Raw genomic sequence first — 144,179 nt, 5'->3', positions numbered from 1 at the left:
TATGATACATAATAGTGGCTACATGTTGTTATACATTTGTCAAAACCTACAGAATGTACAATACCAAGAGTATTGTGGACTTCAGGTGCTAATGATGTCTCAGTAGGTTCATGGATGGTATTAAACACCACTGTGATGTAGGACGTCAGCACTGGGGGGTAGGAGGGGGTGCGTATGGGAACTCTCTGCACCTTCTCAATTTTGCCATGAACCTAAAACTGTTCTAGAAAGTAAAGTCTATTTAAAAACAAACAAACAAAACCCTCCAAACATCAAAAGGAGCAGGAGATAAAATAGTATAGTAAAGCACAAACGTACACTGGAGAAAAGGGCACTGAAATGTTACTAGTGATTCTCCCTGGATGGTGGAATTATTGTTTTTATTTTATACTTTATTTTGTCTTTCCAAATTTTCTATAAAGAATATGTATTACTTAGATAATCAGAAAAACAACAGTATTTATTTTTAAATAAGAGGGAATGAAAGAGCATGGGCTTTGAGCTCAAAGCTGAATTCAGTCTCGGCTCCACTCCTTCCTGGCTATGGGACTCAGCGAGGTGCCCAGCATTGCAGACCTCAGCCTCTGCCTCTGTAAATGACAATGAAACCCACCCACAGTGGGGGGTGTGTGTGTGTGGAGATAAAATTATGTAAGAAATGCTCATGTGCAAGGCACCTAGCGGATGCTCAATACGGATTCGTTTCTGAGCCCTAGGAGATGTTGCTGGGCATACACAAGGCCTTTTGTTCATCTCTCTCCCTCTCCCATCCGGACATTCCTGCTGAAGCAAACAACCAGGCCTAAGGCAGCGCACCCAGCATCCAGCAAGCCCCTCCCTTTTAGAGGAGAGAGGGGAACCCCCAAAAGGAAGCTATAGTAACCATTTCTACTTTGAAAACCCCAGAAAGTGCAAGGCTCTGGAACTGGCTCATTTTTGTTCTTTTGCTCCCTCTGCCATCCCATTAACGTATTTCTGTGTTTTCTGTTCCAGCCTGAGAGACAAGCCAAGGATACACGTCACCAGAGAATAGCTGCAGGGCCAGAGTCTTATGTGCGGATTTTGACAGACAAGGAGGAGACTGTTGCAGGCATGGGACAGCGAGGAAGTGTGCCCAGAGCCACACGGAGGACAGGAACAAAGGACTTAGTCTCCCAACAAGCCCGGACCAAATCATGCCTTATTGGGGGAGTCACGAGAGGAAAACAGTCGGGCCCCCTCTGGCTAAGAGTGAGGTATGGAATGTGAAAGGAAGGTGAGCAGAGTGTGATGAGGGGCCGCTGGTTCTCAGTCCCATTTGGTTTGCTCTGGAGCATTCCAAACGTGGTGGAGCAAAGCCTGTTGTTATCTGAAGCCAGGGCAGGGTGGAAGGCCTAGGGAGGTGCCCTGGGTGGGGGTGATGGCTGAGGGCTCAAGAGCATTCCAGGGTGGAGATAAGTGAAGGCAGAAGGTCAGGGATGATTCCGGGGAAGTCTGAAGAACTGCTTGTTTCACTCCTGTGAAGATGTGAGATGAAATTCAGTAAATGAGAACTTTCAATGCTACGTTGGTCCCAATGCTGGGACAGATCAGTTGTCAGATTTCCGATAAAGATAGGTCTTCTGACTCTAAGTTTTAATTTCAGAAAACTTGCCTATGCTTTTTTTACTTCTCTAATTTTCATTGGCAGAATAGAATTTTAAAAGCTAAGAAAATTTGAATTAAAACTGCCAAGGATGGTCATATTACAGGGGCTGATCTTTACAGGAATGTAGCAACAGATCAATAGATGACAACAGAATCCTGTAGGCATCTTTAATGACAAACTCGACTCCCTTGTCTCTGTCACCTTACCTCCCTCCAGCCAAATTTCCTATTGTCCCATGGGCTCTTCCTGTGTTTTGGGGTACAAGCCATTTCTTGGAGTGGAGATGAAGAAGGATGGTGCAAATGCACCCTCAGCATCACCACAAACATTCACTGACCACCTGAGAGTAAGAAGAGGTAGGGGATGCTTTCCTGCCTTCCATGACCTTATACTGATCCCTTAGGAAATGGAAGAGTCTTCAACATTTGAAATAGATAAACCATGAGATTATGGAGGACACCACCGAGACGGGGATGGGTCATGTCTGAGTCTAGTGTACTATTCTGTTGCATTCTCTCTCCTTGGCCATCCAGGTTCACTGTATTAACTCACCAAGATGTTTTGGGGGAGCAAGCAGGGCTTGTGCACTCGCTGTGGCCTCTATTGTACTGCTCTTCCCGGGATCTCAACACGACTCACCCCCTTGCCCTTCAGCTTCAGGCTTTCACTCAAATGTCATCTTCACAGTAAAACCTTCTGTGAGGGATTGAATTGTGTTGCCATAAATAATGTTGAAGCCCAGCCCAGTCAGGCGTGGCTCAGCGATTAAGCGTCGACCTAGGATCCAGGCAATCAGGGTTCGATTCCTGGTCAGGGCACATGCCCAGGTTGCGGGCTGCAGCCGATCAATGACTCTCTCATCATTGATGTTTCTGTCTCTCTCTTTCCCTCTCCTTTCCCCTCTCTGAAATCAATAAAGATATATTTTAAAAATAATCATAATAATGTTGAAGCCCTAACACCCCCCAGTACTTGTGAGTATGATTTTATTTGGAAATAAGCTGTTTGCAGGTGATCAAGGTAAGATGAAGTCATTCCTTACAATGGGCCCTAATCCAACAGGACTGGTGTTCTCATAGAAAGGGGAAATTCAGACACAGAGACAGGCACAGACAGAGGGAAGATGGTGTGAAGACACAGGCAGAGGACAGCTGTCTACCAGCCAAGGAAAGCCTGAGGCTACCAGACACCTAGGAGACGGACGTGGAACCAATTCTCCCTCACGGCCCTCGGAAGGAACAAACCCTGCCGGCACCTTGATGTCAGACTTCTATGAGAATGCGTTTCTGTCATTTAAGCCACCTAGTTTGTTGTACTTTGCTCCAGCAGCCCCAGGGAGTCAATACACCCCCCCTTGGCCCACACTATTTTAATTGCACTCTCCATACCCCTTCTTTTCTGCAGAGTACTTATTATGTCAAATACACTATGTAGGTAGCTATTTACTTGCTCACATATTTGTTTATAGTCTGTCTCCCTCCACAGGAATGGAAGCACCATAAAGGCAGAGATTCTCATTCATATTCCTGTGTTCCCATCACCTAAAACCAGTACCTACAGCCCTCACACTCAAGCTGTAGGAGGCCCACCCTGTCAGGTGAGGAGTTTGTGTGGCCAAGTGGACGTGCCACATGGAGCCCATTCTCCGACTTCTGGAACCTGCACCAAGAACCAACACTTTGCAATTAACTGCACAACAGCCTCCAGCTCACCTCCAGAGTCCACACAGGCCTGTACCTTGAGTCCAACCTCCTTTGACTTTAGCCAAGGGGTGTGGGTGGAGCTTAGACAGAGTGGCTGTACCATTTGACAAATATCTTCTTCCAGCCAGTAAGTTGTAAAAGCCTGAACTTCTAATGAGGAAATTTGTGGGGGATTGGGGGGTGGGAGTGGCAGTCTGTGCCATCTAGAATAGGGTGGGGAGGTTAGATTTTGGAGCTTGTTATCCTGCATATGGCCCATCTGGCTCTTGTTACTCAGGTCAAACATGGGTAGAAACTGCCTCCTTTGCCAGTAAACTGTTGGGCAGATGATTTTATTTTGGATACTCACCAACTTTGTTTGCCATCGCTCCCATGTAGGAAATACTCATTTGATCATGTTGGAGTGTAAAGGAGATTTTAAATTCATTTTTAAATTGTGATTGTGGCAGTGAGATGAGAATATTTATTCTAATTACTAACCATGGCTCCCTGATCCAAGAGCAGCCTCTGTTATTTCACAGGAAGGAGACCTTTGAGATATCGGGTCCTGAAGATTCACTGTGGGTTCCCCAGAGCTTCTAAGGACTGTGGGTTGAGTGCTTAGAGCTACATATAACCTGAACCCTACAAGTCCAGTGGCTGCCCTGAGCTTTGATGTTTTGCAGTCAGTTCACCAACACAGCCCAGAGAGCAACAGGAGCCAGGCACCCACACAAACGCATCTTTGGGACTTCATCAAATGGAATAAGTGTATGAAGAATGTACATGGACAGGATAAACATCTCATGTTTTTTCTAAAGACTAAAAACTGGATTAATAATTTCTGATATTTACAACTAAATTGTATTACAATTATTGAAATGCTTTGAAAACCAATAATAATAAAAAATGCCATTTATTGAGGAGTTATTATGTGCAAGGTACTTTACACATGTTACTCCTCACAGTGAACTGTTGTGGTGGGAATGATAGCTCTTATTTTATACAAGAGAAAACTAAATAAAACTTTTATCTATTTTAAGTAAAAAAATAAAAGTATGAAGATCTCACCCAAGGATATACAACTGATCATCTAGGAAGTGGTAGATCTAACTGCACAGCCTGTGCTATTGACCACTAAATTACTCTGCCTTTCCAATGTGGTTACTTTCCTACATGCAGTTATTTCATTCTGTAAATGTGTGTCAAGTGCCTACCTTTGCCAGGCATTTTGCTACATTCTGAACACTGCAATGGTGAACAAAGTTGGACCCAGTTCCAGATTCATAGAGTGAACAGGCCAGGGAGGAGACAAATGATCAAATGCCCACACATATAAAAATACAGTTGCACATGTGACAAATGCCATAAAGGATAATTTTGCTCTCTCTGCCTATTTTTGAGCTGGGACATTGGTTTCCTCCTGTACTTGGACTGGAAATTTAACCATCAGCTCTCATGGTTCTCCAGCTTGCAGAGGGCAGATTGTGGAACTTCCCAGTCTCCGTAATCACATGAACCAATTATCTATCTATCATCTATCTATCTATCTATCTATCATCTATCTATCTATCTATCTATCTATCTATCTATCTATCTATCTATCTATCATCTATCTATCTATCTATCTATCTATCTATCTATCTCATCATCTATCATCATCATCTATCATCTATCTATTATTATCTATCTATCTATCTATCTATCTATCTATCTATCATCTATCTATCTATCTAATCATCTATCATCTATCTATCATCATCTATCTATCATCTATCTATCATCTATCTATCTATCTATCTATCTATCTATCTATCTATCTATCTATCTATCTATCTATCATCATCTATTCTATCATCATCTACCTATCTCTGTTTCTCTGGAAAATCCTGACTAATACAACCCTGGAGCCAGGAGTAGGGTTAGATTTTCCCAAAGGGCATTGACTACATGAGCAAGGAATGGGTGACTGGTGAAAATTTGGTAATTGTAATTGTTATTGAAAGGAAGGAAGAGCAAAAACCTGGAGAGAGAGAAAGGACAAGCATGAGCCACACTTGAGTTGATCCTGTCCTCAGGGGCAGAGCCAGGCCTGGTGCTTACATCTCTATACTCCATGCTGCCTCATTACTTATTGCCTGTAACAGACAACTCACTGTGCTAGGTGCTGTGGTAGAAGAATGGCCAGAATGTTCAGGAAACCAGAGGTTTCATATGAGACAGAAGGCATCCACAGACAGCTAGAGTGGAGGGTAGTGTATAACACACCATAAAAGAGAAATAAGTCAGATGTTTTCCCTGTAGAAAAAGCTCCCCATATGGACACGTGGTGCCTCTTTCTTAGCATAGCTGGGCCCTACTTTTTGCACCGTTTCTGAGAATCCTTACCCCAGGGTCAGTGGGTTTTACAGAAACAGCACATTGCACAATATTTCCTTAGAGTTCACTTGTAAGATGAACTAATATGGAAAACTAATAAGGAGAAAATCTCGCATGTCCAGGACTCTTACCACATTCTTTAGAGAAACTAAAGGCTTATCTGAAAGGTGCATTATTCAGACTGAAGCTTTCAAACGTGCCCTTGAGCCTCCAGAAAATAATCCCTAAATATTTTTCCCTACATGGGATGATGTCTAGTGAGAACCTTCCTTCTTTAGTCTTAAAATAGTTTCTTTTTTCACATCTCGTTGCTCAACACCAAAGAAGGGGCTTCTTTTGTTCTGAAGTTAATGGGTTATGTTTTTAAAAATGCCTCGCCTAGAGCCTAGTGCATAATATGCCCTCGATAAATAGTAGTTGAACCTGAGTCTACAGCTACAAATGACGATCATGTCTGTCTTCTCTTTAAGATACTCCGCTTAAGCGACACCCGATTTCAAAGTCTCCCTGGCTAAGGGTTGTTGCCCCTGAGCTACTTACATGGAAGTGACCATATGCCCATTGGCTCCTTCTCTTGGGCACCTAACATTACCCCCCTTAAGTGCTGCAAGCTCAAGGAGCTACAGGGGCCACACAGGTGCACAACATAGTAAAGCAGTTAGGGGTGGTTTTCCACGGGTAGTCCAACACCATTCTCGACGTCACAGTCATTAATTTTTTTGTATCCCCCCACACAGACACTTCAACGACAGTAATAAGAAATCATTAATTTATACAAAAGTTTATGGAAAGACAGGGCAGAGCATTTGAATACTAAGGACAGAAACCATCAAAATTTCCACCCCACAGAAGTTCTTCCCTGCCTGCTACCTTACTTCTGCCTTCTCCTTCCCAGACAGCCTCTGTCTGAACACACCAGATTCCAGAATAAATCGAGGCCAGAACGTGACTCCGTGAGGTGCAAGTGCCCATCTGTCTTCGGGCAGAACCCACCCTGAGAGAGACAGTGTGATGACACCTTGTGCAGCTACCACGAGGGAAGCCGGAGACCGTGGGAGAAGAGCTACAATGGACCATGGATGTTTCCTCTCCAAAGTGACGTGTAGACGTGGAAGGAGTGCTTTCCATGCAGGATGAAAGAAGTATTTCAAAGACCCCAGGATGGACGTTTTGCTCACCTCCAAGTCTCTTTAGAATTACTTGCTTCGAGACAGTTACAAACCTTTAATCCTCCAAAGACTATTAAACATTTGACTGACACAGAGCAGGTACCCTTGCCTAACAGAGGAGGAGGCAGAGTTAACTTTCCTGGGATTCAGACTCACTGAAGTCCTGAAGAGTAGTCACTCTATGTGGCCAGCCACTGTCCCCGATGGTAAGTCAGGTTATTCAGAGACACCCTTTGGCTAAGAGCATCTAAAAATTATGAATTAAAAAAAAATGTTTCACTCTAGCAGGTTTGGCTCAGTGGTTAGAGCGTCGGCCTGCAGACTGAAGGGTCCTGGGTTTGATTCTGGCCAAGGGAATGTACCTTGGTTGCAGGCTTGATCCCCGGCCCAAGTCGGGGCACATGCAGGAGGCAACCAATCGATGTGTCTCACATCGATGTTTCTCTCTCTCTTCCACTCTCTCTGAAAAAGCAGTGGAAAAAATATTCTCAGGTGAGGATTAAAAAAAAAAAAGTTCCATAAAAGCATAAAATTAGTGATCAAAGAGAAAAGAAATGTCAGGCCAAAAGCTTAGAGAAAGCAAAACTCCAGAGATAAGCAGCATGCTCTGAACTACTTTGTAGTAGTTCAGAGACAGTGTTTGCCAATCAGTCTGAGAAAGTGAGCTGTGGTTTTCATAGACTCGGAGTGTGAAAGGGACAGGAACTGAGGTCCAGGACTCTCTAATGGTAAAGGTTTAATGGAAGCATCCACAATAGGTGGGACTCTCAAAGGTGAAGTCACCTTCTTGCTTCCTCCCCCAGGGAGTTAGAAGAGATTTAACTAAGTCAGAAGGAGCAAGGGAGAGAAACAAAGTCCATGAGATGTTGCAATTACAAGTAGTTATTCTCATGGATTCAAAAGACTTGGGTGGTCTAAGAAACCTTAAGCCCTGAATGAAGTTTAAAGTGGTACCAGATAGAGGGGTAACTACATGCCTAAAAGAAGCAAATGCATGCTCAAATTCTCCTTGATGAACGGCACCTTCATCTTAGGCCATAGGGCATCTTCACAAATAATTTTCTTTTTTTCTTTTTAACATAAATCATTTTATCTTATTTGTTTTTTAAAGTTAATTTAATTTCATTTTTTCCAACACCATTTTATCCCCTCTATGCCCTCTTCCACACATTCCCACTCCCTGCCATCACCACACTGTTGTCCACGTCACAAATAATTTTCTAAGGGCAGTGAGCAGCATATAATTTAAAATATCCAAGCATACAGGAAAACCAACAGAAAAAACAGAGACCCATAGAAAGACCCATGTAGACTTTGGATTATTGAATTAGTATTTGTAAGTTATAAAATATCCATGCTCAGTGTTTAAATATATTAGAAATATCTGCAGGGAATGGTAAATTATGAAAAGTATCATTGGATTTAAAAAATAACAAAGTATAAGTTTTAACTGAAGTTTAAAACTCGGGATAGATTAGACACAATTGAAGAAACAATCAGTGAAAGAGCAAAATAAAATTTTCTGAATGCAATGCAGAATCAAAAAGTTGGAAAATATGAAATAGGGTTTAAGAGACATGCAAGATAAGGTTAAAGGGGAATTCTAGAAGGAGGGAGAAAAGAATTGGGCAAAGGCATTATTCGAAGACATAGAACCAAACATTTTCAGAATTGCTCCAAATACTTATTCAGAGATTCAGAAAACCCATTAAATCCCAAGCAGGGTAAGTAAAACATATTTAGACACATCATAGTGAAATTGTAGAAAACTAAAGGTAAAGAGAAAAATCTTAAAAGCAGCCAGAAAAAAAGAGAGAGAAACGATTGCCTTTAAAGGAGCAGCAGCTAGACTGACAGCAGATTTTCAACAGCAAATGAAGGAAGCTAGAAAAATTGGTATATCTTCAATGTGCTGAAAAAAATCCCACTTGCCAATCCAGAATTGTACATACAGTGAAAAAATTTTTTCAGGAATAAAAACAAAATAAATAAATATTCATAGAAATAAAAGTTGTTAGTTCATCACTAACAAAAGCCCCTAAAGAAAATACTAAAGGATATACTTGAGGCAGAAAAATAGTGATCCTATATGGAATGTTTGAGATATAAAAAGAGTGAAAAGCAAAGAAAGTGGCCAATGCAAATGAACATTGATGATACATAGTAGTAACTAATAATTTTGGGTTGTGTTTTAACAATGGAATTAAAATATATGAAAAAATAAACTTATAAGCAAGTAAGGGGAAATGGGATTTAGTTATCTAAGGTCTCTGTATTGCCTGGAAGGAGAGTAAAGATATTGATTAACAAAGACTTTGGTAGGTAACGTATGAGCGTTGGAAATTCTGGAGTAACCACCAAAAGAATAGAAACAGAGTGTATAACCTCCGAATTTGTGTGTGTGTGTGTGTGTGTGTGTGTGTGTGTGTGTGTTGGGGGGTGTGTGGGGGGGTGTGGAATAATTTAAAATTCTCTTTTAAGCCAAATAGACACAACAGTATGAGCACCCAAGGTTACACCATTTTCATCTAGTTTTGAGTATGTTGGAGACATGAAAAGAGCGGCCTGCCCAACTCCAGTGATTCTGCCATGGACCACACCTGTACCATATGGCTGTTCTCAAAGGGTAGAGACCCCTAACTCCAGCTGTACTAACCAGATTCTTTCACAGGAACTTGAAAACATAAACAGAGATGGGCTAAAACCCATGACAGCAGCAGTCCAGAAAAAGTATCTGTGAGTTCTGTGTGCCCCTAAGTTCCCTGGAGGAGCCCTGGCCCCTGCCCCACTGTCCTTCCTAAGGCCTAGCTGGTCTGTGAGCTCTGCCAATGCTTCCAGTACATACTGTCACCAATCCCTTCCCCCAAGTCCTCCTATTTTATTTTTTTCATGCTTAATCAGCCTTGATTTCCTTGAAACAAAAGAAATTTAACTGATGCCAAGAATCATTGCAGCGTATGCCAGATGTAGCTTCACTCTCTTCACACAAAAATCCAAATGTTTGGCATGAATGGTAAAGTTGTCTTCTTAGCAACAACTTAACCTGAAATGCAGCTGGGTTTTTTAACTACTATCAAATATGCAAGATAAGGATCCCCAAGATGTAACCCATATGGGGAGAGCCTCCAGAGGGAGGCTTTGGCTCTTACTTTATACTCACTTTGAGGCCATACTCACCACTTTGTCATATCCTCCAAAACACATCCAAAACCACAGCACATTAATGAGAAAACTGATGTTTTATTGAAGATTTTTTGGACTCTATGAAAGAGGGTTCACATCCCATACATATCACCGAGCAAAAACTTAATCCATCACCCTATCAGACAGCTTTTCTCTTCTCACTGAAGAGCCCACCTCTGCCAGTTGCCTCTTCTCTCTTCTTTCTTTCCTCCAACCCAACTCTAAAAGTTCTCTTTGTCATCTTTAGAAAGTCAGTCTTTGCCCTTGGCTTGTATACTCTATTCAGCAAAACAAAAAATCTTGGTAGTTCACAGAACAGTATGTCCCTTGGGGTTGGAGATCTTGGTTTGTTTGCCACCTTCTCTGATGCATTCTTCCTCAATAAACTGAGTGTCCCTCAAGGGTGGGAACTCAATAGTACCATTAGCACCTTGAATAGTGCCTGGCACAATAGTCTGTTCATAAAGGGTCGTTGAATGAATTTTGTACAATTTTGTACAGCTCACAGAGACTAGAAATGTGCATCACATAAAATGTGTGCTTGCTCTAGCAGGTTTGGCTCAGTAGGTAGAGTGTCAGCCCGAGGACTAAAGGGTCCCAGGTTTGATTCTGGCCAAGGGCATATGTGCAGGCTCAATCTCGGCCCTGGTCAGGACTCTTGCAGGAGGCAACCAACCAATGTGTCTCTCTCACATCGATGTTTCTTTCTCTCCCTCTTTCTCTCCCTTCTACTCTCTCTGAAAAGTAATGGAAAAAATATCCTTGGGTAAGGATTGTATATGTATATGTATATGTATATGTATATGTATATGTATATGTATATGTATATGTATATGTATATGTATATGTATATGTATATACATATATATGCTTGACAAGTGGTCCTTGAATAGATGGCTGCATCACCACTATTTAGGAGCCTGGAGTAGCACTACAATGCATTCAAAGTTAGAGGAAATCAAATCAACAAAGGGCATACTAACAGAATAGAGCATGAACTCAATTTATCTATTGATTAAACTCTGATGTTTTAGTGCTGCATGCCATATGGAAGAAAGAGTATGGGCCATATGGAAGAAAGTTTGGAGCAGAGGAAAACAGTCTACATTTCCATTTCAAAGATAGTGGAAAAGTACATAAACCATGGGAAGGGCTTCATTTCTATGGATATATATGCTTAAAAACAAAATGACTATAGACGGTGTCTATACAAGGTGAAAATATCTAATTTAAGTAGAATTACCAGATAAAATAAAGAATATGTGGTGAAATTTGAATTTCAGATAAGTACTTTTTTTAGTATAAGTATGTCCTATGTATTGCATGGGGGCATATTTACACTAAAAAAATTTATTGTTTATCTCAGATCAAGATTGTACTGGGCATCTTCTATAGTTATTTGCTAAATTTGGCAATGCCAAATCTATGGAAATAAATATTCAGTTTATTGTCTAGATATTTGACTTTGTGTCATCTGGATAAATTAACTTCCACTTCATATAGATGTTTGGCTATAGTGTAAAACAGCAATTTTCGACTGGTATGTGACAAGAATTTTTAAAACATGCAATACCTGCCTATTTGGTCAGGGACACTGACCTCTATTCCCTTAGACTGTCAAATTAAAAAATGACAACAGTCAATACAACAATAGCCATCTGGTGTGAATGAATCAAAATTATACCTTTTTTTGTCCAATTGGCAAAAAATATAAAATATTTTTTGATGTGCCACAGAATTTTAGTAGTTTATGTGTGCACAAGGTTAAAAAGGTTGAAAATCACTGGTGTAAAGTGTTAAAAGCCCACTTTCTCCTATTCTTACATCTCTTTGCTCCTTTCCTCCCTTAACCACAAGTGTTCCTTTGAAACAAAATATTTTTCTTGCTATCCCCCCAACTCTCAAGGACTCAAGGACCAGAGTTTCTGGCTAATTCCATTATTATTGACTTTCAGTGGAGGTGACATTGATAAAAGGGGTCAAAATGACTACTCTGGATATTAAAGATCTCAAAGTGTGAAAAAGCTCAAAGTGACAAAACCAACTCATCCTTGACATACTTTCCAATCTGAGTCACACAGCCCTGGTCATAAGGGACCACGCCAGAAAAGCCAAACTTAAGGAATATGTTCATAATTTTTCGTAGCAAATAATGACCAACGTGGACAAAAGAAACAAAGGCGCTCTCTATATCCACAAGTACTGGGGTTCAAGGTATAGGATGTTAGTGGAAGTGGAGAAAAGAAAATTCGTCAAAATACATGGGAATTTGTACAACAAAAAGCTGTAATTGGGCTTGATGCCATTTTCTTTTGTTGTTGTTGGGGGCCAGATATGTATACAGGGAAACTTCATCAACCCATTTTAGCTGGAAGCAAGGCCCATCCAAATTAGGGGAAAGTTTGATTTTAAAGGTCCTTTAAAAAAGAATCAATTTTATTGCCTTCAAGTATATATTCTAATTAAAATTATATTGAACAATGGAACTATTAAAAGTCCTACTTTAATGAATAGGTTAGAATATGGTACATGGTTAAAATGACAAAGAACCACCCTAAGCAGTGATGAACTTCTTATGGCACTGCTACATAATAAATATTAACGACACATATTTTTAATAAATTTATTGGATACAGTGTGCTATAATTCTTGGGGTGCCTACCTGGCTCCGAAAGATTCCTCTTTTTCTAAAATGGCTTCAGAACTCAGAAGTGAGCTCCTAAAAGGCTGTCATTCAACCCCCTGGCCGTAGCTGACTGTCCAGGGGCTGATACCTGACCCAGGCTGGACCATTCAGAATATCTTTGTAAAATAGTATTTTTCAAACTGAAACTTAATCCAAGTCCTCTTTGGAGATGGAGCCTGGTATGCGTGAGTCCTAGGAGTTCTCCGTGCCATGTGGAGGGACCTTGACTACAGCAGGAGAATGAATTCAGTAGAGAAGCAAAGACGTAGAGCATGTGTCCTATAGAATTCCAGTCCCCAGTTCCAGTTGTCCCTGGGGCTCAGCTGCTCCCCTCTACTTCCCACTGCTGTGTGAACTGCAGTGTGTTTATCTGACAAATCCTCTCCCTCTCTCCCTCTCTCTCTCTCCCCCTCCCTCTCTCTCTCCCTATGATAGCCATGTTCCTGTCATTTGTAATAAAAGCATCCGGAATATTCCAGCATTGTGTATCATGTTCTGGGTTGCTGCTAGAGGGCATATAGAGATGTACAGAATAGGGTTTTTACCCTTAAGGACCTTACAGTTTTATGAGTCAACTATAACACAGGGTGGAAAGTAATAAATGCTGGAAGGGAATTCAAGAGCTAAAAGAGAGCAAAGGTGGGAGAAATGACCTGTAGTAGGAGGTCTTGCCTGAGATAGCTTTTGAGCTTGTCTCTCAGGTAAGATAAGATTTAATCATGTGGTAATGAGGGAAAGACCCTGGAGACAGAGAAGATAACATGAGCAAAGATTTATCAGCAGACAAAATAGTGTATGTGTGGAAAACAGCCATGCCTAGCAGGTCAAGTTCATTTAGCAGCAATAGGGAGACCTGAAGATTTTTAAATGAGAGAGGAACATGGTCTTTGGAATAATAAATCCATCAGGGGATTGAAATGGAGGAAAGATTAGGGTCTTGCAGTTAAGAGGTTACCACAGTGTTCTGAGCTGAAAATAATAAATATTCTAAGTAGGAGAAAGGCAACCGGGAGTGGGGAGAAAATGAGAAAACTACTTACTTCAGATAATCAGTATTTTTAGTAAAGGAGACTATCTGAAGAGCAGGAGACAGATGGAATTCGGAACTTGAGGAGTAAAGTAAAGGCTTTGATGGGGGGATGGGTACATATGAGAAGGAGTCAGGAGTGACAAAAGGACTGCCAAGGGCCATTGAAGTCTTCTTTGAGGTTAAACAATAATAACTAGAAGTAAAACTAGCAACCAGGCTCCTCAGTTGGTGGCCTCACAGCAGAGAAGAGAAAGTGGGAGGTGCAGGTTACTCAGGGTAGAGACCTCATGAAGTTCGTGAAAGAGAAAGAACAGGAATGCTGGAGAGAGAATCTTATGGAAATAGTTGAGTCCAAGAATGGCCCACCCAGAGGGTTGTATGGCTTGAAAGTGGGAAGTCTGTAGTTGGAGTAAAGATACAAGCAAAGCCAGGAGGACACTCAGAAAACTGAGAAGGGATCATCAGTTCAGTAGGATTAGGGTACGTGAGAGCCTGCAGAGCTGAGAGGAGACTTTCAGGGCTCCAGAGTGTGGGCCTGGTATGGTTCTGTATGGTCTGCTTGTGTCTTGGTGACATAAGATCAGTGGAGATAAAGGTCTCCAGACTTGAGGCAACTGAGGTACTGCAAGAAAAGTTTCCATGCGGATGTTTCTAGAATGAGGAGGAACGAGAGACTTGGACATCTGTAGGCAGGAAGGGTTGGGAAACAGAATAGTGAAGACTTCATAGAGCATGTTGAGTTAACGGTGGAAAAAAATAGGAAAAGGAACTTTAGAACCAGGTATAAGGAGAGGCTCTAATGGTATGTCAATTTGGAGTGGGGGAAGTGGGAGGTGTGTGTGTGGAATGCTGTGTGAGGAGAGGAGGAAAGTGTCTGCAGATGAAGACAGATTTTGATTGAAGGGCGGTGATGAAAGGAGCACTTGAAATAAAGGTTAATGACATGGAATGGTTTGTTTCCAAGAGAAGACTGGTTTCCCCAGGTATCCAGAGGAGAGCTCAGATGCAGCTGGAGAGAAACAAGAATGCAGAGGAAAGATGTGCCCGGTTGATAATTTTCCATATAAGTTTAATGAGGAGAGAGGTAGCTCAAGACTCAGAGTAACGATAAGGAAGCAGATATAAGAAGATGGATTCGCCCCAAAGTTCTTTTAAAAAGATTGTTTCCACAAGTGGGTATAGGCCCCCCCTTGAGCCTTTTATTTACTCGGAAGATCATGCGTGTGTACATACGCAGGTGTGTGTGTGTACAAGCATGTGTGTGCATGCAAGATAACCAGGGCTCCCTGGACCTTTGCTGTGTATGGAGATAAGGGACCTGTGTTCCCTTTTGTGATCACTGCAGTAGACAGTTAAGTGTAAAAGATTCCAAAGCAAATAGATGCTTCCCTGACTTTCTTAGTCAGTCTTTGGGGGTAAAAAAAAAAAAAAGAGGACTGTCAAGTCTAATAGCAGAAAGTGGAAGCAAAGGTTATCTGAGGGCCACCTTATGAGATAAAGTCCATTTTCCCTTCATGACTTCTTTCCCAAAGCCTTGTGATCTGAAGGTCATCACCCCTTTGGCTTCTCTCTGCAGCTTGGATGTAACATAACCCTGTTCCACTCACTGTCAAACCCAGCTGGCAGTGCTTTGGGGTGGTCCCAGATGCAGGGAGTCCTGTTTGGTGAGGATGGAGTCCTAAAAATAGGGGAATTAGGCATGGGTCCCAGAGCTGCACCCAGAGTCCATGAAGGTACCCCACTCCTTCAGATCCCTCCCGACATTTGTCACCCATGTCACTAAGGGGGCAGCAGCACACTGCAGTGATGAGGATTTCCACCCATTGGCTGTGTGACCTTTGGCAAGTTACTTGAATTCTTTGCTGCCCTTCACCTGGACCATAAATAGGAGGGCCATATACTTCATTTGTGATGATTCATGAACACGGAGTATGTAATTAGCACAGCATCTGCTGCAGAGTTGAGCCGGCTGCTGGTACACACACGCAGTGCTGATTATTGTAGGTTCAATAAACTTTCAGTGGGATGCAGAAGGAAGGCACTGTGTGGTGTTACCAAGTTCTTGAGTTGTACAAGGACAGGTCGCAGACTAGGAGCATTAGGGCTGCTGGGGAAGCCGGAGTCCTTGGAGAGGAAGAGGAGCTTTACAAGTTAAGGGGCTGGAGGACAGTCCTCAAGTGTCCTCTGGGTTGTTCTGTGTTTCTATAATAAGGTCCCCTGGGGGCCTCACTACTAAAGTGTTGTCTGAACCAGAGTGCTGGCATTCCCCAGTTAGAAATGCTGACTCCCAGCCCCCACCGGAGAGCTGGAATCAGAACCTGCATTTTAACAAGACATTCAGGTGATTTGTGTGCACCTTGGAGTTTAAGCTGTTGAGAGCTGAGGTGCTCTGCTGACTCGATTTACTTAATCAGCCCAACCTTCCAACAGAGATGGGAAAGCTCATGACCCTAATGTTGCTTCTGGGGAATGAATGAGAAGAGGTAATGGTCAAAGAAGAAACCTTTAGGCTGGCTGTCTCCTAATCAAATACATTCCACTTGCCCCTCTCTGGGAAGGCTGTTGATATGGAAAAGAGTGGAACAGGCCTTACTGAACATTTAGTAGTGCCCGGTGATTTGAGGCCTCAGAAAATCAGATGAAACACTTTAGGGAAGCAAATTAATGAAGTGTCAAGAGCAAAGGAAGCAAAGCCTACGTCAGCCCCATATGGGCTGTTAAGTGTGCATGTGTGTGCGCATGCATACATGTGTATACAGGGGGGTGTGCATGCATGTGTGTGTACACAATCCTTCCATAACATGCATGGTCAGGGAAAATGTCTGCTTTCTTTCATAAACAGAACCAATGTGGCTGCATAAAAGAAAATGCTATTTTAAGACCTCTTCTGATGGTACCAAAAAAACCTCTCTCCAAAGATACATAAAGGATTTTTCTTTCCTGCAAAATATAACTGGTCTCTGGATCCAGCTCTCCCTTCCTCTCTGCCTTGTCCCCAACAGATTTTCTTCCTGTTGTTATTTTTTAACAGAGAACATGTTTCCAGTTGACAGAGTCCATGCCCAGCTCCTCCACTGAACATTGCACAAGTGACTCCGGCCTTGGCTGCCCCCAGTAAACAAACAAGTCAGGAGACACCAGTGCTCCAGCCTGCGTCCTCCGAATGAGGCTGCAGGCTGATCCCGGGACTCCCACTCCTGCTCCCTGCAGGAAGAAAGGAAGGAAGGAATCGAGGTGGGGCCAGCCCCGTGCCTGCGGTCAGCAGATCCCCAGTCCATCAGCACTCCTCTGGGATCTGCCCTGCTTTAGTCAGGAATGCTCCTCAGATAAAGAGCTGGGAGGAATGCAGGCCCTTCCTCAAAGTTACCCAGTGACAGCGGATCTGCAGCAGGCGGCCGGCAAGGGCAGGCGTGCTACTCAAACAACTCGGCGAAACCTGAAAACAATGACAATGAACCCACGGAACTGAGCTGCAGGAAAAAATGGGCGGGTGGCACTGGCTCCAGGATACCTTTGACCTGGAACTGCAAACAACCGCTTACTTCCCCGCCTCGTGTCTCCTATTAGAATGACCCCGTGACTGCAGATTACTTAACAGTTATATTTAGCACGTCGGGGAAGGGACTAGCCAGTTCCAGCCCACCAGCCTTCCCTCGCAGGCCTGGATTCCTCTGCCTCCCCTCCTATTCCTTCCTGCGGGCCAACTCTTAACCCTTTCATTCCCCTGCCAGCCTCAGACATCTGCAAAACTGGTAGGAAATGGGAGAGGCCACCTGAGTGCCCAGGTCCAAAACTTGGCAGCCTGAAATTCTGCTCTGCAAACTTCTGTCTTGGAGCCTGAATATTTTTGACCATCCAGTGTTTCCTAATAAAATTGTACAAGTATCCTTGGGACAGGAAATAACAATCTTTTCTTTGATCAGCTCATGGACGATGAAGGGGCACAAGGCAAGGCTTTGGGGGAGAGAGGGCTGGCTGGTGAGACCGATCTCGGCTCACTCCCCCACACCCACCAAAATGGAGCAAAGGGATGGGAAAGGGCTAAGCCCTGAGGGGGACAAGGGACTGGAGAACACAGAGGGCGTGCCTTTGCTCAGCTGTAACTAAAAGGAAAGATCTTGGTCGTGAAAGCCCTAAACACTGATTTAATCAGGCTGTGTGAGTGGGAGGAGGCCAAGGGTGTGTAGCCGGAGGTGCAGGCGGAGACCTTTGCCTTCCGTTTGGGAAAGGCGATAGCCAAGACCTAAAACTGAAAATCTGTATAGAGCTGAGAGGGCTTGTATTTGAGAAATATGGAGTAAATTCCAGAAGAAGAAAAAAACTTAAAAGAGGGGGAATTCGAAGCAGAGGAGTGCAGTAAGGACTCTGGTGTTCCTTTCAAATTCTAGCAGTAGTTAGTTTTTAAACTAGGTGATGTGTTGTGTTTTTTTTTTTTCCACAAGGAAATTAAAATGTAATAATGTGAAAGAGATGAGAAGGAATAAAAAAGAAATGCCTCAGCTTTCAGGTTTCTGCCCAGAGCGGGCTCAACGGGGTCGTTCCGAAGCCTGAGCGGTCCAGAGGCTGACTCGATTGCATTCCGTCCGCCGCACCCTGGCGAGGAAAGCAGCAGGCCCTGCCAGTGCTTTTCCCAGGAAGCATGAGGAGGCAGAATTCTCTGTCCCTGTTTGGCTTCCAGGGAGGCAAACATGGGGTAAACCTTTCCCACTCTAAACTGCAGGTGCTGGTGGTGGCGGGAGAATTTCATCTCCTTTGCGTCCTGCTTCCCAGAGATTCCTATTTTCCAAGTCCACACCCCAGGTAGACCTGGCCTTCCCGCGATTCCTCCTCAGGCGACTACACTTGGGGGCTCAGCCTACACCTGCAGTGGGCCCTGTGTGGTGGATGGGCTGTCACCTGGCCGGCTTCAGTGGGCAGGGCCAACTTGGCTCCCAGTCTCAGCAAGGATCCCGCATGCCCGTTTCTTCTGGTGTCTGGGGATCCTGGCTTGGGGCTGGGGTGGTGGTGACCCACAAAGTCCTTCTCTTTAATGTGCACCAGTGCATTAAAACTCAGGACCCGGCTGCTAGGGTCCCAAGACTGTAACTTAAAAGCCACCATCCCATAGGATCAGACATACTATCTGTAAGAAGAAAAACAAAATGCAGCACTGTGTGTGGACAGGCCTTGCAAAAATGCATCAAAGGAGAAGAAAGTGAGATGGTATCAAGCACTTAGTAAAGCCTCTGGCCTATAGTCAGCACGCAGTAAAATATTAGTTATTACCATGACAATAATCATTATCACTACCTTAAACAGGAAATAGGGTAGAAACCTTGGTAAAGTTACCTTGCATTCTCTTACCACAATACATGCCTTTCATCTTTTAATTAACTAAAAATAGTTTAATAAATCCATTGTTTGATTATAAACAAATCCCTGGATTCCAGAGATTTCAGCTTTGTGATGTTTGAAAAACAGAACAGCCAATGCTGCCCAAACAAGCTGTGAGGAGAGTTACTAACCTTCTCCAACCCTCTTTGCCCTAAAGCCAACTTGATGTGCTGGCTGCCGCTTTAAGACGATATAATGTTTTATTGAGTGAAGCTGTCACAACTTTATAATCATTCCCCAAGTGCTGGATATTTAGATTATTTCTTATTTTTCATGTTATTTATGATGCTAGATGAGCATTTTTGTTCAAAAGCCTTTTTCCATATATAAGATTATTTCCTTGTTAGAATCACTATAGGGAAATATTAAGAGAGAATGAAGATTTTTCATTGAAAAGGCTCTTGAATTTTATTTCCTAATAGTTGTATTAATTTATAGTCTCACCGAGAGTATTCCCATTTTATCTTGCTAGCATCAAATAATTTAATTTATTAAATACTTTAAAAAGTAATTTTAATGATTTGAAAAATAAATATGGCATTTTCTTTCAACTTGTATCTCTTAGACTAGTGAGATTGAACATTTCCTTATATACCTGCAAATTAGTTGTATTTAGTTAGTTAAACATATATTAGTTGTATGTGAATTTTCTGTTCATATCCCTAAGGAAATTGTTCCTATTTAGGACCAAATATAATAAGTATAAATATTGATTACCCAGATCCTAAAACACCATACTTTTAATTACTTGGAGTTTTTGCAATTTTTTTTACTCCTGGGAGAAAGTGGCAGATTGTAGACTACATGGATAAAGCTAATAGACATAATGTTGAGTCAAAGAAGCCAGACACAGAAGAGCACATAGTGTATGGTTCCATTCATATAAGCTTCAGGAACCAGCAGAGCTAATCTCTGGAGACAGAGCTCCTAGTAATAACTCCTTGACAAGAGAGGGCAAGATGAAGCAGTTGGGGAGGTTGAAAAAATAGATATACTATCATATTAAATATATTTTTTAATCACCCTACAGAATATACAAATACAAGAGAACATACAAATACTAATTCCTGCCATCTGTGAAAAGGGGTAACAATAACAATCACAGGGCAGATGCTGTCAGTATTATCAATAATGTGTTTAAAATTACACTGTTACACTGAAGGCTCCCAGTGAATCAGGCCCACTGGTATTCATGGCATTTCTGCCTTTAGGGACATTGACTCTGGCCTTGGCCTTATGACTGGCTTGGATAATGAGACATAACTGTGACATAGCAGAAGCTTGATAAGCATTTACACATTGGGACTTACCCTTTTGGAATCCAGATGCCATTACCCTATGTAAAAAGAGAGGTCTCAGTCTTCCAGCTATGCCTGCCAAGTGAGGCCGCTTTAGACCTTCTTGCTCCAGCCAGCATACCAGCTGACTGCAGCTTCCTGAGTGAGCCCAAGCAAGACCAGCAAAAGAACCACCCAGCCAAACCAGGAAATCATGAGAAATAATAAATGGCTTTGTCTTAAGTCACTGAGTTTTGGGATAGCTTGTTAAGCAGTAATACATAAGGACTGCATTAATTACTCTGATCTGTTTTTACTTGGACTACTTCTGATACCAAATATGTGGCTTTTATTCCCCACACCAATGTCTGTAGAGTTGGAGAGCAACCTGGAGATACTAACTACCTGCAGTTACCGCAGACCCCCCACATGAGTGTGAGGGGTCAATTACAAGGCTAGGCCTCTCATATTTCTGATCTACCAGCTTTAAAATCACTAGAATCACTCACAGAGCTTAGGTAAAATGGTTTAATTACTAGTACTAGTTTATTATAAAGGATACAAATGAAACAAATAAATGGAAGAGATGCATAGGGTGAGGATTGGGGAGGGGATTCAGTATGTGGTTTTCATGTTTTCTCTGGGCACGCCACCCTCCTAGCACCTTGATGTGCTCACCAACCCAGAAGCTCCCTGAACCCTGCAGTTTAGGGGTTTTATAGAGGTTCTATTACATAGGCATAATTGATCAAATCATTGGCCATTGGTGATTAACTCAATCTGCCCAGAGGTCAGGGGTTAGGGCTGAAAGTTCCAACCGTCTAACTACATGGTTGGTTCCTGTGGCAATTACCCCCATCCTGAAGCTCTTTAGGGCCCCACCAAGAGTCACCTCACTAGCATAAATTCAGGTATGGTTGAAAGGGCTTATTATGAATAATAAAAGACACTCCTCTAACACCTATCAATCAGGAAATTCCAAGGGTTTTATTTTATTATTATTTTTTAAATCCTTACCCTAGGACATGCTTAGAGAGAGAGGAAGGGAGAGAGAGAAACATCAATCAATTGCCTTCCACACGTGTGCAAACCAGGGATCGAACCCAAAACTCAGGTATATCCTCCAACTGCGAATCAAACTAGCAACCTTTCAGTGCACAGGAGGTTACTCAACCAATGAGCTACTCTGGCCAGGCAGGAAATTCCAAGGGTTTTAGAAGTCCTTGTGCAAGGAATCAGGGATAAAGACCAAATATATATTTCTTATTATATCACAATCTCATACTCATATTTTAAAAATCATATGTGTACCTACTTTGAGCCAAGCACTATGTTAGGCTATAGGGATACAATAGTGAACAAGACCAATATGGGCCTTTCTCTCATGGAACTCTCATTCTAATGGGGAAGACATTTCAAAAACATAAATAATTGCACGCTGTTTTGTGTACTATGAAGGACAAAATTGGAATAATAGAGAAAAGTATTCACGGGGGAATTTGGAACTGTGAAACAACAGGCAAAGGACTATGATTGTCCAAATTAGTCCTAGTTAACATCTGTTTTATTCCAACATGTGATCCAATATAGCATTTTTCCTGGATATATATTATTTTTTAAAGAAAGTATTTTATTTTTAGAAATAGTTTCTGAATATAACTGTTATTATATGGATACCAATACAATAAAACTGTGACCAAATATGTATATATAATACCTAGAGCAACCACTAAAAAAGCTTATCAAAGAGATATACTAAGAAACATAATAATAAATAGAAAATGTTTAAGGAGATAGGAAAAATAAAATAGAAAAATGAAACAGAAAAAACCCCAACAGAAAACAAAAAATAAAATAGTAGACATAAACCCTAAAAGATCAATAATACATTAAATGTAAATGGTCTAAATTCACCCATTAAAAGACAGAAGTTGGCAGAGAGTATAAAAAAATGCTGAACTCTATAATGTCTACAAGAAACAAACTTCAAATATAATGATATAGGTAGGTTTAAAGTAAAAGGATGGGCATGATATATCATACAAGCATTAATCAAAATAAAAAGGACAGACAATAACAAGTGTTGGGGAGGATATGGAGAAATTGGAACCTTCATTCATTGTTGGTGGGATTATAAAACGGTACACCCGCATCGTAAAAACTGTTGGAAATTCCTCACAAAAGTAAACATAGAGTTACCATATGACCTAGCAATTACACTCCTATGTAGATATCCATAAGAGTTGAAACATAGGTCCACCCAAAAACCTGAACATATACATATGTTCAAACCAGCATTACACACAATAGCTGAAAACTAGAGACAACCTAAATGACCATCAAATGATAAATGGGTAAACAAAATGTGGTATATCCATTTATGATCTAATCTTGAAAGCCACATGCTGCCATTTCCACCATATTCTATTGGCCACACAGGACCAGTTCTGTGGGAGAAGGGAAGGCCATAGAAGGGCATGAATTTCAGGAGGCTAGGATTACTGGGGTATGGCTACCACATTGCCCCATGGATGAATTCAATTCCTGATTCCACAAAAGCACCAGTGTCACATCACCTCTTAACTTCCTGAGTCTTGAGTGTTGCATTGGTATTTTTCAACAGTCACTCCTGGCTCCTCAGGGCTGTGCTTTCCTTAGTGTTTTCAAGAGTTCTAAGAACACTGTTTATAATTAGCCAAGCAGTAACTCCCATCCCTGAGCTAACTCCAAGGCTCAACTGCTTGCTTCTCTGGAGGTTTTTAAATAGACAGGGATGTCTTAATGGCACAATACATTATTTATCTGTTACAGTTTTGGCAGGAAACATAAAATGTGACTCTTTTAAAGAAAAAATAATATTTTAATTTTATCCTTAAATAACCACAATTTCTTACTAATGGTAATTTGTGTGCCTCTTGGGCACTGCAGTTTCTCAAACCATGGAATCAAATTAGACATGTCCATCCACATTTCCTGGTCTATGTTAACCTTTGCACAGTACTTGCCTTTTATTTTTAAAGAAAAGAAAAAACTGATGAGTCCTTTGTTTTCAATTTTGTACCATTACTAACAATATTCCAAAGAATATGTCATACATGTATTCTTGTTTATGTGTGGAGCGTTTCTTGGTAGTAATTGTAACTGGAATTGTCCTGTCATTGAGTATTTACATTTCCGGTCTTACTAGGTAATACTGAGTTGTTCTCCATAGTCACTGTACTAACTTATGCTCCTACCAGAGTTTAAGAATTTCCCTTTTCATCACATTCTTGCCAAATTGAATATTATTAAACTTCTCAATTTTTGCCAATCTGATGGGCATATGACCCATCTCATTTTTTTTTAAATTTTGATAAATACACATAAAATAAAATTTACCTGGATCTTATTTTTAATTGAAATTTTTATGGAGATAATTGTGGATTCACCTAAAGTTGTAAACAATTATACAGAAAGATCCATTGTTCAATGAATTTTTATATATGAACGTAGCCATCTAACCACCATCCACATCAACATACAGAACATTTTAACACCCCAGAAGGCTCCCTTGTGTCCCCTCCCAGCTAATACCCCATCAAAGGCAAATTATATTGATTTAAAATGTTATTTCATGATAATAATAAATAGAGTGTGTTTATTATTAAAAAAGGGGAAGAGGGGGAGTTGGATCTGGTGAGGTTGAGCGCCACTGTGTCTAGTAAGACTTTTATGGCTGGAAGGTAAGAGGTATCAGGGGATGTTCCTCCCTTTACTTATTCCCACTGTCTGTCCTACACTATGGTAGTCTCTGGCACTGTGCCTAGATAGGCACCACATTAAAAAGATTAAGTATTATTTTAATAATAATTAATGATGGTCTTAGAAGCCTTCCCCCACCCCCCTAGCTATTTCTTATTCATGCAGCTTTTTGTGTTTTTACTGGGAAAGGAGCAAGATTAGGAGCATGGATGGCTAGAAGATGCCATCTTTGAGCATCAAGCAACAGGTAGACACCATGATTCACAGAGAGAAGAAGAGAGAGACACACAGGCCAACCCTGGTCCAGGACCAGGCCATGTTCTCTGTATTGTGGTTTATCAGGGGTTGGTCACTCTCAGCTGCGGGAACTAAGAGTACTGTGCACAGGGCAGGTGTTGCTACTCCCTTTCTCTGGTGAAAACTAGGGCAGTTATTTTGAAATCAGGCAGACAGTGATTTCCATCCTAGCTCTGCCAGTTAACCAACCATGCATGTGACCTCAGCCAAATCACCCACCTCACTTAGTTGTTTCCTGTCTCAAATTGTATAACATATGTGAGGTGTTCTACTCAATAAAATGAATATATGTAATATTATCAATCATTTTTAAAGATCTAAAACACATCTTGCTAGAGGCCTAGCAAGGGGTTTTGGCTTCTGGACTCAATATGTGAGTGGAATCTCTGGCTCCAGAAATGAAAGCCTCCGCAAATTAGAGCAATGTGGGGTAAACCTCAGCCCTGTCTCCTTCTCTCCCTCCTCTTTACCAACACAATCTAGACCTCTGTTGCATAGAACAGCCTCTCCCAGCAACCCTACCTGGGTGGCCCATGGCAACTGGGTGATGGGAAAGGCTGGGAGGGGCTGCTGCTAATTTGCATATTAACATTCCAGGCTTAGCATATCACTGTTACACCTGGGGGACCTGGATGCTCCCTGCCTCTGTGGGATCACTTGTCCAGCTCTGAGTAGGTGTCCCTGACAGGGAGAGAGCATGTCTGCAGTATAAATATTTTCAGAGTCAAATCAGAGCAAAATGGTGAGATGAAGTTCAGGGCCTCCTTTCCTTGGTTGAAGATTCCCCCTTCCTCCTCCTCTCTACCCACTCTCCCTGTGTGCTCCCTGGTGTGGCCCTGGCCTCTTCTGGGACAGAGCCACTGAGTCAGAGGAGAATGTCCATGCTTACCTGTGCCAGAAGAATCTAGTCTGGTAATTCATTCCTTCAAGGGCCTGCTCAGCTCTCCATTGGTTTGAATTGCCCTTTCCTCTGTGCCCTCAGAGCCTTTCTTAATTCCTGCACTTACTTCATAGTGCACTCTCTTCTCTCCCACCACTTTAAGCAACTAGCCCTCAACCAGGGCCTCAAACTGCCCCTTTGAGTTCACTGATAAAGGCACTCCCTCTGGGCACATGTAGCCCTTTTGCTGCAGGGCTTGCCTAGTAAAGTGTGAACTGGATTTCAGCTTGTGCTCCTGTCCTCACTGGCTCCTTCGTGCAGGGCACAACTTGTCGGACTGTCCAGGGAAGCCCTGTCCTCAGCTACTGTGTTTGAGTCATCTCTGGATCCCCCACTGCCTACCACCATGCCTGATGTCAGTGAACATTTGTTGATGAAATATCTATATAAGAGCATAAAGGGATGAATGAGTCGCCTCTTCTCTGACTAGAGTGACCAACAGGCCAATAGGCAACTGTCTAAACTACCTAGGGACAGGGTGAGCCAGGAGCACTGTAATTGTACACACAAGGACATGTGGTACCATTGAGAAAGGATTGGTGTTATTCATATGTGAACCCATACTGTTGTGAAAAAGGGCTTAGAACCTACTGACCATTCCCACCACAACTAGGCACCAGCGCAGCTAGGCCCTTTGAAGGGGATTAATGACTATAAGATATGCCCCTACCTCCAGGATGCTGGTGGTCAGTCTACTTGGAAAAGAAAAGAACCACAAAGGTGATGCAACTGTGAGTATGACATCAATCAACTCATCACACAAGCTAATGGAAGATTATACCTGTGACAAGTGGGACGTGAAGGAGAGACATACGTGAGTAATAGTGCACACAGACCTAGCCAACAAGATCACCACAGGCTTCTCTGAGAAAGTGACATGTGAACAACCAAGTGAAGGGTTTGCCAGGTGAAGAGGGGAGGGAAGCACTTTCTAGGGAGGGGTGTGACTCATGCCAATGTCCTGTCCTGGAAGGAATCATAGCAAGTATGAAGAAGTGAGACAGGTTGGAGTGTGGGACAAGAGTGTGGCATGCAAGGATGCTGGAGGAGAAGGGAGGAACAGACCATAAAGATCCCTGCGGACCCTTAGGCGATTGCCTTTTCTCAATCCTGAAAGCAATGGGAAGCTGCGGAAGTGCTTCAAGCATATACATGAATATAGGGTGCTATCCTCTGATTTGTGTTTTGAAACTCTCACTTTTACTGTTATGTGGTGTTAAAAAACAAGACAATGGGCCCAAAATGGAGTAATTTATGCTAAGGCCTACGTCACCAAGCCAAGACTTAATTATAGTTTCAGCTCTCCCAGAAATAGAATCTTAAACCAGTCAATCAGGATCACCTAATCAGTACTAGTTAGGCAATCTGCCTGATAAGCCTCTGACATCCTCTAATGGAAAGTAATTTTGCAATAACCAACATGCTTTTTTGCCCAGTATGACTTCCTTGTTCCCACTCCCTCTGCTTATAAAAGATCTTCATTTTGTACAGCTCCTTGGAGCTCCTTTCTATCTGCTAGATTGGCTGTTTTCCAAAGCAAATTTATTTTTGTTCAAATAAACTCTTGAAATTTTAATATGCCTCCGTTTATCTTTTAACAGTTCAGAACAGAATAGACGGGAGTGAAAGTGGGTATAGGTTGACACCGTTAAGAAGTTATTACAAGAGCCCAGGAGAGAGAAGATGAGAGCTTGAACTTAGGTGATGGTGATAGAAATGTAGAGAAGTAAACAGATTCAAGAGATATTTTGGAGATAAAATCAATAATATTTAGAAATAGACTGGATGTGTGGAGAAGTGTTAAGAATGCCATCTAGATTTCTGGCTTGTGCAACTTGATGGATAGCGGTGAGAGGTTTGGGGGGAAGGTCTAGAGTTCGGTATTCAAAGTGTCTGGTTAGGGATGATTTGCAGATTGCAAAGGAGGATATGTCAGATTGGCAATTGGCTATAAAGTCTGGGCTGGAGAGATAAATGTGTCAGTTGTCCACCTATAGAGGGTGCCAGAAACTTTCATAATGAAAAAAGTGAGAAAGAGTGCAATCATTATTTTAATAGCTGAGCGGAAGAGGAAGGGTTCCCACAGGGATGGGACAAGGCCAGGTGACAGGTGGGATCCATGGCAGCCAAGGGAGTAGACATCTCCAGGGTGAATGGTCAACATGGCCAACATGGTCCAGGTTGAGAAGAGGATGGGAGCTCATCTATTGGCTTTAGCAAGAGGGGCATCTTTGGTGATGCTGCTGAGGGGCTTGAAGTGAGACCATGGAGGCCGTGAGTATAGACCACTCTTTGGAGAAGTTTGGTTGCAAAGGAGATATGAGTGGAAATGATGTGTCAAGAGTGTGTTTTGTTCTTTTTGGAAGTAACTTGTGGATGTTATGGAATTAATGACATTGTGTATGTTATGGAGCCAGAGATTTGAGAGCAGGAGAAAAAACGGATAATGGACAGTTTTATGTTCATACACGAAGGGCTCTTGGCCAAGACTCAAGGCAGGAATGGAGGGCCTAGCTTTTGGTAGGAGAGACAGCACCCTTGCCATAACAAGAGGAAAATGTTGGTTTTCCATTTGGTGTTGGGAAGAGGAGGCAATTGCTGCCTCAACCACTTCTATTTCACTGTACAGTAAGAGCAAGGTCACCTGCTGAGGGTGAGGGGATCTGAGGAGAGTAGAGTGGGTTTGAAATCATGCTGTGAGAGTAAGAGAATAACTGGACTGACAAAGCCCAATAGTGTTAGTCAGTAGGTTTAAGGGACCATCTGTAGAATGGAACCAATCTGGTTAGGGTCAAAATGAAATCTATCTCATATACATGAATATAGTCTGAAGAAAGTACGCTAGAAATGTAAAGATGATTAAAATCAGTCCTTGGTCCCCAGGGCTCACAGTCTAATGAAAAGTTTCAAGGACATGAGTTGTAAAGTAAGGGTTAGTTTGGCTGGGAGTAACAGAGAATCCAAAACAATAGTGACTTAAACAAAACAGAAGTTTATTTCTCTCTTAAAAATGAAATATGTAGTAACTCAGAGCTCTTGTGGCACTCTACAGTGTTGTGGACCAAGACTTCTCTCCTGTTACTCTATTGTACATGGCTTCTATTCCCAAGATCATCTCATGGTCTCAGGTGGCTGCCATAGCTCCAGCCATTACATTGCTATTCCAACCAGCAGGAATGAGGAAGAGAAGCGGCAAAGGGTTTCTTGAAGGCTGTCACACATTATTCCTGCTTGCATCTCACTGGCCAGAACTTAAATTACATGACCACACCTAGCAGTAAGAGAACCTGACAAAGTCAGCTTTATTCCATTCAGCCATGCGCCAAACATGAAGCTTGAGGAAGAGAAGTTTAACTACTAAGGAAGAGGGAAAGAGCAAAAATTGGTGATAACTAGCAGTCTCTTCCACATAAGTACATAAATAGGTGAATGAGGTGCAGTGATATAGCTTAAGAATCAAATACAGAAAAGGGAGAAGCCAACTCAGCCTGCAGAGGTCAAGAAAAGCTTTGTGGAGGAGTTCAAGTTAGGGCTCTTTGGGTACAACTTACAGAAACCACCTAGGGGCAGACAGGTAGTTATTCCTCCATATCCATTCTCTCCTTCTTTCATAGAATAGACAACTTAAATGTCACATTCTCATGAGTAGAAAATAAACTTGATGATTCTAAGTTTCATTTCACTGGATTTTTGGCAACTCAATTCTCACTGTGATAATACCTGTTACCCCTGATGGGCAGTGAGTAGTATGTCTCAGGATTATGAAATGTGCATGGTAAACTGCTATAGGACATTCTAATTACCACAAATTTCTATGAATTGGCATTTAAAAACCCTAACAGTGCAATTGCAATCAATAGAAAATCTAGAAGATAAAAAATTGTTTCATGAATCAATTAAGAGTCCAGTTGGGTTGTGTGAAAAAGAGATACTTTCTGACCAGACTGCTAGTTGCATGATGCTGCTTTGCTAAAGACTACGTTTCCCAGCCTTCCTTGCAACTGGATGAGGCCACATGACTAGGTTCACGCCCTAGAAGGTGAATAAAAGGGTAGGTGCACCTTCTGTGTTTCTCACTTAAAAGGAAATTGCTTCCCTTCCACGTTGTGTCTTCCCCTTTCCAAGCTGAAGCATGGATGTGATCATGACCCAGCTTTGACCATGCAACCAAGGACAACTGCCAATGGGTGATGACACAAGGACAATATCTTATGGATGATGACATGCAACAGGATGGGAAGAAGCCAGATGCCCCCCTAACCTGATGGAGAAGTAAATAAATGGAGTATTCTTTAAGCCACTGTGTGCGTGTGTGTGTGTGTGCGCGCGCGCGCGTGTGCACGCAGATGTCTCTCTAACATAGCAGCTTAGCACTTTCCCAGGTGGAGTAGGCAGTGAGCCTCGCCAGAGCGGAGATGAAATCTCTGTTATCTTTTCATCTCCAGCACCCAGCATAGCACCTTATAAAAAATAAATGTTCAATAAACGTCTGCTGATTGAATGGGTGCCTGAATTGGTAAGATCTGAGGCCATAAAAAGTGAGTTAGATCAAATCTGAAGGGATGTCCTAGCTAGGAATTTGTACTTTGCCCACATTTAGGTCCCATGGTAAATTTTAAAGGAGGGGCAAAGAATGTTGCATTTTCCAGCTTCTCTGAATCATGTTAGCTGGCGGCACCTGCTGGCAAGTTGAAACACTGCGGCCTGATGAAGCCGTTTATAATGCTTGTCAAGCGAAGGAGAGATAAGCAGTTGTTAAATAAGTATTTTAAGTTACAAATAGGAGGGCTAATGCCTATGTGATAAATAACAACAATTCAGAACTATTCTGGGCCAATCATTATGATGGGTGCTGTAGTGGGGATGCATTAGACATGGTTCCTGGTCTGGGAGTTTAGGTTTTGTTTTTTGGGGTTTTTTGGGGTTTTTTTCTTACAGATGCATTTCTGTCCTTTGATCTTGATAAGCTGCAAAATGCCTCTCCCACCCTTTCCCTCTTCCTGTGATTCCTCTTGTCCATTTGTGCTGACTTATGCTTTTCTCATTTCTACCAAAGGAGTTAGTCACCATGGCAATGCTATTTGAGCCAATTTGTGACTTTGATTTTTTTAAGAAAGAGAAAGAAAACCACAACCAAAAAACCAAAACAAACACCCCACACTGCGATGAAAAGGTTAGCGCTGTTCTCAGATGAGATGGTGCAGCAGATCTCTCTGGCTGGGTCCACTGGGGAGATTTTTCTCAGTTTTGAGAGATATTCTATTCCTGAAAACCAGCCCGATCACACCTAAGGACGCTGTGCGGCCCCGCAAGGATGTTTGCCCTTTAGCTGTGGCTTCCAGGAGACTTAGAGAAAATTTCTGGCCCCCTTTTAGCAGTTGTATAAGACTGTGCTTTCCTCTGAGCCAATATTATACCTGAGTTCTTAATCTTTATGTTTTTTTAAACCACCTCAGATCTCTAATACAACATACGAGTAAACATTAGAATGAATGACCCAGATTAAAAAGTGCCCAGGGGATCGTAGAAAGGGGAGCCCCAAATGAGCGATGGCCCTTAGGAAAGGGTCTGAACGTGGAAAAGGGAGATGGGGGCTTGATTAAGCCTTGAAGGTGCAAGGTGGGCTCCTTCCCATCCCCATCACTTCTGTCACCCTTTCCTTATAACTCTTCTCCTGGCCTCCAGAAATGACAAAAGGACTACTTTTTTAGTTGGCTTTCAAAATACTTGGTGAACCTTCCTGGTAACTAGTGCCCCGCCCCAGGTTGGTCTAACAACAGGACTCTATCCTCAAAGCCCAGCTATGTGACTGTCTTACAGAAAGGCACCAGGCACTGCTGGAAGCACCAGGGCAGCTTTCCCTGCATGGACAGGGCAGAGCTTTTTGAGGGAGGTACTCCTACAGCAAATTTATAAATAGCAGGCAGGTGCAGCAGGTGATGGCCAGAGTTCTCTCCCAAGGTGTGGAAATCTGCTTTGATAGCCACACACCTCTGTGCACTGAAAAGGTGCTTTTCTGATTCCTTGCTTCCAACCACTAGACAAGGAAGCAGAAGGAAATTCTGCCACTTGTCCACAAGGCTAGGCTTTCAGACATGACTAAGGCTAGAATGAAGTCTTGAAAGTACATGTGCAGCTCCTGTTGCACAGCCCCAGACTTTCTGGGCAGGCAGGTGGGCACGGTTCACTGGGGTCTGACGCTGCTCTATGAGATGGGCCAGGCTGCCAGCCCACCATGGGCTCTCTGTGAACTCCATGCCTGGGCCTGTCTCTCACCTCCCAGCTGCAGTGAGAGGCTCATTGCTGCATGTTGGCCATGCCCTGGTGCAGGGGACTGTCGCAGAGCTGAGTATAAATACTTAGAATGAGCAATAATGAGAGTGACCAATTCTTCCCTGAGACCAAGTGAGCAGTGAGGTTGGGAGGGACACCTGGGGTTTGGGGTTGAGTAGGAGGCCCTGTTAGCTTACCAAGGGCTCAGAGCAATGAGGCTGCAGAGCTGAGAGGGCTGTGAATCTACATCTAAGCATCACATTTTTCTGGGTGGGCCTCCATGGCTCCTGCCTCACCCTAACGGAGACTGGCTGGTGGTGGGAGAGAATCAGACCTGAGTATTTGTGTGTGTGTGTGTGTGTGTATTGGAAAGATGAGTTTACTTGTAGTCCAGGAAAACTTTCCTGTGTCTTTTTGGGGGGAAAGGCTGAGAGGAAGGAGGTTTGTATAAGCAGTTAGACTTGACACAAAAAAGCGAGGAGGGGGTATTATTTTCCAGTGTCTATAGTATGTTGAGGAATGGACAAAAACTCTTCCTGTCCATCACAGAGGTTCATGCAAATGATCCCTGGGGAGGGGGACATGTGAAGGTGTGGGGTGCACTTTGGAGGGGTTGGCCACCAAAGAAAGGGAAGGAAAGCTCCTATAAATAATGCTGAGCCCTGGCCAGTTTGGCTCAGTGGTTAGAGTGTTGGCCCATGGACCAAAGGGTCTTGGGTTCGATTCCCAGTCAAGGGCACGTACCTTGGTTGCAGGCTTGATCCCCAGCCCTGGTCAAGGCACATGCAGGAGGCAACCAATCAATATGGGTGTCTCTCTCACATTGATGTGGGTTTTTTCCTCCTTCTCTCCCCCTTCTCCCTCCCTTCCACCCTCTCTCAAAATCAGTAGAAAAATATCCTCGGGTGAAGATTTAAAAATATATATTGCTGAAATAAAATGCCCAGGAGGAGTTGAGCAGGTTTAGGAAATTTGGGTGACTACCCAAGACAGGATTGGATGGCACAGAGAAGGCATGGGGAGAGGATAGGGGAGAGAGAGAGGAGGAAGGTGTCAAGGTCAGGACAGCTGACCTATACTCCCAGACCCCATCACACTTCCTACAATGGGTACCTGCCCTTCCCTAAAGAATGTTGTTGGGGAAATTGAATATGGGCTATATATTATTGTATCAATATCAAATGTCTTGGCATGATAATGGTATTGTGGTTATGGAAGAGAATGTCTTTGTTCTTAGGGGCACATGCTGAAGTATTTAAGGATGAAGTATCTTGATATCTGCAACTTTCAAGGGGTTCAGTAAAGAAAAAGAGAAACTGAAAGAAAGCAAATGTTGCAAAATTTTAACAATTGGTGGATCTCTGTCAAGGGTAATTGAGGGTTCATGGTACTATCTTTCAGTTCTTCTGTAGCTTGAAATTAAAAAAATAATGTTAGGGGAAACAAATTACTGGTGCATGGCAACTAAAAGAGAAACTAAACACAAAAGGGTATAATTCCATTTACTTGACGTTCTAGACCCCAGAAAACTCTACAGTGGAAGGATATCAGAACACTTGGTTGCCTGAGAATGTGTGTGTGTGTGTGTGTGTGTGTGTGTGTGTGTGTGTGTGTTGACTGGGAAGGAATGTGAGGGAACTTTCTGTATTTCTATAGGGATTTGGGTTATGAAGGTATGAGGCATTATTTAAAACCTAGCAAATGTATGCCTAAGATTTGTGCATTTAATGATATGTAAAATTGACATCAAAAGAAAAAATGGTTAAAAAAGAGTTGGGGAAAAATGCTGAGTAAGGGCAGTGAGGTTTGACGTGGAATTCTGACCTCTTTGGGATAATCCTCAGGACCTTTCCCAGGTTCCCAGTCTGACTGGGCATACTTTGAGTGCTTCACTTTGCGGGTTAAGAAAGAATACATTTTTGCTCAAGTTTTGGACATTCCCAGCCCTAGAGTTAATTTTCCAGGCACTTAGTCAGCCATGGACCCAATGACGTAGCTATACCCATAGCTTAGCTCTGTGTAGAGCATGGCAGCCAGTCTCCAAGATAGCACCCAGTGACCTCACCGCCTGGTTTTGTGGCCACCTCCCATATTGAACAGGGCCAACCTGTGTAACCAACAGGATATTGTGGAAATGATAGTGTGTGACCTCTGAGACTAGGTCATAACAGACATTTCAGCATCTGCCTGAGTCTCTCTTTTTTTTTTTAATATATCTTTATTGATTTCAGAGAGAGGAAGGGAGAGGGAGAGAGAGAGAGAAACATCAATGATGACAGAGTCATTGATCGGCTGCCTCTTGCATGCCTCTAACTGGGGATCGAGCCCACAACCCGGGCATGTGCTCTGACCAGGAATCGAACAATGATCCTCTGGATCCTAGGCCGATGCTCAATCACCGAGCCATGCCCGGCTGGGCTGCCTGAGTCTCTCTTGAATCCCTTGCTCTGAGGGAAGCCAACCCTATGGAGGAGTTCACTTGGCAAGGAACTGAGGCCTCCGGCCAACAGCCAGCGCCAGCGCCAGCGCCAGCTTGTCAGACGTGTGAGGGAGCCTTTTGGGAAGCGACACTCCAGTCCCAAACAATCCTTCCTTCACGTAACTGCAGCTTCAGCTGACACCTTGACTGAAACCTCATCAGAGATCAAAAGCCAGAATTATCCTCCTAACTCTCTCCCGAATTCCTTACCTACAAAAACTATGAGGTAATCAATGTCTATCATTCTGTTAAGCCAGTAAGTGTTGAGATGACGCTGCAATGGATAACTAACCCCGAAAGTGATGCTGGGACCTTCAGAGGGCACGAAGGCCCCCTCCCTGTGGTTCACCGCAGGAGCTTTCTCTTCTGCCCACAGACCTCACCCTCCTTCCTCGGGTTCATCCACAGCAGCCCAGGGAGAGACTGAGAAGTGTTTTCTTCTTGCTGTTCTCACCACAGATAGTACCAAACCCTACACATATGTGGTTTTTTCTATCATACAACTATAGTTGTGCTAAAAGTCATTAAACTCCTTCCAGACTTTGCTCTCTAGCACCATCCCCACTCCCACAAGAAGAATTGATCCCTCACCACACACTGGCCTCAGGACCTCATGGTACCTCACAGCACCGTAAGGACAATGACTCCTTGGGCCTGAGTGGTCCCCAGGTCTCACACATTAAAAAGTTACTGCCAACATCCCACTTACATTTTTCTCACCCATCTTAAGCCTCTCCTCTGAGGAGAACCTCTCCATCCAAAATCAGATTTTGTAGCAGTTGCAACAGCCGTCTTTTAAAGGAAGTTTTATAAGTGTGTTTTCTTTATAAAAGTAATATAAGCTTGTTTTAGAAAGATTGGAAAATACAGCAATCACTGTTAAGGTTTTTGTGTGTCTGCGTGCATGTTCTTAAAGCAAATGCACTATAAATAATTTAAAAGAACTGGAGGGCTGAGGTAATTTATTTTGTCATAATCAAAGCTTTGAAATTAACATATTTTCAACCTGGATGCTTTGGATATTAAGGACATATTTTGGCAAATGACAACTTTAATCTTCTAGAAATACTATGGAGGCAGATAAAAGGAAAAAAGTGATCTTTGTGGTCTTTTCTGTCCGACCAGAAAGAAATGGCCACCAGGTGGGGATGATTGAAGAGGGGGAGAAATGACACAAAACACCTGCACTCTGATTGGACATTTGCTCAAAGCCTGGCACCTGTGATCTCTGTTGATACCTCCAGATACCTCAGTGCCCCTCACAGTGACAACCACTGCCCTTGTCCCCACGCAGGCGCCCGAGTTCTGCTCAGACCCAGGTCCCTCTGAAGCCACAGCTTGCTGTATGCAAAACACAGTGGTCCCCCTTATCCGCGGGGGTCTGTTTCAAGACCCTCCAGGGATGCATGAAACCGCCCATAGTACAGAACCCTATACATACTATGGTTTTTCTATACATACACACCTGTGATAAATTTTAATTTATAAATCAGGCACGGTAAGAGATTAACAACAGTAAATAATAATAAAATAGAACAATTATAACAATACACTGTAATAAAAGTTATATGAATGTGGTCTCTTTCTCTCTCAAAATATCTTATTGTACTGTACTCACCCTTCTTGTGACCATGTGAGATGATAAAATGCCTTATTAAGTAGAGAAATTTCACCTTTTCTCTTCAAGGCAGCACTTTACGGCTTCTCTCTGGCCTATCTGAGTTGTCAACATCGCTACTCTTGTACTTTGGGGCCACTGTTAAATAAAATAAAGGTGACTTAAATGTAAGCACTGCAATTCGGGGAGGACAGTAGACCTGATAACAGAGCCCGCTACCATGTGACTAATGCAGGGTGAGCCCTCCGAGTAGATAGAGATGCTGGACCAAGGGGCGGGTCACATCCGGGTGGGTGGGCTGGGGTCCCGCCAGATTTCATCACGCTACTCAGAACAGCACCCTAATTTGGGGTTTTAATTTAAACTTAGGAATTGTGTTATTTCTGGAATTTTTCATTTACTATTAAATTCGGTTACCACCTTGTGTCGGGGGTAACAAACTGCAGAAAGCAAAACAGCAGGTAAAGGGGTAGCAAATGTACCATAAACTTGGTGGCTTAAAACAACAGAAGTTTATTCTCTCACAGTTCTGGACACCAGAAGTCCAAAATTAAGGTGTTGGGAGGGTTGGTTTCTTCTTAGGGCTCTTTTTTTATTTTAAGAGAGAGGGAGAAATATCAATTTGTTGTTCCATTTATTTATGTATTCTACTAGGTTGACTCTGGTATGCACCCTGACTGGGGATCAAACCCACAACCTTGGTGTGTTGAGACAATGCTCTAACCAACTGAGCTACCGGGCCAGGACTCTTCTTAGGGACTTTGAAAGAGAACCTGTTTCTAGCTTCTGGTGGTTGCCAGCAATCCTTGGTGCTCCTTGGCTTATAGATGCAGGACTCCAATTTTTGTCTCTGTCTTATATGGCCTTCTCCTCTCTATGTGTCCCTGTGTCTTCATGTGGCCTTCTTATAAGGACTTTGGTCGTTGGATTTAGGGCTCACACTAATCCGGTAGGACCTCATCTTATAGAATTACATCTGCAAAGACCCTATTTTGAAATAAGGTCTCATTCTGAGGTTCTGAGTTGATATGAATTTTTTTGGGGGTGTAACACTATTCAATCCAGTACATCAAGGTTCAAACACTACACGTTAACCATCAGCAATGACAGCACCAGGGTTATCTCAGTGGGTTATAAATCCTCATGTCATGAGAAATAAAGGCTAGGGAAGAGATCAAGAAAGGAAAGGCTGTAACATAGAATCTGCTGAAACACACTGGACTAAACAAGCTTTCTGGGGGCCCCAGGAGAGCAGGGATGAAGATCTTGTGGCTTGGAGAAGAGCAGTTCTTTGCAGGAGGAAACATTCTAAGACATGGGTAATGAAAGCAAATCTCATAGAAACATAAGAGCTGGATCAAAGCTAATTTAGGCAAGAAAACAATGCAATGAATATTACGCAACCTATAAAATTGTCTTTAAGAAGTTCTTAAGGACATGGGAAAATGCTTATGCTGTAAGGCTAAACAGAAAGCCAGGATTCAAAATTGCATTTGCAGCATGAGCTCAACTATGCAATAAAGAGGAACCAGTCCCAGAAAGTAAGGCTGGTGCCAAGCGTGAGGTGGGGACATGGAAGCAAAGGGCTATTGCCTTTCATTTTATATACTTCCGTATTGCCCGAAATTCCCCCCCAGTGATCATACAGCCCTTTTAAAAACGAAACTTTAAATTTGAAAATAGTTTTAGATTTACGGAAAGGTTGCAAAGATAATACAGAGAATTCCCACGTATCCAGTTTCCCCTATTGTTAACATCTTACTTTTATCACAACCAGCGAACAAATATACTGATACATTATTAACTAATGTCTATTCTTTGATAGGATTTTTAAAGTTTCTAATGTCCTTTTTCTTTTCCAAGATCCGGTCCAGGATACACATTACAAATAGTGATCATGTCTCCTTAGGGAGCCTCCAGACTTGGTCACTTTCTCAGATTTATCTCATGGTTTTTTGGTCTGTTTGTTCATTTGTTTTTGTTAATCCTAGCCAGAGGGTATTTCTCCATTGATTTTTAGAGAGAGTGGAAGAGAGGGAGGGAGACATCGATGTGAGACACAGCAACTGGTTGCCTCCTGAATTCTCCCCTGTGGGGCTGGGGATGGAACCCACAACCCAGGTACTCGCCCTTGACAGGGAATCGAACCCAGGACTCTTCTGTGGGTGGGCCAACACTCTAACCACTGAGTCACACGGGCCAGGGAGGGCGTGCTTTTATTGACTTGAGAGAGAGAGAAGGGGAGAGAGAGAGACATCTATGTGAGAGCAACTTCGATCAGTTGCCGACCAGGGAGCGACCTGCAACCTTTTGATGTCCAGGGTGATGTTCCAACCAACTGAGCCACCCAGCCAGGGCGGGCTTAGCTCGTTTTTAATAGTTTTGAGGAGCTCTGGTCAGATATTTTGTAGAACGTCCCTCAATTTTGTTTTGCCTGATGTTTTCTCATGATTAGACTGGGGTTATGAATTTTTGGGAAAGAGACCACAGAAATTAAGTAACATTCTCATCATATCATATCAAGAGATATATGCTGGGTCATAGGGGCTCACTTGGCTGGGTGTCACCCTGTGCACCAAATGGTTACCGGTTTGATTCTGGTCAGGGCACATACCTGGGTTTCAGGTGTTATCCCTGGTCTGGGCACATGAAGAGAGAAGAGGGATCTCTCCCTCTCTCTTTCTCTCTCTCCCTCCCTCTCCCTCTCCCTCTCTCTAAGCATGTCCTCCAGCGAGGATTTAAAAAAAAAGAGATACTTTACTTTTTAATGAAACATCCAATGAAATATATTTTAAATAAGGATTATGCTAGAAAAGGAACAGTGTTTCACTCTGGATTATGAGCAATATTTTTCCTTATCGTCCTCTATAAAAAGCATAAAATATATTTAGAAAAAGTTTTTAAAAATTCCTACTGCAAATCTTGAGCAGGGCCGCGGTGGCCACGGCCGAGGGGGAGAGGAGGAGAGGGCGTCGGAGCCCTGGCCTGGCGCAGGAACAGAGGCTGTCGGCGTGACGGGGAACACACCGAGGCCTGGCTGCGTGCTGGGAGCAGTCAGGATTACTAACGGCAGGACAGAGTTACAGCCACACAAGGGGAGAGAGGGCCGGGCTGGGAAGACGGCGCTCATGAGAACATGGAGATGCATTCCAGGCGAAAGGGAAACCCAAAAATGTAAGCAAGCCCGGAGCCGAGATTACTTATGGCCAAATAAGTCATGCAGGATTCAGAGGGTGCAGGCAGCCAGCGGGAGCTCGGGCACCTCTGAGTCTCTGAAGCCGGCAACATAATGCTTTGTATAAATACTGACTTTTTAGGGAAGACAGAGGGGAGCCTGTCTCTTTTTCCACTGTAGGGATTAAGAAAAGTTTATTGATTTTGAAACAGGCTGTTTCTATTCAGGGCTTAGTTTAGATCTAATAAGGCTGTTATTATTAAATTTTTAATTGGGTGCAGAGAAGGGAATTCAGTGCCAATCTGTGAGTAAAGTATATTTAATTGCTGTGAAAGATGTTACACCAAAAGTAAGACTGTAGGTTGCATGAGAGTCACAGGGCACTGGCCCCACAAGGCTGTTCTACTAGAACCAGTGTGTCGCCTCAGCTCTTGGTGCAGCTAAAATGTCTGGGCAGATGGATTGGCATCCATATAATGGGGTAAATGACTATAATTTCCAGAGAAAGCAATCATTTAGTTGTGGCTGGCAAACTTCTATTCATCCTTTAAGACCCAAATCAAGTGTTTTGGTGGAATAAATTGACCAGGTGGAAGAAATGAGGGAGCATCCTTCAGACCTGCAGAGCAGCCGCTACGGTGGGACCCAACGTGGGGTGGGGGCGGAGACCAGGCTGGAACTTCCCATTAGATTTTAGAGTCCTTGGGGTGAAGGCCTGGGGTTATGGACTACTCCTGACTGACCAAGAGGCCAACCAACTGTTGAAACCAGAACCTGGGAATGAACCAAGTTGAATTGGGATAAGCTGTGGGCAGGTTGGGGGAGGCCTAGGCCCCCAGCTCCCCACCTGCCCTGTTTTGCCAAGGAAATGTCCCACCTACGTGCCTGACTTAGGCTTTAACAAGCTGCTCTACCAAATTTACATTAATTAAAACACATACTTATTACTTAACACTAACTAATAATTAGATAATTAAATATTAAAGAAAACAAAATAGAATTAAAATAAAAATAATTAAATTAATGAGATGCTTAATTACATTAAGTAGATTATATACAAATTACATAAAGTAGTGTCACGTACTTTTGAAGGTTTCATTACATTTCCAAGCACATGGGATTTTTTTCCTTATGGAAACTCCTAAGGGCCTGTGTCCATTCTATCCCGCCGTCTTCTCCAATGCCTTGCCGTTCCCACCAAGAGCATTCTGCTAGGAGCTGTGGGAAATATACAGAATAATCGGGCATAGCTTCTGCTTTTGGAGGGTTTCATACAGGAGATAAATGGGGGTGAAATAAATGCTCAATGAAGCTTTAAGCAAGTGTCTTTGCCGTTTCCTTTTGCCCGTCTAGAAGTGGATTGACTTAGTTTACTCTGCTCAATATCTCAAGTTGGAGAAAGGCCTTGAATTTAACCACCAATGGCTAAGTGTTAGGAGCACAACTTTTTGTGTGTGTTTTCAGGGGCAGGGGCAAGGCTTGAAGGGGGTGGGGGGTGATGCTGTGAGAGTCAGTTGCCATGGAAGACTGCACTCTGTCCTTGCCCCAGAATTAGGAGCGGAGAATAAATCTTAGATTTAGTTACTGTGGGAGCCGGCCTATTCCCCAGTCCTTCTGGCCTGCCTTGGAATTATCTTCAGGTTCAGTTTAGCAGCCTTTATTGATGGGCCACTATGAACTAGAGCAGTGACTGTCAACCTTTTCCGTCTCATGGCACACATAAACTAATTACTAAAGTTCTGCGGCAGACAGATGAGAGGAGATCCAAGATGGCAGTGACTGAGTGCCAGCTACACTGACACTCTCCGGGGACCAATCTGGATTTATAGCTAAAACATAGAAAAACCATCCAAAGACGAGCTGGAGAGCACCCTCATGACCAAAGAGGAAAAGTGGAGACGGCACAGAGACCCGTAGGAAGTGTGGATGAGAAAGGGCTGCCTGGGCTCCCACAGGCCGCAGCTGAAGGGCCGGGGGGAGATCTCAGCTGAGGGGGTTCCCACTGAGGACTCTGGGGCCTAAACCCCAGGCTGGGCTCCCACAGGCAGCAGCTGAAGGTCTGGAGGGAGATCTCGGCTGGGGGGGTTCCCACTGAGGACTCTGGGCCCTAAACCCCAGGCTGGGCTCCCACAGGCAGCAGCTGAAAGTCTGGAGGGAGATCTCGGCTGGGGGGGTTCCCACTGAGGACTCTGGGGCCTAAACCCCAGGCTGGGCTCCCCAGCCCAGAGCACCAAAACAGAGAGGTGCCCACATATCATCTGGCTGTGAAAAGCAGCGGGGGAGAGACGGCTGGAAATGCAGGCACGCTATTAAAGGGCCAACGCACCAACTTTCCTGTGCAGCCACTCACCTTGGGCTCCAGCAGAGGGGGAGTGGACTGGAGCTGTGTGGGGAGAGTCTGGGGTTGTGGGCCCTGGAGCGTGAGATCAGGGGACACCCATCTGGATTCCTGTGCCGAGCCATTCCCCCAGACTGTGGAGGACATTCTTTCTCTGGCAGCGAATTTTCGGCTTTTGCCTGAGGGGGGAAGCAATTGCCCCACCCAGCTGGAAAGCCTGAGCCCTCCTCAGAGGAGTTTCTACAGCCTGAGGCTTGTTAAGAGACTGATAACAACCAGCCCCCCACCCTGTGGAGCTTCTACAGCCTGCGGCTCGTTAAGAGAATCAGATTAATCAGTCTGTAGGCAGAGACAGACCTCAGGGTGCTTTGAGTCTTTGCCTGATCTGATTCGGGGACCCACCCGGGCCTTAGAAAAGCAGACTTTGGAGTGCATCTTGGTCCTGTCCAAATGCACCCGGTCCCAGCAGAGGGGACCTCAAGCCTAGGGTTGTTGATAGCTCCAAACAGGATACTCAGGGCCAGTCAAAAACTGCGTCTGACATTGGCCTGTTGCAGAGACCCTCCAAAAAGACTGAGAGTCATAGCAGATCTACCTAATACTTAGGAACAAACCCAAAAAAGTAGCCAAAATAGGGAGACCAAAAAAACAAGCCAACAAGAGGATATAACCCTGATAAACATATATACACCCAATATAGGAGCACCTAAATCTATTAAAAGGCTTCTAGAGGACTTGAAGGGAGAGATCAACAGCAATACAGTCATACTAGGGGACTTTAACACCCCACTGACTTCACTGGATAGATCTTCCAGACAAAAAATCAGCAAGGAAACAGTGACCCTAAAGGACACACTAGATTAGATGGATTTAATTGACATTTACAGAACATTCTACCCCAAAGCTACAGAATATACATTCTTCTCAAGTGCACATGGGACATTTTCAAAGATAGACCACATGTTAGGACACAAGTCTCTACAAGTTCAAGAAGATTGAAATCATATCAAGCATCTTCTCAGATCACAGTGGCATGAAATTAGAAATCAACTACAATAAAAACACTAAAAAACATTCAAACACATGGAGGCTAAAGAACATGTTTTTAAACAATGAATGGGTTACCAAAGAGACCAAGAAAGAAATAAAAAACTTCCTGGAAACAAATGAAAATAAACACACAACAATTCCAAATCTATGGGACACAATGAAAGCAGTCTTGAGAGGGAAGTTCATAGCACTACAAGCCTGCCTCAAAAAACAAGAAAAAATTCTAATAGACTCTCTAACCCTACAACTTAAACACTTAGAAAGAGAACAAGAAAAGCCCAGAGTAAGTAGAAGAAAAGAAATAATAAAGATAAGAGCAGAAATAAATGACATAGAGACTAAAAAAACAATACAAAAGATCAATGAAACCAAGAGCTGATTCTTTGAAAAGATAAACAAGAGTGATGAACCTTTAGCCAGACTCATCAAGAAACAAAGAGAGAGGACCCAAGTAAACAAAATCGGAAATGAAAGAGGTGAAATAACAACTGACCCAAAAGAAATACTAAGAATTGAAAGAAAATACTATGAACAACTATATGACACCAAGCTGGACAACCTGGATGAAATGGATAAATTCCTAGAAAAATACAACCTTCCAAAACTCAACTAGGAAGAGTCAGAAAACCTGAATAGGCTGATAACTGCTGATGAAGTTGAAGCAGTAATCAAAGGGCTCCCAGCACATGAAAGTACTGGCCTGGATGGCTTCATAGTGGAGTTTTACCAAACATTCAAAGAAGAATTAACACCTATCCTCCTCAAACTATTTCAAAAAATCCAAGAGGAAGGAACACTTCCAAACTCTTTTTATGAGGCCAGCATTAGCCTAATTCCAAAACCAGATAAAGACACTACAAAGAAAGAGAATTACAGGCCAGTATCCCTGATGAACATAGATGCTAAAATCCTCAACAAAATATTAGCAAATTGGATCCAGCAATATATCAAAAAGATCATACACCATGACCAAGTAGGATTTATTCCAGGGATGCAAGGCTGGTACAATATTCACAAATCAATAAACGTGATATATCACATAAACAAACTGAAAGACAAAAATCACATGATCATATCAATAGATGCAGAAAAAGCACTCGATAAAATCCAACATCCATTTTTGATAAAAACTCTCAGCAAAGTGGGAATAGAGGGATCATACCTCAACATAATAAAGGCCATATATGACAAAACTACAGCCAACATCATACTCAATGGGCGAAAACTAAAACCATTTCCATTAAAAACAGGAATAAGACAGGGATGTCCTCTTTTACCACTCTTATTCAACATAGTACTGGAAGTCCTCGCCACAGCCATCAGACAAGAAGAAAACATAAAAGAAATCTAAATTGGAAAGGAGGAAACAAAACTGTCACTATTTGCAGATGACATGATATTGTACATAGAGAATTCTAAAGACTCTATCAAAAAACAACTAGATTTAATAAATGAAATCAGCAAGGTAGCAGGATACAAAATTAACACCCAGAAATCGATGGCATTTTTATACACCAATAATGAACTCTCTGAAACAGAAACTAAAAAAACAATCCCATTTACCACTGCATCTAAAAAAATAAGATATCTAGGAATAAACTTAGCCAAAGATGTAAAAGACCTTTACTCAGAAAACTACAGGACACTGAAAAAAGAAATAGAGGAAGATATAAAAAAAAATGGAAAAATATACCACGTTCATGGCTTGGAAGAATTAACATAATTAAAATGTCCATGCTTCCCAAAGCAATCTATAAATTCAATGCAATCCCTATTAAAATACCAACAGCATATTTCACAGATCTAGAAAAAGCTCTTCAAAAATTTATATGGAACTAAAAAACACCCCGAATAGACACGGCAATCGAGAAAGAAGAACAAAGTTGGAGGGATCACAATACCAGATATCAAGTTATATTACAAAGCCACTGTAATCAAAACAGCCTGGTACTGGCACAAGAACAGACATATAGATCAGTGGAACAGAACAGAGAACCCAGAAATTGACCCATGCCATTATGGTCAATTAATATTTGATAAAGGAGACAAGAACATACAATGGAGTAAAGACAGTCTCTTCAATAAATGGTTTTGGGAAAATTGGATAGGTACATGCAAAAAAATGAAACTAGACCACCAACTTACACCATACACAAAAGTAAATTCAAAATGGATAAAAGACTTAAATGTAAGACGTGAAGCTATAAAAACCCTAGAGGAAAACATAGGCAGTAAAATCTCAGACATCTCTCATAGCAATATGTTTGCTGATACATCTCCTAGGGCAAGAGAAACAAAGGAGAAAATAAACAAATGGGGCTGCATCAAAATACAAAGCTTCTGCACAGCAAAGGAAACCATCAACAAAACGGAAAGGGAGCCCACTGTATGGGAGAACATATTTGCTAACGACACATCGGATAAAGGGTTAACATGCAAACTATATAAGGAACTCATACAACTTAACAAAAGAAAGACAAACAATCCAATTTAAAAACAGGCAAAGAACCTAAATAGATACTTCTCCATCTGTATGGCTAAGAGACATATGAAAAAATGCTCAACGTCACTAATCATCAGAGAGATGAAAATTAAAACCGCAATGAGGTATCACTTCACACCTGTCAGAATGGCTCCATCAACAAATCAAATGACACGTGCTGGTGAGGGTGTGGAGAAAAGGGAGCCCTAGCCCACTGCTGGTGGGAATGCAGACTGGTGCAGCCACTATGGAAAGCTGTATGGAGTTTCCTCAAAAGATTAAAAATTGACCTGCCATTTGACCCAGTGATCCCACTTCTAGGAATATATCCTAAGGAACTCGAAACACCAATCACAAAGAACTTATGCACCCCTATGTTCATAGCAGCACAATTCACAATATGTAAGATCTGGAAACAGCCCAAGTGCCCATCAGTAGATGAGTGGATGAAAAAGCTGTGGGACGTTCACACCCTGGAATACTATGCAGCTGTAAAAAAGAAGGATCTTTTATCCTTTGGGACAGCATGGGGGGAACTAGAAAGTATTATGCTAAGTGAAATAAGCCAGTCAGAGAAAGACAAGTACCACATGATTGCACTTATATCTGGAATATAATAAACAAAATAAATTGATGAACAAAATGGATCCAGAGGCATAGAAGCATAGAACAGACTGAGGGATCTCAGAGGGAAGGTGGAGAGTGGGGAGTGGGTGGAGAGAGATTAATCAAAGAACTTATATGTTTATAAGCATAACCCATGGACACAGACACTGGTCTGGGAAAGGCCTGAGGGTGGGATGGATGCGGAGTGGAGGGCATCAATGGGGGTAAAAAGGGGACATCTGTAATATTTTCTACAATAAAGGTAAACTTAAAATAATAATAATAATAAATAAAATTCTGTGACACACGAAAAAGTATATTTTTTGCCGATCTGACAAAAACATAGGTATAATTTTGATTCATTCACACCAGACAGCTACTGTTGTGTTGGCTGTTGTCAGTTTTTTATTTGACAATCTAAGGGAAAAGAGGTCAATGTCCCTGACTAAATAGTCAGGTGTTGCATGTTTTAAAATTCTTGCAGCACACTGGTTGAAAATTGCTGAACTAGATAGTGTGTCAGGGAAGGGAGGGTGTCAAAAGCTGCAAAGGGCATGGTCTCTGACCTTGAGGAATTTATCATTGAGCTAGGAGGACAGATTTGTCAGTAAAAGCTGGTAGCAGAGGCTCAGATAAGGTGCTGTGAGTGCGTGTGTGCATGTGTGACTGTGTGCCTCTGTGTCTGTGAGTGTGTCTATGTATCTGTGTGTGTCTGAGTGTGTCTGGGTGACTGTGTGTGTCAGTGTGTATATATATCTTCCTTGAAAACAAGATGCCTGACCTAAGTCTTGGAGGGAGATTCCAAGCAAAGAGAAGGTGTGAGCAAGTGCACTAAGGCAACAGATGACACGTGCAGACCCATAAACTAGGATGGGAGGTGGGAGGTCAGGAGACCAGGCTGAAGAAGCACGTCGGGGTTAGGACTGGAGGCCCACAGATGCTGGCTGAGGTGCTTGGGTTAGTCCTGTAACAGAGCAGGGCCCTGGGAAGCGGGGAAAGACATGGTTAGATTAGCCTGTTGGAGACACAGCTCTGGGAGCTGCCTGGAGACCAGATGGTGGGCGTGGTGGCGGCAGTGGGACACTGAGGTCAGTCACCAGGGGAAGCAATGCAGGAAAGAGGCACCAGGGCCTGAATTCCAGGAGTGGAGGGAGCGATAGAGAGGAGGAGCTTCCACACCATCCTGCTTCCCAAACCCACTGACATTTCTATCTCCTCTTCACGGCCTCTCTCTCTGCCCCTTGCCAACCTTTCCCCTAGCAGCTCCCCGGCCTTCCAGAGGACCCAGGCTTCTGAAGGCTCCCCTTAAACAACAGGGAAGAAAGGAGCTTGGGGGGGAAGAGACCATACCAGGTTGTTGGCGGAGTCTGAATCAGGGCCTGCCAGGGCCTCCCCATTCTGAGCATCTTATCTGATCGCTGGGCAGTTTCATTTGCTCTTTGCCATTTATTAAGCCCAGTTGCTTCCCCATCAGCATAACTGAACTGTACACTTAGACCTGGGGGGGGGGGATTATGCTGTTAGGGGCTGGGGTTCTGACGCGGGGGGGGGGGTGGGGGGTGGAGGGGATTTACAGCACCCTTTCACTTTCCCATTCAATGGAAACAAGGTTTCCTTCCCCTCCTCCCACCACCCTCTCCTTCACCCTCTTGCTCCAGGTGAAGCCACTGCAACTACCCCAGGGGCGATTTCTGTCCCCTCAGGAACAGGCTTTCACTGGGAGAGTTTCCTGGTAAGAGCTTATTCTCTGCTTAGATGTCATTCAAATAAATATCCATCAGGCTACCTTCTCACGTAACCAGTATCTACTGTGGGGAGAGGAGATGATTAAAATGTAATGAGACTGTTAGGCATAGGCTCTGTGACTTTTCAGCTTTCTTATTCTGGGGAAATCAAAACCAACAGGCATTTCTGAGCACCTGCCCTGTTGATGCATCACGCCAGGGAGTGGGGTTGGTGTGTGGATGAGGCAAGAACAGCCCAGTCCTGTCCTCCGGGAGTAGGTCCACCACCCACGGGAAACTCCCTCTGTCCTAGGGAGTCAGTCAGCTTGCTGCTGTCTGAACCGGGCTGTTAAATGTTAAGTGGATGTTTTACAGGCAAAGACCAGCGTATTCCCAGCTGAGGAGAAGCCTGACCAATGGTGTGGCGGGGAGTGGTGTGCCCGGGACGAGTTAGGTGTGGCTGGAGGCCTGGTGCCTGGGGAGTGACTGGGAGACAGCTGGAAGGTCACCTGAAGGCTGACTGCAAAGGCCCGACTGGATCCGGGCTTTACTTGCAAGCAACTGGAAGTCATAAAGCGAATGCAGGCAGGATGCATGTTGTGTTTGGGGAAGATAACTAGATAGACTAAGAGAGAATGAATCTGGAAGCTGTTAAAAGACGAAGATGATGAAGCCTGCTTTAGGCAGTGAGATGGGGAGACAGGGACGGTGTGAAGAGATATTCCGGATGTAGAACTGAGTTGGGCACTGATGGTACAGGAAGGAGGGAAGTATGGTAGAAAGTTGGCTAGTTTGGGAAAATAGGTGCCTGCCGTGATTGTGCTCGGGTACCTGAGGGAGGTAGCACTTCTATAAACTGCCTTCTGCTATCATCTCAGGTGCATCTAAGAAGGGAATTCCCTATGGATTGGGCAGAAGGCAGAGAGGAAGAGCGGAAGCAGGCTGTATGAAGAAAGACTCGTTCTTTGCGCCCAGGTGGAATCTGCTGTTTTCTCTAAGGTCAGCAATTGTGCCCTTGGTGCCAACCACAGTCTGCTACGTGCAGTGAGACTCTCACTCCAGACCCCCGCACGTGAGGCATTTTCTGGGAGACTCATTCGCTGAAAGGACGCGTTGGATGCCATGCCAGCTGGACATTGAGGTGGAGCTCTCTGGAAGGCAGCTGGAGCTTGGATGCTGGGAGATAGCTGGGCTGGAAAGCTGAGCTGCAAATAATTAGCATACCAGAGGAGGCTGAAGCTACTGGCCTAGGTGAAATCACCCAAGGAGGGCCCAGGACAGAAACCCAAGGAACATGGGCATTTAGGGAGCAGCTGAGGAGGGGTGGCAGTGGGAATTGAGGTCTTAAGAGGACAGGGAGAGAGCAGAGGCTGGGAATCTGCCATATGATGGACCAGGCTGGCCAAGGGGCAAGTAAAGCCAGTAAAGGCTGTGGGGACACAAGCACAGTGGGGCAAAAGGAATTGGGCAGGGCAGGGAGGAGGTGCATGTCAGCTAACTGATGCTGGGGCACATTGCAAGTGAGGCAGTCACACACAGCTGGACTGTTGTGCCCTTTGTACTGACTTTTCTCAATCCAGGCCCAGTTTACTTTGCTCTTGGCCCATAATTCATGGGTCTAAGGAAGGCCACAGTCTTGACCTTTTGGGGCTCAGGCCACTGGGATCAGAGGTAAAGCAGGAAGGGTCTTATAACCTCCCTTCACTCAACTCTGGGATAAGATCTCTGGACCACTGGGCCAAGGCTGTCCTTTCTTGTTTTGCACTGAGAAAAAATATCAGCATCGATACCATGCAGAGATATTTCTGCACATGGCTTTGATCTTGTGTAGGAACATTCCAGGAGAAAAATAAGAAAAAAAGCTTCTTAAGAATCTGGTGCTTGTTGGCTGAGAGATTGGGTGTTGGGCTGATTGATGAAGGTCATGACACTCAGCAGTTAGGGGAAAAAAGCACTCCCCTCACTATCAGAAGAACCGCCCGGCATGTTCTAATCCTGGCGAGCCAGCTGCTATCTTCATGGTTAAGCACCTCTAACAACTACCATGTGTCAGCTGGAAATTTCACATAACCCAAGAAATAAGCAACAATATGTAATAGTGCCATAAAAAGTTTGTGTGCTTATGTTCATGTAACAAGAAGGATTGTGTCTATTAAAATTCTATCCTATGTGCAAACAAATAGACTTTTTAATACATGTATGATGTTCTATAATCTTCTGAAGATTTTTAATATGAGAATGTGAGGGGACAGGGTTAGAAAATTTAACAATGATGTAAAAGGCTCTACAGGTTAAATCATTCTCTCATTTTTTTCTACTTTTCATAATCACAGTGTAAAGGTACATATATTAGTCATAATGCTCATTTTTTTGTTTAAATAAAAATTCCAATGGATGGGAAGTAGTTTTAGAGCTTCTTAACTATGAATGAAGCAAGATAGGGTAGTAATTACCCTGAGAAAAATTCAATAAAACGACATTCATTTTGGAAGATTGAGACCAAATGCAGATTTTTCAAGAAAAAAGAGGCATTTAACCACAAATTTCCTTTTAGAAAATTAGTATTTTCTATTTGATTAATTATGGAAATTGATCATGTCCACGTTCCCTCTTTTCCCTTCTTAGGAGATAGAATATATTTCATCTGCTGTTCCTCCCCTCACCTCAAATCTTAATTTTTTCAAAGACAGAATTGCTAAATAATAATAATTGATGGTAGTTTCTGATAAGATGAGAACTGGATAATCATAGGGACTGAGGGACTTTCAACAGGTATGGTTGAAGGAGGAGCAGGCTGCATATGGGGAAACCTATGGGGCCTCATTTTGAAAATTTTGACAGCCTGTTCCCCTCTTTAAAAAAAATTTTTTTCTGAACTGAACTTGAACCATTAGGGTCATTCTTCTTCTAGATGCTTTTCGGTTCTCGTTCATTTATTTACTGAGTGCCTCCCATGCACTGTGCTAGGATACCTGAGGGGAGGTAATGATTTTATAAACTGCCTTCTGGTATCATCTCTTGAATATAAAAATGAAATTGCCAAAGGATTTGGCAGAAGGCAAAAAAGAAGAGCTGAAGGAGGGCATATAAAGAGAGAGCTGGCCTTTGTGCCGGGATGTAATCTGCTGTTCTAAGGTCTGCAGTTGTGCCATTGGTGCTGACCACCATCTGCTATAAGCAATGGGACTCTCACTCCAGACACCCCCCCCCCCCCCCCCCCCCCGCCACTGCGGCATTTCTTGGAGACTCTCAGGACTGCACCAGGGCCTTAGGCTCTCTGCAGATTGGTTCTTGAGGGTATCCATCTCAGATCCAGATGACGGGTAAGAGGAAACTCCTGTTTGGTTGGATTCTCCAGTCTCTCTGACCTGCACTAGAAACACTTTTCAGCTCTTCTAGTTGAAACCTTCCATTATATGCGATGAGAACAGTGTTAACTTACCCTTTTTTCTTATTTGTCATGGCCACCAAGAGTCACAGTGATGTGTTTCAGACCAAAATATGGAGGACTTTATTGCCTCCACATTTTGCAGTCAGAGATGAAAGAGCTAAACATATGGCGAAAGCACATTGCCAGTTTAATCATTCTTTTTTATTTCCTGAAACACAAGACTCAAATGATCCTGAGTGAGCTCACACACAGCCCAGTAGAGCTCGGGGCTGTACTGGGAGATTCCGATCCGATGGCTTCTGGTTCCAAAATTATTTAAAGCCTTAAAAATGGATGTAGTGGCAACTTCATGTGGTGAAATAACATGGGTATGTGAGACGAGCAGTGTACTCCTGGTTATGAATTATAAAAATATTAGCCACCATGTAGTAGGCTTACCATGTTCCAGGTTTCCTACTGCTTTGTGTACCTGCTCCTGAGCTGAACCTGATGCTCAGTCCCAGTGGTTAGCTCGTTCTCAGGGTTAGCACATCTGCTTCTCTCATTTTTCTGGCTGCTGTTCATTTCCACTTTATTGACCTGAATGCACACACATCCTGCATCTTAACCCACTTCAAATTCTCTTAGAGGCAGCATTCTGATTAATGAAACACGTGTTTGGAATGATTTTATAAAGAGTGGTTAATTATTAAGGCTTTAGTCTGTCTAGATTATAAAGAATTAGAATGAAGGGAGACAACAGCCCTTCTTTCCTTTTGGCCTCTGAGCAGTTAAACAATATATATCACACATCTACGAGTGCGCCAGCCAGCCCTAAGTAAAAAGGAACCGTTTTAGGCACAGCTACAGGGTAAGCTGAAAGACCTAAAACCATTCTTTCATCTAATAGGCTTAGACACATTATAGGTAATTAAGTTCTAAAAATCTGCTGTATTAAAAATCAAGCACATCTAGCCCAGAGATAAGGGACTGCATGTGCAATCTTTCAAATTTGAGGTTATTCATTTGCAAGTGTGCATGAGCCACTAGCAAGTGTTGAGGTCCAGGCAGCCCATTTCCCCAGACCTACGTATGGTTGGCAGCTCCTGAAATTCTACTGTAAGATTACCGCTCTCTTCCCCTATATAGTCAAAAATCTGTAGTTGATCAGTTAAAGTAGGGAATCTCAAAATTATAATAAATACATATCCTTAAAACTTTATTTTTCTTTTAAAACACACAAGTCCATTCATCCATCATTCCTTTGGGAGCAAGCTAAAGCCTTTTCTTTGAATGGTGTCTGCTGACAGGGACTGCACATAAGACCTCCATTAACACAGCAAGCAGCATTGCTAATTTTAGTTTCAGTGGCGTGAGGAGTCAAGATACTTGTGGAGCAAACTGAGGGCAGAATTCTAGGTTTTATTGTTGTTTTTCAAATGAGTTGGTTTAATTCCAGGCAGTACAGAATTCAAGATAGAACAAAGACTGAAGAACACACTTTGATAGGACTCTGGGCCCAGTGTGCTCTGACCTCACAGCTCAGGTTGAAATGGCAGAGTGAGAAGAACTTGAAGAGATGGGCCACTGCATTATTATTATTATTATTTTACAAAAGTTTATTCTTAAATGTATAACAGGTTCCAGGACAACACTTTATTCTAGTTATAGGTGGCAAGAGATATTAAGACAGGGAATCCAGTCTGGCCGGGTATGGCTCAGGGGTTGAGCGTTGACCCAGGATCCAGGTGATCGGGGTTTGATTCCTGGTCAGGGCACATGCCCGGGTTGCAGGCTTGATCCCCAGTCGGGGGCGTGCAGGAGGCAGCCGATCAATGACTCTCTCATCACTGATGTTTCTATCTCCCTCTTCCTCTCCTTTCCTCTCTATGAAATCAATAAAGATATATTAAAAAAAAAAAGGCAGGGAATCCAGATGTTCAAACAGGAATGGGATTAAGTATCACTATTGCCCCAGGCACAAGGAACAGCTCACTTTTTGCCAGATTTTTAAATCTTTTATTTCTATTTTTTTATATATCTTTATTGATTTGAGAGAGAGGAAGGGAGAGGGAGAGAGAGATAGAAACATCAATGATGAGAGAGTCATTGATCAAACCCGCAACCGGGCATGTGCCCTGACCGGGAATCGAACCCTGATCGCCTGGATCCTAGGTCGAGGTTCAACCGCTGAGCCACGCCCGGCCGGGCTTGCCAGATTTTTAAATTCCGCCTGTGGCTAGCAGGCCCTTCCCCGTGGCCTTCACTCATAGCGCCTTGGTTTTCTTCTCTTTGCTTCTGCTCCAGTGCCTTACCTCGCCCATCTCTTGGCCTGCTTGGCTGCTGCTTCAGGGGCTTCTTGCCGTCTTCATGGCTGACATGACACCTGCCACCCCTTCCATAGACCCTTGCCACTGAAAGCAGGTGGAATTCTAGATGTTGACAACTCCTTCCTCCACCCAAACTTTCACGTGTTTTACTCACACCTCATTCCACAGCATTTTTTCCTTGAGAAAGGCCTGTCTTTATCACGTTTTCCCCAAAAGCATTCAACTTATTTTCATAGAGATTACCACTCTCTTTACACTCATATTTGTATGGTTTTGGTAATATTGAATTAAATTATATAATAACTGGGTACAACTTGCATAAACAAGTTTGGGAACAAATTACTGACTTTTGGAAAGTGCACAACTCAATTAGGGAGAGAAGTGATTATAACCCATCAGGGACTAGCCTACTTCCTAGTTGTAAAAATTGGATTGGCCTTGACCTACAGGCATATTATTTACACAGAACAGAGAGTGGTTCAAAGGTCTGAACCACAGGAAAGCTGAGTACAGTTAAGAAACAAAAATATCTAAATTCAGCACTCAAACTCACATGAAGGTAGTGCTGAGATTCTTTTGAGAGGAATGACAGCAAGAAGGATTTGAAGGTAGCTTTCTTTGCTGGGTCTCTAGAAGGACCAGCGATGCTTCTCTGTGGGAGGGTGTAATGGCTGAGCCTCCATGTGGATGTGATTAGTGTCGCTGGCTCTACTCCTGGTAAATGCTCTAAAATATTAAAATATATCTCCCTTTGAAGGAGGCAGGAAAGGAACTGTTCCTAGTTTGTGTTTAATAAAATATCGAAGCCTAAAGTAGCCTTAATATGGGTCAGATTACTAAGGATAATAAATTCTCCTAAAGAACCCATTTGCTAACCAATGGGGGAAAAACTGTCCTGTGTCCTAGCTCCCCTATGATAAAACAATAGGTCTACAGTGGGATCACAAAGCTGTAAGATTAAAGGATCTGAAAGGGATCTTCATTTACCTTCATTAGTGATTGGACTGCACACAAAGAATTAGCCACCAAAACAATAAAAGTGCTGGTGCTCGAGGGTGGGCCATGGTATTAGAAGTACTTCCTCCCCAACCCCTAAATTGTCAAAAATGAAATTATATTACTTTTATAAGTAAAACCAATAGAAACCCACCATAATTCACCACCACAGTTAATTAGTAATAATACACAGAGCCAGTGTAAAGTTTTAGGAAGAGTGACCTGTAGCCTCAACAGAACATCCCTTGGGGTAATTCTTATTGAATTCAGTGAGAACACCAAACAATTCTTTACAATTTTCCTATTGTTTTGTCTCATGCAGTTTAAGAACTTTAAGAGAGGCAAAGACCAAGCAATGCAAATCCATAGCTGTTCTCCTAACTAGCATTTAAGAAGCCCACTGAATTATGGAATCTCTATCTTAAAAGGTTTAACAAGTCTTCCAAAAGGCAGCATTGAATGGGATTAAGATCGTGAATGCTGGAGCCAAAATGCTGAGTGACCTTGGCCAGTTACTTAACCTCTCTGTGCCTCAATTTCCACATCTGTAAAATAGTGATACCTGATTGTTAAGAGAATTAAGTGAGTTAATGTGTAATTAATAAGTTATGTATAAACTGCTTTTAACAGTGCCTGGCATGTAGTAGGTTCTCTACAAGTTTAGTAAAGGAATACAAATTTTAAAAATATCAGTGAGTTTACTAAGTGGTGTTAAAACTAGTTTTTGTATTATTTTCAACATTCTTATCCTTCAAGATTTTTATTTATAATAATTGCTACTAAGCCTAGATAAGTTAAACTGATGCTTAATGAAATATACATTTAGGGACAAGTGATATACGTTTTTAAGAAGATAGGGTTTGCCCGGCTGGCATAGCTCAGGGGTTGAGCATCGACCTATGACCCAGGAAATCGCTGTTCAATTCCCAGTCAGGGCACATGCCCAGGTTTGAGAGCCAATCAATGACTCTTTCATCACTGATGTTTCTATCACTCTCCCTTCCTCTCTGAAATCAATAAAGACATATATGTGTATATATATATAAAATATACTGTTTAAAAAAAAAGATAGGGTTTATAGGTTATAAGATGAAGACTTTTGATGATGTCATGGGCTATGGCCCATTAATAAACAGCCCTCTTCCCCAGTGTGGAGACCCCTAAGAGATGCCAACAGCGCATTGGAAGGAACCCAGTTTAAATGGATGTGTGTATATGCCAGTGGTTTTAGAACATGAATTCTTGGATGCTTCTTCTTTTAAAATGTGGGGCCTAGTCCCTTCCCGAGTATAAGATGGACTTAGTGACCTGCTTCTAACAAATAAAATGAAGTGGAAGTGATGGTATGCAACTTTAGAGAGTAGGTCTCTCCTCGCTTGGATCTGAAGTAAGCTCAGGGAAGCCAGCTGCCATGTCACGAGGATACTCAGCAGCCCTGTGGAGAGGCTTGTGTGGTATGGAACTGAGGCCGCCTGCCAACAGCCATGGTAGGCAGTCATCTTGGAAGCGGATGTCCAGCCCCAGTCAAGTCTTCAGATGACTGCAGGTCTGGCTGACATCCTTGAGTGAAACCTCATGAAGGACACTGAGCCAGAACCACCAGCTGAGCCACTCCTAGATTCTTGACCTGCAGAAACTATGTAAGGTAATACATGTTCATTGTTTTAAGGTGCTATATATTTGGGATAATTTTCTACACTGCATAGATGACTACACTAGTGTGTGTTTATGAAATGGAGAGGGGCGCAAAGTGCCCTTTCTAGACCTGACACCATTCCCCTGGTGAAAATCCATCATCTTGGCCCAAGATCAGATCCAATCTCTCGCCAAGTTGCAGTAAGAAGCTGTGACAGAATGATTTCTTTCTTCTCCCTGCTCAGTTGCCACTTTGTATGTCACAAGCTGTCAGGGTTTGTCCTATCATTTAGCGTAACTGCCTAGAATATCTCTCACAAAGCTGAAGGGCAGTCTCAGTGAGATAGACTGTGTCTAGGAAAAGGCAGGTAGCCTGGCTGTGGAGAAGCGCCAAGGGGTGAGGTTTACAATAAACTGTCTGGGCTGTGGTTCTTTGTCCTGAAGGGTCAGAAACTGTATTTTATAAGAATATTCAGAACTCATAGACTAAATTGACAGACTTGGGGGCAGGACTACACACACTAAATTCACATGAGACTGAAAGCTTCTCCAGTTATACTGTGTGGGATGGAATTCCAGTGCCTTTTCCTGAATGATGGATTGAAGGCCATATTAGCAATAGAAAGGTGGTTCAGTTAAGCTCGCAACTAGAGCCAAAAGAAATGGCAGGTCTCAAGGTACATTCTTTCCAGACCACAGCAAGTCTTGGTAAACTGATCCTCCCTGAAGCAGAGAACACTTCTGGTCACTGAATTGTTCACATCTCTTGGAATCAGCACCTCCTTCTGCGGATGACTGTACGGAAACTGTCGTATTTTGTTTCCTCCAAACCTTGTTTGGGAAATTGACTAATTCTGTTCACATTTTTCCTCTAATTAATACCACTTAAAAACTGTAGTGCACCTGGGAAACAATGAGGCTTTTCTCACTGCATACTGACTTAGTTTAATTCTCTGGGGATATCTTGTTACCAAGTCCTTGGGCGGTATCTCACAGGTGCCCTCACACACCTGGATAGTTTGGACCAGAAGTCATTTATCAGCATATCAGTGTTTGTCCAGAGGTAGTATTTTAGAACTGACATAGCATTCAAAAGGCAGGGGTTTAAAATTTTTTTATCTTTTATTTTTGAAATATGTCTTTATTGATTTCAGAGAGGAAGAGGGAGAGAGTGATCGACTGCCTCCTGCACGCCCCCTACTGGGGATCGAGCCCACAACCTCCGGCACATGTCCTGACCGGGAATCAAATCGTGATCATAGGTTGATGTTCAACCGCTGAGCCACACCAGCTGGGCTTAAGGGCAGTTTTGTAATTTCTGATCTTTTACCTGAGACAATTTGCATGATCTACAAAATCCTATGTTGAGCACCAGGAGTTGAAAATGAATAAATACCAGTTATCAAAACTAGGGTTTTATGTGATGCTTTCCTTTTTGAGATACTGTATAGAGTAGTATAGGTTTCTAAACTGAGTCATGAGTATTCTTACCAAAACCAATTCATTCAAATTTGGAGCAATCGGGCTAATTTGTACCTGTCAGTTTCAGAAATTTAAAAACAGTTTTTACTATCCACAATTAAAATTTCAAGAGGAAATATCTTAGTATTTAATAGTATTTGTCAATATCTATTGATTCAAAAGTTGAAAAGTATGTTCCATTAAATGTATGCCTTGTATTATTAAAAATACTGGGAATTACAGCAAAATCCCCATTATTTTTCCCATTTTGCAATTAGATAAATAGAATTATAATGAGCTCAATAATTAATAATTAGTAATATGCCAAAATAATTTCACAAATTCATAAATATATCAAAATCTCTTTTAGTTTCATTGTCCTCACAAACCCAGGAAAACCACTCAATTAATGGTAACTTCTCATTGTCATCAGACACCATTCTTTTTGACTTTGTATTCTACTGAATATATCTTTCCCTGACCATTTTTGTTTTGCTAAAAAGAAAATAAATACTTTTCTTGGAAACAAAATGAATTCAGTAGCTGCTAACATTTCACCTGAAATTTTAAACAGCTACAAATCCACCATAGGAAAAGACAAACACATTAACTTTAATATAGCTAGTACATAATAGAAATTAAAAGTTATTTTTGGGAAAGCTAATGTAAGTAGAAAAACTGATTAAAGTATTCTCACTGAAAGTCCTGTCATCAACATTTTTATTTCGTTTAGTATATGGCACAATATAAATACATAATAATATGCCCTTTCCTATCATGGGTAGTGGCCAATATTTTACATAACAAAAGAAAACTAAATCTGTAAATTATCAGAAAGGGAACAAGGATATAGGAAAACAATACATTTTATATAAATTATAGAGGACAGTTACAATGAAAATCTATCACTTCCCTTTCTAACACAGTTTTATAAAATAAAGTCAACTTGTATTATGCTGTGACCTGTTAAGGGCATAAACACTGTGGCCCTTTCAAAAGAAAGTGGTCAAAGGCAAAATGTTATCTTCATGTCACAGCTTGTTCTTAGTTCTTAACTGGAGTTGAGCTTCCTTTCACAGTCTTCTTTAAGTGGTGGTAGTTTGGCAAGATTTTCATCAGGAAATCCAGCTGTAGTGTCTGGGGCTGAAATGAAAAGATAATGACGAACTAACAGAAAGCAAAGTTAAGACTACAGGTAAAAATGATTATTGCTAGGCGATGGAATTACAGGTGATTATCACTGACTTATTACTGCTTACCCCCTTTAAAAAGTTTTTTGCAATGAACATATAATTAAGTTTGGTAATGAGAAAAGTAAAAATATTTTATATAGAAAATATATATATATGATTCAATTTTCAATGTTACTTCTATAGATTTCACCCTGGTCTCTAAAATGGTAAAAAGTTCCAATTACAGAAGACAATGAAGTAAAATACCAGAGTACACTGCTTTCCACAAGACCTACAGAAAACACATCTGCAATACTCATCTGATCTTCACTCTTCATACACTAGCTTTGCCCAAATTTCCCTCATTGTAAAACTCCCTAGGGGTACTCGTGAAAAATAAAAATGTTTTAGGCCACTGCCCTAGACACTCTAATTCATTAAGTCTGGTGAATTCCTTTTCAATGGGGACTTCTACATGATCTTTACGATTACTGAAATTTGGAAAACAGTACCGCATACCATTGTGTATTACATTTCAGATATTCTCGCTCAATTCTAATCTCCTTTCCCTAGCTCAAGCTTCATTTCTCCCTCTTTCATCATTTTGGCTGTTATGTAGAAAGACAGTGAAAAAATGCTGGATTGGTTTTTATTTCCTTTTTAGTCTACAGAAGCAATACTTGCTGATAATAATGATAGTAATAATAAAAGCCAAACAACATTACAGAAATAGAATAACCTGAAAGAACTGGAGTTTAAATTTCTGATAAAATATGGCTAAGAATCAGAGTCAAAGTGATAAATGTGTTGAAAAATATTTTCTTCTAGAGGAGCGGAAGGAGGCTGGGTAACTAAAGAAGTATATTGCGTGTGCCAATCAATGAGGCTCCAGATTTCAATCAGAATGTCTTCTGTCAAAAGGAAGTTCCAAGTGCCCTTTCTTATTCATCTACTGCTCAAATAAAGAAACTCCAAATACATACTCTTCATTACTCTTGGTCATGAGGAGGGGATCATTTCTCATAAACCAGGAGATGACTCAAACACACTTGCATATTTACAAGCTGTATTTATTTTCAACCTAACTATGTTAGTAAACTAGTCGATGGAACCTGGATGGCTGTCCAGTATAAATTTGGTAGGGTCACTCCTAACCCTTGAAGATTGACATTTTAGGAGGAATCAATACATTTTAAGATTTTGTGATGAATCTTCAGTGAAAATGCATAAGACCAGGAATAACATCTCTGAATTTTCTTTTCCCATAATCAATTTCTCATTGTCACATTTGTACACATTTTTTATATTAACTTAAAGTCTGAATAATTCTACTGCATATAAATCCTAGTTTTAGAAATGTTTCTGTGTTTCAATCATTTGCTTTTTAAATAGTGGACTTGCTGCCCCATTAAAATAATTATGTGGTATTTTGGGGAAATTAACAGCCCTAGAAAGAACCCTTTAAAGAGAAGTACTAGTACCTGTGGTCGCTCAGTCTGCACCCGACGAAGGCAGTCTACACCATAGATCACTGTATTCTCAGGGATGACTTCAAATGTATTTAGGTTGCAACAAGCCCCAATGATGCAACCACTTGTCAATATGACATTTCTGCCTACGTATGCTGCAGTAAAAACATAGGAAGAATTATAATTTAAGACATCAAATGATTAGAACACTATTTTTTCCTAAGATAATTTAGGTATAAAAATGCAAACTGGCTTTAAAAAATTAAAATACTTCATTGTATAGCATAGAGGCAGGTACCAGACTAGTATTCAAAACCAAGCTCTGCCTCTAATTAGTTGTGCGACCTTGGCCAGTCACTTTAAATTCTCTGAGCGAGTTTATCGATAAAAGGAAAGACCAACCTACTTCTCAGTTTGCTGTAAGAAATAAATGGGATAGTAAATGTATAATGCTGAGCACAGGTTTGACACATAGTAAGTATATAATAAATAGAAAATGACGATGACGGTAGTAATAATTGGTAATCCAAATTAAAATAAAACCATTAAGCAGATCCACAAAAAGTCTAATTTTATTATTTAAAAAGAGAATCATTTTCTTTCATGCCAATCAGAACCAAGAAAGATAAAGCATTATTCTAAAGAAGTCTCGTTCTGGATCTTTCTGGATCTCAGTGGGACAAGCTCTTGGAGCTGCTTTCCAGCAGTGGTGGTGACTTTATGTGACCCCCTGCCTGGCCCTATTTATGGTTAAGTAGCTTAGGTTTGGTCCTGATGGGCTAGGGTAGTAGACCTGAAGTTAAAGAAAGGCAATGGCTAGAAAAACTGATTTTTTTCTTTAATTCTACAATAACATTAATCAACTAAATTATCATTGACACTAGTATTTAGTAGAAATCTTTTCCAAACTTTCATTTGAACTTTCCATAAAGTTCAGTACTGATTTAAATATACGAACAGCTGAATTTTTAACTTAATGTATCAAACACATTACTCAATTGGGTTCTTTAAAGGCAAAGGATTGAATTAGTCTCACAGCTCTTTCAGTCCACTTCCAACCACACCTTCCTTCTATGCATACCACTTTGCCATAGTTTGTACAGGCACACCTCTAAAATATTGCAGGTTGGCTCCAGACTACCGCAATAAAGTGAATACTGCAATAAATCAAGTCACAGGCGATTTTTGGTTCTCCAGTACATATAAGAGTGATGCTTACACTAATTATACTGTAGTCTATTAAGTATGCAATAGCATTATGTCTAAAAAAACAATGTAGACACCTTAATTAAAAAAACTTCATTGCTAAAATTGCTATCATCTGAGCCTTCAGCGAGTTGTAATCTTTTCGTTGGTGGAGTCTTGCCTTGACGCTGATGAAAGCGCTGGAAAGCGCAATAAAATGAAGAGCAATAAAGCGAGGTGTGCCTGTACTCGGGCTGCATTCCAGATCCCACAAAGAGAAAGGAGTAACCACTTTTCACAATAAAAGTGCCAACATAGATTACCTTTTGATTCAATAACATTATTATCTCCCATTTTCATGGCTTGGGAATCTGTAAGCCAGAGTTAAGTAAACATTAAGTATGTTCCTCTTTCTTCCTACTAGCTCACTATGACCTTATCCTGCACTAGGGCAGAGCACAGAGGCGTGGGAAGGGCCATGCAAGCTCAGCCTGGCCAAAATTCCTTGCTCAGGGGAGTCTGAAAGTAGTTTTAATCTTTAAATATAAATATCTCTAAGTATAAATAAATGATTTCTATGTTTTTTAAAGAAATGAGGACCTTATACCCCAATTCTAAGAGTAACATATTTCCACAATTGTTTTTAAAAAGTTAAGACTATCACTCAATAACTTAATGATAACACTGCTGATGGTTTGACATATCTTTATATAATTATGTATATTTACTGGGAATCAAACTGTAAAATCAAACTGTATAAACTTTTGCAGCTCACTTTATTTTACACTTGTAAATTTACAAGCATTATTATATACCATTAAAATTGTTAAAAATGTAATTCTAAGTGACTGCTTAATGGTCATAATAGTACATTTTATGTCTTATTTAAATATTTTGCTATTGTTAAACATTTAGATTTTTTCCCTCCAAGTAGTTTCTGTTATAAAATAATGTTCTGCTGACACCATAAAAAATCTTCACTATCTTTTCAGAGAATGAAATCAGGCAGAAGAAGTGGTGATTTCTGGGGGGAAAAACAGAATGAAATGTTTTCATTCCCATCCACCAATTCCTTGCATCAGACAGCAGTCAACCCAAAACTGCACAGGAACCAAACGGACACAGCTGTCGTTCTCAAATCAGGACAGAAGCCAGGATTACTGTTTCTGTGTCTACTGTTACTTGATCATTGCTATCTATGAAGATGCTGTAGCGATAAGAACAAGATGGTACCTTCAAAATGCTGAGCTAAAGGTATATTTGTGTGTGTACACGTGTGTGCAAGCACATCTGAAAATGGCATTCCTCCTTTACTCTATGGGGTTATTTAGTAGGAGAGAGAGAATAATTTTTTTTGATACACTGCAGCTAAATCTTCTCAAAGAACTGGATGGCCTAACCCTAAAAATGTAAGAAATATACTCGTAATAAATATACTTGAAAGATAGATATATTATGTCAATTTCTACTAAGAGTCTTAGGTACTAAAAGACAGCTGAGAATGAGTCATCCTAAATTATGTAAAGGATACAACAGCCAACTTCAAACACATTATTGGTGCCAATGATCATAGGTTTGGGTTCTGGATCTTCAGTGTCCGGGGTGATGTTATCAGGGTGACTATAAAAAGAAGATAAAAATCATCGAGTCAACAATGCAATAAGCCATTCTCCTGTTTCAGAATTTGGGTTCATTCTCTCAATTTTACCTACATCAAGCTTAAAATGTGTAATTGTGTAAATAACTTCTTAATCCAAGTGAATTATTTATCCCTTATACTTGATTCAGAGCTAAGAACCACAATGAAATGTAAAGAAGCCACAGGTATATATAGAAAGACAGCCTTCCTTTTATTTTTTAAACTCAAAGCTCAGAGAGCCTTCTCCAGGACAAGGTAAAAAATATACTAGCTATAACTTTTAGCTTATTGAATTAGAATCAAAATCATGCCTAAGTTGAAAATTTTTCCATTCTTAATAATCACTCATAAACAGATATTCACAAAAAATAATTATTTTATGTTGTTAGGTAGGTAGTCGAAATATTTGGAACATAAACGTTTATGGCCTAAGCCCTGGCCAGGTGTCTGAGGGTTAGAGTATCGTCCGGATATGCCAAGGTTGTGGGTTCGGTCTCTGGTCCGGGCAAACAAAAAAAAGTTTGTGTTCTAAGAGTAGGAAGTCATTTTAAAATGGTGATTTATCTCTGACAGCTGAGTTACTGCAGAATATAGCTGTTGTTAATTGACTTACGATAAAGGTGCCAAAATATTATTTTTAAAAGAAATTGCTTAATATAGTAAGAAACTCCCAAATCCTAAGTAAGCTTTAAGACAAAAAAACAATCTCTTTATCAGTTAAATGTTTTCCCAAGGTCTTTGTTAAAAATTCCACACATTGTTGCTATAAATTAGGTATAAGCTTGAATTTCCTGCCAAGATGATATCTAGAAAGCTTTACAAATGCTTATGAAAATTTCATAGGTATTACACTCTAATTAACTAAGATCATGTACAAGTTCTAATATTTTATTACTATTTTTTAATCTTTAAAGTTTAAAAATTGCCTCTAGGACCCCAAATTTTTCCAATATAATTCTGGGTAATACCCCTACAAAGCATACGAAGATAACATTTCATCCAGAACCAAGAAATCCAACCAAAAGTCTGTCTTCAGGGTGGTAAGCACAGCACTTGGACATCGGAAGTACTCGGGAAATGTTTGCTTAAGGAATAGAGGAGGTAGTGGTATGTAAGGGGAAGATTATGAGACTGAGAGTCAGAGTCTAGTCGGCCACCAACCCACCAATGAGCTACCTCACCTTGGTCAACTCTCTTTACTCATTTAGTCTTTAGTTTCCTCACTTACTAATTACTTGTGTTGAAAAGATCCTTAATGCTTCCCTAGTTCTAAAACAGTGGGATTTCCAGATGTCAGTTATAAAAGGTTCCTACAGTTAGCCGAAATTAATAAAAACACTCTCTGTGGTACTAAGTTCAGAGTATCTGTAAAAGTCTTACTCACGCATTTATGATCAGCGCCTGTTCTTCTATTAGGTTACCTTCACCAATCACTATTGGTCCAGCCTCTGCAATGATTCGTGCTTTAGGGTGGATCACTGTCCTAGGTCCTGTTAAAAGTATGGTGAAAAGAAATTATTAGTGGAGCTTATGCTTCAAATAGGAGCATAGGAGGTGACTAAGGGGGTGAGGGGGGGAGGCTGTTGGAACATTTTCTAAAGTATGTGCCAGGCACCACACAAGGCAAATGTTATCTCCTCAGCTGTTATCAGTAGTTAGTGCCAAATCTCAAACCAAGGTGAGTGGAGACAGCACACGCTTTGGAGCCAGACAGCCCTAGCTTACCCTCTATTTCGAAGCCCCTGTTATCTCAGCGGTGAATGGAGGCGGTGATAATACCAGTCTTGCAGGGTTGTTGTAAGGATTAGATGAGATAATGTTTATAGACCCAGTATTCTGGCACATAGTTGGCAATAAAAGTTAATTCCCTTCCTTCCTTTCCTTCATAAAAGTGAACCACCTAACACTCTCTTATGCTGGTGTACTACAGGATTAGTCTTCTTATTAAATGATTAAGAGGGACTACGGGCAGGATGGGAGTCAGAAAATATGGAAACTAACCTTAGCTTTGCTACTTTGTCACTATCCCTATTACAAGTTTACCCATGGGGAAGAGGCAGAGCTTCTGTTGTCTGGTCTAGGATGTGATTTTTAACCAGGTCAAGGTTAAAGGGAGACAGTAGAAGGAGCCAAATGTGATGACTGGAGTCCTGAGACTCTGATATACAGGGAGACCTGAGGCAGTGCCTCCCATCTCAAATGGCAGGGCACAGGAAAGGGCTCTCACAGGTCCACTTCCCAACCAGGGTGGCAGAGGCACTGCACTGCCTAAGCCCTGATTCTGGAATGCTAAGACTTTCCCTCTCCTGGGTTTCATTTACCCACAGTCCTTGCATGCTGGTGACAATGAAACCACTGATGAGAAAACACAGCCTCATTTTAGCCTCTCCCTCTAACAACCACTCTACCCATCCCCAATTCCAAAGCTATTTTTATTGGTAAACCAGCAGTCAGGAAGGAAGTGACTCTGAGAGTGAGAGAGGGAGGCAGTGTTGACAGAAGGTGGGGAGGGAGTCAGGAAGACGACACTGACATGAAATTCAATTGTATAAACTGCTAATTATCTGCCTGTGGCAGGAAAGATTCAGTGCTGTATGTTGCGGGGAAACACATCCTATTTTTGCCCTTTGAGTTTGTCATCTTAAAAACTGGGAATACCTCACACACTCACAAGTGTATGAATAAGGAGGTGTTCCTGGTACCCAAAGAACTGGAAGGAACCTCAGCACAGCTTATTTTTTCCCTAACAATGAAGAGCTGGAAATTGATAATAGGGTGGGGCAGGGGGCTCCAACAGGATGCACAGAGGACACACAGTCTGGTAAGAAGTAACATGAGAGTGGCTTTGTTATTTCTGTCACCTTCTGGAACCCCAAATCCTCAGCTGCTAAAGTAAATTTCCCGGGCAAATTCGCCTATTCAGGATAGATTTCAGGATAGAAGAAGACATCTCTCAGATCCTTGGGAAGCTTCTCAACTTGACCATGATTGTGAACATGTGTGCCTTTTTTCTTGTTAAAAAATACACACTATTTGCCCGGCCAGGCGTGGCTCAGAGGTTGAGCATCGACTAGGATCCAGGAGATCTCGGATCCTCTCATGCTAATCCCATTCCCTAGAGGTAGCTTTCTTAAAAGTCTGAGGTACATTATTCCAGACTTAAGTACTACTGTATGTTAACTATAACTCATTAGACAGTTAAAAACAAATTCAACTGGAAGGAGGAAAAAATATGGATTACAAGCACATACATTTTTTTTTTTTTAAAAAACAAGGAATAGTACTTATTATTGTATAATTTGCTTTTTTCACCTAATAAGTCATGGTTAATTTCCCACCTAAGTACATCCAAGTAGATATTCTCTTCAATGGCCGAATAATATTTCATATGATATTAATATATCATAATTATTTAACAAATTCCTTAATAATGGGCATTTAGATGTTATCACTTTGCAGGGAGAAGTGCTCAACAATGCTGAAATAAACACTGGAGTCCTTTGAAATGAAGTGTTTCTTACAAGTGTTCCAGCCTTGTGAACCAACTTAAACGTAGTATGCGCAATCCCAGATTTACATCTTACTTCAAAATGTTTTATGATAAAGGGACACAATCTATTTTGAGTTCTTTGTAATGAAAGCCCCAGCCAGGACCCCACCCCTTGTCTAGAAAGTCTAGACTCTAGCCTCGATCACTTAAAGGCTATGTGCTTAATCTCTCAAAAGCCTGTTTTCTCATCTATAAAAAGATGAAATCTATAACCACATCGAGTTGAAGTGTGAATTATAGGAAGTAATGTTTGAAAGGGAGATTATGGGGTCTGGACAATGGTTCTTAAAAAACAGAGGTTCATCACTATCTGACACTAAGAGCTAACAAATCACTTTATCATAGTCAGGAAAATAACTCCTGGTCTGAGACACAGAAGAAAAGGGTCTTTCTACTCCCTTACTCAGGTCATTAGGGTAATATTTCCTTTTACCAGGAGAGAAATTTCTTCCCCTTATTTTAAGATAGTAAAAACATCAATACAGGTATCTTCCATACTAGCATTAAAAACTGTACAGGATGAAGAGATCATCACGGCTGTGATAAAAAGCAGGTCCTTTGCCACTGACAGATAAGTAGCCAGAGGCACTAGATATCCGGCTGGTCCTTAAGAGATAGCGTTGGACAACAAGCAGATTTGCACAAAGACACCTGAGAATGGACTAACAAGACAAACGTAGCACTGGGACCTGTATTTCTTTAAAAGTTGCTCTTTTCCTTTTCAATAATAATATAATACATGTTAATTACACAAAAAACCAAACAGATAAACACAAATTTTTAAAAATTAAACTAATCCCATTTCATGCCTTCTTATACAATATTTAAAAATAATGCCTGAGATATTTTAACCAGGTGTTTTCGTCTTACTATTTTTAATCATTATTAATAAGGTAGTGAGTAAATAACTGGAGAGCTCGTTTTAAATCTGAGGGCCTTGCCTGGGAGGCAGAGCTTTATCAACTTGGGCAAGATCTGTGCTTAAGACACTACCTCCACCTGGTGGCAGCACTGCCAAACTACTACAAGTCCTGGTGCTTCAGGGCAGAAAAAACAAAAGGTCAAGCTACAAATTTTGAGTTGTGAACAGTAATGTCATGAGAGACAATTAACTGAACAGTTCCCCTAAATCTCTTATAGGTCTTTTTTGGGAAGAGGCTAAAAAGGTTTGGATACATGTACTTCAGTAAATGTGACTGCTAAAATTTTAGATTGTTGAACTTTTTTTTTAACTGGCTGTATATATTTATTATTTTATTTGGGAAGAAAACCTAAATTATCTCTCTTGCTTGAAAAAAAGTCCAGATTTGCCCACGTACAACATAATTTGCATGGAGCACAAGCCCTGTCCCCCGCAAATATGCATGCGGTAGTGAGTACTCCTGGTGGCACTCACTGCCCCTGTGGTAAGTCTGTACCATCTGCATGGCATCTGTGCTCCGGAACTGACGTGCCAGTCTGTGTCTGTTCTAGTGCAGCTTGCCCACAGAGCAGCGCTCTTGCATTGACCGCGAAGTGCCAGTTGTGGAGAGGGATCACAAGCCCAAACATGGATTGACTGCTGTCCAATAAGTAAGACTGGGTTTCCTTCTCACTAGCCCCCACTTGTGGGCTGTTTCTATTTCAGCTGATAAACTGATACTAAATATGGTATCAATTACTGTAGTACATTCGGATCAGTGACATGTTGGATTGGCAAACTTCTTAAAGGAACCTTCTGACTCAGGTTGAATGATGCGTCCAATGCAATTTTGTCTCCGCACAGTTTTGCGCTGGAGGTTAGCACCATAGCCCTGTCCCAAGACCCGAGCAGTGACAGCATGCTGAAACATGGACAGTTTGCTCCACGCTTTTCTGCATGCAGGAAGCACTTTTACACTTTCACCTAGAATGGGTCTGAATTCAAACCAAGTTTAAGGGTCTTGAGGTTAAAATGCTTTAAAAATAAAATCTGTCACCATGGAAAGTCCCCCCCCCTCCCCCCCAAAGCTGTTGTGAACTTTCTTGGGGCTCTTTCTGGCAGGGTAGTTTGTATATTTTCTTACCACATGTGGTGAAACCCTATTTGGCTTATCTCCTTGTTTGGATAAATGTGTCTAGAGTTGGAGCTGTCTTACTGGCTGATGAAATATTTTTCTAAATGGTTGGCTGGGCTTGATGCAACATAGCCAGAAAGACATTCCTTGCATCAAATTTCCATTCTCCTCATTTGGTTAAGGGCATTTTTCCTCTCTATCTTTGCCACAGAAAGTAATCTCTGAGTTTGTTTCCATATGTCAATAAATAGTTGAAAAAGCCACAAGCTTTGTTTTGAAAATTAAAACGATTCCTTTGACCTGTAAGCTGACGTACCTGTAAGAACTGCTTTATAGTCTGGGAATTTCTCAAGTCAAAGCCACTGTTCTGCCTTATTGAAAAATATTTCCACAATAAAAGGGAAGCTTTTGATCTAAATTAAAAACTCGAATGAAGAGAAAGACAGAATTAAGTGGGACAAAGTGCCTCCATCACAGAGCTTTTCCACTGTGCCAAGTTCTGCCTTCACACTATGATGTCCCAACCAAGCCCAGTCCTGACATCAGGAAACAGCCTTTCACCCTATTATGGGGCTATAGGACTGTGCTTAATGGTACCTATCTGAAATGTTTTCAGCATTCAAAATAAAATTTACAGGAAATAACCCATGGCCCACGAATCAAGGCAGCCTAATTAAAAACAGGCTTGATATTATGAAACCTCAAATTATAATTAACAAGAGAGCTGTTATTTTTCCCAAGGTCTGTTTTTTAGCAGTCTCTAATGAAGGGGCTCCAGCAGAACCTCAAGTCACAGAGTTTCTGGTTAAGGAAAATACTTCAAAGCTTCAGACTAGTTTCTTTGTTTAACCAAATACCTCATTTTCTAGGAAAATAAAAGATAGGTTTTAGAGTTCTACTACACTGAAATGTAGCAAAGGAAAAAATTATTTTCTTCCCAAAATATTTCATAATGGTATAATATGGTAAGAGTATAACCAATTAGGGGATAAAAAGTTATATATAACATCCTGAAAAATCTATTAATTAAACTACACTAAAGTTTATTGCTACTTAACCCAGGAAACAGCTTATATTAAGTGCTCAAATCTCCATATCCATAGCATAACAGGAAAAAGACAAATTAATTCTTCTGGAAAATTAATAAAAAACAAAAACAATAAAAGCTATAAAGTGAAAAATAAGACTTGGCAGGGTGATTGAGTTTTAATTAGATAACTTATCTCTACTCTGTGCTTTAACTTTATCATTGTATCTCCCAGGAGCTTTCTAATCTGATGTATTATATCAGAAAAATGAATTAATAGTAGCCAAAGGATGCCCTGGCTAGCTAGCTCAGTTGGTTAGAGCGTCGTCCCGAATACACCAAAGTTATGGGTTTGATCTCTGGTAAGGGCACATACAAGAAGCAACCAATGGCTCCCGCCAGTTGGCTCAGTGGGTTGGAGAGTTGTCTCGTACACCAGAAGGCTGGGGTTTGAGTCCCAGTCAGGGCACATACCTAGGTTGTGGGTTTGAACCCTGGGTGGGGAAGGATGGGAGATAACCGATCGATGTTTCTCTCTCACATGAATGTTTCTCGCTTTCTCTCCTCCTTCCTCTCTCTAAAACTCAACTGAAAAACATACTCTTGGTTGAGGATTAAAAAATACTTTAAAAAAAGAAAAGACAAAGCAGTAACCAATGAATGCATAAGTAGAACAAGAAGTCAACGTTTCTCTCTCTCCCTCTCCACCTCTCTCTCTCAAATCAATAAAAAAAATAGTATATTTTGTACCAATATACAAAATATTTTATACCAAATATAACAATGATAGAAATGACTATCTAAATACCAATTCTGGAAAATTTCCATATTTATATATACAATTAAAGATAAGAAACACACATAATGAAAATGGGATAAAAATTGTGGAAGACAGGACAATGGGTAACTTTATCACTTCTGAATCTTTTCCTTAATTTTTAAGTTAAGATATTTCTGTAATGTATTTGAGCACAATTATTTTTAAAAAGTGGGTCAAAAATAAACATTGTTGTGTCCCTATGCTAGCATAGTGCGTGGCACATAGTAGGTATACGACAGATGTAAAATGAATGACTTATATTGCTTCATTAGTTTATCCGATAGAAGTTTAAATAGACTCCATCACATAAAAGACTCCATCACATTACATTCTTTTAGAAACACAAAACACTTATGGGAAAAAAATATATTGTTTTGTCAATAAAATAAGGACATCAGTGAAACAGACAAATATAATACCTAGTTACTGTAAAACACTGAAATGAAATCACATCAATTCTTGAGAAACAACACTAGTAAACTATTTCTTACCTATAGTTACATCACCCCTGATTTCACTTTCTACACACACAACTGCTCCAGGAGCAATCTTCACACTGTAGGAAGCAAAAAAGGTAACACTTAGCACAGGTAAAGTTTACAAATATTGTTATAGACACTATCCCGATACTTTCCCGGTGAAAAAAGGCTAAGAAAAAAAACTGATGGAAAAATGCAAAGTAATTTGTAAGATTTAATAGGTTTAATATGTAAGGTTTAACATATTATACACTTCTCAGCTGGCATACTATCCATTGGGCTAAAATCATATGTGATGCCTTATTATTACGATGCTTGAGGAAAAAAGAGGCTTTGGATCCTTTTCTTTTAACAACGGCATTGTTTCTAAATACCAGAAAGCTGGGAACATAGATATCAGATATCCATTAGTAGGGGGCTGGTTAATAAATTATGGTATACTATGGACTATCATACAGTCATGAAAAAGAAAGAATAATTCTTTATGTAAAAATTTGAAATGATCTCCAGTCTAAATAAGTCAAAAAAGCAAAGCCACAAAATGGACAGTTGCTATGTCACTATTTCTGTAAAGGGGGGGAGGGGCAATGTATAAATTATTTAATCAAGGTAATATTAATATAGAAATCAGTGTAATGAACAAATATTCCTATTTATTTGCTAACTATATATAAAACTGCTTATCAATTGTTATAAATTGTAGTGCAAACTGTTCAAAACAAATATTGATTTTCTGCTGTGATCTTTTGTTAGACACAGCTGAATCTAGCTAAGTGCTGCCCTAGCTGAGCCTTGTGCTGATATGAACTGCATCGAATGACTTTCCCATTACATTGATAGTCATTAAGTAAGTTGTTCTCACTGAGCAAAAAAAATGTTTCTTAGTTGCAATGATATTATTCATAGTATTAAATCTACTCTCAGCTTCTATGAAATAACAATACCATTTTAGATATTTTGACTTCAGAATTCTATTTGGATTTTTCAAAATTTCAATTTCTAGTTGTTCATTGTGAGTATATAGAAATACAATAATTTTGTACTGACCTTGTATCCTGTGACCTTGCTTTTTTTGTAGATTCTCTGAGGTTTTCCATGTAAAAATAAAATTCTGTTGTCTGTGAATAGGGACAATTTTAGCTCTTTTTCCAATCTGTATGCACATTCTTTTTCTTGCCTTACTGCTCTATCTAGGACTTCCAGTACAATATTAAATAGGCATGAGAACAGCCTTGCCTTGTTCTAGACCAACGAAAGCTATTAAACTGTCTTCTAAGCCATGAATTTTGCATTTTAAGTAAACTATTAAAACCTGGTATGTGAAACAATTGATGCTTTGTTGACTAAAATGTTACTGCCTTGGTTTATAAATTTTCTAAAAAGTCCTTTTCTCATTTCAGCAAGTGTTTTATAACCAGAAAGGGCAAGAAATCTAGAATGCAAGTGAATTACTTGTATCAATATAATTTTTTAAGTTCTATATCTATTAATGTATAAACATGCTTGTTTTTAACTTCCAGTAGATAGTATAATACAGGTGTCTTTTTGACACTTCTTTGATAAAAAAAAAAAAAAAATGTTATTGCAAATTTTTTCCAAATGTTTTACTGTGAAGCAGATTCATGTTTTTAATTTGTCCTCCTTGATGACTGCAAGTTTTCACTTTATCTAACATGAACTTACAGAGGACACACTTGCCATTCTAATGAAAGGTTTAAGTATTTATTTAGCATTCAAATTTCCTAACTTAAAAAAAAAGTATATATATATATAAAAGAGAGAAAGAGGGAGAGACGGAGGAAGGGGAGAGAGAACCATTGATTTATTGTTCATTGGTAGATTCTTACATGAGCCCCGACTGGGGATTAAAACCCCAACCTTGGCACATGGGGAATTTTAAAAATATTTGAGCACCATTTACAACTGATGCAAACAGTATAGCTGTCCTAGTGTGTAACTGCTGAATATTTGTATCTGTCTGAATATTTCCAAATTATCTCTGGAAGAATAGATAAGAAACTAATATTATTCACTGCCTTCAGAGAGAGAAGCTGGAAAGCAGGAACACAAAGGGAGACGGAAGATTTTTTTCATTAAATAGCATTTTTTAATCATTTTCATTCTGAATCACACAAATACATTCCCTATTCAGTAAATAAATGAAACAAAAAGATTGATAACATTTCCTTAAGACCAGGTGCCAAAGAGGTCTTGGATACATTTCCATAATCAGGGTGGACTTTTATCCCCCTTATCCCATCAAGTGTTTTACCCCTTCAATTTTATTTATTTTATCTAAAAAGCACTTTCTTGTAACTCTTAAGTATCATTTAATGAATTTTAGACTCCTTAGTTTCACATTAAGACCATTATTTCTGTTCTTTAAATCATTTCTGCCCTTGCTTCAGCAATAATCCTCTTTAACCAAGGACATTATTATTCATTAGTATCACTTTTTATTAATTTCAATCTTCAAATAAATGACCTGCTAACATAAATCTAACCCTATTATGCCATGTTCACAATGGCATTGGTTACAGTATTTCTAGACCACTGTTCAAAACTATTCTGTTATATTACACCCAGGATGCCTGATACTGGGCTAGCAGAAACATGACACAAGAAATGAAAGGATGTGTTATTAAGTAAATGTGAATAATTGGAATATTCAATAGGTTATATTCTGGCCCATTTTTTGTCTCATATTACTTTTTTGGGGTGATAAGGTGTTTTTCTACTTATGATAACTATCCAATAACGATGCACCTATAATTTAACTGAGATACTTGGACACTTCTGGTGGCACTGTCAGGACATCTCTTTGAAAATACTAGAACAATATGCATCAGGAATCATAAAAATATTCACATATTTGACCTACAAGGTAGAACAAAATGTAAAAAAAAACCCCAGAAAATAGGGGGAAAAGGGCAAGACAATTAGAGGACCAATACGTGAGGTTTTGAATTCAAATAAAAGAAATCTCAAAAGGAGAAAAGAGAAATAGTTGTGGAGAAAACTATTTTAAAAAATACAAGAAAATTTCCAAGGAATAAAAGTTTCCAACTCTGAAAGAGTTCAGTGAATGCAAAAGACCCATGTCAAGTAATATTATCTTAAAATTTATAAACACTATGGAAAAGATCCTTAAAGTTTCATATGTCTCCCTGCCCGCCCCTGCCAAAGTCACACATTGAAGGAAAAAAATAATCAGAATGGTATCAGATTCCTCAATAGTTAGTGCTGGAGGCTAGAAGCCCAGAAGATAATCCCTACAGAATTGTGAGGGAAAACTATGTTCAAACTAGAGCTATTTATCCAGCCAAACTAGCAAGCAAGGATGGAAGGAGAATAAAGACTTTCAGACTTGCAAGGACTTGAGAAAAAATGATCTCCCATGCACTCTTTATCAGGAAGCTGCTGAAAGATGTACCTAGCTAAATAAAAGTACACTGACAGACAAGACAGATTCTAGAAACAGGCTCCAGCAAGGGGGGACAGAGGGAAACATCAGGAAATAGCTGTGCATCAGTCGTAGTGAGCAAAGATGACAGAGGGCTTCAAGGGGAAGATCTCCATGGGAAACGAAAAAAGAAAGGAAGATTATGTGAGGAACATTTGAAAAAAATATATATTACTATACATTTGACATATCTGTTGGAAGATCTGAAAAACGTCAGCACGTAGAAAAGTAAGGAAATTTAAAAAATAAAGTTATTTCGTTAAATTTTAGATTAATTCAGTTTGAGGTGTTCATTAAAAATTCAGGAGAAAGACCCAGCAATCTGGAACTCACCAATCTGGAGTTCAAGACAGAGCCCTAGACCAGAGACATAGTGCTGAGTGTCAGCAGGGTACAAACTCTTTAACATGTCTCCCCATCATTCATATTCCAGAGTCCCCCCCAATATTTCAATATAAGTGCAAAATAACACCAAAAGTATTTTAAATTACACCAACTTCCCTACTGATATGAAAATCTAAAGACATACACAAATCATTCTTCCACAAATTTCAGTGAACAAAACTTCCTATCACAAAGTGTTTTTAAAGCTCTAAAATAGGTATATATCAAACAAAAAACTACATATCAGACTATGTATCAAACAAAAAACTAATAACCCCTGGGTCTAACTTTAAAAACTGTTTGTGAGATTAGACACAGCTGCACGTGTTTCCATCATTCTGACATGCACTAACTTTGTACAAGGCTCAAGTTAATGAAATTCAAAAAATGATCCATCTGGATTACTATGTGCTGCTTGATTGTGCTGAAATCACAGAAAATATATAACCTTTCTACTGAGTAGAAGAAAAACTTCAGTAACATGAATCAGAAAATAATCCTCTCATTTTAGAGAAGGGGACACTGAAGCCCAGAAACTAGAAATTTCTTGAAGCAAGGTTCACTGCTGGGGCATCATTATCCTAGCACCAACCATCCCTTCTCTGCTGAAAGCTTTCTTGTAACAACCCTGTCATTTTGGGTATTTTTCCTGTGAGAGCTTAAGGATGCGATCCTTGAATGTACCACCATTTGTATATAGTAACCCTTTAATGCCTTTCATTTAGAGTGGGTTTGTGTATTAAAATTATGTATTCGGTTAAGCCTTGGTCAAACAAATCAGGCTTTATAAATGCCTCGTTTTAGACCTTATCTCCCATTCCAACTTTCCATTCCCTCAGCCCACCTCTCACTACGGTTTTTTTATGAAAAGAGCATTATCTAACATTTGACTTGTCCTGGACAAGTGGAGAGAGGAGCGACCCCCAAGTGCCCCTCCGTCTTCCGTGTTATGCCTAAGGGAGGCGCCCCAGGTAGACTGTCACAATGGGCACACTTCTCTGAGGCAGGAATAATGAAATTCACCATTACGTCAATTAAAACATGGTCCAAACATCTCCGGGTAGACCCCCCGCACCTCTGAGTGGTGGGGCAGAGCGGGGAGCAGGCAGCTGGGAGGCGGCTTAGCCGAGATCTGCTAAAATAAGTCAACAACAAATACCTTCCGCTCCACCGTACAGTACTGAACACTGCACTGAATATTCACAGCAGGTCTGTTCCTCTGTAGCTTGCGAAAAAACATTAGTTACCTGCTTAGGTAGGACAACCTAAATGTTAATTTATGGCACCAGACACAATGTTTGTCAGTCTTCTTTTTCAAAAAGAGTCACAGAGGGTGCCTAACACCGCTGCTCTGGGAAATCGTTTCCCCTGAGCGTTTCTCTCAGCCGAGCCGCTCCTTCCCACCGACGACAGTTCCTCGCAACGGAGGCTGCGGGACAGGAGCCCCAGTTCCCGTCCCCACACGTTTACAAGGCGGGACCCGCCGGGCGGAACGTCTCGGTTCTAGCGCAGGCGCGGCCCCCTTTGTGACAAGTGACCGCGAATCCGTTTACACGAACACACACCGCCCGCGACAGGTGGGCCGGGCCGCGAAGCGCGGGCACCGAGGTGCGAGTCCGCGAGCACACACGGAGAGGGCAGCTACGGGCCGCCGAGAACGGCCGCCGCGAGCGCAGCGCACCGAGGGCGGCCCCGCGCCCCCTACAGCCCCCGCCCCCCCGCGACCCCTTCCGCGCAGGCGCGTCGACGAGGCACGGCGCGCGGGGCCGGGGCGGACGGACGGGCGGAACCCTCCCGACCCGGCTTCCGCGTCCCTTCCCAGGCCTCCCTGTCCCCACTCGGTCGCCTTCTCCCTCGGCGGGAGCCAGGCCTGGGCTTCAGGAACCATCCAGGCCGAGTGCCAGGGGTACGACCCCATCTCAGGCCCCACCACCGGCGACCAGGAACGGGTTCCACCTCTGCGCAGAGCGAGCACAGGCTGTTCTCAAACTGCAGACCCACCTCTTGGGAGTCTTCTCCGCCATGGTTTGGCCCGGGTCTCCAATCCGAGCCCAGATCGACACCGGCGCCTGAGTAACGACGATCTCTACAAGCGATTGGATAGCCTGGCAGGATTGGGAGGGGCGGGGCGGGGCCGGGGCGGGGCCTGCCCCCGGGAGGGGCGGGGCCTGCCCCCGGGAGGGGCGGGGCCTGCCCCCGGGAGGGGCGGGGCCTGCCCCCGGGAGGGGCGGGGCGGGCTCGGGCTCGCAGCTCCTCCTCCGCCTGAGCGAGCGGGCGAGTGCCGGGCGGAGGGGTGCGGCCAGCCGCTGATTGTAACGCAGTCCTAGGGTCGCTAGACTCGGATTTAAAAGTCGTTTAGTCCAGGCCAACACACATCATTATGACCTCATCGTACCCCACTGTTCATTTTCAGTCTTCTTTCCGGTCTCTCATTTAAGATTCTTACTGCTAGGCCCTTGGGCCTCTGTCCTGTTCAGCGAGTTTCTCTCTTCCTGGTCCAGCTGATGGATCCCATAAATTAAGGACCTCTACCTGCTGCTGGCTTTCTCGGGTTCATTCTTTGCTGAGCGTCACACCTGATTATTCAATTGGCTACTGCCTCAAAGTCTTATCAAACCTAAAAAGTCCAGACCGGAGCTTTCGATTTATGCCTGGCCCTCCAGCCAGTCGGTCCTTTGGTCTCCATCTCAGTAAAGGAATCCACCTTTCACCCAGCTGCTCAAACCAGTGATTTCTTGAGTGACTCTGGGCACTGCTCACCTCTCCATCTATAACTCCAGCAGGTTCTGCTGGTCCTATACCTGGTGTCTATCGTTCTTCCACTTGGAATCATTTACTCTACCACCTCTCTAATCTAATCTCAGCTCCCCTATTGTCTGCCCCTCCCACCCTTGATCTCTAAAGTCACCCCACCATCCCTGTCCCCACCCCATCCAAGCCTGTAGATAAAAGCATCCAAGCCTTTAAAAACCAGATTCAGTTTGGTTTTTACTTCCTTTTAAAGTCCAAACTTCTCTCTCTCCATAACCTATCTCTGGGCTAGATCCAACCCTTGCCTACTTCTCTCTTCTTTAATCTCATGTTCCTCTTCCTCTAATTCCACTTTCATTCTCCAAGAAGCCAAGCTGACTCTCGACCCCAGAAGGCTTTTTAAGTCTTTTTGACCTTTTAAGTCTCAGATGTCACATACTCAGTGTATCAGTTTTTTCATTACAGTTGGTATCAGTGAAGTGGGATTTTCTAGGATGGCCCTGGCTCATGGAAATGTGGTTTGGGAAGAGAAAGTATAAAAGGATGGGGGATGAGGAACCTTTGATCCCCAGTGGCTACTGTCAACCGATGGTAGTTGATGTCAATTCAGCGCCAACAGGAACCCCCAATTTGGCTTGTGGTGAGGAAGGAAACTTCCTACAGCTCCATGGTAACAGCATGGCTATAAAACACAGCACTGCGGTGGAACGCTTGCTCCAGTGAGCCCTCCTCCATGTTTCAGCTCTGGCCAGGAAAAGAGTCTCTAGTGAAAAATAAGATCCTGGAGCCTCAGGGGAGCTGACTTATATAGACAGAAGTCCCCGCCTCTGGTTCGTGATTGGTCGTAACAGACCCACTCTGATTGGTCAGAGCTGTGCAGGTCTGATTAGATGGGGAAAGCCTCAGTCCTATTGGTTGAAACAGGACTCCAGGAATTCCTTTTAAGGGCTGGCTCAGATGGCAGAAACACAGGGCAGGCAGGTTAGAGGCTTCTCTGCCTTTTTAATTTTAACAAGTATTTACTGAGTACATAGTATGTGCCTAGCACTGTTCTATGTACTGGGAATACAGCAATAGAGCTCACATTTGTAGCAGGTGGACAGGCAATAAACTAAATGAGAAATAGATTTATAAGAGGTAGTGACATACTATGAAAAAAAAAATAGCATAAGGACAGTGGGGGTTGGGAGGAGGGGTCGTCTTACTCTTTGAGAACCCACCTCTCTTCCTCATGCTCATGTTCTCATTCCCCCTCTCCCAGTCTGCGGATTTGTCTGTCCACAACTGGAAAATAAGATTTTTCTTTAACTTAGTGAGGAAAATATGATAGGCAGATGGCTGGAAAGACAAATACTGTGGAATGTAAACTAAACAAAACCAGGACTTGTCAAAGCAGTGTTTTTAGTACACATTATTAAGTAATATAACCCCAAATATGTTTTGGTTTCTATAGTGAAGTTCCCTTTATCAGAAAGCCAACTTTAATGCTGCTATCGCCGGTGCTTTTGTTTGCCTTTTGCTCACCCAGGTCTTGCCAAACCTTATAAAAAGATCAAAGAGTCTTTTTGAGGATTCTGCTGCAGGAAGGCAGCAGTGAAGGACTCTGGAAAGGACAGTATCTTTTGTGCCAGTTCATAATGGGTTGGCTTCAGCTGTTTTTCCTCCACCCTGTCTCACTTTACCAAGGTGCTGCTTTTCCTTTTGCACTTCTGTTCAATTATCTCTGCAATATGGATTCATTTTCCACTCATGCCAGGTAGGTTTGATGGCTGATTTTGTTTGTATATCTATGAATGTTATATAGTTGGTCAAAAAGCACAGATTGGAGTGCAGATGTGAAGATTTTTAAGTTGTCACTGCCAATCGATGTTATGCTCTACCATCGATGTCTCTGTCTCTCCTCCCTTCCTTTCTCTCTAAAAATCAATAAAAAATCTTAAAAAATAAAAAAAGATTGCTGGCTTTGGAGTCAGCCTAGTGCAAGTTGGCCCCCTCACTTTCTGAGTGTCCTTGTGTGTGTGAATAAACTCTCTTGAGTTTATCTGTAAAATGGAAATAATAGCACCTATCTCATGGAGTTAGTTTACGGATTAAATAAAGATATTTCTTATAAGGGGGTAATTAGCACTATGCCATTAGCACCATGCCTAGAATAAGCACTGAAAAAGTCATGCATCCTACATTGTACATGTATAGACATTTTAATGTTTGCAGGTCCCCAGGGCAGCTGCCTCTGGGTAGAGCGTTGCTTCAGGCTTCCACTTCTGCTCTGTAAGGATAAGCATTCCCCTGTTTTCCTATGGCCAGCAAGTGAAGGCTTGGACCATAGAGTTAATAGGGGTGGTTTTGGGGAAGAGTCAGCCCAACACAGGCTCAAAGAGAAGCACAGAAATGGCTCAAGGCCTGTGTAATAGAGCTGCTCATACTGAGGTAACTGCCAGTCTCCCTCCAGAAAGAAGTTTTCACCACGGTGTGCACATCACTGTGCCACGGTGCCAGGGTGTGTGCCCTGTGACATAGAGAAAACATAAACCTCTTTGATTCAGTTTCTCTGTCTTGACTAGTCAGTCACTGTTTTGCACCTTTTCTGACCTCTTTGTTCAGATGTATTAATTTGGCACTGGTTAAAAACAAACAAGCCTCCCTATACTGTGAAATCTCCCGGGCCTGCAGATCCTCAGGGCATCTACTGGCTTCTGAGGGAGGCATGCTCCACAACCACCTAGTTGATGTGGGTGTTTACAATGTTAAAAACACTTGCTGGTGATATCTTAAAGTTGCAGTAGAGAGGATTAAGGGCAGATATAAAGATTTATCTGATTGAGTTTTCAAACACTTATCAAAGGAAGGCAATGAGTCTTTCCTCTCCCTCTCTCCCTGAAACAGCTCAGATTTCCTCAAGGCTGGACAGTTGTTGCGAGGATGACTGCCTTCACTTTGCCTTGTCTGATCATCTTCAGAGTCTGCTTGTACCCCCGCACATACTTCCCACTTTTCATAACCAGCTGGAGCCTAGAGTTGATCGACTCCAATGACTTTGTCTTCTTCTTTGGGGCCACCATCTTCCTGCCTTAGGTGCGGGACGGCCCCCAACCAACCACAGCCGCCAAGATGGCTGGGGAGTGAGAAAGGAAGACCAATTTGTACTTTTTGATGAGACGATGTCTAGAGAGATTTCCCAGACCCTCAACACCAGGTTGACCTCACTTTCATACCACTAGATTTTGATGTCCCTAGTAGGAAACTTTCTGGACCTGTCACCCACAGGATTGTTAGGGGCAGGTGTTGTTCCTACTTAAATGACAAAGATCAAAGAGAGGCTCCCAGGATCACTAAGGCAGGAATCAGGATTTGTCTCTGGAGGTGATTGTTCACAAATTGACTCTGGCTCTTTCTCCCATGGTTCTTTCCTTCAGAAGAACCAAAGGAAGTTGGGGAGTGATAACAGTATGACTTCCTTAGGTGTTCTGAGGTCTCCTGCAATTGGGGTACCCAGAGTGGCATCTGAAGTGACTTGTTGCACTGTTCTCGGCCAGCCTCAGAGCTTGCCCTTTTTCTTTCAGGCACCTCTTTCTCCTGGCTGGAGGGGGCACCCTGGCCCTGGCCGCCATGGGCCGCTTTGCTGTGCTTGTTCTCATGCCTGCTCTGTGTGCCGTGGTTCTGATCTACTCACTCAGCCCACAGGAGGTCCACAGGTGGACTTTCTTCTTTCAGATGAGCTGGCAGACACTATGTCACCTGGGTCTGCACTATACTGAGTATTACCTGCAGGAGCCTCCTTCCACAAGGTAAAGAAGTTCATCCAATTGGTGGTTCTCAGCCGACCAAGGGTTTGTTTGCACTGGTGAGAGCTGGGAGTGGTGAGAACTGGGTATTGAATTTGAATCCAAATTGTTCCATATTTGAGCAGTATCACCTTGACCAAGTCATTTAACCTCTCCCGGCCTCAGTTTCTTTTTCTGAAAAAATGTGTGTGTGGTAGGGGGTGGAGGTATAACAATACCTATCTTCCAAGATTCATGTTAGAGATGGTGAATTAAATGCCATTATATGACTCCTAATAACTACCATGTGTTACCTACGGAGCACAGCCTGCCTGGAAGTGACTAAGCAGTTTGCTCACCTCGAGTGGGCGATTTAGACACAACAGCCAGCAGCCTGCCCTCCCCTTTAGCAGGACAGGGAAGGTATAAATTCACTGTAAGCCTTTGCTGCCTTCCCATGGCACTTGCTATGCAAGAGTTGTACTGTCTTTGAGACTCAGCTGTCCCATCTTCCCAGAAGGAAAGCTGCCCAGTCTAGGAAAGAAAAAATCAGGTGCTAATTACAGCCTAGAGAAATGTTTTCATGAGTCAGTGATATCACCAAGATTAGGGGGAAACATATGTCTGTGATCTTGAGGCCTATGTTTCAGGCTCTGTCACAATCAATATGGGTCCAGGGTCACTCAGAGAACTGGGGCTTTGACCTGTCAAGGTGGGTCACCTCTCTGATTCCAGCCTGCCATCGATTCACTCACTTTGCCATCCCTACCAAACCCAGAATCCTTTTCTCGTTTTGTGAAAGCTTCAGCGTTTGCTTCTCTGAAGAAAAGGCAAGATGGCAGATGGGTGGGGGGTGGGGGATACTGCCGGGGACGTGATGGGTTAGGATTTCAGCGGGAGGAACAAGGTGAGCAGGATCTGGCTGCACAGAAGGAAGGCTGAGCCTGAGCTGAAATGGGAAGATGGACTAGTTTGTTCTATCATAACCAAGTTCCACAGACCAGGTGGCTTAAACAACAGAAATTTATTTCCTCTGGAGGCTGGAAATCTAAGATCAAGGTGTTGGTAGGTTCAGCTTCTTCTGAGGGCTACTCCTTGGCTTGTAGATGGTCATCTTCTCCGTGTCTTCACATGGTCTTCCCTGTGTCTGTGTCCTAACCTCTTCATACAAGGGTGCCAGTCATATTGGATTAGGGCCCACCCTAATGACCTCATTTTAACTTAATTACCTCTTTAAATACCCTGTCTCCAAATACTGTTAGATTCTGAGGTGCCTGGGGTTGAGACTTCAACTTACGAATTTCTAGGGGACACATTCAGCCCTTAACTGAAGGTGAGTAAACGGGTTGGTGGCATTTGGAGGCTACTTGGCTTACTGTTAAGATAAGGCAAATGAGGTCAGGTGTCCTTAAATCCTAAGACACAGAGAGAAACAGCCATGACTGGGAAACACTATTTTCTCTCCATAGGATAGCATTCCTAATTGTAGAGCATGTCACTGTAATTTTAATTTTTCCACAACAGTCTTGCCAGTGGGACCTTCTCTACTTTGTGCTGGCAAAGGAGGGGCAGTTTAGGTGATTGGTTAATAACACATATCAACTGCTGACGACTCAGTGCACACTGAACCTCTAGCTTGATTCACCACTGTTGCTCAGCACAAATCCCTAACAAAAGTCAGGAACTGGTTCATTTTTAAAATCTTCAACTTCCTATAATCTCTTTACTACTAACTTTTTGTTTCTTCTATGGAAAATCTCTCCCAGGTCCCTGATCCTAATCTTCATAAGCCATTCTTAGAAATATTATAATCAATATCTCCCCACAATATTCTTTGTCATTCTTTTATTTGCTTCTCTAATGATAAATTTCCCCATTTATCTTTTGATCCTGCCTAGGGTAGCCTGTGGTTCTGAATTACCCAAGAGTCTTTGTGGGGGCATTCCAAGCCATGAGATTGGTCTTAATTGTTCAACCCCCCCCCCCATTTGCCATGGGGCCATGTATGAGGGACTGGGATGGGATAAAATAAATATGAAATGTTTTTTACATTAAAAAAAATATCTTTCAGGTTCTGCATCACTCTTTCTTCCCTCATGCTCTTGACCCAGAGGGTCACATCCCTCTCTCTGGACATTTGTGATGGGAAAGTGGAAGCATCATCAGAAGGCATCAGGAGCAGGAGCTCTTTGTCTGAGCATCTGTGTAAGGCGCTGCCCTATTTCAGCTACTTGCTGTTTTTTCCTGCTCTCCTAGGAGGCCCTCTGTGTTCTTTCCAGAGATTTCAGGCTCGTGTTCAAGGGTCCAGCTCTGTGTGTCCCAGGCACTCTTTCTGGGCTCTAACTTGGAGGGGTCTGCAGATTCTGGGACTGGAGTGCCTAACAGTGGTCATGAGGGGGTTGGTGAATGGAGGAGCGGGACTGGCCGACTGCTGTCAGCTCCAGTGCATCTATGTCATGTGGTCCACAGCTGGGCTCTTCAAACTCACCTACTACTCCCACTGGCTCCTGGATGACTCCCTCCTCTATGCAGCAGGCTTTGGATCTGAGTTTGGTGAGAGCCCTGGCCAGGAGGGATACATCCCTGATGGGGACATTTGGACACTGGAAACAACCCACAGGATATCTGTGTTCACGAGAAAGTGGAACCAAAGCACAGCTCAGTGGCTCAGGCGCCTCATATTCCAACAAGGCAGGACCTGGCCATTGTTGCAGACATTTGCCTTCTCCGCCTGGTGGCATGGACTCCACCCAGGACAGGTATTTGGTTTCCTTTGCTGGGCTGTGATGGTGGAAGCTGACTACCTTATTCACACCTTTGCCAAATTGTTTATCAGATCCTGGCTGCTGCGGCTACTCTATAGAACTCTCACCTGGGCCCACACCCAGCTCATCATTGCCTATATAATGCTGGCCGTGGAGGTCAGGAGCCTCTCCTCTCTCTGGTTGCTATGCAATTCTTATAACAGTGTCTTTCCTATGTTGTACTGTATTTTGCTTTTCCTATTAGCAAAGAGAAAGCATAAAGTTTACTGATATCTTTCCCAGCCTTCATCTTATACATCCATGAAACAGAATTTAGAAAGTGCCAGATGACTGTTGTTGCCAATATTTGAACTCTTTCATAGTAAATTAAAAAATATATATATTGGATGAATATTGCTTGAAAGGGGAAAGGATAGTCTTAACAATAAACAGTGATGGAAGTGAATATTCATGTGGAAAAAAAATGAACCTAAACTCTTATTTCATACCACACACAAATATAACTTGAAATCAATCATAGTCCTTAATAAGAGGTAAGACTATAAAACTTCTAGAAGGAAACAGAAGGAAAATCTTCATCTTAGAGGTAGTCAAGGAATCCTTAAACTCAGAAAAAAGCAGTAACCATTTTTAAAAGAAAAAGTGATAACTGATTTCTCAAAATAAAAATTTTTGCTTTTTAAAAGACATTACAAAAGCAAAACACAAACTTCAGAAGTAAAATAACATAATACATATAATCTGACACAGGACTTTACAACTCAGTAATAAGAGCCCATACAATAAAAATGTGCAAAAAATTTGAACAGACTTCACAAAAGAATACACTTCACTTTTTAGCTGTTATAAGTTTTCATGTACAAGCTTTTATATGGATATTTTCAGAGTGTTGGGTATACACTAGGAGTGAAATTGCTGGGTCATATGGTAACTATGTTTAACTTTTTGAGGAACTGCAAAAGGTTTTTCACAGCAGCTGAACCATTTCAAATCCCCACTAGTAATGTATGAAGCTTCCAATTTTCCTGCATCCTTGCCAACTTATCTTTTCCATTCTAGCCATCCTAGGGGGTGTGAAGTGGCATCTCATTATGGTTTGCATTTGGATTTCCCTAATGTTGAGCATCTTTTCACGTGCTTACTGGCATTTATATCGTCTTTGGAGAAATGGCTATTTGGATGCTTTACCCATTTCTTAACTGGGTTGTCTTTCCACTGTTATTTATGTATTTTGGATACTTAATCCTTATCAAATATATAACTTGCAACTACCTTCTATTCTGTAGGTTGTCTTTTCACTTTCTTGAGTGTCCTTTAAAGCACACAAGGTTTATATTTTTGATGAAGCACAATTTATATATTTTTTCTTTGGTTGCTTGTTGCTTGTGACATCTAAGAAACCATTGCCTATCCAAGGTCATGAAGATTTACACTTACATAAACCTCAGATTTTCATAGTTTAGCTCTTATATGTAGGTCTATGATCCATTTTGAGTTAATTTTTGAATACAGAGTGAGGTAAGGGTCCAATTTCAATCTTTTGCATGTAGATATCCAGTTGTCTCAGCACCATCTGCTGAAAGCATTATTCTTTCCCCATGGAGCTGTCTTGGCACCTAAAGTTGATTTTTTTTTTTAAAGTAAGAACAACAACAAAATCATGGGAATGCTTGGGGGAACAAAAGTTAAGCAGATCTCCACTAGAAGTGCCCCATACCTGTAACCCAGAGGTCAAGAAAGCACTGCTCCCCGCCCCCCCCCCCAAAAAAAAAGAAAGCACTGCCCAAGTCACAAACCTCCTGTGTCTGGTTAAAAGCAGTGGAATGCAGCATCTTGTCTGCCTCTGAAAAAACTCACATCTGCCAAAGCCTGCATACCACTGCTGGCAGACGGTGAACATTTGCTTTCGTTCAGGTTTCCAATTAGCAAATGTTAGTTCTTTCCTGAGAATGACAGAAAAGTAGGAGACTTGTACTAGAATAAGAGCTTCCTAGTCTTAACCGAGAAAAAGGACAGTACAGGTTTATATGGAAATGTGAATTTGCGTGTCCCACTAATTTTAAACATCATAAAGCATCCTGAGATCTAGTGTGATGTGTTAACTGAAAGTTATATGAAACTTATGAATCTAGTCACATTTTATGTAAATATTATAGTTACTCTAGAAATCTGGATTATTCTAACAATGCACTCAAAATCATATTAGACACTAAGAACCTATAGCCTGAACTTTATAAAGTATATAATGAGACTATAATTAGGATAATTTGGGACAAGATTCATGTTTGATAAAAGAGAATAGTACTTTTCTCTGTTCACTTTGTACCGCATAGATTTTTTCACTTTTAACTGTCTGAAATGTTTACTAAAGGCAAAATACTCTAATAATAAATGGTAATAAAGACATTAAAACATGCAGTCATAAAAATGTTCCTGAAAATTTAAGACCAAGTACAACCTTGACTTTAGATTATCAGTCATCTTTTTACATCAACAAAACCTTCTATGGCTGTTTTTGTAAAAGGTTGGGTAAAAATTCTACTTCCCCAGATCATACCAACTCTTTCACTAACAGCTCAAAATCATAGAATAGGGCTCATTTTAATATTTATTACTATGGTTTCAATTTTATTTTTGAAGTGAAACTTCTGAAAGTCTAATGTTATTAACTGTCATACTTGCTTTATATCACACTATTAAAATGGATAATGCACTTCAGAAACTGAAGTGTGCAGTACATTTTCATTTCAAAAACACCCACAAACTAACAAAGATATTTAAAATCTTTATTGTTTCACCATCAAAAGTTTTCTTTCCATAGAAGAATGGCAATGAAGTCTCAGTGCATATTCTATGGAAAATCCATACCTCAAGTACCTAGCCTAGAAATCAAAGACAGCACTATGCCAAGTTAGTGTGCAAGATCACAGACACGATGCTGCCAATGCAATTAGTACACAGAAAGAATATGCAGCCGTTGGAAGAAGTCTATGGCCAAGGGAACAAAACAGTCGCAGTGTACTGCACTGACATTCTAGAACAGAAAACGGGGAAGGACCAGAGAATGTACTTCCTGCCAAAAAAATCAAGTAGCTAACAGGCACTGAGTTCCCAGCAGTTCCACCAGCTAACGCATGTGAACCTGTACCACCTTCTTCAAGTCTACGGCATTCTAACACTGCAAGCTGTTCTCAGCCTAATGTGTAAATGGGACAACCACATGCAGATTGCTCATCCTGCTTCTCATCTCACAGCTGAAAGTAACCACTTGAGTTGCGCTATAAAATCCATGGCCTTTAGGCATCTTTAGTAAAAAGATGACCAAACCCCAAATTGTTCCCATTTTCTTGAGAAATAAGCTTTATAAAATAACAAAAGATAGCTGTCATGAGGACTGTTTTGTCTGAAGGCAGAACAATTTTTTATGGAAATATACCAAATAAATATACAAACGAATGTCCTTTCATAACTAGCTCCTGAAAGAAGTACTGATAATTGGGAGCTGCAAATAACCACTATAATCTGATCATGCCTGGTTACTGGGAATTTTGGGGTCAGGTTTGTGTCTGAAGCTGCTGTAGAGCTGGATTTGGCTACTCTGCATTAATTCATGCAATAAATGCCATTTAAAAGGAAACAGCAGCTCTATCATGATAAAATAAAAACGAAAACAATTGAGAGGTATACAGGAATCTTGCCTTAAATAGTTTTAAATTACATATGATATAACATTAGAGAATAAGAACTACAATTACCATGGTCTAAATCTTAAATTGTTAATGCATGAATTATCTGCAAGGCTAACAAGTCACTTGTTAATCATGTCAAGGCCTGTGGGGCAGGGGCCACTCTGAATGTATGATATAGCAATTACTTTCCAGGTGAGTTAAATACCACTAATTTGAACTGTTATTAAATTATATTTGAAAAGTTATTTTACTTAATATATACATTGTATAAAATAAGTTAAAAGGAGGAAACGGTAAGGTTTTCTGTATATATGATGCAAACATATAACTTTCCATTATCAGTAGTAGTTCCACGAATGTCCATTTTACCCATAGTAAAACATGAAAGGCTGACAGATCAAAAATTTCCCTTATAAATAGAAATAAAATTTCAACATCACTTCCTCCCACAATGCAACTCTTTAACTATAATAAACATAAATAAAAACCATATCTCAAAAATCTGTTTTTACACCCTTACCTTAAAGTTTAACAAAAATTCTTCAAACAATCGAGAAGAAAAGCTCTCCTTTGTAGCAATTCCATAAAATAATTTTCAATTCACAAAACACCTGCTTACTGGCAAAACCAGCACGGGCATTAATACTCGGCCCTTCTGAGGTATAAATGCAGCTATATTTGCACTGAGTATATAGTTTATAAGGTATGCCAAGAGTCTGAATGTTTGCATAAAATTGGGAGTGATGTCATCCTGACTGATTGAAAACTTACTTTTATAACTTTTTGTAATAATGAAGGTTAAATAATTTTAAGAGAAAAGATATACTTTAGCCCAATAATAGCCAGCAGAAATCTAATTCCTAACCAATGTGAATGGTTATTACATTTAAAAAATGTTTAACACTGCATATTGATTTTTTAAAAAAAAAGGTGAAGGGAAACACATAAATATTTAAATTCAGCAGGACACCACAAAAAGCATACTATAGATAAGTGTGAAATCAGTCAAGCTTTTCCAAAAGAGAAAATCCTTTTAATCCTTTAGCAAGTCTCTGTGAAAATAGTATGCTTACAATAAAAGTGAGAAGGGAGCACCTAGAATACCCCCAAGAGGCTTGCTATACCATTCAGCATCGCTGCCCCATCTCCTGTGTGCACAGACGGCCAACAAATGACGAGAAGTCCATTTGACAATAGTTCAGTAATTTCTTTCACCACTGCTGCCAGCTGAAGTCGTCATTGCTTCCAAAGACCAAGAAAAAGCCCAGTATAGTTGCAAAGATGACTGTGTTTCCTGTGAGAACAAGTGCACAAGCTCCCCATGCAATCTATGGAAATAAGGTATAGACATTGAGTTAACAGACATACAAAAACAAAAAGAAAATGAAAAGCAAACCAAGGCTCTAATCATAAGCCAATCATCACCTAAAATACCACTGAACACCTAGCAGTACTTCTATATCACTGTTTGTATTTACCTCTAGTTCCCTTAAAAAGACGAAGTCATGGAAAGATGATGATTAACTATTCAAAAGCAAGCTTGATTCTGGGCTAGGAGAAGGAAGCATAGAATTCTACAATTTTCTGTTTATAAAGAAATTTGCTCCAACTCTTTGTAAATCTAAAATTCTATCTAGAGAGCAGATTAATTTGAAAGCATCAGAGGTACAAACACACGTGTACGTTCTTTTAAGGGGGCAGGAGCAGACATTGCCTTCTCCACATGGAAGGGGGAGCCGTCCTGTCTTCCATCTTCTCTACTTCCCCAGAGATAAATGAGTGAAGCTATGACTGGGGAATCTGGGAGGAAGAACTGAGTACACGTAACCCAGCCTTCTCCTCTCTTATACCGTCTCACCTGCAAAGATCACAAGATCTCCCTGGGTCTTCCATGTTTCAAGCTGTGCAGGGCGGGCCTGTGGTTGCTCAGCACCAGGTTGATTAGCTGTTGCACCCAATTCTGACAGCAGAGTATCAGTAAGTCAACTGTGCTGCAGATCTGAGCCATGCTCTCCAACATCATTTTTATCAGTTAACAAAAATAGAAGTATCTCTATCTGTGAGGTTCCCATGTCTCTCTTTTTCATGTCATTTTAACAAAAACGTTTTTAACAAAGAGTTTTGGAGAAAAACTTGACATTACTGAAGAATGCATTCACTTACCAGGTGTGCTCTGGCAAATACAATAGGGAGTCCAAAAGCTGAGACCACAATGCCCGTTGTAAGGAATATGGCGAGTTCCTTGCAAGCGTTGCTCATAGCGTCTGTATCATCCACGAGTCTTCTTGCTATGCAGTACGGCACAGGCGAAAGGATGTAAAAAAACAGAACAAAGAGGGGCCAGTATTTGCTAGAAAAAGAAAAAGAAGTGAATGTAGTTTTGCTGTCTATGTCATCTTCCTACACATAAAATATGCTTTTTAAAACTATGGACCAAAGGAATACTGCAATGTACAAAACACGATACAGCTTAAACATAAGCTATAACCTGACACTCAAAAGAGGAACATTTCGAGTCACAGCATGCCTAATGTCAGTTATGATACAATTAGTAAAATATTTCTTATATGAAAAGAAAATGCTTTATAAATGGTAACAGTTGGAACCAAGGCCCAAAATTTAAAATATTTTTCATCTTAGGTTATAAATAAAGAGGCATATGAAAAATGGGAATGTTATCACAGCGATTTTTAAAATTAAAAATTCATGCCCTTGACTTCAATATCCTGCCTTAGCATAAAGCTGGAACACCTCCAAACTTTTCTAAGGTCACTAGGAACTCTCAAAATACTGAAATCAAAATAGAGAAAATGAACTGGAAGTAATATTGAAAACTTTCAGCCAGAATATAGAATTTATTACAATAAAAATAGATGGCTATTAGTCTACAGTCTGGCTACTGTATTGCTATTTCCTGGTTATGGTATTATAACTACAGTTGTGTAAGACAGCACAGAGGGGGATGCTGTGAAGGGCAGAGAGAACTGCTCTGTACTATTTTTGCAAATTTCTGAGAGTCCATAATTATTTCAAAATAATAAGTTAAAATAACATACACATCGGAGTGAAGATTTGTTCATACTTACAGGCTTATGATAAGCAAAGATGTATGTATGTTTTTACTAAAAATCTTTTCTGAAATATTTTGAGAATAGAAAAAATTACAAATGGACATATGCTTACGAAAAAAATTCAAACAATACAAAAGCACAAAAAGTGAACACTCAAAGTTGTTCCCATCTCCCCTGCTTTTTCTTTCCTACTCTCCTATTGAACTTCTTGTGGATCCTTCAGTATTTCCACATAAATAAACTTAAAAATATGAATGAGCCCTGGCCGGGTGGCTCAGTTAATTGGAGCATAGTCCAGTACACCAAAAGGTTTCGGGTTCAATTTCCCATCAGGGCACATACCTAGGTTTTGGATTTGATCCCAGGTCAGGACCTATCGGGGAGGCAACCAATCAATGTTTCTCTTGAATCGATGTTTCTCTCTCTCTCTCTCTTTTTCTCTCATCTCCTCTCTCTAAAATCAATGAATGCATTCTCAGGTGAGGATGGAAAAAAGGAAAAAAAAAATGAATGAATCACTGCATTTTTTCATTTAACAATATGTTTTAAACTTTACATATCAGCAATTACAGTTCTTCCTCATTCTTTTTAGGCCGCTTCATATTTCCATTGATTGGATGTGCCATAATTTAACTTTTTTTTTTTTTTTGATAGACACTTAGGATGCTTCCAGCTATTTGTGTTCTTACAAACAAGGTTGCCATGAACAATCCATACTCTCCTCCAACTTCTCCCCCAACTACACATCTCTGCAAACATCTGTTAAGGAGATCTGTGTGAGAAATTCTAAGAAGTGGGAGGGTGAGTTCAAAGTATACATTTTGAGAGCTGAAAAACTGGCCTCCAAAAAGACTGCTCTTATTTATTTATACTTCCATTCATAGTATACAACAATGCCAGTGTGCCTATATCTTTTATTTTTACCAATGAATTTAATTTGAGTAAGGCTGAGTGTATTTTCATGGGCTTATAAGCAATTTGCAGTTCTTTTACATATTTGTTGAAAATATGCTTTCACTTTCCATACCTGTTTCAATTTTCTATTAAGTTGCCTATATTTTTCTTAGTAATTTTTTAAAGTTCTCTCTATCCTAGGGAAAGTAATTGCTTACATAACTTTTCTCCTTAGTTAATTGTCCCTTGACACTGCTTGTGGTATTAAAAAGGCATTTTTAATTTTCTTGTATGTAATTTTATCAGTAGGTCCTCAAAAGTGAGCAATAGTGCTGGGCTACTGTGTTGCTATCTTGCAGTTACAGATTTAGCAGTAGTCTAGGAGCAGTAGTCTAGGAGTAATAGCCAAGTCTTTTTTGCATCTTGGTGTCCTAAAATATTTACAAACAAATTTTAAGTGAAGCATGTTAAAAAAGGTTTGTCCCTGGTAAATGAATATTTCTCAGGATTACTTCTACAGTAGTAAAAAAAATTATTAAAGCTTTAAAAGTAGAAAAACTTTATCCTTATATACACAAAAAGACAAAAATTTTACATACTTGTATATTGGAAGGGCACATCCAAGCATCAAAAACATCAGCCCAATCGCTCCTCCAAAGGACAAACTAATCAAAGCTGCAAAGTAAATAAAAAGTCAAGTAGAAATATTAATTAAACTAAATTAATATTTCAGTCTGAAAATTACTTGTAATCCCAGAAGCAAAAAGCAAAACAATACACAAAAAACAAATGCATTAAAAGTGAGTTACCTTTCAAAATGTGTTGCCTAGTCTCAGAATAAGTCTTCTGTAGCATCTTCAAGGCAAATGAAGCAATATTGATTTTCAAAGCCCTGACCTATTGCTAGCACACCACTGCATTCCCTAATTACCGGTTCCATTCTCAATCTGCACAATCAATGCTCTTCCAGACATTAGGATTATATTTACTCCACAGATCATTACAGTTTTGAAAAGCAGTATGTGGAGAAACTGCACTGTCAGCTTTACTGGACTTAAGAAGCCTTACCCTTTGGGAAAATCTCTCCAGCTCAGACTTTGCTTTTTATACATACTGTACTCCCAATGTGCACAAAACTGGTAAGAAAAAGTGTCCAAGGCTATCTGTGGTTAATAATTTTAATCAATTTTGTTACATATCTTTAAATAATTGGGAAAGCTAGCTGGTTTCCTCCCCTAATCTCCTACACATTAGAAAATGCAGGATAATGGGTACATCCTTCTCTGGTATCACTATTTTAAGACATTAAATAGATGCATTCTACAGGTGAAACAGTTTCTAAAGTTACACACACACACACACCTATCCAAAGCGGTGTATTTTACAAAGGGTGTTCACATATATCAGTGAACAGAAACAATTTTCTTGAATAGGTATAGTTAATCTATGGCCTAGAATTAAGCAAAGAAATAAATGATTTATTTTGAGTTCTATATAACTCATATTTCTGCAAGCACATGCTTAAAAGAATCACATGTCCTCTTTCTAGTGATGTAGTTAAAATTCCAAAGATTTGTACAAAGGTCTAAAGTTATCAAGACAAAAATTGAACATATACAAACCAAAATTAATAGTAAAGGAGTTAAATACTGCCAAGTACTACTGATATACTTCTCTGAATTAAAGTGGGCAAAATCAAGGAAACCCACTGACATGGTAGCCTGGCAGATTTAGTTTTCATTTAGATCACTAATGTAGGTCCTGTCAACCCTAAACACATTTACTCAGTCCTTAGTGCCATAATATTTTCAGTTACAGAAAGAAAAAAAAATATGTGCACTTTTATTTTACAGCAAATGAGGAAGCTCACAAGGGAATGCAATGTAAATGATTAGGAAAATACTGAGTTTACCATCAGCTTTGGTCAGTTCAACATAGGGCCTCATAATCTGCCATTTACTTCCCCTGACACATCAATCACAGCAGGCTACCTACCCTTGCCCTCTGCCCTCCAGTGACACTGGCCCTCTTTCCTTTTCTGGAAATCAGCAGGTCCCCTCATCTATATGGTCATAGCACAAGCTATCTCTTCTACGTCAAACACTTCTTCATTCATTTTATTCAAAAAATATTTACCGAGCACCAAATACTTAATAGGAGCTGGGGATATGTTAATAAGCAAGGTAAGGCCCTTTCACACTCAGGGAGCTTGCACTCTTGTCCTCCTACTACTCCTTTCCTCTTTCCTCCAAGGTAATTTCTATTCTTCCTTCAGATCTCAGCTCAATCATTTCTTCCTCTGTAAAGTTTTTCCAAACCTCCTGACTAGAACAATTCCCCTATTATATTCATTCAACAAATATCTATTGAGCACCTAATGTGTGTCACATCTTGATTCTGAAAGTAGAGCAATGAAAAAAAATCAAAGCTCTTGCCCTGGCCAGTGTGGCTCGGCTGTTTGGAGCATCGTCTGGTGCACCAAAAGGTGGTGGGTTTGATTCCCAGTCAGAGCAGATGCCCAGGTTGCGGGTTTGATCCCCAGTTGGGGCACGTGCAAGAGGCAGCCAACTGATATCTCTCCGCTCTCTCTCCCCCTTCCTGTCTCTAAAATCATTAAAAAAAAAAAAAAAATCAAAGCTCTTACTCTCATAAAGCTTACATTCTAGCGGGAGAATAAAGTGATTTTTAAAAAGTCATCAAATAAACGTCAAGTGCTATGAAAAAAAATCAGGTAGAGTAAGGGGAAGGAGTGCTATTCTGGACACAGTGGCCTGGGTAGGCATCTCTGACGAGGTGACATCTGAGCAGAGATCTAAATGAAATGAGAAACTGGGCGATGTGGATATCTGGGGGAGCATTCCAAGCAGAGGGATGTGCATGTGCAGAGGCTCTCCTTACACTGTACAGTTATTACAGCTGTAATTTACATTGATTTGTATTTGTCTTTCCTTTTAAACTGTTTGCTCCACAACAGAAAACGTTTTCTGTTGATGCTACGCCCAGCTCTTAACACTTAAAAAATATCTGTAGAATTACCGAAAGGAACCAAAGGGATGGAGGGAATGGGCGAGGAGCAGAGGGGGGAAGAGGGAGGAGCAGGAGGAAAGGAGAGGGTGGGGAGGGAAGGGGAAGATAGTGTGCCTGATATAGCAGAGCAGATACAGCTCTTAACTGAAAGTCAGGAAATGCTGGGTCCTATTTCCCACCAGCTGGCTGTCTAAATACAGTGATTATATCTGAGTGTCAGTTCTTTCTTCTATGAGAGTTGGGCTAGATCTGAAATGCAAATAATTCTCTGAACTCGAAAGATATGTTATAAGAAATGCTGAAGAAGTAAAAAACCATCTCTACTTTTTTTAATGTAGTTGCCAAACAGCTAAGTTCACCACTATAAATACTATATAGTAACACCTTATTTATTCAGAAGCCAGTGTACCCAGAATATAGCTTAGAATCCTGGAGAAAACAAAGGTCACTAAAAAGACAAAATGTATGTCACAAAATCCATACACTAAAGCTAACATTCTTTATAAACAGACCCTTAGGCTCTTATTCAGAGGTTACTTTTTCATATTTTGTAATACAATTATTGTGTGTGAATTTCAGCAGAATAAAAAATTTTTAAAGAATCATCTATGCTCATATATATGTATATGTATATGTTTTCAATAGCAATTCATGTACCCCATATTAAAACAAATGAGAAGGAGAAGGTAGAATTGCATATAAGCAAGATCTGCTCTCTGACAGGAGGGAGAAGACTGCCAAAAAAATTTAAATCAGGCAGAAAAATTCTCCAAAAGCATACCAGTTTTCGGCAATCTTGACCAAGAGGCAAGTGGCGTTAGGACTAGGTCTCTGAGGGTAACTCTGTTCTGTGACAGAGAACAATTATTTGTTTTTTGTTTTTTTTAAATCTTTATGATTTCAGAGAGGGGGAGGGAGAGGGAGAGATAGAAACATCAATGATGAGAGAGTCATTGATCAGCTACCTCCTGCACACCCCCAACTGGGGATGGAGCCTGCAACCGGGGCATGTGCCCTGACTAGGAACTGAACCATTATCTTCTGGATCACAGGTTGATGCTCAACAGCTGAGCCACACCGGCTGGGCCCAATTATTTATGCTCTTATCATCAAAAAAGAAAGTCTAAATTCTTTGAGTACACTCTTAAAAAGTTAATGAAAGACAATGTCTTAAAAAAAAAATCAAGGAACTAAAATAAGATTCAGGTATCATAAAATAATTTTATGTGACATGTCATCTCCCAGTCATACTAGATAAATGCCAAAGGGGTTAAAGAAAATTGCTCAAAAGTGTTGCCAAAACTTGTAGTTTCTCCAGTCTTATGAAATCAGCAACTAGGCTGATTTATATATAAATTTCATCATTTGTGTATAAATGGATGTCCTAGATGACATCAACAAGACAAGAATTTATACTGTGATTGAGTGATGCAACATTTGGAAGCAAAACTTTGATGAGTCTGGTTTCTCTTCCCAAAGCCTCTATGCTAGGGATGGAACAGCCCAATTATCTAAACTCTCTAGAGACAGGGTGCTGATTCTGTGATTACAAAGAAATTAGAGCAGGAGAGGGCAGCAGTTCCCGAACCTAGGTGTTACCAGAAAACCCAATATATAACAAAGTAACAGGCAAGTGGCTCAAGAAATAAGTAATGGGCTCCAATTATAGCAACACTCCTCCTTAATAGGCCAACAGGAAAAAAATATCCTGATAAACAATCAGAAGATCTCACTGAAACCAAAAAGTGTTAAGTGCAATTCCATTTGACTTTCACCTAGTTAATATTTACCTAGGTTTACAGGAAGAAATTACAGTTATTTTAAGAAAGAAACTCATGCATTAACGAGTTCCCTGAAGAAATGGGGAAGAACAGGGAACCTGGCATCATCCTAAAAACCACAGCATTCTACCATAACTGCCTTTCACACAAGGATTTAAAAAGGTCTATTATGGTTCAAAAGGAGATTATAAAGGCTTTCAGTTGCTCAGATGACAAGGTTTTATACGGGAAACAAAATGTTTTCAGAAATTAAAAATAAACATGAAACAGTAAAAAAATGTGACTCTGGGAAAGAAGCTCAAAAGTTGCCCTTAAAGGAAATCAAATACACAGAAAAAACACCGCTTTCAAAGTTCTTCACTTCCTACTTTGCAGCCCCTTTCTTTTACAAAGCCGCTGGTCAGGAAATCAATGAAGTTCACTGTCAAGTTGAAAACACTATTAATGGTATCTGCTTCTAATCACACTAATAAAACTGCTAATTGGAAAGAATGCAACATTCCTATTTCTAAAGAAAATATACGATCAAACGACTAATTTTCCATTACGCTTTAACACTATTTCATCTTTTAAAAACCCAACGAAGTGAAAAAGTCTCAACGTGCAAGTGTGGAGAGGGCACAGAGAAGAGGAGTCGCCTACAGGGTCTAGCCTATGGCACAAAGACCACAAATCAAAATGCATCAGTTTCAGGGGTGTGGAGAGCTTCGAGCACCGGGCCTGAGAGTGGATGCGATCGCCGAGGTTTCGGAAGGAACCGTCCTGACCCTTCCAGGACGTTCCTGGGCGACTCGGTTCGGCTCGGCGCCCAAAGATCGCACTTGTGCATTTAAGTGAGAAATGACACTGATTTTCCGTAACTGGCGTCTCCAGCGGTCTCAGCCCCCTCAAACCCACACTCTGCCCTCCTCTAACTCGGGTGCAAACTCCTGCAAAACGAGTTGCTGCGGGACTTTTAACAGATCGCGGACCACTTCGTTCTTTGTACGAGGGGCGATGCCTGGGGAGAGGGCGAGGTTGCGGAGATCAGCTGCAAGTGGGGGCTGACGGGGAAGCCAGGGTCCCGGCCGCCGGCTCAGGGACGGCGCCGCGCCCACCTACGCTCCCAGGCTGCGAGGGCGGAGGCGGGGGTCCGGGGTTGGCCACCGGCGCAGGGACCCCGCGGCGCGCGCTCGGCCCGGGGCGGGGGCGTGCGGGGCCCGCGTGGGACCCCCTCCCCCTCGCTCCAGGCGGCCATTCAGTCGTCCAGGGTCCCAGGCCCACCTTTGATGCCGGCCATGGCGGTGACGTCGCTCCTGGCTCCGGGACCCGAGGCGTCGTCGTCGTCGGCGGCGGCGGCCGGGAGACCAGAGACGCGCGGTGGCGGCGACGCGGAGACAGGAGACGCGCGGCGGCGGCGGCCAGACAACACCCGGAAGTGCGCGACGCAGCACTTCCGCCGGCGGCTGGCGCTCGCGCGGGGGCGCGGGGGGCGCGGGGAGGTGCGGGGGCGCGCAGGCTTGGGACTATGGGCCGATCCCGTCCTTCCCCGCTCGGCGCCTCCGCAGACCGCCGGCCTCCGAGGCTCCCCCCAGCCCCGCTTCCGGGGCGGGCGGGCCCGGCCCCCAGCTGTTCTCGGGTGGGCGGAAGCTCCGTCCCGAAGCGCCTCTCGGGCGCCCCGCGACCTTCCACGTTCTTTGGTGAGGGGGGGAGCGCCAGTGGCCGCGGACCCTTGCAGGTCGCGGCGCGGTGGCTCTGAGGGAGGACGTGGTCCTCGGAGCGCGCCCCTGCCGTCGCCCGCAGCCCCGCGGTGGAGAGCAGCCGGCCGGTCGGCGCTCGGCGCCGCGCTCCCGACGCACAGCGCGGGCTCCGGTGAGACCCGGCTCCGGAGGCGGGGGCGGCGCGACCCCAGAAGGGCGGGTTTCACACCGGCCGGCCTCTCGGTCTGTGAGAACCGCTGGTTATTTTGGGGCAGTAATAGGGCTAGGAAAAAAGGAGAAAGCAGAGGCACAAACACATTCATTTAAGTCCTCGTGGAAGTTTATTGAACGTTTTGCTGTGTGTGGGGAACAGGACGAGGCCCTGAAGTTAGCGAAGCTGGGTACGGTTTCTGCCCTCCAGAAGCTCAAAGCTCCGTGAGAGAGACCGACACAGAAAAGCGAGAGGTTGCAACTGATCATTGGTAGGAAGATGGGTCAATAGTCTGTGAAAGCCTTCTACTTAGATTTGTCAGAAGATTTCCCCAGGGGAGGGGCGACGGAGGGGTGAAGCGAGTGTTAGTGGAGGAGAGGGAAAGGCATGCGCTGGGAAGGATTGTGTTTGCCGAGGGGGCGGGGGCGAGCTTGGCCTGCGGAGAGGAGCGGCCAGTGGGGTTGCTGGGGCTTGGGGTGCAGTGTGGTTGGACAGCAGGGTCCTTTAGAAGGCCCCCCCCCCCCCCGTGGAGCAGTGGTACCGCTCAGAAAAAAAGAGGTGGGTGACGTAAGATTTGAATTTAAATCTTTTCCGTCGTCAAACTAAGATAAACTGGCCTAGAGGACCTTGTTGAACGAAGGGCGAGAAGAGGTTTTCCAGCATGCCTCAAGAGGAGCGCTGCAGGCGCCGTCTGCCCTGCTTCCCGCCACTGCTCCGCGGGGGAGCTTTTAAAAAATACACGTTTTACCCGGCGTGGCTCAGCGGTTGAGCGTCGGCCTAGGATCCTGGGGATCGGGGTTCAATTCCCGGTCAGGGCACATGCCTGGGTTGCAGGCTCGATCCCCAGTCCCCGGTGCGCAGGAGACAGCCGATCACTGACTCTCTCATCATGGATGTTTCTCTCTCCCTCTCCCTTCCTCTCTCAGAAATCAATAAAAATATATTTAAAAAAAATAAAAATAAAAGGTCACTTTTTGAAGCGTAGTGCCCTAAATAAACCTAAAAGTGTCCTGTGGAGGAGAATTTCTTTTCTTTTTTTCTTTTTGTTTAAAATATTACAGATGTCCTTTTTTCTCCCCAATGACCCGTTCCACCCCGTCCCACCTCCCTCCCCAGTCCCTTACCACACCTTGTCCTTGTCCTGGGGTTGTGCATATATGCATATAAATTCTTTGGTTACTCTCTCCCCCTCCACCCACCCGCCCTCCTCCATCCCTCTGACATTAGTCAGTCTGATCCATGCTTCCATGTCCTTGAATCTATTCTGTTCATCAGTTTATTAGGTTCTTTAGATTCCACGCATAAGTGAGGTCATGTGATGTTTGTCTTTCTCTCTCTGGCTTATTTCACTTAGCATAATGTTCTCCAGGTCCATCCATACTGTTCCAAAGGGTAAAAGGACTTTCTTTACAGCTGTGTAGTATTCTATGGTGTGAATGTCCCACAGCTTTTTTATCCACTCACCTACTGATTGGCACTTGGGCTGCTTCCAGATCTTAGCTATTGTAAATTGTGCTGCTATGAACACAGGAGTGCATATGAGAATTTCTTTTCTATTCAAGTTACAACAAGAAGTTCTGTACCATTTTCTGTACCATGAAGAAAGAGTTTTCATTTAAGGATGGTGGTAACAGTACCACAAGGCACACTTGAAAGTATGTCGTGAAAATGTTGCTGTTTAGACAGTCTGTGAACCTAGTTCCCTCTTCTAAGCTGAAGCAGACATGCGTCCTGCTCGCCAACCATCTTGGAAGGAAGAGGCAGAATTCCTGGAGAAGTGAGTGAGCCATCCCAAGTAGTCACCACTAACGCGTTTTGTTTTGTTCCACAGTGTTCCAGCCTCGAGAGCGGGTGGTTGAAGGAACATAGCAGAGAGACAGCTGGTCAGTGGTGGTGTATTGGGAAGTAAGTGATAGGTTCTCCTCTGATAGGCTCATGGTTTGGCTCCCAGGGAAAGATCACATTTTAGGAAGCCTTTTGGAGCTTCCAAAAGCCCCAGTGGCAGAGTTTAATGCTAGTCTAGTTTCCTCTTGTGAATATAATGGGTTGGGCATTACAGGCTTTTGTCCTTAACCTTTATGGGCAACTGGGATTGTTCTTTAGGTTAGAGGGAACTTTTGCTTCCATGGTCACTGAATCCTAAGTTTGTGCTCCTTTGACTTTCGCATGAGAGCCACAGTGTTTCTAGGAAGAAAACACTCACTACCCTAAGGACTAGTTTTGGTTTACCGATGTTGTCTAGAGCTACTTGAGACCTTAACAACAGCATGTCCAAATGTATTTCAACGGTCACCTACAACAGAATTCTTTGGGATGCTTCCTAAAAGTGTAAACTTCTGGGTCCCACTCCAGACATTCTGAGTCAGAACTTTTGTGGGCAGAGCCCAGGACTCTGAAATTTTAACAAGCACCCTAAAGATTTCCTATGCAAACTAAAGCTTGAAAATATAATTGTCTGAAAGGGGCAGAATGTCAGGAGTTTTCTTCATCAGCTTGCCAAGTGAATCCTAAACATTAGTAATATTATATCCTTTAAGTGTTCTCTAAGTATTCTTATATAATAATCTTTCATAGTTTCAAAACTTTTCATTCAGATGGCTTGCTGTCCTCCAAAGTTAATTCACAAAGATGGAGATGGGGTGAGAGAAAGAGAGCTGTTGTTTATTGAGCAGCTGCTATGTAGCTGGTGCTTTAAATATCTGATTTAACCCTCTCTACAATTTTGTTGATTTGGAATTGCTAACTCTTACAGATCAAGTCAGAAAAACCCCAGAGAAGATTTTAGTGTTTTTTTTAAAGATTTTAAAAAACTCTTTATTATAGAATACTTTAAATATATAAAAATGTAGTCTAAATAGTAAAATGAACTTCCATGTACTATCAGTTGCCCTTAACAGTTAACACATGGTCAATATTGTTTTACCTATATTCCCCATCAACTTCCCCCCACCTACTATATTATTTTGCCCATATTATTTTGAAGATAAAATTTTTCATCTTTAATATTTCAGTATTTCTAAAAGGATTCTTAAAAATAACATAGTCATAGTACATATATCCCACCTGAAAAAGGATTCTTTAATATCCTTATATATTGAGTCCGTTTAAATTTCCAATTGTCTTATAACATTTATTTTATAGTTTGTTTGAATCAGAATCTGATCAGATTCACACATTGCTACTGTTATATCTAAATTCTCTCCTTACACATTGTAGCTCTTCCTGTGGCATTAAATGCCCTCTTCATTTTGATAACATAATTACCAAATTTACCTTAGTTTTGAAATTCAGACTTGTATATCCAAGTATCTATTTGACATATCTACCTGGATGCCTACCTCAAACTTAACATGCTGAGAATTCTCTATTATCTTTATTCCAGTCATATTTGGTCCTACTCGAAGCCACCATTGTGCTGCCTCCTCTTTTTCCACTCTTCACCTGTCTTACTTTGCTTTAGTTATACTGGCCTTGTCTTCCCCAACCCCCAAATTTTGTTTTATTCACTGGTGTATCCCCAGTGCCTGGAACAGTGTCTGGCAGGTACTATGAGTTACTTACTGGTAGGTGCTCAATATATAAAGGTATTGGTTGAATTGGTGAATGATTTTCCTCAAAACACAAAGCTGGGCTTTTGCATCCATGAAGGCTGTTTCCCTGTGGTTGGTTCTCTCTCATCATTCAGGTCTCAAAGCTTCGAAATAATTTGCTCAGTAAAGTCCTCCCTCGTTGAAGTTGCTTACCAGCCTCTGTGTTATCACCCTGTTTTATTTTCATCAGTGCACTTATCTTAATTTATTACTTAGTTTTGTGTGTCCTGTCCCACTTCAAGATCCACGAGTACAGGGACCTTGGCTGTATCCTCCATGCCTAAAACAGTACCCGACACATATTAGGCATTCAATCTATGTATGTTGAATGAATGAATGAGAGAAACCTAGGCCTGTTGGACCTCAAAGATAATTCCTCTGCACTCTTAGAACTGTTTTCTCTGGCTGGTTATTTAGACAGTAACTTCTCCTCCTGATATTTTGTAAATTCTTACTGCCACCACGCATAGGGACATATGTAAAGGCTCAGAACCTCTGAAACCAGACAATGTATTTCAATTCTACCATTTGCTCAAATTCTCTGTATGTAGCAAACAGTAACAACATAAATAATGAGCCAGGAGCTATGTGAGGTGCTGAAGACATAAAGTTGAGTAAGGCACAGTAGCTTCCCTGGGGAAGGTTATTGAGGTTTTGGAAATACATAACTTGGCTACGCACATCTTAGATCTTGCGAAGCGACAGCTACACTCCAACCGCGGCACCTACGCGAATAATCGCCCGGGTGACGGCCCTTGGCCCCGCCCACAGTGCTGCATCACCCTTTTGGCCCCGCCCCCAACGGCGGGGCCAGTCCCCCGCAGCTCTGAGCCTCAGGGGCGGGGCCAGCAGCGCCCGCCCATGCTCCCCCGCGCGCAGCCGCTGCAGTGACGTGGGACTGGCGCACCGATCTTCCGTGCGGCAGAGGCTCTGATCCGAGACCCCGTGTACGCGCCTGGAGTTCCCGGTCGCTGAGCAGTTGCGCGCGGATTTCCACAGCCCCGGTACCGGTCCGCGAATGCCTGGCAGCCGCGCGCCATCTTCGCCCAGCGCCATGGCCGCGGCCGGTGGCCCCGGAGTGGACAGGCGCTGCCTTCTCGGCCTCCTTTTGCTTCTGATCGCAGGCCCTGTCCTGGGCTGGAACGACCCTGGTGAGTTGTGTTCACTCGCCCCTTCCTGCCGCCTTTAGCCTGCTCTGAGAGGCCCTGCGGGCCGCCATTTTCGTTCCCTTGAGCCTTTCTGCCCTAGTTCCTTATTTTCATCCCCTTCATTATTCACCTGTGCCCTGCCTGGCACCTGTTGTCTTCCCTTCCCAGAGGTCCGACGGGAGAGTGGAGACTGTTGGGGATCTGGTGGGACGGGACGGCTCAGTATTAACGTCCCGTTTCTTCCTTCCCTGGACTCCCAGAATTTGCCCACCTCCACTTTTCTCGGCCTAAGGCCCTCATCCGGGTGTCTGGCTGGAAAGCTCGACACTCACCTGCGCATCTTGCTTTGTTATCATGACTGTCCGATGTCGTCGTAGGTGGCTGTTGTCATGGCTGCCTGTTGCTATGGCTGGCAGTTTCCTTGACACCGGTAGCTTCTGAATCACATTTAACGCACAGGGCAGCGAACCTGTAGGTAGGTTAACAGAATCATGTATTTATGTGAGTCGAACTCATTCCTCTTATTGTGACCATTACAGGGAAGTACATTGCGTTACGCCAGCTTTTCTTATTTTCACCGTACTCAAGAATTTAAGAAATATTTTCATCTTATGTTTTTTTTTTTTGTTGGGACATGATAAGTGATTTTTAGGAAAAAGGTTCTTTTATATTACTATGTAATTAGAATTATTTAAAGAATTTTTTATGGGATCAGTAGTATTATTTGTAATTAATATATGTACATGTATGTATATATATCACATACATACAGGTTTGGATTTAATAAATGGTGTGTGCTGTTAAATTGGAATTAAAAAATGACTTTTAAACATTTAAAATTTCAAGTTTGTTCTAAAGAGTAAAGGTGTTATGCCTAGTGGAAAGTATACCAATATTGTATTTGTGATTTCGTGATAGGAAATGCCTATGTTTTTGAATTTAAGCAACAGATTTTCTTTTTTTCCCCCCTCCTACTTTCCATCTTTTTGCTCTGTTTTCTAGGAGGTTTTTTATCTTTAGCTTTTAATAGTTCTATTGAGTTTTTCTTCTCAGCTGCCCTGATTTTAATCTCCAAGAGCTCTTGTTTTGCTTTCTGAGTGTTCCCTTTAAAAATGATTGTTTTAGGGACTCAATTTTTTTAAAATATATTTTTGAGGATATCATAGCTTTTAAAAATTTTAAAAAGTTTCCTTTAGGTCTACTCACCTTCCATAATACCACCTCCCGTAGGCTTGCACTTTCCAAATTCTGTTGCCATCTCTTTTTCTGTTTTACTTGACTTTGTTAGTTCACATCATCAGAACAACCCATTTATTATAGTTTTAGTGGAATTTGGGTGACAGCAAATTCTACTAATTTGACAGGTTGAATATAGGGAATTAGGTGCTAACAAAACGGTAGAAAGTGATGCCTGCCGCATGCAGCAATGAAAAGTGCATTGCTCACATCAAGCCTCTGGACAGCCACAGAGCTAATTATGGGTTACTGGAGCACTGTCAGGAAAACCCAGTGCCCCCATGACTGCTTGCTCACCAAAGGACACAGCACAGTCTAAGGTCTGCCCTCCACACCGGGCTTGAGTTCCTCTTTTGGGAACTGTAGCTGCAAGAGTTTTTGAAACCCTTTTAGCTTTGCAAGGAGGCATACCATTTTCAGGGTGAAATGGATATTGAGTGAACCAGTCTACAATCATCTGCCATCATAATCCAAGGGTGATAAGTAGGAAGACTATTCATTTTCCAATAACACTTTAAAATTCATTTATGTACTTGAATGCCAGACATAAAATTTCCTTGTCTTGACTTTTTATTCTTAAACCTCTGTTAATGTGATTTTTAATTTGTAAAATAGTTTAAATATTTTTAATTTTAAAGTTGTGAAATATTTAAACATGTACACAGTGAACACCCATATACTCACCACCTATTTTTATTGAATCTTCACATTTTATTATATTGTCAGCAAATTTCCCTACCCCCAAAGTAATAAAACATTAGGAATAGAGCTAAAGCCTCTTCTCTCCATCTCTCCTCAGAGATACTCATCTGAATTTGGTGTTTAATTATTCTTGTGTGTGTTTTCATACTGTCATTATATACATTATATACATTATTATGTAGACATTAACAGTATATAATACTGTTTTGCTTGTTTTCAAGGTTTATGTAATGCTATCAGATTAAACATTCTGCAACTTGCATTTTGCTTAAAATATTTTTACCATTTCTAGTCTGACTCATGAGCTCTAGTTCACTCATTTTAACTACTGTAGAATATTCCACTGTGTAAATAAGGCAACATTTTATTAATTCATTCACCTGTTGACATTTAAGTCTTTAAATGTGCTTTAGGAACATCAGTGTGTATTTTTTGCTATGTTAATTAACCGTCAATGTTGTTTTACAATAGTATATTTCAGTATAGAAGCAGTTTAGGGGCATCCAACCTGAAATGAAGGGAGGCCTTAAAGGTTCGACCACCTGAATTTTGTGCAGGAGGCCTGAGTTGTTGGTATGGCTTTGGGAGACTGTTGCAACTTCTCTTTCTTAGTCATCTCAAAAGATGAGAGAGACCCTTTTGAGACTATTTAATATGACAAGAGTTTTATTAGGATGATTTTCAGTGTTTGACAAGATATTTACCATGTATTTATCTGTGTTCGTACTGTTTCAGACAGAATATTGTTGCGAGATATCAAAGCTCTTACCCTCCACTATGACCGCTATACCACCTCCCGTCGGCTGGGTCCTATCCCACAGTTGAGATGTGTTGGAGGCACAGCTGGATGTGATTCTTATACCCCAAAAGTTATACAGTGCCAGAACAAAGGCTGGGATGGTTACGATGTACAGGTAATATTCATTACATTGATGTCAGTCTAAATGGGATTTTAATTTAATCAAGCATTTATTGGGACATTATTCAGTGTTTTTGGGAAGCACATATAGAAAATCTCAGGTTAACCTAAAATATATAAATATAAGTCAGTCATTTATTCTCTGGAAGAAATATCCTCCAAAAGAAGTGAATTGATTTTAAAGCTTATAAATATTTATTGTAATTTTCATTCCATAATTTTCTTGTAAGATGTTAGTAAATTTTCAAAACTTTTCATATACTTGGGAGGAATAGAGGATTTCTTCTGAGTGTCATTTTTCTGTCATTCCTCAAATAATACCAACCTAGCCTTAAGAAATAAAGTTAACATGATAAGGAATTGTAGGTTGTAAATAGTAGGGGTACATGTGTCCCTTTTGTGCTTTAAACACTTGATTTTAAAATTCTTTTAGAACTGTGGGTGGCTACTTTTGAACAAAAGCATTTCATTGGACTTTATTTGTTGTCTTTGGGACTCTGGCATTTTGTACTTAGGTTGGGCCATCTCCTTGAGTTCCAAAATTTATTATTATTATTTAGAAATGGAATAGATTTTATTAAATGAATTCAGTTTAAATCAATACTGATGTTTTTCTACTTTATATTCAGTCTGCTTTCAGAAAGGATTTAAGATATCTGGTCATTTGCAAGAACTGTTGATGATTTCCTCTTCCATCAGCATGATTTCCCCTTTATGCACAGTCTGTGCAGTTCTGATGGAGTTCATATTTACTGAGTGATATTTACTTCACAACATTTTTTCCTAGTATTGCTAACTGAATCACAGAATCTCCAGGTTAAAGCAGAGTCCCACTCTCATTTTACTTTTACAGTCTTGTTGGAAAAGAAGATACAAATGGTGAAGTCATTCATTAAATATATATGAAATTATATACAAAAATAAATAAGATGGAGTCATAACCCTCAGTAAACACTCTTCCTAAGACAAGCACTCAAATTACATGGAGGTGCCAACAAAGTGTTATGAAATCATGTCATTTATAATATTGAAGGAGTTGGGGAAGACTTAAAGAAGGTGTGTGCTGTGTTAGGAAGAGTAAGATTTTTATTTTATTTATTTATTTTCAACATATCTTTATTAATTTCAGAGAGAGGAAAGGAGGGGGAGAGAGAGAGATAGAAACATCAGTGATGAGAGAGTCATTGATCGGCTGCCTAGCCCGCAAACCGGGCATGTGCCCTGACCGGGAATCGAACCCCGATCTCCTGGATCCCAGGTCGACGCTCAGCCACTGAGCCATGCCCGGCTGGGCAGGAAGAGTAAGATTTTTAGAGCTGAAGAGATAGAGAAGGGAATAGCATGAGCAAAGTAGTGTAGGGGATATCATATATTGACTTATGTTTAGTAACAGGAGAGAGCCTCTTCCAATTCCAAAAATTTAAATGTAATAGTTAGAGCCACATTTAATGTACACTATTAAGGAAATGACAACATGAAATACCAGTAGAGATTTAGTTTATTTACTTAAATCAGCAAGCTTATACGTCTTCCTCCAAATAAAATTATTTAAAAAATAAATGATATAGCAACAACAAGGACAGCAAAGCAGAAAAATTGTATCATCCAAATTAAAAACTTTTGGGCTTCAAAGGACACCATTAAGAAAGTGAAAAGAACAGCCTACACAATGGGAGAAAGCTTTTGCACATCGTGTATCTGATGGGGGGGACTTGTATCTAGAAAGAATTATTACAACTCAGTAAGAAGACAAATAACCAAATTTAAAAGTGGGCAAAACATCTGACTAGACATTTCTTAAAAGAAGATATGCAAATAACCAACAAACTTGTGAAAAAATGTTCATCATTAGCCATCAGGGAAATACAAGTCAAAACCACTATAACATACCAGTTAACACCCAATCGACAGGCTATAATGTAAAAGGCAGATAGTAACAAATGTTGGTGAGGATGTGGAGAAACTCATACATTGCTGTTAGGAATATAAATGGTGCAGCCAATCTGGATAACTGTCAGGCAGTTCCTCAAAAGGTTAAATGTAGAGTTACCATATGCCCCAACCATTCCACTCCTAGGAATATACCCAAGAGAATTGAAACCATGTCCATACAAAAGCCTGTACATAAATATTTGTAGCAGCAGCATCATTTATCATAGCCAAAAAGTAAAAACAAATGTTTGTTATTGATGAATGAATAAACAAAATATGATATATCCATATATTGGAATATTATTTAGCCATAGAAAGGAACGGAGTACTGATACATGCTGCAACATATGTGAACCTTGAAAACATGCTCAATGAAAGAAGCCAGTCACTTAGGACCACTGATTGTATGATGCCATTTCTATGAAATGTCCAGAATAGGGAAATCCATAGAGACAGATTGGTGATTGCCTAGGGCGGGGAGATTTGGGAGAAGATAGGGACTGACTGCTAATGGAGTTGAGATTTCTTTTGGAGGCAATGAAAACATTCTAAAATTGATTGGGGTGATGGTTTTAGTATATTCAGCTCTGTGAATATACTAAAAATCATTGAAATGGGTGAATGTATGGTATATAAGTGATATCTCAATAAAGCTGTTATAAAAAAATAAAATAGTGTATCTGAAGTTTGAGAGAAGATAATTTTTCTTCCTCTTACAGAAAAACGTACAAAAAGGTAATAGAACAAATCAAATATATTTTATCTTATATTGCTTTAAATGCTGTTAAAGAAGCATGTTACCTGTTTAGCTCAAAATATAGTTATAGAATTTAAATAAAACCTGGGCTTTTTTTTTTTAAGATGGAAATTTTTTTGAGACTAGTGTGGATTATTTTTTGAAGTATCTTTTCAAAAATTAAGAAAATTACTTATAGGATTGGACTCTGAAAAGTTAGTCCATGGTTTTTAAAAATTTGTGTATAGAGGTTTTTCTCAGAAGGTTATATATTATCTCTAATACTATATGTAGCTACCAGATCTTCATATATGATGCTGATTTTTGAGCCTTATCATCTAAAAAACCCCACTAGATTTTTAAAGAAAGCATCTTGAGCAACAATGGTAAAAAGTTGATGTTTAGGAAATTTGCTTAAAATTTGTAAATTAGGGAATACTTAATATGTTCAAAATAATTCCTTATATCTATATGTAAAGAATAAGGAATAGTAAGAAAACAAACACTTATGTACCCACCACCTAGCGTAAGAAGTAGAACATTTACATCACCAATATCTTTGGGCCCCTAGCTTGCCCTCCTCCCAATACAGAAATATTTATTGTCCTGAATTTTATCACTCCTTTGCTTCATTTTACAGTTTTATGACAGATAGCCCAAATGATAATATATTAAGTGAAAAAGAATATTTTGGTTCTAATTACCTATTTCTACTTTTCTTCACAGTGGGAATGTAAGACTGATTTGGATGTTGCGTACAAATTTGGAAAAACTGTGGTGAGCTGTGAAGGCTATGAATCCTCTGAAGACCAGTATGTACTAAGAGGTTCCTGTGGCTTGGAGTATGACTTAGATTACACGGATCTTGGTCTGAAGAAAATGAGAGAGTCTGGAAAACATGGATTTAACTCTTTCTCTGATTATTATAAAAATAATTCCGGTGGCATGAGTGGACTGGTTACCATCGTGGTGTTACTTGCTATTGCCTTTGGAGTATATAAGTTGTTCCTTAGCGGTGGTCAAGATTCTCCTCCACCATATTCTGAGTATCCTCCATATTCTCACCATTACCAGGGATTCACCAACTCGGCAGGACCCCCTCCCCCAGGCTTTAAGCCGGGGTTCTCAGGTACGTTTGCCTATGCAGTGGCAATAAGTAGGGTAGATGGGAGGTGTGAATCTTGTGCAGCTTCTGAAATAGAAAATGGTTGCCATGGAGTAACCAAGCAGATTTGTCTTCTCATTTTATTTTTTTACTTTCAACTTCTTTTACTTCTTTTGTTCTGCTTCTCTACAAGGACATTTGTGATTACTCTTTAAGGATGCATGATTCAATTGTAAATCATGTTAATCAGAAAAACTTGATCAGATTTGGCATTAAGCGTTTACCTTGAACTCTGTCTCATACCATACACAAAAATTTATTCAAGTATTATAGATACCAGCATAAAAGATAAAACAGTTAAGTTTCTGGATAAAAATATAGGAAAATGTATGATCTTGGGATAGGCAGAAATTTCTTAGAACACAAAAAAATGCCAGCCATGAAAGAAAAGATGGATAAATTAGACTTTATTTAAATTAAGAACTTCTGGTTATCAGAAGATGACATTAAGAGAGTGAAAAGGCAAGCTACACACTTGGAGAAAATATAGGAGACATATCCAACACAGGGTGCATATCTAGAATATATAAAGAACTATAAATCTAAGAAAAGATAGACTATCCAATTTTAAAAATGGACAGAGGACTTGAACAGATATTTTATAATAAAAGATGATTTCCAGGTGTCCAATAAAAGTATGAAAAGGTGTTTAACATTATTAATCTTCTGGAAAGAGCAGATTAAAACCATAGTGAATTCATTATTAACCACCATAACTACTATATTGGCTAACATTATTACTAAGTAGTCAACTGGAATTTGCTGGTAGGAGTTAGAATGGTAAAACACTTTGGAACACTGTCAATATCTCCTAAAAATACGTCTACCCTATGACCCAGCATTTCCATTCCTTGATACCTACATAGGAGAAATGTATGCATATGTACACAAAAAGTCATGCACAAGAATGTTCATAGAAGTTTTATGCACAGTAGCCAAAAACTAGAAATAGGATGTCCATAAACATTAGAATGAGACAAATTGTTCTTTCTTTTAACACAATGGAAACTACACATCAGCTTTAAAAAGCCCCAAACCTGATATATACAATAATAGGATTGACTCTTATAGACATGGTGCACTAGACAAAAGACTACCTACCATATGATTCCATTTATAAAGTGCAAGTATGGAAAAAAGAGAAATGCTTATCTCGGATGTGAGTGGGTATCTATTGGGAATCGTCATGAGGAAGAAGCCTTCTGGGTGCTAGAAATGTTTTACTGAGGTGAGTAGTAGTTACATGCATTTGTACATATGTACAAATTTATTATGCTTCACACATTTGATTAGCACACTTTATGTATATTATACATCTATTTAAACACAAACTTTCGCCCAGCCGGGCATGGCTCAGTGGTTGAGCGTCGACCTAGGATCCAGGAGATCGGGGTTCGATTCCTGGTCAGGGCACATGCCTGGGTTGCGGGCTGCAGCCGATCAATGACTCTCTCATCATTGATGTCTCTATCTCTCTCCCTCTCCCTTCCTCTCTCTGAAATCAATAAAGATATATTTAAAAAAACAACAACAAAAAACCACAAACTTTCTCTGAGCAGAAAATAGTTTTTTGATCCCTTTAAGACCTGACTTCCCAACTGATACAAACAAATATCTGCCTCCACTTGGATTCCTCCATTAGATACTCAAGCATAGCTATCACCTGGAGCTTTTAGAGATGTTCACAATGCAGAAAGGAAGTAACTCTGAGAAGTGGGAGTCATCTTGTAGTAGCTAATCTTAAGCAGGGCAAATGCGACCTTATAGGAAGACTTCCACCATCCTAAAATAAATCCTTAGTTATAAACCTATAGTTTATGAATGCACTTTTTGAATACAACTTATAAGTTGAGGCCTGAATACTAGTAAAGAATACTACACAGTAATGTGGCAAAGGCCTGGGGGAGGGGGCAAAAGGGGGTTTGGGGGACATCTATAACTGTCAATAATAAAAAGTACAGATGAAATAATTGAAATTTCCTATTATTTTTGGTTCTGTAGGCTATGTTTTGTTTAAATGAGGATACTGATAAATCATTTTTATTTCTAGGAGCACATGGCGCAACTCCTGGTTTTGGCAGTGCTTTCACAGGACAGCAAGGACATGAAAATTCAGGACCAGGTTTCTGGACTGGCTTGGGAACTGGAGGAATATTAGGATATTTGTTTGGCAGCAATAGGTAGGTTTTGCATTTATCTCACTTGATCTTTAATTCAACTTTAGAGAGTGTTTTGCTTACAGTTTGACTGGATTTGGTTTTGTTAAGGAAAATAAATTATGGTGACATTACCCTATTAAATCAGGTTCTTTGGAGATGGGGAAAGGTATACTATATTTGCCTTGATCAATATTGTGTATATTATTTTCTTTAGTTGTGTTTCTTCTTCCTATGTCATCCATGTAGATAATATGAGATAGGAAAAAGACTGTTTACTTGACATCTGAGAAAATGATTAGGCAGGAAAGATAACAACATTTGGGGAACAGTTAGCAGTCTGGTTTGGTAGAATGGTAGAAGTAAGGCTGGAAAAAACTTGGAGCTGGATTTTGGAATGTCCTCAGTATTTTTGGTAGTGTGTGTTTAGATTTTACTTGGGTGTGAATTCAGAAAGAAAGCAATCTCTCCCTTTCATTTTCTCCCCCCATGGCAATGACCATAACAGTATCAGAAATACAAAACAGTATTTATTTCATGGTAATGCTAATATATCAGAATATTAAAGAAAAAACACTTGATGATTTTTTTCTGATAGTGTAGGGATAGGAAGGTATTTAAAAATTAAAGGCACAAGAAAAATACTTGACACACTTTTATGTCTTTATAGAGCAGCAACACCCTTCTCAGACTCATGGTACCACTCACCTTACCCCTCATACTCACCATTTCGTGGAGGCTCCAATAGCTATTCGGCATGTCCTGGTTCAGAGACAAAAACCAGAACAGCATCAGGTAAGAGCAAAAATATAGAAGTTCTTATCATGTAGCAGTAAAATACAGACATAGTTTTGGAACTTAAGAAGATGATTATACATTTAGCAATCATGGTTTTATTTGGTATACCCACCAGAAGTATTAATAGCCCAATTAACTGATATTAAAATATAATTCAAATTCATTCTTTTCTCACACTTTTAAACATTCTTTAAAAATCAAACAAGGATTTGATTTAGACTTCTTCCATAACTAAGTTTTAACTAAAACCTTCCTGGATATTGCTTTCCATATCTGTTTAATTCTGTGATATCTAGGGATCCTTTAAGCTATAAAATGGAATTTTCTAGGTAGAAATTTGAACTTTTTAAACTCAGTAAAACTCAATACAAATTGAACCATACTTTAATTGTCAAGATTTTTATTATGTTTATTGCAGTTGCTAAGAGGGCATTTTGCAAAAAAGCAAAGATATTGAAAAACAACTATTTGGAGTTAAACATCCAGCTAATTAGCAGAGAATGGGAGCTGGTGGGTAATGAGGCAATAATGGGGTGCTGTGGATTGAGTTTGTCTTCTTCAGGAGAAGGAAGTTATAGGACAATGATTAATTCTTGAAATTGGTAGAGTATATTTAAATATGTTTTGAAATGTAAGAGTGAAATTCCCCTAGTGCTGCTGTGAATACAGTCACTTTGAAAAACTTTTGGCATTACCTGGTTGAACATAAGCATGCTCAAGACCCAGCAGTTTCACTGTCAGATATATAGCAACAGAAATGCATATGCTTGTACACCAAAAGATAAGTACAGGAATGTCCAGAGCATCCCTATTCATAATAGCCTCCTTTTGGACTACCCATTAGCAATAAGATGGGTGAATGAATTGAAAATGTGGATTACTGTGCAACAGTGAGAATGAATAAAGTTGTATCCAATAATGTGGGTACGTCTGCCAAATATAAAGAAAGACACTAGACACAAAAAAATATATACAATACCATTACAGCATTCAGATTTCATAAAATATACATGTTTAAAAACAAGCAAAACTAATCTATGGTGTTAGATGCTAAGATAGTGGTTACTTTGGGGAGAAAAGAGGAGGTAGTAATTGGGAGGACATATAAAAATATAACTACATAGGAACCAACAAAAGAAAACTCATTCTCAGTGGAAACAAAAATTGTAAAAACCCATAAATATCAACTAGAAATGTATGGGACTTATATGAAGAAAATCATAAAACATTACCAAATAACCTAAAGGAAAACCTGAAAAAAAATTGAGACTTTTCAGGTGGGAACACTGTCATTTTGTAACCTGTCAGCACGTGTGCATGCGCGGGCATTGAAAAGTCCGAAACTCCCCCATATTATTTCTACTTACTGCTGGAGTTGTGGGAAGTAGTAGGCCTTGGTTTGGGCTCCATTGGCGTACCGCATTGGCCCATCATAGAACACATCTTCTTTGGTTTACTAGACTAAAAGTTATTTGCTGCAAGCAAGTTTAGTAGACTCGATGGTGATTGAATGGTGGGGAGGGCTGTTTTGGGGAGGCTGCATTATGTCCTGCATAGCCCTGTTCCACCAGGGCACTCATTCTCCATTTGCTGCATATCTCTCATTCATTTGCTAACAAGGAAGTATATTATGTTGTAATTTTATAAGCAATTCTAATACATTTAAAAAATAATATAAATTTTACTCTTCTCATTTAGGATATGGTGGCACCAGAAGACGATAAGAAAGTAAAAAGTTGAAGTCAAACATTGGATGCGAAATTTCTGATTTTTCATCATTTTCTCTTAAAAAAAAAAAGTGCTCTCAGTTGACAGCTGGGGAAAGGGAGTATTAAAAATTCTGTGGTGTTTTGTCTTTATAGCTGTTTGTATTTTATCATTTAATAAAACTAAGAGTTGATAATATGACAAAATACTTATGCAGAAAATTGTTAGTGTAACATGCAGATGTTTTTGAAAGTGATGATTACTATAGAATGCTGAAAATGTATTGTTTAATTTCTAAAACCTGTGATGCCATGAGAAGCATTAGGAATGAAGGCTTTATACCAATAGAAACTGAGTATATAAAATTTCAGTCTGGTTTTCGTTCATGAGCCTCATAGAAACAGTAATATATTTGTTGTTCAGTATTTGGTGTTTGTTATACTTCAAACATTTAAACCAAGCTTTGAACTACTAATTATACTGACCTGTGGATTTGATCACTTTGAGCTCAGGAGCTTCGAATCCTTCTGTGGTGGTGGGGTTCCTCTTTAAGGAAAAGGTTGAAGAAAGAAGTATCTAGAAGGTTGTTATGAATGATTGTGTGCTGACAAAAATTCTTGAAATCTCCTTATTTATTTCTTAAGAGGTGAGGTTCAGATGCTTCAACAAAGGTCTTTATAGCAAAAGCATGCATTTCTCTGTGGAACCTCAATATTGTTGTAGCAGCCTGTTTCAGTCCTACATTAAAGTGACAGAAAAAACAAAAATGGAGTTTTATTCTTATTTTTACCTGCTTTGGACACAAATTGATGTTACTTTTTTATCATTTTTCCCAAAGGAAAGGGGTTTATGCAGAAGTTCTGTCTCCCCAAACAATAATTTCCCATGGTGGTAGTCTTGCCTTATAGTTACTAGTCATTTGGTAAATGTTTCCAAGAAAGTAATTTAGAAATGGTGTGGAAGGAAGCCTTTTCTTTAAAAATTGCTTTAAAAAAAGAAAAAATTAAATCTCCATGCCTCCAAAGGTTGCACAATTTGTCTTAGTTAAGCTCTGTAATCTTAAAGTCTCTCATTTTTACCTTTTAGGAACCACTTAGAAACAATCCCTTATTTAGACTTTAAAATGTGATTCAATGTATTTCAGAGGAAGGGCAGGCAGGAAGAGATTAACTAATGAATTTATAGGCATGTATGCATAGTCCATGGACAGAAAATAGTGCAGGGAAGGCCTGGGAAGGGGGCAGGAGCCAGGTAGAGGGAGTTAATGGGGGGGATATCTCTTATACTTGTAACAATAAAGATAAAAAACTCACAAAAAGATAAAATGATTTAGGGAGTAGTTGAAAGAGTACTGTGAATAGAACTATCGTCATCAGTAAGACTTGGTAGAAAATTTATTTTTGCTACAGGAATTGATCTTTTTTTTAATATATGTTTTTATTGATTTCAGAGAGAGGAAGGGAGAGGGAGAGAAAGATAGAAACATCAATGATGAGAGAGAGTCATTGATCGGCTAGGGATCAAGCCCACAACCCTGGTGTGTGCCTTGACTGGGAATCGAACCTCGATCTCTTGGATCCTAGGTCGATGCTAAACTGCTGAGCCACGCCATCCGGGCTGGAATTGATGATCTTGCATTGAGTGAGTATGTTTCACTTGGAGGGCAAAGTGAAAAAATATTGTTAATTTAGAACTGCTATAGGTTGGGCTGATTATAGTGATCTGTATATTAAATTTGCTGTTCTTATAACTGCTCAGATTTCTGTTTTTGAGCACATTATTTTAGATCATTGGCATCGTAAGAAATTAATGAGTGAATATAGAGTTAAACTGGTGGCATTCAGACCACTCTCAGGAGCCCTAGGGGTGTTCTTTCAGGTTGTTTCAGAAGCTGCCTGGAGGGAAAAGAAAAGAAGAAGCTGAGTGTGACGGGCTTAAGATCCTCTCCTCACCCCCCCCCCCCCCCAGTCCTCTACCTGTTCTGTTTATACTTGTTATTTATGGAAAAGTTTCTGAGGTATCACCTTCAAATCTAAGACTCAGAGAATAAAGGACAGTAGGACTGGCCCGTATAGGGGTTGGTACCAAGGGGAAGTGGGGTTCTTCAGTTGGGAGCTTGGTGTGCCTGGTTGGTAGGGCATGAAAAAGAGAAAGAGTTGAAAGGGAACTGGAGATGATAAGCTTTCCAGTTTTACTCACAAGAGGGCTCAGGAGAATTTTTTAAATGCCAGTGTGGGATTTCTGATATTTTAACCAGTGAGTCATATTTCTCTAGTTCTGGGCATGCTTTACCTCAAGCTCCTTGATTTCTTCCATTCTGACCCCTGTCCTCTAAGACTGGCTTAAATTTATCTATTGCTCTTCCATAACATGGTACACACTTTTACTATAGTACTTACTACATTGCACTGTATCTTTTCAGTGCAGGTCTTTCTTACTGCTCTGAGCTTTTTAGGGAAAAGGGTCAAATATTATTTCTTCCTGCCCCTTGCAGCTAGGGCATGGTCACATGACTAATTTAGTCAATTAGAGGCTTCCTCCAGGTCTTTGGAGGTAGTGGCACAAAGGCCTGAGGACAATTAAGAGATTATTTCCTGTGTCAGTCCCTAGGGAGACATTTGAAGTGGACAGTGGCTGTGGTATGTTTTGGCTGGGTGTGTGGTCCCTGGGGTGCCCATGCCTGAAAACCTGCCTTTTCCTAAGCCTGGTTTTCCAGCCTTCCCATCAATTCTGTGAACTCTGATACATATGTTGATAAATTCCTTTTCTGCCCAATTTATTAGTCATTTTGTTTGTTATGAAGAACCTCATGTATGGAGAATCTCCTAAGTCTCTAATTCTCAGCAACAGATACTGGCTAATTGTAATAAAACATTGTGGTTGACTCCCAACATCTATTCCCTATTGATTTGGTCTCTAAACCAGTGGTTCTCAAACTTGGAGGAGCATCACAATCACTAAAGGGTTTTTAATATAGATGGCTTGGCACTACCCCCACCCCCTCAAGTTTTTGATTTAATAGAAGTAACGTAAGTTTTATGTGTCAACTTGGCTAGGTTATAGTCCCGTTATTCAAACTATTCCAGGAATTTTAGTGAAGGCATTTTGTAGATGTGATTAATGTGCATAATCAGTTGACTTTAAGTAAAGGAAATCATCCTTGATGATTTGGGTAGCCTGATGCAGTCAATTGAAGGCCTTGGGAGCAGAACTAACATTTCCTGGAAGAGATTCTGCCTGTGGATGGTGCCTTCTGCTGAAGAGTTAGCTCCTACTCTTCCTGATGGCCTACCCTATGGATTTTGGACTTGCTTAGCCAGCCCCCACAATTGTATAAGCCATTTTCTTCCAATAAACCCCTTCATATGTATCTGCTACTGGTTCTGTTTCTCTGGTTGAACCCTGACTGATACAGATTTTGGTGTCAGAAGTGATTCTAGAGAAACAGTCTTAAGGATGGGTTTTGAATTGGTTCTTGGTTTTCTGGAATACATTTTCTAACCTGGTTAAATTGAGAGGCACTCTATTAAGAGCCTCACTGTCTCTTTCCATTGGTAAAGAGGAAGGTTATCCATAGACTCAGAAGCAGAGGATTTCCCTCACTGAAAGTGACCTGGCTGCAGCCAGGATGCCCAGTCTTTAAAAGAAGAGATCAACACTGAGTTCTGGTTGTGGTACCATCCCCTGGGGGAAGGGGGTGGGGGGCAGGGAATCAGTCCCCTTGATTCCATTAAACCACTTCTATCACGGTTTGTAGTCATTGGAATAGACATTTAACTCTAGGTTTGGGTTTGCCTTTCCCACCTGAAATTCTTCTTGTAAAATACACAATATGTGGGTTTACAGAACACATTATTAAGCATTACAGTATTCTGAGTGGCACTGTTTCATAGTGAATGAAGTGCAACGATGAGCTACGCCCACATATTTTATAGGGGCCTCTGTGCTCCCCTGGTCCCAAGAGCATTACATCTTCATGGCTTTGTTAGCTCTATGATGCCTTCAGGAAGATGTCTTTTCACATTTTGTTCAGTGTTGCTAGTTTCCCTCTGTGTAGGATTGGTCCCAATCATCCAGTCCTCCATTAGTTGAAAACGGAATTCCCCTGCTTTACATATTTGAAGATAGCTCTATCTTTTGCCCAAGATAGACATTCAAAACATCTGCATTCACTTCTTACTTTATTTATAGTTTCTAGGTCCCCCCACCATCTGGTCATCGTTCTAGGTTTGATAATACTTATCTTTTTATCCCTAGCACAATGTTTTTTAGTTTCCTTATAATCCTAGAGGAGAAAAGAAACATTTTTTTCTCCTTACATTAAAACATTCAAGATTATAAATATTAAGTTAAATTATTTTAAGTTATATCTAGTTAAATTATATAGTTAAACTAATTTGCAATTATACATATTTTAATAATTTTAAGTTATAATCATACATATTCTATAATTAAAAATAGCACAAGTTCTTTGTAAAACATTGAAGTAGTTTAGAAGGATATAGAGAGAAAAGCAAAGTCTGTATCCATAGTACTCCATATGGCCATTCCTCTGTCCCTTCAATGCAGCCTGTCTACCTAGAAATAATCTCTGTTCACTGTTTTGGTTATTGTTCTAGAAATAATACATCATATCCACATTTTTCCCGCAAAGAATAGATGTGCTTTATTTTTTTAAAAGCTGCATAGTATTCTATCATGGATATAGCATAATTTAATGTGCCATTCCTTTGTTGATAAATGCCATGTTTTCAGAAAGTTTCCTATTTTTAACCATGCAGTAGTGAACATCCAAACATATCTTTAGTACATGTGTTTATGTCACTCAACAAAGAGACAGGATGGGCCCCCACCCAAACAATAGAGTCCCTATTGTAGTTTAGATCTTTAATATATATGCATTTAGATTTGTAGGATCTATTTCTAGGGCGACAAGATCCATGCTTAAATGGGGCACCCAGGTTGAAATTTGGATGTGGATGGAAGAGGAGCTGCCATTTAAACATGGCCTCCCATCTTTCTGCGTCGGTAGATCAAACTTTGCTCTGGGAAGACTCTGTGGCTCTTCTTAAGTAAATAAATACAGGGTAAGTAGCCATCCACTGCTCTTGGGGTATTGTATAGCAGGACTTTTAAAATGGCTCTATGAAGTCCAATTCTTTTAATACCTTTTAATATGTAGAGATCAAAGGTTGCTTAAGAAGAAGTAAGTAACTCCCTGGAGACCAAGGTGGCTATTGGAAGATAATGTATACATATCTTTCACTCCTCTCTTAGAGTACCTCATGAATAAGTACTTCTTGGATAGTTAGAGGTAGCTCTTATTGAGGGAGGGCAAGATGAGTTTAGACTGGGGAATCTGGCTTGTTACCAATGGTCTTAGGGGAAATCTGGTTCTGAGTTAGCTTTGTGGCTATGTCTGGAACTGGAACTGCCCCAGATCTTACAACAGGGCACAATGAGTGTGCTTTGAGAAGACTCACTCACTCATTTACTTAGTTTTCAAACTAGAGAGCTATAACCTGGGAAGTCTAGGAGTAGGGCGCCACTGTGGCCTGTTCATGAATAGAGACTGAAAGGAACAGTGAAAAGAATATATCAGTACCAATTTTCAGAATGTGGCAACAAATATGGTAGCTGAAAATTTGGTCCACTGGTTGAATGGATCAGATTTTCAGATTGCTATCCAGAAGGCACTTAAGAAATATGTTCAATTATTCTGGACAATGTCCATGTGGTGTTTGAGTGAGTGGGGGTAAGAAGAGAGGTCCTTTGAGAGGTAGAATGCCTCCAGCTAATTTAAAGTATTGGGGTTCTGGCCCAGTTTAATTAGAAAATGTAAGATGCACCCATATTTGTTCCTAAGCTGATTAAATAAGCCATACTGGTTATGCCAATGCAAAGTTCAGTGGATTTATTACTTACTTGATGTGGATGAACATTTTATCATTACAGTCTTTTTGGTAGCTACATTTCTCTACTACTTCATATGGAGCTTTGGAAAATGATAAAAAAACACACAAAAAACCCCACTCCGTTTATAGCCAGGAAGTTTGTCACTGTCCTGCATTTGTACAATTGACTAAAACAACAACAAGAATCCCAAAAATCTAAATTCAGGAATTCCCAGTTATACTCATTAAACATCATTTTTCTTTTATGGATCACAAGAAAAGGCTTGAGTTGTTGATAGCACCACAAATACTACTAAATTTATACCTATAATAGTCATGGTATGTGAACCAATGTGTTTCAGGATCCTTGCTTTCTTGAAAATTATGGATAACTTTGAAGAACAATGCCAGATTTTATTTTCCCTGATATAGAATTTCTCATGATATCTCCTAATAAAAAATTGTGATAAAGTGTCCTGTGCTGGTGCAAAGAGAACCCCAAATTTCAAAATACGTACTTCTCTGCAACATTGGTTTCCACTTTCTAGCTTTTTCTAAGTTCATTTCTTCTTTCATCACTAGAGGGTAGTATTGCTCCACCACTCCAAGATAGTGAGCAGCGAAATCTCTTTACTTTTACTACTCAATGGATTGTTTACGCTGTTGAAGACCTACTAGATCTTTTATTCCAGGCTCTTATCAGAACAGAAGATTTGCCTGTACTAGAGCTGTTATTTACACAAGATGTTTCTGCCGTACTATTAGAACCAATGTGGTCTGTCACTTCTCATATTTTCGGTCGTATAGGACTTAATTATTTTCTATACATAAAGATATATCCAGATTCTGATGACTTCTCATCTTTTCCACTGTTGCCATTCAGGTTCAAGCCACTATACCATCACCTGTCACCTTAGTGAGGTCTATCTCTGACTGCTTACATTTGTTAGGATAGGCTAGGTTATTCTGCATAACAAAGAGTCCCCCAAATCTCACTAGCTTAATCAACACACAGCTCACACCAAATGTCTTGCACACATTGACAGGGGCTCTGGCTCGTCAGTTACTCAGGGATTCAGGCTGATGAAACCCGTCTCTTGGCATGTTCTGCCATTGCTGCCACAGAGGGAAGGGCGTGTGGCGACTCAGGCACTGCTCTTAAGCCTTCTGTCCTAAAACAACAGGTCATTCCTGCTCTTCATTGGCCATTTCTAACTTTCATATGGTAGAGAAATACAACAGTAATGAAACCAAACTACTCAAAATTTCCAACCCCATTTCTGCCATAGGACTTTGCACCTTCCTTACTCTGCTGATTTTTCCCTAGCCCTTACTATCTCCTAATTTATATAATTCACTTTATTATTACTTTCCTACCTCTTCTCACTAGAATATAAGCTCCATGAGGGCAGGGATTTTTGTCTATATTGTTCTGCACTGCATCCACATGGCTCAGAGCAGTGTCTGTCTTACAGGAGGCATTTGACACGTACATACTGAATGAACAAATAAGCCATTGACCATGTACCAGTTTCGAGCTCCTCATACAATAACCCACCATACATATGTTGGATGGATAACAAGAGAGGAGCGATGACATAATCGGAGAAATTACTCTCTATGGTTATTCAAAACCATTACAGTAAGGAAAGTCTTTGCAAGTAGGATGTCTTACTGGGGGGATGAAATAGATTAGTAATAGTGTTCAATGCATTATCTCTACAGTTGAATTCACAAATACAGTGGTAAACAAATAATCACTTATTTTAAATATATGCTGTATGGTCCCTCGGAGGCAGGTGGACCCCCACCCAAAGTTAGGCGTGGATGTCGAGACTGATGATGCCTCACATACACAAGAGGGTATGAATAGATTTATTACTTACATAATCGAGGGCTCTCAGGAGAATAGGGCAGATCTCTCAGACAGGTTTGAAATGGGTTTTAATTGCGATTAGGGAGTGAGGCTGGGTGGGAGCTCCTGCCTGTGCCAGAGGAGGGAGCACTCAGGCCTTCTCTCAGCTTGTCCAGGTGTGGGGCATAAGGGGGAGAGGGGAGTGGTGAAGTTTACAAGCTGTTCCTTTTCAACCATTTTTTAAAAAATTTATCTTTATTGTTGAAAGTATTACAGGTGTCCCATTTCCCCCCCCCAATTGGCCCCCTCCACTTTGCTCCTACCCCCTCCCCAGGCCTTCACCCCATTATTGACTGTATCCATGGGTTATGCATATATGCATATAACTTCTCAGGTTAATCTCTTCCCACCCTCCACCCCCTTCCCTCTTTCCTCTGAAATATGATTGTCTGTTGCATGTGTCAATGTCTCCGGATTTATTTAGTTCATCAGATTCTTTTTCATTAGCTTCTTCTTAAAGAAGACCCTTCAACATTTCCTGTAGTGCTGGTATGGTGGTGATGAACTCCTTTAGCTTTTTCTTATCTGTGAAGCTCTTTATCTGGCCTTCAATTCTAAATGATAGCTTTGCTGGGTAGAGCAATCTTGGTTGTAGTTCCATGTTTTTCATCACTGAATATTTCTTGCTACTCCCTTCTGGCCTGCAAAGTTTCTGTTGAGAAATCAGCTGACAGTTGTATGGGTGCTCCCTTGTAGGTAACTAATTGCTTTTCTCTTGCTGCTTTTAAGATTCTCTCTTTGTCTTTAAGCTTTAGCATTTTAATTATGATGTGTCTTGGTGTGGGCCTCTTTGGGTTCCTCTTGTTTGGGACTCTCTGTGCTTCCTGGACTTGTAAGTCGATTTCTTTCTCCAGGTAGGGGAAGTTTTCTGTAATTATTTTTTCAAATAGGTTTTCAATTTCTTGCTCTCTTTCCTCTTCTTCTGGCACCCCAATAATACAAATGTTGGGCCTCTTGAAGTTGTCCCAGAGGCTCCTTATGTTATCTTCATATTTCTGGATTCTTTTTGCTCTTCTGGTTGGGTGTTTTTTTGTTTCCTCATGTTCCAAATTGCTGATTTGATTCTCAGCGTCCTCTACTCTGCTGTCGATTCCCTGTAAATTATTCTTCATTTCAGTTTGTGTAGCCTTCATTTCAAATTGGTCCTTTATTATGTCATCGATTTTCTCAGTTGTTTTCGTAATAATATGCTTGAGCATCCTTATAAACAAAATTCTGAACTCTCTATCTGTTAGCTTGCTCGGATCTATTTCATTTCGTTCCTCTTCTAGAGATTTCTTCTGTTCCTTCCTTTGTGACATGTTTCTTTGCCTCCACATTTTGGCTGCTTCCAGGTGTTTGTTTCTATGTATTAGGTAGAGCTGCTATGTCTCCTGGAATTTGTAGAGTGGTTTTGTGTAGTAGGTGTCCTGTAGAGTCCAGTGGCTCAATCTTCCCAGTCACGTGAGCTGGTGCTCCCCTGAGTGGGCTGTGTGCACTGTCCTGTTGTAGTTGAGTCTTGGTTGCTGTTGGTGTCACTGGGAGGAATTGACCCCTGGCCAATCAGCTGTGAGGACCAGCTGCAACTACGACCAGAGAGCTGCTGTGCTGGAGACACCCCTATGGATCAGGATTAACTTCAGTGGGGTTTTGGTGTTCACCAAGTGCGCCCCTTGAGTGTGTCAGTCGTGGATGTGGTTGGGTTGTAATCCAGCGTGGTCGAGTCTGACTACCAGGTGCACTGTGTCTGGGGCCTCCCGGGAGGTGCAAAGTCAGCCTGTGCCAGTGCCTTGCCCAGGGCCACCCAGCATGAGTTACACAGAAAACTGTAGTTGGCTGCTACTTGTGCTGGGCTTGTAGGTGTCAGGAGAGGCCAAGCTATGAGCCAATGCAGCTGCTGCTAGTGCCAGGCCTGGGGCTGCTTATCAAGCCATATGGGGAACGCTGATGCTTGAGAGATTTTAGGAAAGTCCTAAGCATGAGGCTCGAGAGGCTACTTGCGCAGAAAAGCCCCTGGAAATGGCCTGGATGAGCTGCAGGTGGGGAGGGGGCGGGGCCTCCGGGAATCATGGGGCGGGGCCAAAGGTGTGAGTCAGGTGCTGGGCATTCAAATATGGCGCCTGCCTGCCGGCTGTGTGCGGGAGGACTCGCCACAGGAGCCATGGCCTCCGCCAGCCCTTCTGCCTGGGAGGAAGCCGCCCTCCACCTCTCGCCCGGATTTCAGGCAGGTTAGTTCCTCCCCGAGTGTCCCGGGTCCTTTCAGGCTGCTGCCCGGCGCTGGGCTCAGAGGGAGCGTCCGAGTGAGTCCGTGCGTGGGCCCTTTTTTTTTTTTTTTTTAAAAAAAAGTATATTGATTTCAGAGAGAGGAAAGGAGAGGGAGAGAGGGAGATAGAAACATCAAATGATTTGAGAGTCACTGATCGGCTGCAGCCCACAACCTGGGCATGTGCCCTGACCGGGAATCGAACCCTGATCTGGATCCTAGGTCGATGCTCAACCGCTGAGCCACGCCCGGCCGGGCCGTGCGCGGGCCCTTTAAGAGGAGCTACTGGGGCTCCCGCAGCCTCTGGGTCCCTCAGGGACAGTCCCTGGTGGTTTTCACAGCCTGAAGCTGTGGGGAGGTCTCTTCCCAGCCCTGGAGCCCTGGGCTGGGGGCCTGCTGTGGGGCTGGGACCCCTCACTCCTCTGGGAAACCTCCACTGCCGAGATTCCCTCCTGGTTTAAACTGCGGCACCGGGTGTGGGCCGGCGCCCGCGTCTCCGGGATTCAGCCCCGATCTGCCCGCGTCTCCGCCCCTCCTCCCGGTCTCGGTGCTGCTTCAGTTCCCTGGTTGTGGGGCTTCTGTTCAGCTGGATCTCAGGAGGCTGTGAGTGATGGTGGTTCTGTATTTTAGTTGTGATTTTGATGTGGTTGCGGGAGGCGGCGGGTACCGCGGTTACCTACCCCGCCATCTTGTTTCCTCTCTTGACCGTTTTTGAAGGGAAACACCAGCTCTTCCTGGGTCCAAGCCTGCCAGTCTTGGGACTGGAACTGTACTGTCGAATCTCGTGGGTTTCCAGCTTGCTAACTCACTCCGCAGATGTTGGGACTTGCCAACCTCCATTCCAACACTATCTTCCAGAGATAATGTGAAACTTGGAAAAGAAATTGTTTTATCTCCTTGCTTTCCTCTCCTCCTTGACCCTGTAAGCTTGGGCGTAGAGGGAAGACTAGTTAAGGAATGGAGAGGCTTGGTGGTTACCTAGATTCCAGAGAATTCATGGAAACCTTTTTTTCTGAGGGGGAAAGTACAGTGTGTTTGTGTGTGTGTGTGTGTGTTCAAATTAAGTTAAGGGTCCATTGGAATAAGTGTTAGGATCTTAATGGCCACATTTCCTCAAATCTTCAAGAGCATCAGAAGTACCCATTGGCTAAAATTTTGAGATTCAGAAGGATAAGCTATTTAAAAATAAGATACCTCTTGCCCTGGCCAGTATGGCTCAGTTGGTAGGAGCGTCGTTCGGCACAATGGAAGTCATGGGTTTGATTCTCGGTCAGGGCACATGCCTAGGTTATGGGTTTGATCCCAGTATGGGAGGCAAATGATTGATGTAGCTCTCTCACGTCGATGTTCCCTCTCTCTCTCTCTCTCTCCCTCCTCTCTTCTTTTCTCTCTCCCCCCTTTCCTCTGCTTCTAAAATCAGTCAAAAAATTAAAAAAACAACGACAACTAAAGCATCTGAGGGCCTATGCATTAAGCTGAACTGTATGAAATTGCTGCGACTATAGGTCAAAAACAATCAAATATTGACAATTTTCTAAGGTTCAATCTAATACTTGCTTTAGAGCATGAATCCTGTTTTGAAACTGTCAGAGGAAGAAATATCAGAAGGATGAAATTTGATAATAGAAACACAGATGAGGATTCAGTCACTGGGGACAGACAGGAAAGTCCCCAGTGTTGATTTTGTGCCCAGTTGAATTCTGCATTGGCTGGGCATTTAACTTCACTGTACTTTGATTACTCCAGTTTAACCTTGCCTAATTTAGATACGGTTTTACCAGTAAGTTGCAGAATAGCTATATATTTTAGTGTATTGAGTGGCCTATGTATTTGAAATAAAAAGTCCCATTTTGGAAGTGATCATTAAGAATAGGAGCCAGCCAGCTTGTTAGTTGGCTGGGGCACCTCATTAGTGAGCTCCCAGGGTGGCCTGCTGAGTGATTAGGAGAAGGAATTGAGAGTGAATTTACATACTTCTAGATGGGATCTTCTTGTTAACACTGGATAGCTGATTAATAACTGTGGAGGAAATAAAGGTCCTGCTGGTGGCCCGCAGGGAGCAATACATAATTAGAAGAAACGTCCCTTGCCAAACAGAGAGCTGATGCTTCAGGGTGGGTGGATAACCCTCTGATACCCAGACTTGGAATTTAGCTGACTTCCTGTCAGTTTCTTCTGTAACTTGACTTGTGATTCACTGACAAGGAAAGTGGCTCTGCGGATGGACGTAAACCCTCCCACACCCGAGCTCTCAAATGCCATCTGACTCCTTTTGAATTCACTCCTCTTTTACAGACCAGCCATTAGGTAACCTCTCCAACTCAGTTTTTATGATTAAGGTAAATTAGAAAATAGTAACAATTAAGTCAGCTATGGGAGGAGTTTGAGATATATGACCTATCAAGACACAGTTATTGCATTCTGTGACCATATGATCGCCTCAAGACTTTGGCTCATTTAGAGCCACCATTTAGGAAGGAAATTCTATTCCTTGAAAATAAGATGGAAACAATCTTAACATTTCACTCCTTTTCTAGATATTTTATAGACTACAACTGAACCAATGATAAATGTGTACCATTAGTCTGTGATGAATATTTCAGTCATCTATATGATGCCCTTCCCTGGGCCAGGGAAGAAATATATTTGCAATCTATAAAATTGAGGTATTTCAATTGGCAACTAATGTTATCCATTTCGTGCTAATGTTTGTTAGCTTAATTTTCAGAATATTATTTCTAATTTTAAAAAAATTTTTGGGTGCTGATAACTTTCTAGCCAGGGTCTGAAAGTATAAAAATCCATCTTCTATTGTTATAAGAAAGAAGAGAGTAGGCAAGATACCTTTTTGGTCGAATATTTTCTTTTTCTGTGATTAATTCCTTTGATCTGGGGAAAGATTTACATTAATCAGTACATTCCAGAGAATTTCACCCAAGGAACACACAACTTTGGCTGAAAGGCGAGACTTGTCCTTCATGAGGGTACATTTAGAGGTGAATGGCTGGCTCACCTGTGGCTAGCTGGAATTTTCTTATGTCATGAAGATCTTAGCTTGAAAGTCCAACTTTTGCCCACCCTAAAAGTTAAACAGATGTGGACATGTTGGAGGATAGTGAGTGAGCCCATTGTGAGTTCATTTTGTGAGGGCAGACATGCTTTTTGGCAAAAAACTCATTCTTAGGGATGAAAAGTCATGTGTATCTGCTTTCTTCAAAGACAGTGGGCCAAAAGGGCAGAGAAGAAGGGATTCTGAGTATAATTCAAGTTCTCTTTTTTGACTTACTCTCCCACCCCTCATAGTCTCATGGTTGAATTCTGGAGGGGAGAGAGCTGCAATAGAAAACCAAAAACAGGCAGAAAGAATGATTGTCTCCATCAGTGACATCGACGAGTTAAATAGCAATCTCGGGGCTCATTTTTCTCATGTATAAAATGGTGTGACGTTAAAACTCCTTCCAGCTCTAACATTCTGTGATTCTATAATACTATCCATGAATATCCTCTCCTCTATTTCTTTTTCTTTGCTAAATTTCAGAGAGAGAGATCACCTACCCCCTCTGCTCCTTCAGTCTCCACATGCACCTCGCTGGATGGAGAGTTATCTTTTCCAGTGGAAGCAGGAGGCAGGAACGGTAGTCACCATACCTCTTCTTACATGGTCTTCACATAAATGATTCTTTTCTATCCACCATCATTGTATTAGTTTGATGGACAGTGCTGATCTTCCAGATCTAGATTTCAAAGTAATTGAATGTTTTCCATTGTACCTTTTTGCCCCTTTTTTCTCTCCAATGATCAATTTTTGAAAAATTTAAAGATGTAGCAGGATTGCATGAGGCTACAAATAGCAGAATACCCAACCAAGAGTGGTTTAAATAAACAGGGTTTGATTTTTCTCAGTAAGGGAAAGTCTGAAGGCAGGCAGCTTCTCGCACTGGTTTAGCAGCTCAGTGAGGGAAAGCCTCACTGAAGGCCTCTCTGTGATTCTGTTGGTTATTTTTTCATGCTCACAAGAGAGCCGTTGTAGCTCCAGGCATCAAATCTGTGTTCAAATATCACTTAGGATTCAGTAAGGAAAACAAAAGGAACTATATGTGTTCCAAGCAAGAAACATTTTAAAAATATATTTTTATTGATTTCAGTGAGAGGAAGGGAGAGGGAGACAGAGATAGAAACATCAGTGATGAGAAAGTCACTGATTGGCTGCCTCCTGCCCATCCCTACTGGGGATCCAGCAGAAAACTGGGCATGTGTCCTGACCAGGAATCAAACCATGATTTCCTGGATCATAGGTTGATTCTCAACTGCTGAGCCGTGCCGGCTGGGAAGAAACATTTTAATACATGGAATTAGCTGTTTACATAACCCTGGGAAGGGCTGAGGGAACAAAGGTGAGAAACATCACTATGAGGATCTCAGCATGCAGCACCTAAGTGGGTGGTGCTTAGAGTTTACAAGCTACTATAAATCTCAAGAAACTTAGCAAAGCTCCTACCATCTCCATCTGAAACAGCTAAGTCAGTTGTTTTTAATGGTGCTGGAAGCTGCTTTAACCTACATTTGCCATTAACTTGCTGGCTACTGTCTCTGAAAGATGCTGGCTTCTCATCTCTCTGTCTTCTAAATTTTAGTTGAGTGTCTCTTATGGCAAACTTGAACTCAGAGCAATATAGGAGTGGGAATTCTGGGAACTGTGGTTCCTTGTTCCTCCTTTGTGGTGCTAGAAAACCTTAGAATCAGGTACATAATGAAGCTGATACAAATAATCCATAACAGGTTGGCATCAGCCTTCTTAGAGTCCTAAACATACATCTATTTACATTTCATTGGCTACAACCCTGTCACATGATCACCCGTGGCTGCAAGAGAGGCTGAGAAGGAAAAAAATTAGCTTTTCTAGTCTGTAGAGTAGAGGTAGTTAGGGAGAAGAAGGTTGGAAAGTTTGTTAAATTAATAAAAAATCAGTGTGTGCCAGAGAAAGGCTCTAGCACAGATATCTAGGTTGATCATATTGATATTTATAAGGATCCTAATCAAATAGAACCTTTTTTGCCACAAAATGGAACAAATACTTAGAAAAATAAACCAAGAAGGGTCAGTCGTGTGGGTGGGTTTTGGTGCCTACCATGGCAGCTGACTACTGTTTTCTATGCATGTATGTCCTGGAGTAGGGCAGGCTTTTCCAGGTACTCCTGCTCTACCTGCAAGCCTTGGTAGGCCCTGCATGCCTGTGCCACTCAGGCTCTTTGTGTCTTACTCTCACCCTTATGAGCACAGACCGTAGTGAGCTAGTAGAACACAGGAAGGGCACTGAAGTCAAGTAGGTTCTACAGAGGAGGTGACCCTTGAGTTGAATCCTAAAGTGGAAATAGGAGCAAACCCTGTGGGTAAGGGTCAGATTGCGGGCTATCTGGAAGAGAGTGCTGAGGTAAAGAGGACAATGATTTTTATTATTATTTTAATTTTTTTAACTTTTTATTATTAGGTATTTTAATTTTAATTTTTATTGTTCAAAATATTACAGATGTCGCCCTTTTTCCCCATTGACCCCTTCCACCCCACACCCACTCCCCACCCCAGGCCTTCACCACGCTATTGTCTGTGTCCATAAGTTATGCATATATGCATATAAATTCTTTGGTTAATCTCTCCCCCCCCTTCCCTGAGATTCGTCAGTCTGATCCATGCTTCCATGTCACTGAATCTATTCTGTTCCTCAGTTTATTATGCTCTTTAGATTCCACATATATGTGAGATCATGTGATATTTATCTTTCTCTGCCGATTTTGCTTCGCATAATATTCTCCAGGTCCTCCCATACTGTCCCAAAAGGTACGAGATCCTTCTTTACAGCTGCATAGTATTCCATGTGTGTAAATGTCCCACAGCTTTTTCGTCCACTCATCTACTGATGGGCACTTAGGCTGTTTCCAGATCTTAGCTATTGTGAATTGCGCTGCTATGAACATAGGGGTGCATATATTCTTTCTTATTAGTGTTTCAGGATTCTTAGAATATATTCCTAGAAGTGGGATCACTGGGTCAAAGGCAGTTCCATTTTTTTTTTTTTTATTAAAATATATCTTTATTGATTTCAGAGAGAGGAAAGGAGAGGGAGAGAGAGAGAGATAGAAACATCAATGATGAGAGAATCATTAACTGGCTGCCTCCTGCACGTCCCCAACTGGGGACAAGCCCGCAACCCAGGCATGCGCCCTGACCTGGAATGGAACCCCGATCACCTGGATCCTAGGTCGATGCTCAACCCCTGAGCCACGCCCGGCCCGGCGCAGTTCCATTTTTAATCTTTTGAGGAAACTCCATACTGTCTTCCATAGTGGTTGCACCAGTCTGCATTCCCACCAGCAGTGTACTAGGGTTCCCCTTTCTCCACACCCTCACCAGCAGGAGTACTTTGTTGATTTGCTGATGGTAGCCATCCTGACAGATGTGAAGTGATACTTCATTGTGGTTTTAATTTGCATCCCTCTGATGATAAGTGACGTTGAGCATTTTTTCATATGTCTCTTGGCCATCTGTATGTCTTCTTTGGAGAAGTGTCTATTCCGGCCCATTTTTAAATTAGATTGTTTGTCTTACTCTTTATGAGTTCTTTGTATACTTTGGAAATTAGCCCCTTATCAGATGCGTCCTTGGCAAATATGTTCTCCCATACCATGGGGTTCTTTTGTATTTTGAGGCTTATTTCTTTTGCTGTACAGATGCTTTTTAGTTTGATGAAGTTCCATTTGTTTATTTTTTCTTTTGTTTCTCTTGCTCTAGGAGATGTATTGGTGAAAGTTCCACTATGTGATATGTCTGTGACTTTACTGCCTATGTTTTCTTCCAGGATTTTTATGGTTTCGTGACTTACATTTAAGTCTTTTATCCATTTTGAATTTATTCTTGTGTATGGAGTAAGTTGGTGATCTAGTTTCATTTTTTTGCATGTACCTGGGACAATGATTTTTAAATTCAGAGTATTATAGGCTGAATTTTATGCCCCAACATTCATATATTGAAGCCCTAAATATATGAATGCCCCAACATTCATATATTGAAGCCCTAAATGTAACTGTATTTGGAGATGGGGCATTCAAGGTCAAATGAGGTAATAAGAGTGGATCTGTGATCTGATAAAACTGATGTCCTCATAAGAATATATATGTCTCTCTGCACACAGAGAGAAAAGGCCTTGTGAGGACATGGTGAGACGGCTGTCATCTGCAAGCCAGGAAGGGAGGTCTCATCAGACTCCAACCCTGCTGTCTTGGACTTCCAGCCTCCTGAGGTGTGAAAAAAATAAATGTATGCCTTTTAAGCTACCTATTCTGTGGTATTTTGTATGGCACCCTGAGGATATGGTTAAAGTCAAGAGGAGGCTCAAAATCCAGGGTGCATGAATAAGCTCTAAAAGCTTATTCCATCCTTAAGCCATTTCACTTTAGATGAATAATCCTGGGAGATGAAGGGTCTAATTGTTTCTACTTTGATCACGTGTCCATTCCCAAGCCAGAGAGGGCAGGGCACCCTGATACAAAATTCCACCATTATGCATACAAAAGGTGTGCTGTTGGAGACAGGACCAAAGTCACCACCTGGTACTGTGGGTCACTAGCAGTGGAGATACACTGACATTTTTAATAGTTTTGCTAAGAACTGCTCCTTGCTGAGGTCTTCAGCTTACATCTCGGCCCCAGAATTTAGCTGTCAAATTTTAGCTTTCAAAAGTGGCTAAAGAACAAGGTTCCTCACGCATGGTGAATTATGTGTCAGCCTTTGTATATATAGACATCTCCCCTTGTTCATGGTTTTGCTTTCCAGAGTTTCAGTTACCTTTGGTCAACTGCAATCTGAAACTATTAAATGGAAAATTCCAGAAATAAACAATTTGTAAGTTTTAAACTGCTTGCTGTTCTGAGTAGTGTGATGAAATCTTGCAAGGGCCTGTTCCATCCACCCAGGATGTGACTCAGCCCTTTGTCCAGTGTCTCCATGCTGCAGAGGTTCCCAGCTCATTAGGCACTTAGCAGCCGCCTTGGTTATCAGATCAGCTATCGCTGTATCACAGTGCTTGTGTTCAAGTCCCCCTTATTCTATTTAATAATGGCCCCAAAGTGCAACAGTAGTGATGCTGGCAATTCAGATATGCCAAAGAGAAGCCGTAACGTGCTTCCTTTAAGTGAAAAGGTGAGTACAGTACAAAAAGATATTGAGAGGAACAGAGAGAAAGAGAGACCTCATTCATATAACATTATAATATATTGTTATAGTTGTTCTATTTTATTATTAGGTATTGTTGTTAATCTGTTACTGTCCCTAATTTATAAATTATTGTGTAGGTACAGGGAAAACATAGAACATAGTGTATATAGGGTTCTGTACTATCCCTGGTTTCAGGCATCCACTGGGGGTCTTGGAATGTGTCCCCCACAGATAAGAGGGGACTTCTGTAGACAGTAAGTACTCAGCCAATCCAGAGTCTCAGTGGACATTTCCTACACATCAGTGCTAGTGTTATTTTTGAGAGGAATAGGCTCAAATAGGGAGACTTCTGCCTCCTGTTGGCCAAGTAGGACTGTTAGAGTAGGATGGGCATTGGAGTGAGATTCTGGTTTGTGGTGGTGATGAAGATAGGGGCCAAACTTAGGTGGAGTAGAGAGCAAAAGGGTATTTAAAGGGAATTGAAGTTCTTTGCAGTTCAACAGAAGGGTGCCATAGTTGGTGGAATTCCTTTGGGTGAAGCATTGTATTTTATAGAAAGGTTGCCCCTCATTTTTTACCTTCAGTTTAACTCATTTTCTTTCTTCCATTAGCATTTTCTTTTGTAAAAATGTCAATGTATTAAAAACAATATATTTAAAAATAATATATTGAATAGTTGTCTACTCTGGCCAATGTTGTTTTATATTTTACCATCCTCAAGATGATTTGGACATCATATTTTTCACTTGGAAATATTTCAGTGGATGTCACTGAAAGACAGGACTCATTTTAGGAAACAAATCCCCCCAACATAGGGTGGTAGTCTTTTAAAGTGCAGTCCCCCAATTCATTAATGAGAATGGAGAGCCTGACATAGTAAAAACAGAACAACTGAAATCCAGCTTCGCACCTTCTGAGCTTTGTGAGTTCTAAGACTTTACTTAACCTCTCTGAGCTTCAGTTCCCTCATTTATTCAAAGGAAATAATAATGCTTCTGTTAAAGTGGGGGGTGTAAGAAAGAGATGTACGAGCACTAGCGTAGGCACATGGTAAGTACTCAAGAGGTGGCAGCTATAATAATAGTGAGTTGTTTTTAGCTGACTTTTCTTTGAATAAAGACAACTCTAATAGTCATAAAATCTAGAAGCCAGGAGAAGAAGGGGAACCCAAAGTAGCAAACTAGATTAAGAGAGGGAAGAGGTGAGAAGAAGGCACCTGACAAGAAACTTGGATTACTTCAAATTTGGGGTAGGTGCCATCTGAGTTGAGTGAGGATGTTCCACGAATCCTGCCTTTGCTGTTTTATCATGGTAGGCACATCTATCTTCTTGCTTGCATGCTCTTAGGGCAGTTACCCATTAATGGCTAGGTAGTTCTGGTAGGCTGTGATCCTTCCACGGGTTTTGGAAAATTATTTGCAGAGACTGCTTCCTCCAAAGATCAAGATGGATTTTGACTTAAATCACTTAGACCTGGGGTGTGTATATGCTTTACTTGGGTAAGTTTGTGACTTCTGTATGGAGCTTTACCTCAGTTTCCAAATCAAGAGGGAAAATTGGGTCTTTAAAGTTGGGATCCTAGTATTATTCAACAAGATAAGCTCTTTCCTTCTGCATGAGAATTGATCAGAATTTCAGTCCCCTTCTGTCTCACCCTGCTTGTTAAAGATGGCAAAACAGCAGCAAAGAATAAATGATTTGCCTCAGTCATTCATGAGGACAGTTGGAATGAAATCCCCAGCCTCTGGATTCACTGAATTGGCACAAAGATCCATTTCCGCATCTGTTTTTCCTCTGACAGTGGGATACATAGAGCTGTGCCAGCTGGTATATTTCCCATCTTCTTCCTCCACCTCCTCTTGGCATTTGGACAAAAATTCCTTGTACATACACAACCACTTAGCTCTGCTAGTGATTTTATTGGCTGCTTGTTTATCCTAAATTTAGTTTGCATTTGATTATCCAGACTGATTGATAGATTGATCCATTCAGTTAACAAACATTTATCATATGTCTATGTGTCAGGTCTTAAGCTAGGTACTGATATGAAAACATCACCTTAATTTGAATTGTAATAGAGGTGGGTGGCAGTAGGTTTTTGTTTATTTGTATGCTTGGATTGCCTAGGAGATTGTGTGGATTCAACAGGGCAGAACTGTCTGAACTTGAACTATCTGGATGTTTGTGTCTGTACTCATATAGGTCTAATCATTGCTACCTGTTGGCTGCTTTCCAAAGTATGGATATCAAGATGCCTTCTTGGGATGGGCCATAGTAAATAGACAAGATGCTATTACTGTTGATTAAGGGTTCTTGAGAAGTGGTTTTACATGTAGATATTGGGACAGATGGCAGGATGCCATCATAGACTATATGAGTGTATAAGTTGGGCAAGGGATGAATCATTGATCTTTTCACTGGAATTTATTTTTTATATTTCTTAAATTTAGCTCTAAAATTTCCTTTTCATCAACTATAGGTTCTATTTCAATATAAAATTCTTGTGACCCTTCAATGACAATATGTCTCTGCATTGTGAGAAGGCTTTCTTTGCTGATTCATGCAAGGAAGGCTTCAATATTGACATTCTTTGAAAAAGTGTGGTAGGAATTTCTAATACTAAGTGATCTCTAGTTTTCTTCCCCCTCCCATGGACACATGAGAGGGACACTCTTCCTTTCCCCTTGCATGTGACTAGTTCTGGCCATTGGGATGTGAGTAAAAGCAGTATGCATCACTTCTGAGCTGAAGCATTTATCTGTTGGTAAGAGACATTCCATTGCTAAGATTATATATCTAGAAGCAGTCTAGCTGGGTTGTGACATTATGTAAATCTTCAATTTTATAATGTCCAGTTTTGCACTCCATAATAGTTACAATAATTTATACTTTGAACAAGGTGATAAAACAGAGCCCATTTTTCCACATTATTACCCAATTTATAAATAATTTATAAAATTTTGCAATCTAATGATTATAAAATGGTCTGCCTTTTGGTATAAATTTTTATTTCCATGATTACCAGTGAAATGACAATACTTTCATAGATCTAGTAGCCATGTGGGCTTCCTTTTCTGTGAACTGTTTGTTTCTTTCAGAAGGGATCGTGCTTCATTTATCACTGCTTGAAGCATTTTCTCTACATCTTGGTAACTGTCCACATTTAGAATCCTGCTTCCACAGAAGTGATGTCAGAAAACTTGCATCGCCAGGCTCTCTTGCAGCTAGGGTGTAGCATATAATCTAGATTCTTTCAATCAGACAGGCCCATCTAAGACTTAATTTAGAAGTGATATCCTTTGGGGAATAGTAACTGCTATATCAGATAAATCTCATTTTCAGCACTGAAACACAATATATATTTAGTTCTCATATCAAAGTCCAATGTAGCAATTCTTGGTGGAGTAGCCTTGTGTGTGGTTTCTCAGGGACTTAGGCAGTGGAAGAGGCAAGAGAGGACCATTTATAGGAGGTTTTTATAGGCTCTTCCTGGAAGTGTATACTTCTATCTACATTCTATTGGCCAGAACTCAGGCACATGCCACACCTAACAATAATAGAGATATAATCTAAGCATGAGTTTTGGTAAATACATAGTAGTTCTGCTATGTGGTGAAATTGATCTTTTGGCTAGCATGGTGACAGATGACTGGTTCTTTGGGGAAAGTGATGGTGGGCTTTTTAATATTCAGCCTCAAGAGGCATAGGGATTAAGCAGTATTGCCAAGGTAGCTCACTGAAGCCCTCCCACAAAGTAGGTGGGTGTTGTTCCTGCCCTTGTAGCTTCAGTGCCTGGTGGTCTACTTCTCCCAGTAATTCTGTTAGCTGTTTAATATCCTTCATCAAGTTCCTTTTATGCTTAGGCTAGCCTGAGTAGATTTCATGGATTGTAGCTAAGAATTCTGAGTGTTTTAGTTTCTTTTGTTTTTTTGTATTTACCTTTTGAGATTGGGCCTCAGAGAGTATCTCTGCTGAAATAAGTAATAGTGTTTACTCCTCTGTAAGCCCTTTGTCTGTTAGAATAAACCAATGCCCACATGTGTACAAAAGCATGTCTACAGAGGATCCATTATGCAAGTTTCAGGCCCAAAGACACTTCTTCCTAAACTAAATCAGCACAAGGTAAATATTCATAATTCATATGTGGTTGAGGTCAGACTCACTAATCTTTGACTCATCTAATCTAATCTTTGTCTGAAGAGAAGTTTATTTGGAATCTCATTATTGTCACTAAGGATAAGGTGTGGTATCAAGAATGCAATCCTAACTCTTGGAGGGGTGCTGCCTCCCCTGCTTCCTTTCCTTGCTGGGATTCCTTCAGGCCAGCTAGTGAAGTTCTGACAAATAGCCAGGAATTTATCTGTGTGATCTTTGAGATCAACCAGGTAGAGAAGCAAGATTGACTAAGAGAGCTGATTGATCCTGTATAGATCCCTGGGTTAAGGGAGAGGCAAGAGTTAAAAGTTTTAAGGTGAAGTACAAATCCCCTGATAATTAAGACTCTTTGAAACCAGTTTTCTATACTTTTTGGTTCATACTGGACTTAAGTCATATTCAAAGGTGGCCAGTTTACTAATGCCATTACCTAATTTTTTCAGCTTAGGCTGTCTTCCAGTCACCACTTTGGGGATTTGATTTTACTAGCAGATTTTTACTGATTCTTCTTCTTCTTAGTTGCGTTCAATGTTTTCCACCAGATGGCTCTAGTCTCCTGGTGTAAACCCCTGTCTGCAGCCTCCTTTTGAGCCAGACTTGCTCTTGTGGGTTATCCCCTTTGCACACTCAACTGCTCTAAACCTTTAAACAAACCACTGTGTGTGTTTGAAAGCACCTTCTCTCTGTGTTCCATAGCACACTATCCCCCCTGCTTAGACCATAGATCAAGACTCAGACAATAATCCACTCATTTATTATTATCTTTTCATGATACCAAGGTACTCTCTGCCATAAATCCCTATAGAGGGTTGTGGCCAGGCCTAGTGCCTCACGCCTACAGCTGGCCATTGGTGCTGTTAGAAACAGAGTGTAGGTGTATATACCTGTGCATCAGGAGTTTCCTTATATGGTTTAGGAATTGCTAGGGAAGTCAATGAACTCAGATTCTGGGCTCTTCTGTCATGGTAGATTCACTATTTTACTTGACCTTGATGAAACGGTCAATTCTGGTGGCTTTATGGTGAGGAATTAGGAAGGCAACAAGGAGTATTCAACTTATCCACGTCCCTACTCTTGTATATATTCTTTTCACTGCTTGTTGACTAGCTGGGTAGCAAACAGAAGTGAAACCAACCTTAAGCCAAGTTCAAATCGTCATTCTGAATCGTTGGATTCAGATCAGTTTGGTGATATGGTCCAGCTCACTCCCTAGTCAACTTCATTTCCTTAAAATAATCCTGACATTATAGATATATCTGTATATATATAATGTAATAAGTGATTAAAAAATTAACTTGAGTTTTCTTCTGCTGTGGACTCAACTTGAAAGAATAAAAGACACTTTCCCACATTCTATCCTTGAGTTATGTGTTTTTGAAGATGTAGGTCCATTAGAGGTGAGTTTGTTGGCAGAAGAACATTGGATAGTAGAAAAAAAAGAGGAGGCTGGAGACCTGGCATATTGAGTTAGTCGTTCAACACATATTTGTCAGTGATGTGTGCCAGGCACTTTTCTAGGCATTGGGTGTATATCAGCAAATAAAGTTGGAAAGGATTCCGTTCTCATGGAATTTATGTTCTTCTGGAGAAAACCAATATAGTCAATAAATCCATTGGGTTAGGATGGTGATCAGAGCTGTGAAAAATATGACAGGACTATGGGACAGAGTGCCAGGAGGTGCTGTTTGAACTGAGGGCTAGACAGAGGGTTGTAAGTTTCATAAACAGTGGTAATTTAATTTAATTTAATTATTTTTTTTAATCCTCACAGGAGGATATTTTTTTCCATTGATTTTTAGAGAGGGTGAAAGCAGGGGGCGGGGGGAGAGGGGGAGAAACATTCATGTAAGAGAGAGACATCAATTGGTTGCCTCCGGACTGGGACCTGGGATTGAACCTGCAACCCAGGTACATGCCCTTGACCGGGAATCAAACCAAGACCCTCCCGTACACAGGCGACTCTCTGACCACTGAGAAATGCCACCCAGGGCTAGAGAGTGGTTATTAAGGGACTCTCCCTCACGGTTGAACTTGGCACAGAGGAGGGACTGAAACTGCCTGGCACTGAATACACATAGCGCACATCTTGGGGTGATAATTAGGATCCTTCTTTTTGATCATCTGAGCTCCACGGGCTTTTATGCTCTTATGAAGGGGAAAGTATGCTCTGAAATGAGGGACGCTAGACTTCATCACCTTTGGAAAGTTGGGTTTCATTAGATTTGGTTTGACTAAAAAATAGGCATTTCTTATATCCCCACTGTCATGAAGCTGCATGAACCAGCTACACATGTATCACCTATAGTCTCCCTCCCGGCTTATTTTACCTATTAGAACACAGGTGCCTTGGGTCAGGCACTTGACCTCACACACAGAAAATTCCGGTGATTTGAATTCTAATATTCAGTAGCCATTTCAACAGAAAAATCTTTTCTTTTTTTTTTTCTTTTTTAACTGAAGAGACTGATGTAAATGCGGGCAGAGATGTGTGAAAAGAGGGCACCATTAGGCTCGACAAGGCTGGGACAAATAAGTGGCCAGGCCTGGAGACCTGATTTTCAGGGGGCCGGGAATCCTCCTTTTGGCTGTTGCCATTGCTCAGGATGATGGTTTTCCTCCTCGAGGCCTCCATGATCCGGGCCCGTCCCTGTACTTTGTGCCTCTGAGACCTGGCGGGGGCTGCAGGCAGTGAGGTACAGGCAGAGACTTCTGTGACCCAGAAAACGCAGGCCCCCTAGTTTTCGCGGGGTGAGTGGCAGATCCTGAACTATTATGCCTACCGGGCTGGATCCTGCCCCAGGAAGCAAGCTCCTGTGAGGCGCTGGCTCAGGAAAGGCCACAAGGTGCCAAGAAACCTGCAAGGAAAGTGACGCGGCATCTGCTGCGAGCGCCCCCGCGCCCCGTGCATCTGCCAGAGCCGGGCTTGCCACCTGCTTCCGCGCGCTCCACACACAGGCGCGGGCGCGGGCGGGGAAGCCACTGCGCGCGGAGCTGCCAGGCTGCCAGGCTGCCAGGAGCCTGTCCACTGGGCTGTGTTCTCTCTCTTTCTCACAAACATCTTGGCTTCGACAAAAGGCATCAAAATAGTCGAGTCTGTGCGGGTTCCCTGATGGTATGCCAGGTTTTTGAGTGGGCAGGTGTTGTTAGTTGTTGGAGCTGGTTGCTAAGGTTTGAACCCAAACCAGGAAAAGGGTGGGAGTGGAGCAGGGCAGGGTGGGAGAGAGAGAGAGAGCAGCTGCTGGGGAGGAGGTGAGTCAGCCGGAAAGAGCCTCCTCCTTTTTCCCTGCCCACACCTCTGGCACTGGAAGTCGGAGGCCAACCCAACCTCCTGGGCCTGCCCCTGCCAGCGCTCCGATGCCCAGACCTCCTCTGGATTTCTTGGGCTGCCGAGGAGATCTGCAAGCCCTGCCAGACCTTCAGGTGTAGATGGAGCATCCCCCAAGCCCCCTCTTTTGTGTGAGCCCCTCCTTTCCTACAACCTGTATAAAGGAAACCTTAAACCCAAGCCTAACCTGCTCCCCTGCTTGGGCAGGTGCCTTCCCTTGGTCCTCTTGCTCTGGGCTCTGTGCAGGGGGACAGTGACCCCATCAGCAGGTTTCCTCCTACCTGATGTCCTCTGTCTCCTTGGGAAGTCGTTTCTCACTCTCTGGAAGTCATTTAGCCCCATTCCCACTAGGGAACACATTCTACTGGGCCCACAGCAGGCTAAAAATATTGTCATCACAAGGCTGTGGCATGGATTCGTGGATGATTTTAAAGCACGTAGGCTAGGTGACAAGAGAAACCCACTCTCATTTCTGTAACACTCTTTCCAAAGGAGGGGAAATGGGAGTGACCAAGCTTTGGCTGTAGGGGCCTGAGGGCTCTCCCTATCTGACTTCCTGGAGAGGTGGCAAGTTCTGTGACCTTGAATCTCTGGGCATCTTTTTCTTTACTTGTAAAATGAAGAGGTTTGTCTTTTATTTGCATAGCTCTTTCCTGGGAGGTGGATTGGTTAAGACCTTGCATGTAACTGTCCATGACTGAGAAGAGGTCTCAGAGTTTGCAGTGGTGGGTGTGGGGACGGCAGGTTTGGCTTGGGGACTGTGTATTCAGCTCCACGGCTCATAGCCTGGGAGGCTGAGCAGATTGATCATGATGACAAGAAACCAGAGTATCCTTTACCTCTTGTGTCAACTGAAAAGTTCATATTAATCTTCCTAAAGCAACTCATAGTTTATTCTCTTTTCAGATGTCTTTCAATTACACAAAAATAATTTGGACAATTTTGAGTACGTTTTTTTCATTATTATACTAAATAACACTTAATGAGAACCTGTTTTGAGTTGGAAATACAGACATAAACCAAATTATGTTTATTTTTAATTGACTGTTTTCCCCCTAAGTGATGCTGAGCTAGGTCCTGCTGGTGAAGGGCTGAGGTCATAGGGAAGTCATAGGTGGGGGGGTCAGGTGGCACTGAGACTTTCAGGTACGAAGGTCTCAGTGAGTTCTAAATATTCAAGTTTTTACAATACCAACTAAAATACCTGTCCAAAATACCCAATTTAATTAACAGCAACAAAATTTAGAAATTCCTCAAAAGAAAAGGTAAATATATTTTTTTGCCAAATGTTCACAAAGCTACACAATGGGTTTTTGTTTGTTTCTTTTGATTTAAGTCAAAGAATGTGTTGGAGATTTTCCAGACGGCAACACTTCTCTGGTGTTTCATTGTCTTTTTTGAAATAGAGTGTTGGTTTTGCTAAGAGTGGTGACTGCTACAGCAATGGAACTGGCTAGTATAGAAAACAGATAGTTTTAACTAGTTTCAGTTGCAGTTGGTTGTTCCACTGAGAACCCTAAGTAATCAGTGAAAACCCTAAGTAATCTATGGTACCTATTGTGCTATATCTCTGTGCTATGTCCTTGGTCTCCTAGCATCAAAATCATCTACATTGTGTGTTGTAGAAGCCAATACACTTTTGCAGGACCACATATTTTAGTGAAGAATGGGTGTGGAGGGGAGTCATCTGTGGCTCAGCATAAGCTAAGGGAAGCCCGCATTGCAACCAGAGCACTTGGACTGCTGAGGAAACCCTGTAAACATGGCAGCACTGTGGGGAAGGTCCAAGGAGAGGCGAGGTGCAGGACTCCTTCAAGTTTTGTCTTCCACCTCTAAGTTTTCTATTAAATCTCTGATTCTTGTTAGATAGTTGAAACCATGAAAATTATATGAGACTACTTTATGTTACATATAAATATATCTCTATATTAAGATAATATATAGCCTGGCCGGGCGTGGCTCAGTGGTTGAGTGTCGACCTAGGATCCAGGCGATCAGGGTTCGATTCCCGGTCAGGGCACATGCCCAGTTGCGGGCTTGATCAATGACTCTCTCATCATTGATGTTTCTATCTCTCTCTCCCTCTCCTTTCCTCTCTCTGAAATCAATAAAGATATATTAAAAAAAAAAAGATAATATATAGATTTACCACATTTTATTACTTATATAAGTAGAAATAATAGTATAATATATAGAGGTTATATCTCTGTATAATATTAATTATATTAATAAATCATTAATATATTATATCATTAATTATATATTAACTATTATATAATTATTAATTGTATATTATAAGTATATTTAATATTATATAGTAATATAATTACATATAAATATAATTATATAGTAATATAATCATATTATAGTATATCTCTGTTATATATGTAAATTTACCTATAAACCTATTCCTCTCTCTCTCCCCCCCCCCTCTCTCTCTTTCTCTCTCTCTCTCCAAGGAGTTTTAAGTCCTTTGCTACCATGGCTAGGGGGCAGAAACATCTTTTTACTGATATAAATAGGAAAATGTAGGTTAGAGGAACAAGAAGACTTCTTTGAAGATTACAGCAGGTTAATGGTAGAAACAGGAACAAGACCTGTGTGTGGTCCATAACTGTTTGAGACTCTAGGACCACTCCTTCAATCTCCTGCCATGGCAGCCTCAATCAAGTTGGGCTTGCTTTTCAGTTCTCAGATTGGCATCCTTTGTTGGTGGGCATCAGAGATGAGGCCTGGCATGTGAGGCCACTGGGTGCAGCATCTGGCACATTAGGATACCTAGGATAGAGCTTAAAATGAACGATATCAGCAAACCAAGGCACTTGGAGAGGTTTTATGGGTACAAATGAGGAAATGATGTTTGCTTTTGACATCTGCTTACATTCCCTTCTTTATCTCCACCCCTCTCCCTCTCCTGGAAGCCTAAGACCTGTCTTCTCAGGTTCCCAGCACCCTCCTGCTATCCTCTTGCTGTTTACCCCTCCCATCACCCCCTCTCCTGCTGCTATGCCAGTGGTCATCCAAGAGACATATTTCTTCTAAAAGGTCAGCTCTTGGTCTGTGTTAGCCATTACACTTAAAATATACATTGGACTAAACCTCTAACCATCATCTGGGCACTGATGTTTCTAAAGTCAAAACATATGATGCTAAACATTTATTCCCTGATCTCCCTTCTCTCTTTCATCTGAGTAATGGTCAGGTCAAGGAGAAGAAGGCACTAATTGCTAATTTTCTCGCAATAGCTGTTCTCCCCTTTTTCTGTAGTCATAGAACTCCCGATTTTTAGCTCAGCGTTTAACTGCCGAGAGTAAACTCTGCATTTCCCATCTCCATTCACATCTGGGTATAGTTTTGTGACTAAATTCTTTCCAAAGGGTTGTAAGTGGAAATACTGTGCAGCAGATTTTGAGAATCTTTCTCCATCTTGCTGCCTGGAAGGAAGATGCTGCCATCTTGGACTATGAGATCAAGGCTCCACCTGGTGGAGCAACAAGATAGAAGGAGCCTGGCTTCAGGTCACTGCGGAGCAACCTATGACATTCAGGTTGCTTGCCTGGATTTGTTGAATCCACTGTTAACTTAAAAAAATTGTTTATTTCTTTGTTGATCACCCCAAGCTAACTTCTAACTAATAGCGTGCAACCTAACAGCAGCTGTATAGATTGCTTCTAACCCAGGCCAGTTACACAGGACCCTGGGAGAATGATCTTTCACCATTTCCCAGACTATGGTTCCTTCTATGCTGATGCTGATGTGTAGAACAGGGCAGACAGTGTGGATACGTAATTGCCCAGTTTATTCCCTGGTTGACCAGTGGGTGGAAAAACAAGTCAACAGCCCCCAGACATCCAAATATACAAATTGGAGCCTACATGTCCATTCTTTGCCCAAAGCCTAAAGCTCAAAGCATAAATTCCCCCCAATTCCAATTTTGATGCTCCCCCTTCAAGATGCAGCCAATTAGTCTGCATGTAGCCTAGGCTTACATTGCTGTTTTCTTCTTTGGAATGTGTTTTTTTCTTACCATAAAGCCACTGCCAAAAGAAAGGGGGTGTGCCAGCAGGTCAATTAGCAGTGGGCATATGCAGCTTGGCCATAGCTGGATATTCTGACTTGTGAAGTCACAGATGCAAAGCATTCCACAGTTTTGCTTCCTCTGCCTGGCTGTTACGTTCAGTTTCTTCTAAATTTACTAATTTAACCCAATTTATTCCCACTGGCCACCTTGTTGCCTTTTTCTCCTCCTACGAAAAGATTCCCATCTAAAGGCCCCTCTAATTCACATTCATGTTTGAGGTTGGGGTCACCTGCTCCCCCATTCCCCCTTAACCCATTGCTCTCCACTTGCCAGGTAAGCCATTTAAAGTGAGCTTTAGGACCCCAGTGAGCTTTCAGTGGTGTAGTTAAAGGCAATGAAAACAGCTTTGAAAAGATCCAGGTCCTTATGTGAGACTGGAGTATGCTCAGAAACAACACCCTGTCTGGGATTCCTAAAGGTTTGGCTGTCAGAAGGAAAGAGGACAAGGAGAGGAGGCCGGAATTGGAAGGTATGAGAAGCAGTGAAGAACTCT

At 41.3% G+C, this 144,179-nt stretch overlaps 4 protein-coding genes across 5 annotated transcripts; 2 read left to right on the top strand and 2 right to left on the bottom strand.

Moving 5' to 3' along the window:
* Positions 1-57,618: 57,618 nt before the first annotated feature.
* On the bottom strand, positions 57,619-76,237 carry DCTN6 (dynactin subunit 6). The gene is made up of 7 exons (XM_081131040.1): positions 76,147-76,237; positions 70,311-70,375; positions 63,771-63,876; positions 62,279-62,367; positions 61,071-61,118; positions 59,575-59,717; positions 57,619-58,064 (listed from the first exon to the last, which is right to left on the bottom strand). Exons 1-7 carry the CDS (start codon positions 76,167-76,169, stop codon positions 57,966-57,968), a joined length of 573 nt encoding a protein of 190 aa, XP_080987166.1. The 5' UTR covers positions 76,170-76,237; the 3' UTR covers positions 57,619-57,965.
* Positions 76,238-78,344: 2,107 nt separating this feature from the next.
* On the top strand, positions 78,345-83,695 carry MBOAT4 (membrane bound ghrelin O-acyltransferase MBOAT4; the record flags this gene model as incomplete). The annotated part of the gene is made up of 3 exons (XM_081129650.1): positions 78,345-78,652; positions 80,460-80,684; positions 82,732-83,695. Exons 1-3 carry the CDS (start codon positions 78,534-78,536, stop codon positions 83,693-83,695), a joined length of 1,308 nt encoding a protein of 435 aa, XP_080985776.1. The 5' UTR covers positions 78,345-78,533.
* Positions 83,696-86,011: 2,316 nt separating this feature from the next.
* On the bottom strand, positions 86,012-97,238 carry LEPROTL1 (leptin receptor overlapping transcript like 1). The gene is made up of 4 exons (XM_081125018.1): positions 97,151-97,238; positions 91,679-91,754; positions 89,278-89,464; positions 86,012-88,442 (listed from the first exon to the last, which is right to left on the bottom strand). Exons 1-4 carry the CDS (start codon positions 97,164-97,166, stop codon positions 88,326-88,328), a joined length of 396 nt encoding a protein of 131 aa, XP_080981144.1. The 5' UTR covers positions 97,167-97,238; the 3' UTR covers positions 86,012-88,325.
* On the top strand, positions 97,157-117,234 carry SARAF (store-operated calcium entry associated regulatory factor). Of its 2 annotated transcripts, none has more exons than XM_081124998.1 (6): positions 97,157-97,738; positions 105,189-105,367; positions 108,767-109,169; positions 111,256-111,385; positions 112,032-112,156; positions 113,858-115,612. In XM_081124998.1, exons 1-6 carry the CDS (start codon positions 97,165-97,167, stop codon positions 113,881-113,883), a joined length of 1,437 nt encoding a protein of 478 aa, XP_080981124.1. In that variant the 5' UTR covers positions 97,157-97,164; the 3' UTR covers positions 113,884-115,612. The 2 variants fall into 2 exon arrangements, with proteins under 2 accessions (XP_080981124.1, XP_080981125.1); XM_081124999.1 differs by lacking the exon at positions 97,157-97,738 and adding an exon at positions 102,174-102,518 and having other exon boundaries at positions 113,858-117,234.
* The last annotated feature ends 26,945 nt before the right edge of the window (positions 117,235-144,179 follow it).

The sequence above is a fragment of the Miniopterus schreibersii genome, assembly GCF_964146895.1.
Source record: "Miniopterus schreibersii genome assembly, chromosome: 2".
Classification (NCBI taxonomy): Eukaryota; Metazoa; Chordata; class Mammalia; order Chiroptera; family Miniopteridae; genus Miniopterus; species Miniopterus schreibersii.
Note: the sequence above shows the minus strand (reverse complement) of the source record. Positions and strands in the feature narration are given on the sequence as shown.

Excerpts from the sequence above, each read along its gene's own strand:
- DCTN6 (XM_081131040.1), bottom strand. The coding sequence starts at position 76,169 with ATGGCGGAGAAGACTCCCAAGAG. Across the intron at positions 62,368-63,770 it reads CAGGCGCTGATCATAAATGC|TCACCCTGATAACATCACCC; the intron begins GTGAGTAAGACT and ends TTCTTTTTATAG. Across the intron at positions 61,119-62,278 it reads TGTGTTTGAAGTTGGCTGTT|ATTCCCAAGCCATGAAAATG; the intron begins GTATCCTTTACA and ends TCTGGCTTACAG.
- SARAF (XM_081124998.1), top strand. The coding sequence starts at position 97,165 with ATGGCGGTGACGTCGCTCCTGGCTCCGGGACCCGAGGCGTCGTCGTCG. Across the intron at positions 111,386-112,031 it reads TATTTGTTTGGCAGCAATAG|AGCAGCAACACCCTTCTCAG; the intron begins GTAGGTTTTGCA and ends ATGTCTTTATAG. Across the intron at positions 112,157-113,857 it reads AAAAACCAGAACAGCATCAG|GATATGGTGGCACCAGAAGA; the intron begins GTAAGAGCAAAA and ends CTTCTCATTTAG.
- LEPROTL1 (XM_081125018.1), bottom strand. Across the intron at positions 89,465-91,678 it reads TGTGCCCTTCCAATATACAA|CAAATACTGGCCCCTCTTTG; the intron begins GTATGTAAAATT and ends TTCTTTTTCTAG. Across the intron at positions 88,443-89,277 it reads TATTTGCCAGAGCACACCTG|ATTGCATGGGGAGCTTGTGC; the intron begins GTAAGTGAATGC and ends TTATTTCCATAG.